This window comes from Mercenaria mercenaria, chromosome 10 (genome assembly GCF_021730395.1).
Source record: "Mercenaria mercenaria strain notata chromosome 10, MADL_Memer_1, whole genome shotgun sequence".
NCBI lineage: Eukaryota > Metazoa > Mollusca > Bivalvia > Venerida > Veneridae > Mercenaria > Mercenaria mercenaria.
In genome coordinates this window covers 19,543,631-19,686,936 of record NC_069370.1, presented here as the reverse complement: position 1 = coordinate 19,686,936, position 143,306 = coordinate 19,543,631, and the positions used below count along the sequence as shown (strand labels likewise).

General features: G+C 34.5%; 4 protein-coding genes across 7 annotated transcripts; 2 read left to right on the top strand and 2 right to left on the bottom strand.

The window, feature by feature from the left end:
* Window positions 1-31,570: 31,570 nt before the first annotated feature.
* LOC123560906 (serine/threonine-protein kinase SIK2-like) lies at window positions 31,571-65,402 on the top strand. The gene is made up of 7 exons (XM_053552426.1): window positions 31,571-31,679; window positions 36,576-36,691; window positions 43,669-43,714; window positions 48,190-48,314; window positions 49,111-49,234; window positions 50,870-51,090; window positions 53,626-65,402. The coding sequence occupies exons 1-7, from the start codon at window positions 31,586-31,588 to the stop codon at window positions 55,591-55,593; spliced, it is 2,694 nt and encodes an 897-aa protein (XP_053408401.1). The 5' UTR covers window positions 31,571-31,585; the 3' UTR covers window positions 55,594-65,402.
* An 8,945-nt stretch (window positions 65,403-74,347) lies between these two features.
* On the bottom strand, window positions 74,348-116,978 carry LOC123559708 (insulin-like growth factor-binding protein complex acid labile subunit). 3 transcript variants are annotated; one of them, XM_045351735.2, is made up of 4 exons: window positions 116,080-116,978; window positions 104,603-105,023; window positions 85,727-85,785; window positions 74,348-81,297 (listed from the first exon to the last, which is right to left on the bottom strand). In XM_045351735.2, the coding sequence occupies exon 4, from the start codon at window positions 81,283-81,285 to the stop codon at window positions 79,534-79,536; it is 1,752 nt and encodes a 583-aa protein (XP_045207670.2). In that variant the 5' UTR covers window positions 81,286-81,297; window positions 85,727-85,785; window positions 104,603-105,023; window positions 116,080-116,978; the 3' UTR covers window positions 74,348-79,533. The 3 variants fall into 3 exon arrangements, with proteins under 3 accessions (XP_045207670.2, XP_045207671.2, XP_045207676.2); XM_045351736.2 differs by lacking the exon at window positions 116,080-116,978 and adding an exon at window positions 111,616-111,742; XM_045351741.2 differs by lacking the exons at window positions 104,603-105,023; window positions 116,080-116,978 and adding an exon at window positions 86,404-86,910.
* Window positions 111,931-123,531, top strand: LOC123559710 (uncharacterized). Of its 2 annotated transcripts, none has more exons than XM_045351747.2 (2): window positions 111,931-112,044; window positions 122,852-123,531. In XM_045351747.2, the coding sequence occupies exons 1-2, from the start codon at window positions 112,042-112,044 to the stop codon at window positions 123,431-123,433; spliced, it is 585 nt and encodes a 194-aa protein (XP_045207682.2). In that variant the 5' UTR covers window positions 111,931-112,041; the 3' UTR covers window positions 123,434-123,531. The 2 variants fall into 2 exon arrangements, with proteins under 2 accessions (XP_045207682.2, XP_045207681.2); XM_045351746.2 differs by lacking the exon at window positions 111,931-112,044 and adding an exon at window positions 121,665-121,813.
* Window positions 123,532-124,829: 1,298 nt separating this feature from the next.
* Window positions 124,830-142,684, bottom strand: LOC123559709 (vacuolar protein sorting-associated protein 26C-like). The gene is made up of 9 exons (XM_045351743.2): window positions 142,558-142,684; window positions 138,513-138,656; window positions 137,787-137,936; window positions 136,859-136,939; window positions 136,225-136,299; window positions 135,662-135,742; window positions 129,983-130,079; window positions 126,889-127,014; window positions 124,830-125,745 (listed from the first exon to the last, which is right to left on the bottom strand). The coding sequence occupies exons 1-9, from the start codon at window positions 142,609-142,611 to the stop codon at window positions 125,663-125,665; spliced, it is 891 nt and encodes a 296-aa protein (XP_045207678.2). The 5' UTR covers window positions 142,612-142,684; the 3' UTR covers window positions 124,830-125,662.
* Between the last annotated feature and the right edge of the window lie 622 nt (window positions 142,685-143,306).

The following is a 143,306-nucleotide window of genomic DNA, read 5'->3' as shown; positions in this document are numbered from 1 at the left end:
TTGTCAAAAAATGATTACAAATAACGGGGTTATGCCTTTAGAGCATCAGTAAGTTGATTTGTAACATCACTGGCCATGTTTTAAGCATAAAAAGTGCAGTTTTGCATCTGTTTGTTAAAAAGTTGAAAAAAATATTCTCCAAGGCAAAAACATTTAGGGTCGGGCCAAAAATTTAGGGTAGGTCGGGATACCGGAAACAAACAATTTTTTTTTTATGCCATAGGCACAGTCATGTACTTACCATGCAATGCAATGCACAGACTGTCAGTATAAAAAAATGTAATAATCCATTTTAAGCTGGACTATACTAAGTATATACAGAGCTATCCCTTGCGTCTGCTTCTGTGCCCAGAACTTTATCTTATTTAATATATTATTACTTGATGGATTTACTTTAAACTACCATAATTGTTTAAATTATTTTGATTCTTTAAAAACATGAACTTTTTGTCAGAGGCTGCTTACCTGGTTTTGAAATTATTTCAGCATTTGTTCATCTGATGAGTTTCTTCTTCAAACTATTTGCCAAAAAAAATGTCATCGAAAGCTTTTGGAAATTTGAAATTCATCTTGTCTGATTTAAAAAGTATTCAACTATTATGGCCCACTAGTTTCACTGTAGTTATATATCTAGTGACCCATGTTTTTGCCCCCAGTGGCTTAGGACTATTTATTAAGGTGCCCCTTTGCCAGGCCTTTGGTCTGTATATATTACCCCATTTGCCTCTTGTCAGGAAGCTTTCAAAAATGTGGGGAGAAAACTTAGTTCCAGTCTGAAATTCAGAAACTGTCACTTGTAGCTGAACTGACAGTTATTTCTAATTCATTTGACAACAGTAATATTTACATTTTTAAGAATTCACAGTTTGTGGCAGATTATTTGTTTGAAGACTATTACACTTTTGAATATTCATTGAAGTTCTGAAATTAGCAAAATAGCTTAGGTTTAATTAGCTAAAATAAGGCTGTGTTAAATTAAAATCTTTTTGCAAGTTTGCGTTTTAACCGTGTTTGTAAATACGAGAGAAAATTTGACTGTCTCAGATATTATTTGAAGTGCCAAGTGGCAGTAAAAAGCAACAGAATCTTTCATCACTAAAACTTAAGATTATTATGATGCATCTCTGAACACTGATTGAGGTAGGAGGTATTGATAAGAAAGCAGGTTTTACCTCTATACACCTAGCATGCATGTATTTTATCAGATAAAAGATTAACATCTTGTAGACTTTCCTTTCTGCTAAGAAGAACATTACTAATGTACTTACAAGGTCGTAAATTTATTACTTTTGATTTAACATTCTTCATGAAGCTTTTATGATTTAATATCGATTAGTTACAGAAAATACCTTTAATGAGAGACTTAAAAAGGAAGATAAGAAAACGCAAAAGGAGTGCAAAAAGGAAAAGGAAAACTCAATTTTTAGTGGTTTCTTAAATTATGACAGAATCCTAAATTATAACAGTCCATATTTTTTGTTTTTGTTACGTTTTTGTTGGGTTTAATGTTGCACTGACACAATTATAAGTCATATTACGCTACTTTCCAGCTTTGATATTGGAGGAAGACCCCAGATGCCCTTCATGGCATTATTTCATCACATGCAGGCACCTGGGTAGAACCATTGACCTTCCATAAGCCAGCTGGAGGACTTCCTCACATGAAGAATTCAACACCTCGAGTGAGGCTTGAACCCACATGGGTGAGGGGCAAGTGATTCAACATTAACCACTCGGCCACAAAGACTCCCAGTGTTTATATTCCTTTCCATTGGTCTAAATCACAGATAAAAAAATGTATTGAAATGTGGGCAGAACAATCTTTGTCAGTGACATCATAACAGTGTGACAGTTTTACAGACCAAAAACATACGAAAAGTGAACGACCACTTGAAATGTTTAGATATTATGTTACTTTTTGTCAATTAAGTTTGAGTTGTCATGTTTAAAAATAAAACAACTGTTACTGTAGCCTTTTTTGGCATGGTTGATATGATGATTTATTAACCAGGGAAAGGAGATATCAACCTTAGATTATTATCCCTTATTGATGTTAAAGGCAATTATGGCCTGATAAAACTCCCTGCAGGTGAGGTTGTGCTGGTAAAGGGGTAAACTTTAGTTATAACCACTGAAAAGTCGGTATAAAAGAATGTGCATGTAAGACCAAAACCTTTCATATTGTGGCTATGGCATTGCATTTTGTACTTGCATGATTGGAAACAGATATCTTTAACTTGTAATTTGTGTAAGCTTTTAGAAAAAGAAGTTTACATGGCATAAGGAACTTAGAATCAAGTTTGTTTAGCCTAATGTTAACTACTGTAAAATCACTTAATTTCGTGGGCATAAAATTTCATGGTTTTGGTCAAAACGGCAATTTCGTGTGGATATGGATTCGTGGATTTCAACTTTTGAACATACAATTAAGAATTTTATTTGTTCATTGGGATTAAATTTGGTGGATTGACTCAACAACAGAATCCATGAAAATTAGTCCCCCCACGAATAATAATGATTTCACAGTATACTCTTCAAGAAAATCTGTAGTTTGGAAGTTTCACTTATCAGTGTTATATGTTTTTATTTATATTGAGTCACAGCTGTTGAATTGAAACAACTATATTGTAATCAATTTTTCTTTTTTATTTGCAATATTATTTTACCTGGAAAACTCCATTAATATCTCTTTAGGGTGCTTTATCATATGAAGACAAGTTTGTGGTGGTTTTATTTATATGCACTTGTAAATGATCAAGATGGAAGATTTTTTAAGCTTTCGCTTTCTTGGATTTCGAAGCTGAAAGGTGAAATTATCTTTTTTTTCTTAAATTCTAGGTTGATAGAATATTTTGAAATCTACTGCAGATTTAAGAGAGGATATTTTGTTTGTTTCAGTGCATGATTGAAATGTATTCCATCAAGTGAACACATGATGCAGTATTTTCATGGGTGGCACAGCCACAAGTGAAAATATAAATCATGGTGTTCATGATTGAAATATATATTAAACCTTACACTGAAACTTTTTATTATGCCCCCGATGGGAGGCATATTAGTTTTCAACTGTCCGTCCGTTCGTTAGTTCGTTCGTCACAACGTTAACTTTTTGCATGAAGGCACTTCACTCGCGAACCACTGCACCCAGGACCTTCAAACTTCACATGCTGATAGACTTTGGGGTCACCAGGTCAAAGGTCAAGGTGCTGCGGGGGTGCATTTGTCACCATTAGTGACAGCTTTTGTTTTATATTGTGTTCAGTGGTATCCTTTAATACCCATGCAACACGACGTGCATTGCATCATGATATCATGATGTCACAATGTCGTGACGTGACATTATCTTGTTGAAAAGCTGTGGAATATGATGTTTCCAGATTTCTTTTACATTTTATTAAGATGGATCACAAATCTTTATGTTCAGTAGGTATTTTTGCATCTTTATCTTTCCTGAAATATGGCTTGCAAGGAATTTCCGATTATTTAAAATTTATATTCTTTTGCATTTAAGAGTAGTTCTGTACTACCAAAAATTTTAAAAATAAAGAATTTAATGCTAGCAGCAACTTAGAGAGTACATTGAAGATATCCAGACCTTCTTTGCATGCTGTGTTCATGGGCAAACATTCAGTTACTCACGTGGCTCACTGGCTAGATTTTATTTTGTCGGCATTATATTAAGTAGTTTTTGCTGGCAACAGCTTGGACAGTACATTGAACTAGATGAGGCAAACAGCGTTGGGATAGAGTGACATTCTGCATTGAGTCTTTTCTGATCTGTATTTTTCCTTCATTTCAAATGGAATTTCTTTGCTTTGCCTAACATATAATTATGGCACTCTGCAACTAACGAATGGCACTGGCACGATAAAAAACTTGCTGAGTTCAGATCAATTTTGTTTCAGGCATTACAATGATGTATTTTTGGTAATGTGTGGAAGCCATCTACCTTGCTGGTTCTGTCATAATGACAACCAGAGCCTGCTGAAGTGCACCTGGGATCTCCTTAATTCTTAAACAAAAATACTGTTTGCATCTTCATAAATGGATTTAGATTGGGCAGAACAGCCCCACATTGCACAAATACTATATGATATTGTACAATATTTCAGTATTAAAACACTAATTATAGAACTATGTTATTGCATATTTACTAAAAAGAGCCAGTTATATTTCATACAATTATGTTTAATATAATAAAAACAGTTATTGATACTAGCTGTCATTGTGTTCTGCACAAGTGAACTTGGCTACTGACAAGAGTAAGTATTTTTTTCTGGCATACATCACTCTATAATGCACAGCTGAAAAAATCTGTTCTTGTTTAGTACAGAACAGTGGTTGCTATTTTACATACTTTATTACTAAACAAGTAATTAATCCTTCAAAACATTTATTACTGCTTTTATGAAAATTCTTGATTGAATTTACCACATTTTCTTGCCAATAAGTAATAAAACTTTCAGATTTTTTCTACAATAAATGTTGCAATGAATATATCCTTCACATGTATTGGTTTTAACACAGCACGATCATATGATGTAATTTAAACATCATTACATTTTTCGTTCACTGTTTCGGAAACTCCAATGCTGGTTTGATAAAAATCACCACACTTGGTATGTGGTACATTGACTTTGCAGTTTTAATTGGTTGTTTCTGCTGTATTACACCGAGCCTGCCCGCCCGCTTAGCTCAACAGGGAGAGCACAGATCTATGGATCGCGGGATCGCAAGTTCGAACCCTGGCCGAGGTTGATGTTCTCCGTGGCAATTTGATAAAAGACATTGTGTCTGAAATCATTTGTGCTCCACCTCTGATTCATCATTGTGGGGAAGCTGGCAATTACATGTGGAGAACAAGTTTGTACTGGTACAGAATCCAGGAACACTTGTTAGGTTAACTGCCTGCCGTTATATAACTGAAATACTGTTGTTAAACCCAAAACAAACAAAAACAAGAGCTGAGAAATGAAAATCATTAAGAAGAATTTCTTCTTAGATCTTTACCAAAGTTTGTCCTATAGTGTCACCACTGATTTATATTTTTTGGAAATCTGAACTTAATGATCTGATATAAAAAGTTCTTGCAAAGTTCTGTTTTAATTTGGTTTTGTTCAAATAGATTTATTGCTAAACCTCTGAAGTTAAAAGTTGTATCTTCTTTGAATGGGCCACATAATATTTAATTTCTACTATTTTATATCAAGTATGTAATTATGTCTCCCCCAGGAGACATATTGTTTTTGCCCTGTCCGTCCGTCCGTCCGTCCGTACGTCACACTTCATTTCCGAGCAATAACTGGAGAACCATTTGACCTAGAACCTTCAAACTTCATAGGGTTGTATGGCTGCTGGAGTAGACGACCCCTATTGTTTTTGGGGTCACTCCGTCAAAGGTCAAGGTCACAGGGGCCTAATCATTGAAAACTATTTCCGATCAATAACTAGAGAACCACTTGACCCAGAATGTTGAAACTTCATAGGATGATTGGTCATAAACAGTAGATGACCCCTATTGATTTTGGGGTCACTCCATAAAAGGTCAAGGTCACAGGGGCCTGAACATGGAAAACCATTTCCAATCAATAACTAGAGAACCACTTGACCCAGAATGTTGAAACTTCATAGGATGATTGTACATGCAAAGTAGATGACCCCTATCGATTTTGGGGTCACTCCATTAAAAGTCAAGGTCACAGGGGCCTGACCATTGAAAACCATTTCCGGTCAGTAACTTGAGAACCACTTGACCCAGAATGTTGAAACTTAATAGGATGATTGGTCATGCAGAGTAGATGATCCCTTACGATTTTGGGGTCACTCTGTGAAAGGTCAAGGTCACAGGGGCCTGAACATTGAAAACCATTTCCGGTCAGTAACTTGAGAACCACTTGACCCAGAATGTTGAAACTTCATAGGATGATTGGTCATGCAGAGTAGATGACCCCTAACGATTTTAGGGTCACTCTGTTAAAGGTCAAGGCCACAGAGGCCTGAACATGGAAAACCATTTCCAATCAGTAACTTGAAAACCTCTCGACCCAGAATGTTGAAACTTCATAGGATGACTGTTCATGCAGAGTAAATGACCCTTATTGTTTTTGGGGTCACTCTGTTAAAGGTCAAGGTCACAGGGGCCTGAACATTGATAACCAGTTCCGATCAATAACTTGAGAACCACTTGACCCAGAATGTTGAAACTTCATAGGATGATTGAACATGCAGAGTAGATGACCCCTATTGATTTTGGGGTCAGTCTATTAAAGGTCAAGGTCACAGTGGCCTGTTCATGTAAAATCATTTTTTGGAAATAACTTGAGAACCACTTGACCTACAATGTTGAAACTTAATAGGATGATTGGACTTGCAGAGTAGATGACCCCTATTTATTTTGAGGTCACTTGATCAAAGGTCAAGGTCACAGAAGCCTGAACAGTGACTTGAGAACCACTAGGTCAAGAGTGTTGAAATTTAGCGGGATGACTGGACATGCCAAGTAGATAATCCCTATTGCAGCCAACCATCAGTGTCTCTTTGACTTTCGCTCCTGACCCCTATTGACTTCTTGCCTATAGGACTTTGCATTGGGGGAGACATGCGCTTTTTTACAAAAGCATTTTCTAGTTTTAATGAGTGATTAACACAGTAGAGAACCTTAAATATTTTATTTTACAGTCTGCAAGAACTTAATGAAGTAGTTTGACTTAATTTATTTCATATTTTTCTTAATTAATAAATGAAATTACTTTATTGATTTGAAAATTATTGAAATAAAGTTGGAAGCTTGACCCCTTTCCACAGCCTTTTTAAGATCAACATAATAAATTTATTCCAATATATCTAGATGGTTACAGCCTTTAATAATGTCTCACTTCAAAGAAGGAGGGGTATATTGTTTTGCAGATGTCGGTCGGTCCGTCCGTAAGACCAATCCGTTTCCGGATGATACGTCAAGAACGCTTTTGTCTAAGAATAATTAAACAGTTTCCGGATGATAACTCAAGAACACTTGGGGCTAGGATCATGAAAGTTGATAGGGAGGTTGGTCATGACCAGCAGATGGCCCCTATTGATTTTTAGGTTAGTAGGTCAAAGGTCAAGGTCACAGTGACCCGGAACAGATAAACAGTTTCCGGATGATAACTCAAAAACGCTTGGGCCTAGGATCATGAAAGTTGATATGGAGATTGATCATGACCAGCAGATGACCCGTATTGATTTTGAGGTTAGTAGGTTAAAGGTCAAGGTCACAGTGACCTGGAACAGTTAAACTGTTTATGGACAATAACGAGAACCCTTGGGCTTAGGATCACGAAACTTTATACGAAGGTTGATCATGACCAGCAAATGACCCCTATTGATTTTAAGGTCAGTAGGTCAAAGGTCAAGGTCACAGTGACCCAGAACAGTTAAACTGTTTCTGGGTGAAAACTCAAGAATGCTTAGGCCTGTGATCATGAAATTTGATAAGGAGGTTGATCATGACCAGCAGATAACCCCTATAAATTTTGAGGTCATTAGATTATAGGTCAAGGTCACAGTGACCTGGAACAGTTAAACCAATTCTGGATGGTAACTTGAGAACGCTTTCGCCTAGGATCACAAAACTTAATAGGGAGGTTGGTTATGATCAGCAGATGACCCCAATTGATTTTGAGGTCAGTAGATCAAAAGTCAAGGTCACAATGACCCGGAACAGTTAAACTGTTTCTGGATGATGACTTGAGAACGTTTGGGCCTAGGATCATGAAACTTGATCGGGAGGTTTGTCATGACCAGCAGATGATCCATATTGATTTTGAGGTCAAAGGTCAAGGTCACATTGACCCAGAACAGTAAAACTTTTGTGTGCAGTGACCAAATAATTTCTGTTCCTTGTGCAATTATTGAATGCATCAAGGGGGGCATTTTTTGTTCTAAGAGATCTTTTTGCCCTGATATATCTTGAGCCAAAACATATTTCAACAGGGTTGTTTTATTTTATCTCAGAATAGACTATAGTTCTTCAAAACTGATTCAAAGTAATTCTTCAGAATTTGACAGTAATAAAGTAATGTTTTCTTTCAAATTGACATGAAAGTAGTGTGTTTTATTTCGGCTAACATGGTTGAGCTATTTATTCGACGCTGCCAGGAGGCGGTGTCGAGTATATGGGATACACTTTTATTTTGGACCCTGTAAAGATGGTAATGAATAGTTTCGGAATGATAAACTGAACACCGTGAATAGTTTGTAAAAGGACCCATGATATTGCACAATAGATTTTAGTGAATAAACAAAAAATGGCAAAAAGAAAATATAAGAAATGTATGTAATGCAACTTATTATGTGATATAAAACAATGTTATCTGTCTTTCCTCTCCTTATTTGTCGAGCAGAAAATATTTTTTTATTTACAATTTCGTCAAAATGTTGTTCCGATTTATTGATAAGGGAGGTTACTCTGTAAGTCAAGTTTTCTATTTCTGACCTTAATATGACCTACTTACCTATCTAATTTTTCTATTAATAGAACACATCGCAGATATACCATACTCCAACGTATGAATTGCGGACAAGGGAGTGTTCATGTATTTTACAATAATTAACCTTTCAATAAACTTCGAGAGAATATTTAGAAATAAAAATACGGAAAATTACACTTTGCCTGCATAAATTTCCTTGAAAAACGTATTAACAAATTAAATAAATAAAGGAATCAATAAGCATATATATATTGAAATGAACGTAGGAAGTGCCGCTGTTAACTTATTTTTAATCTTTTGTCTTATTTTCTTTGTTGATAGGTACAGCTAGTGATGTAATTTCAGAATGCGCACATTTTTGCAGATTCCTTTTACAGTTGTATATTTATTTAATTGTTATGGTTGCATGGAATTTCCCATTTGTGACCCCATGTACAACTGGTCAGAATATTTCTAAATATTTTATAGACTCGCCTTGATTCTAACCTTTGACTTTTTTTTTTTTTGCTTTTGTGTCATATACTTATTGTTTACAGATATTCACTGTCAACTAAGGTGTGCAAAAAAGGGCCATCATTTGGCTGAATTTGTCAGTGACAAGTTAATACTTCTTTAAAATGTGGTTAGATCGAAATACCAAAAGCTATGGAACCATAACTTATCAAAGTATCAGTGACTTTCTTAATAGATTTCTTTGTTGAATTTATATTTTCATTAATTTTATATGACTAGTCAGTTGCTCTTGTTGTATTATATCTTGTTACTTGTTTCATTTTTCCTTTTATTACTTTTATAGATAGTTTGTTTTTGTATATGTCCATTCCTGTCTAACTTAAAAAATGATTTTCATTAAAACATTTCCTACACTTTGGCAGTGGGTTATTACGCTTGCTTAATTTCTTGTAATATTAGATTTGAATCTAGACACTGACATATTCCTAGTAACCTTACTGTTCAACGAGGACTTCAAGTTTACCGTTCGTCCAAAAAAAATGAATTCTATGATATTCCAAAAGTAAGTAAGAAAGATTCCTGACATTTGCTTTGTGAATAGGAGCAATTTAGAGATTATTAATCCCCCGCCGTGGCGGAGGGATTATAGGAATGGTCTGCGTCCGTCCTTCCGTCCGTCCGTCCGTCCGTCCGTCCGTCCGTCCGTCCTTCCGTCCGTCCTTCCGTCCGTCCGTCCTTCCGTCCGTAACAAATTCGTGTCCGGTCCATATCTCCTAAACCCCTTAAAGGATTTTCATGAAACTTGGGTCAAATGATCACCTCATCAAGACGATGTGCAGAACCCATGAGTCAGCCTTGTCGGGTCAAGGTCAAGGTCACAACTCAAGATCAAAGGTTTGAGCCTGCCATTTTGTGTCCGCTCTATATCTCCTAAACCCCTTGAAGGAATTTCGTGAAACTTGGGTCAAATGATCACCTCATCAAGACGATGTGCAGAACCCATGAGTCAGCCATGCCGGCTCAAGGTCAAGGTCACAACTCAAGGTCAAAGGTTTGAGCCTTCCATTTTGTGTCCGCTCTATATCTCTTAAACCCCTTGAAGGAATTTTATAAAACTTGGGTCAAATGATCACCTCATCAAGACGATGTGCAGAACCCATGAGTCAGTCATGCCGGCTCAAGGTCAAGGTCACAACTTAGGGTCAAAGGTTTGAACCTTCCATTTTGTGTCCGCTCTATATCTCCTAAACCCCTTGAAGGATTTTCATCAAACTTGGGTCAAACGATCACCTCATCAAGGCGATGTGCAGAACTTATGAGTCAGCCATGTCAGCTCAAGGTCAAGGTCACAACTGAAGGTCAAAGGTTTTAGCCTTCCATTTCGTGTCCACTCTATATCTCCTAAACCCCTTGAAGGAATTTTATAAAACTTGGGTCAGATGATTACCTCATCAAGACGATGAGTCAACCATGCCAGCTCAAGGTCAAGGTCACAACTATGGGTCGAAGGTTTGAGCCTTCCATTTGGTGTCCACTCTGTATCTCCTTAACCCCTTGAAGGATTTTCATCAAACTTTGGTCAAATGATCACCTCATCAAGAACTCATGAGACAGCCATGTCAACTCAAAGTCAAGGTCACAACTGAAGGTCAAAGGTTTCAGCTCTGTATCTCCTAAACCCCTTGAAGGATTTTCATGAAACTTTGGTCAAATGATCACCTCATCAAGACGTTGTGCAGAATTCATGAGTCAGCCGTGTCAGTTCAAGGTCAAGGTCACAGCTAAAATCAAAGGTTTTACCCTTTCACTATCCATAGCAGTGGCGGGGGATTTAGCTGTCTTTCAGACTGCCTTGTTCATGTTATATCATTCTTTTCTTGGACAAGATTTTTGGTTGTTTTCGCAATGGAAACTGTATAATCTGCATTCTGAAATCTATAACGTAGGGGTGACTAAGGTCCATGAAACTTAATTAGTGAATTAAAAACACTCATTACATTATATGATAATAAAAGTAATGGTTTCTGTGAACCACAACTTTGAAATAATTATCTTTCAACATTTCCTCATTTCTCAACAAACTGCATTTCTGTGAAACTTCATACACATGCTCCTTTGATAGGTGCTGACCTTAGTTGGTGAAATAATTACTTTAATTTTGTATGTAAAGGGACCTCCTACTCGCAATGTCAATGTCATTGCAGGTAAAGGATTTGTAATGCATGGTAATACTTTTCTAGCATGCTTATTCTTCATGCTCTTAACAGTTTATAACATATATTGTATTATGTGCTAATGTTGATACTTTTTAACCAGTCAGACTAACCAAACTAATAATTAGGTGATTTCTCATATTGTAATAAATGTACTTCAGACACAACACTTGGCGGCGTCTTTGATGCTTGCATCAATAAATTTCCTTGTTTTATCTTGTTGTGCAATATTTGTTTGATTCTGCATGACGATAGCTCTTTTGAAGTGATGCTGCAACTCTCAGTTTTTTGTGATTGCTTTTTGCTCCTAGATGCATAGAACTGAATAAAGATTTTGTTATATTGATCTTGCCAAAACATTTGAAAGTATCACTTATTTAATTTAAAGGGGTGTTCTCTGAAAATTTATGGACTGAATAACGAACAGTGCAGACCATGATCAGCCTGCATGTACTTGTGGGCTGATCTTGGTCTGCACTAGTAGCAAAGGCAGAATCACTTGCTGCCAGCAGGTTAAAGGTTAGATATCTTGTCTGAATGACATAAAGTATTGAGTAGGAGAAAATAAAATAAACAAGAAATATCTTTAAAAATGATGGTCCGCGAATTGTAATAAGGAAAGAAGTTTATGAATTTTTCATCTAACATTCATCTTTCATCTAACATTTTTCAAATTGCAAAACTAAACACCGCACTTTAACAATTTAAATGGTTCTCTTTTATTTTTCGCAAAGGTTTTAGCTCTAGCAGCCCCTAAAAGGGGTCAAATGTCCCAGCTGAACAAAGTTGGTTGCGGGCCTAATAAAGATGCTACAAATCAAGTTTGATTAGAATACATGAGAAAAAATCAATTAAAGGATTTTTTTATTTATTATTTTTATTTATTTCTAAAATAGGCCAACTGATCCAGCTTTAACAAATGCATATTCGCTATTCATGAATCTTTGGACAATGATGTCACACCTATAAAAAAGTGAAGGTCAAACAAAACATACAATTGTAATTATTTCAATATTTCTGTTTCATAAACAAAGTTTGACCGCAGTCATATCACATAAATAAACTGTATGCAGCGAACCTTCTTTTCAGTGTAACGAGATTCAGTCATGATATAGCATATATATAATGAAACAGATTTCAACTGAGTTCAATATTGGCATACCATACTAAAGAAAAATATTCATATATAATAAATCAGTTAAATAATTTATAACAAATATATCAAAGCAAACAAGTACTCATTTTAATATGCAATCTGAATAAGTCACAAAAGCAAGAAACCTTTTCATATACAGACGACAATTGTAACAAGGAAAATCTTTTAAAAAGCACTTCTCTACATAAAAGACTCTTATCACACCCTTATTCATGTGATACGCAGACCTGTATTCAGCTCTTTTTTAAATTTGATATATATTGGTATTTGAACAGGTTTTTATCATATTTATTAAACTTACTTATCATTTTGAGATATATCAATAGTCTTGCTAAATATACTGAGCCAAAGTTAGCTTTAAAACTGCGAACAGCGTCATTTAGGATAAACGCTTTGTCTACATTTCACTCAGCGTAGCACAATCAACAGAGTGAAAGAAATTGACGCTCTCGTCCAGTCAGGCAGAGTGTTGCATAAATCTTCCATTTCGATAAATTATCTATAATGCGTTATCAAGTAGTTTGATTTGCAAACTGAAGTCACATGGCATAGGTAACGAAAACGAATTTAGACGGCGTTGCCGAAAAAATGAAAAATGAAGACAAAACTATGAATTCTTTGTATTTTTGCTTCTTAGAAAATTTATGCATGTTGACAATGTCAAATGTTGTGTTTCAAGGTTTGGAGAAGCCTAACCCTATCAATAAGGAGTTGGGTGGGAAAGTAATTTAGTACGGTATTTTGAACAAAATTGGTCTTATGGAAAATGGGAATTAATAAAGTAAAGTCTGAAGGAACAATTGGAAATTGGTGAAGTTAAGAGGAAAATTAAGTATATTATGGAACGAGGGGAAATTGGTGAAGTTAAGAGGAAAATTAAGTATATTATGGAACGAGGGGAAATTGGTGAAGTTAAGAGGAAAATTAAGAATCTTATAGAACGAGGGGAAATTGATGAAGTTAAGAGGAAAATTAAGAAATATATGGAACAAGGGGCAATAGGTGAAATTAAGAGGAAAATTAAGAATCTTATGGAACGAAGGGAAATTGGTGAAGTTAAGAGGAAAAATATGGAATGAGGGGAAATTGTTGAAGTTAAGAGGAAAAAATAAAAAAATTATGGAACGAAGGGAAATAATTTAGGTTTTATGGAACAAGGGAAGAAATTGTATAATGTTTAAGGAGGAGTTATCACAGGCATTATAGATTAGTATTATATCAACAAATAACATATGTTCTTGGTATAGTTAATCAAATATATTTCTCATTGATAACATATTGCAAAAAGGAAGTACCGGTATTGAACAATTTGTTTGTGGTATTTTGATGTATATTAAAACAAGAAAAGAGTTGATGGTGGGAAATCAGCATGAAATGTAGAATTCATTTGGTTTGTAGGCTATCTAGCTTGCTCGACTTCAATCACCAGGACTGTAGGAAGCATTTTCAGATTGGGGGGGGGGGGGGGGGGGGGGGCACACATGTTGAAAACCAGCTAAAATTGACTCACTGTCAAAAATTTGATAAGATAATTACCATTATCGGTCAAATTATTGGGGGGCCTTGCCTCCCTGGTCCTGTGGCCGGGATCACCGTGCTGGTTTAACTTAATAAAGTAACCAAAACTAAACAATAAAAGAAAATTAAACAAGACAACAAAACAATAACTAATACAAAACAGACAAAAGAAACGTTTAACAAGAACTCATATTACTAAAAGATAAAAGGTAAGGGCAAATTTCTGGGATCACAGAGCAATCAAAATACAGACATAGAGCCAGGACGGCCATAAAATGAAACTGTAACAGATAAATATAGTAGAACGCTTCAAAATTGCAACAAGTACATTTTAATCATATGCAAAATAAAAAGGGGGTCGGGGAGAGGGTAAAAAATTATTAAAATACCCCTAGATATATATGAGAAACCTGTTTTAAAAGGAAAAAGTTGTAACAGCTTCCTGTATAGAGGCTTCAAATTGAATTACCAAATAGTTAGTCTCAAGTGGTCCTAAATAAGTGCTCATTACCGAAATATGTCAGCTTTTATCTTTCTTTATAGTTAAATCTTTGATATATGTGAAAGGTAGGGAAAAAACCACAACAGATTAAATGTTTTTATAAATGCTACTCCACTCTTTCTTTTTATTAGTAGCTTCCAGTGCTTATATCAATTTACTAGCCAGGAAATACAGAATAAAGTGCTTGATTCATGTAGAATTTTGAGGACAATTTCCTTATTACTGGACAGCATTTCATATAAATAAATTGTCAAAGACAAAAAATGAGTGTTTATGTCTGCAAAAGATCTCAATATTTTTCTGATGTGTACAGTGCTTCAGTCCTTGTGATTGGCCTCTCTGTTTTACAGTCTCAACTTGATTCATTTCTCATTATTGTGTTTCTTAATACTTACTGTTTGTATTTATTAGTTTATTACTGATGTTTCACTAGAGGGGACTTGCATTTTGCTTCTGCAAAAAATGTGGTTGCTATGTTTAAAGATAGTCCAAAAATATAACCAGTGGGAAAGTGGGATCCTTTTTGACTGTCTGTTGTCTGTCTGTCTGCTGTCCACAGTTTTCTTTAAGAACATTTTTCTAACTAAAAAGCCAATTTCATTGTCGAAGTCTAACAAGAATGTTCCTTTCAAATTCCTTCCTATTTAGGTCATCCATCAACAATTCTGATTGCCATGGTAACAAAAATGAAACACTTTGTCTTCTCCACAGAAACTGCTGGCCCATTTTGAAATGATTTTAACAGCAGTGTTTCTTCTCGTGAACCACTGGATGTGTCTTAATCAAACTTGGTGTGAAACATCATTATAAGGTTCTCTCCAAAATTTCTTTGAATGGGGGCATTTGGCCCCTTTTGAGGCCACTAGGGCTAAAACTAAAAATTACTTCAATCGGCTTCTTCTGAACCGCATAATGTATCTTCATGCCTGTAGCATTGCTATAATGTCCTCTCATTAATTTGTTCCAATGGAGGAGATTGCCTCTTTGGGCCACTAGAGCTGAAAATACAAAACTTCTTACCATAAACTGATAAATGGATCTTCATTAAAAATCCATCTTCATTAAACTTGATCTGTAGCATCATTTTAAGATCTCTCCTACATATGTTCAAGCTGAGGCACTTGGCCCATTGAAGTGGCTGCTAGAGCTATAGTAGAATTTTTTTTTACACTTTTCGTGAATGGCTGGATGACTGTTCATCAAACTTGGTCTGTAGCATAGGTCATGTCCCAGATTTCTTCAAATGAAGTTGCTTGGTTCTTTTTAGGGGACATCTTGGAGCAGCTAGAAATAGAAAAAATAAGTAAGTCCTTATCTTGAACTTTCTTAAAATGGTAACACATTTTTGGGCCATCACAGCTTTTATTATGCCCCCCTTCAAAGAAGGAGGGGTATATTGTTTTGCATCGGTCGGTCGGTCGGTCGGAATGTAGACCAATCCGTTTCTGGATGATAACTCAAGAACGCTTAGATCTAAGGTCATGAAAGTTCATAGGGAGGTTGTTCATCACCAGCAGATGACCCCCATTGATTTTGAGGTCTGTATGTCAAAGGTCAAGGTCACAGTGACCCTGAATAGTAAAACGGTTTCCGGATGATAACTCAAGAACACTTGGGCCTAGGATCATGGAAGTTGATAGGGAGGTTGGTAATGACCAGCAGATGACCCCTATTGATTTTGAGGTCAGTATGTTAAAGGTCAAGGTCACAGTGACCCTGAACAGTAAAACGGTTTCCGGATGATAACTCAAGAACGCTTAGATCTAGGGTCATGAAAGTTAATAGGGAGGTTGGTCATGACCAGCAGATGACCCCTATTGATTTTGAGGTCAGTATGTCAAAGGTCAAGGTCACAGTGACCAGGAACAGTAAAATGGTTTCCAGGCAATATCTCAAGAACGCTTGAGTCTATTGTCAGGAAAATTGATAGTTAGGTTGGCCATGACCAGCAGATGACCCCTATTGATTTTGAGGTCATTAGGTCAAAGGTCAAGGTCACATTGGCCAGGAAAAGTTAAACGGTTTCTGATCTTCTTGTCCAAAACCATAGGGCCTAGGTCTTTGATATTTGGTATGTAGCAAAATCTACTGGTCCTCTACTAAGATTGTTCAGATTATTTCCCAGGGATCAAATATGGCCCCACCCCGGGGGTCACATGGTTTATTTAGACTTGTATAGGAAAAAACTTTGAAAAACCTCTTGTCTAAAACCACAGGGCCTAGGGCTTTGATATTTTGTATATGACATCATCTTGTGGTCCTCTACTAAGATTGTTCAAATTATTCCCCAAGGGTCAAATATGGCTCCGCCCTGGGGGTCACATGGTTTACATAGACTTATATAGGGAAAAACTTTGAAAATCTTCTTGTCCAAACCACAAAGACTATGTATTTGTAATGTAGCATCATTTAGTGGTTCTCTACCAAGTTTGTTCAAATTATCCCTCTAGGGTCAAATATGGCCCCGCCCCAGGGGTCATATGGTTCATATAGACTTATATAGGGAAAAACTTAGAATCTTCATGTCCATAACTTACATCATTCAAATTTGGACCACATGTATAGTTTTGAATGGCAAGATGAACATAGGTTTGTGTACCGAAAAAGACTTTGACCTTGTTATTGACCTAGTGACCTACTTTCACATTTTTGAAGGTACAGGCTTCAAATTTGGACCACATGCATAGTTTTTTGTTCATAAATAAAATTTGACCTTGATTTTGACCTAGTGACCTACTTTCACATTTCTCAAGCTACAGCCTTCAAATTTGAACCACAAGCATAGTTTTGTGTACTGAAATGAACTTTGATCTTAAGATTGACCTAGTGACCTCCTTTCACATTTGGGAAGGTACAGGCTTCAAATTTGGACCACTTGCATAGTTTTGTGTTCCGAAGTAAAATTTGACCTGATTTTGACCTAGTGACCTACTTCCACATTTCTCAAGCTACAGCCTTCAAATTTGACCTAGTGACCTACTTTCACATTTCTCAAGCTACAGCCTTCAAATTTGAACCACATGCATAGTTTTGTGTACAGAAATGAACTTTGATCTTGAGATTGACCTAGTGGCCTACTTCCACATTTCTGAAGCTACAGGCTTCAAATTTGGACCGCATGCATATTTTTGTGTTCTGAATTGAAATTTGACATTGATTTTTACCTATTACCTACTTTCACATTTCTCAAGCTACAGCCTCCAAATTTGAAGCACATGCATAGTTTTGTCTACCGAAATGAACGTTGACCTTGAAATTGATCTAGTGACCTGCTTTCACATTTCTCAAGCCACAGTTTTCAAATTTGGACCACATACACATTGTTTTGTACCAAAATGAAATTTGACCTTGATTTTGACCTTCAGCTAGTCTTGAAATTTGGAACATTCAAAAATGGCTCAGTGGATGGTGCCAAGATCACTCTGTAATCTCTTGTTAGGTTAATAGGTTAAAGGTTAAGGTCAGATTAAACCAGAATGGTAGAACTGTTGTTTACAGTGAGCATATAATTTCTGTTCCTTGTACAATTACTGAATGCATCAAGGGGGGCATTTTGTGTTCGACGAGCTCTTGTTTTAATGAACTTAAAGGATGTTTACCAAACTTGGTCAGAAACAAGGTTAGATGGTCAAGGTACTCTTCAGGTGAGTGACTTTGGGCCTTTTGTTATTACAATATTTTAAAAAAAAAATTGAAATGAATTTGTACTGAGCTGACTGCTTAATGAATGTTGTGTAATGTTGACAAAAAGTAAAATTGCATAACTGCATTTCTAAGTCAAAAATAGGTAGGTGAATCTCACTGAAAATACCATTTAGAAAAATTTATTAAGTAGAGTGTAGTTCAAGATATATTAGATATTAGCTCACCTGAGCTCAGGCTGGATGATTCTTTTACAATCATTGGATGTCCATCTCAGTTTGTCCTTTGTCCATCTGTTGTCTGACTGTCCATCCATCAATCCATTGATTGTGTTTTCTTCAATTTTTTTTATTTACTTGAAATTTTTCATAAAATTAGTATCATTTCACATTTGTTAATGTGCAGAGTAAATGATCCAGATCACTAGGTCCAAGGTCAAGGTCACAATTGGAGGTCAAAAGCTTAACTTATATTGTCTAATCTGCTTGGAAGATTTTCATAAAATTAACATCAATTGTTTATTCTCTTATAGGTAATCCTCCATTGTTCCATATTATTTCCCCTCATATTGCTTTAGAAATCCTCCATTGTTCCATATTATTTCCCCTCATATTTCTTTAGAAATCCTCCCTTGTTCCATATTATTTCCCCATATATTTCTTTAGAAATCCTCCGTTGTTCCATATCATTTCCCCTCATATTTCTTTAGAAATCCTCCATTGTTCCATATTATTTCCCCTCATATTTCTTTAGAAATCCTCTGTTGTTCCATATTATTTCCCCCATATTTCTTTAGAAATAAAATTGTATGATCTGAAATAAAGTATTGGATTTTAAAATACCATACCGTATTGATGAGGGAACCACTTAATATATCATATATCGTGCATTGAAGAGGGATGTTATTACAGTGGATCTGCCAGCGAAAATTTAAAGGGACTCGCAGCCTGATTTCAAATGTAAGAGTTTCAGTAATGAGCATTAGTTGAAACATATGTTTTAGTCTCTATATCCCAATCCGTGTAAATCTCTATCTGCAGAGTTGCATCTGCTGGTGGTAGAAAGTCTTTGGGATATATTGATGGATTATATTATTAATGGATGATTTATCAGATCTAATAAATTTAGGTAAGTGTTTTTCATTTCTATTAAGTTAGTCATGTTTTTTTTTGTCTTTTAAAAGCTTCTTTTTGTTTAGCCTGCTGGTGACAAGTGATATTCTGCCAATGCAACCAGTGCAGGCTGACCATGGTCTACACTGCTCACTATTCAGTCAGTAAATTTTTAGTGAACAACCATTAGAATAATAAATGGTACTGCCCAAAGTGAGTGATGAACCAGTTCATTTTAGAAATTAAGCAGGGTAAAGGTTAAAAAAATTTCACTCTTGAGAATTTTTAAGTACAGAAAAGATATTACGCTCCCTTCATCGACCTTAATGTATCATTTCAGAAACATTTCTAAAAGATTCAGAAGGCAGCAGTACTCTCTTTTTCTTTTCCTTCTTTTCTTTCCAACCACGTTGAATGAGATTGACACTAGCTGACACCTATTCGGGGTAAAATACTGCCTTGAACATGAGATTCAAACTCAGTACCTTGGCAACCAAGATAATCGCTGACAAAGCACCATCGTGGGGAGCATCCATATGTTCTCAAATTTCCTTGTATTTCTATGGAAGTCTTTAGATTTATTACCACAAGTAAGACTAACAAGAAATTTCTCAACATAAGATTATAGAATTATGGCCCCCACCCCACACACACAAAATGTTATGTCGCGTTGGCGTACGCGCGGCTATGTAGCACATTTTGTTGTGTAGTCCTGGAGCTTGCGCCAACGTGAGGCGACAAAACATTTTTGTCAACACGCCATTTCATTTTTGCCAACACGCCAAAGGGGATTCATTGCAAAACAACAAAACAGTACATTTTGTCTTGATGTGCGCTCCAACTCGATTTTTTGTTGTTGATAGCTCTCACCAGCGCAAAATAAAATGTTTTATTCTGTCGCATTTTATGTTTCGTTACGTTGCACTGTTAGTTTCATTTTGCCATGTTGGCGTTCGCACAAAAACGACACAACACTTTCATCAAAATTTCGTTAGGGTTATTATATGTATTGTAACTCATTGGTTAGCTTTCTTCAGTAGAGGGATCATGCGTTTCTTGTTCATGTTCGTCGTTCACAGTACCATCCTTATAACTTGTGCTGCACGTTTTTGGCGAGTCTTTTGAGTAGGTAAGTTTTTGTTCCTATTCATGTTTGCTGAGATGTTAAATTCTTCAGCGTGGGCCAGCTGGAAGTAACTGATAGGGCTTCTGATTGGTTGAACATTTGTAGGGAATACGAAAGTGTATATTTGCCATGTAAAACTGGTCTCCTGTCGGTATAATATCTGTTGAGTATCTTTGAAAACCACCTTATTTCATAAATTTAAATTATAATCCACGGTACGGGCAGCTTTTCCATGAAAAATATTTTAAAAAAAAAACACTGTCAGACTTTGGGTAACCGAGTTCAAACAGAAAATTGTGCACAAGTGACGGTCAACAGGTATATGTCATTTTTAGTTCTTTGATGGGCCTTGGATAGTTCTTTCATCATAGATAGGAGGGAACGGCTCATAATAATACATCAATGTGAGCCTATTGAAATTCTGTAAGTTTTCTCTGCCCTGTATTGTATATTCATCTATATATCCGGTTGGTAGCCTATTTGTGGTCTCTTTCATGTTCTCCTTATGGTATTCCCTTGATAGTCTTTATTTATGCAAATATCCTCCGAGGTATAATTATTAACAAAAAGATTACAGTGCCTTCGTTAACGTATATTTCATCGTTTGGATACCTAAAACTATTCTAGATTTGTCACCGTAATTGGGGTCTGCATACCATTCATCAATTAATTATGTCACTAGTTGATTCCCTAAATGGAAATTGTATAAATGGATACTTAAAGACAATATCTATTTTAAGGGGTATTTGTCTAAGAATGAATATGATATTAATTAAGTTATGTGATAGTGTAAATTTGTATTTGGCTGTTGTTGTTGCTCAGAAGGCCACATTTAAAATTAAGATGTATTATTTGTACTTTGTACTGATCTATATCTTCATGTGCTACCGTCTATAAATAAAGTTGTTGTTGTTGTTACTACTACTACTACTGCTACTACTACTGCTAACTGCTAACTGCTAACTACTAACTACTACTACTACTACTACTACTATTATTATTATTATAATTATTATTATAACAGGAAACAATTCTGTATAAAAAGCGAAATTTCGAACCCACGGCGGTGAAGAGCAACTGAAGCGACCTAACATCGACCTTATAGACTCGGCCATGGAGGCCACCATACTGCAAATGTATCACATATGATACGCATATAAATTAATAAAACACGCATGTCTTTCCGTAAAGCCATAGGGATTTCTGACTATTAACTCTTATATTTCTCATTTCTTTGCTATTCATTTTCTTCAGTCAGCACTTTCAGGTATTATTAAAACGCTTGCTATTAAACTATCCTTCTTTCTCATATTTTATATTCTTCTTTAAATAGACAGTGATTTCATGGTTTTGTGGTTCAATGTTTTCAAAATCACTGGAAATTGTGTATGCTATCATTATTCATTTCGAATTTCATCTTATATAGAAACAGGTACTGATTTGGACTTTTTATTAGCTATATGAAGACAAAGCTGGCTGGAAAGGCGACCAAACCCTGCCATCCTCAAACTCTGGAAATGATCAAAACTATCTTCAGCGATTCGATTTTTTCCCCATTTTTTTCTGTTACATAATTGTTTTTTTTTTTTTAAATATGATGCAATACAAAATATGATCACAAAGAGTATATTCTTCCACCGTTAACGTAAATGATAGTTGCCTTTTTCTAAGAGGAACGTTCATGACATATTATTGAAAATATGTCAACACTTTCACTGATATCAATAGAAAATCAGAAATGAAACATAGCATGTTCCAAAAATTGATTTTTTTTATTAATTCTACATCTGTGCTAAGAGAACTTTATTGATTTATTATTCAATTATTGTCTTATTTGTAATTTTAATACTTACAGCAGTAGAAATTTTCAATGCGTAAACTTGTAATGTGCGTTCTTTATCTGAAAACTACTGAAAAAGTCATTTGAAGTATCTGACGTTTCGGCACAAATCATTTTTTAAAAATATATTGATGTTATTTTAGAATTAATTCAATTAGGACATGTCTGCTTTCATTTATGCTGTGATACACGCGCATATTGCAAAAATGTCAAAACTTGCTTAATTATAATTATATTTTGCGAACCATTTGTTTATATATATATATATATATATATATATATTTTGTTTTTTGCTATATTTGACTGTACCACTAACCAACTTGCAAAGTGTGCTGTTATATTTGTAGCTGTGCATTTCTGGAACTGGTACTTTTTTCTTGCAATATCTTGTGGGGAATGACAACATTTTCTTCTTTCGGTCCAAGGCGAGATTGTGGTGCAGCGTTCACCGTATGCTTCTTCCGTGTAGTACTGTGTCGTACGCTGTCGAAAAGAGTAAGAACAAGTACGTCTACTTGAGGTTTTCCAGAGCGAAGCTTGCTTGCTTTATAGGTTGCGGTGATCTGGGTTCCATAAGGTCATAAGCCCGTGCTGCTTATCAAGATAGGGGAACAAGTCTATAGTTTGCGGCTGTGGGTGGGGTGGAGGGATGAGTGGGTGACTTTTTTTAAGGCGAATCCACACAGAAAGGTCATCTATCGCCGAAAAGAACGTAAATTGTAAAGCATTTCTAAAAATGTATATACATATAAAGAGTTAAATTATCAGTGGCAAAAATAATGTTGCAAAATATATGAATACAATATATGATGTTCAGATTTTGTGATAAATGCCTATCTGCTTAAGAAAAGGTGGAAATATTGCCGATTGAAACTTTCAAACAACTCTTCAAAGATTGAACATCATAGTATATACTACGTTGTGGAGCGAGTCCACACAGTCGATTAAAACATGTTTAATAGTAGCGGTGTTTGATACGGTGCACATTCAGGTTGATCTTCTTGAAGATAAGAATGAGTCAAACGGGTATGAGCTATACGACAACGAGACGAGAAAGAACCACTTCTTCCCTGCGGACAGATCAGTTCTCTTAGTGTCATTTACCTAAAACAGGTTTATGTCATGAAGTTTATCGAACGAAGCATTGTTTATTTGGTTTAAAATCAGTCATTAGATTGTGATAATGAAAGTGATTTCTTTGCTGCAGTATCAGCATCCTCGTTTCCATTAATACCAACATGGCTTGGAATATTTCCAACAAAATATGATAGACTTTTTGAACGATAGTGCATGATCCCTGAGAAGAATATTTTGAATGAAAGGATTTTCCATATTTCGGTTACAAATTGCTTGCAAAATAGAAAGTGAGTCGGAAAAGATAACAAACTATTTAGGACTAAATCAATAGCTTTTTGCCTCAGCTGAAAATATTGTTGCGTTATTTGACAAACGTAATTTTGATCGAGACAGGTGGCCGACAGCAGCACAGCCAACCTTTTAATCATCTTTCGAACCGTTTGTGTAAATTGGGAAATAATCCTTGTAAGTTAGCTTGATTTCATTATATTTGGATTTGAATATTTCAGGGTTAGTCACAGACTTTTTAAAGGTACTTTTCATGTCGAAAAGAATTGTAGGGGAAGTAAGAGTCCATGGTGGTGTATCTGGAATTGAATTTTCTTTTATATCAACGAATTCAGTCATTGTCATTCATAGAAGATATTATGTGAAATCTAAACGGTTTGATTTGTTTTGGTATTTATAGTATTTGAACCCGCCCGCTTAGCTCAATCGGGAGAGCGTAGATCTATGGATCACGGGGTCGTGAGTTCGATCTCTGGACGGGGCGTGTGTTCTCCGTGACGATTTGGTATAATCACTCGTTCTCCACCTCTGATTCATGTGGAGAAAAGGTTTGTACTGGTACAGAATCCAGGAACACTTGTTAGGTTAACTGCCCGCCGTTACATATCTGAAATACTGTTAAAAACGGCGTTAAAAACCAAAACAAATTTTCTCATATGAATCGAAGCACTTGGGTTTAACTTGATTTATGAGCAGGATTAGGTTTGTTTGCAACCAGCCTCAAAGCATATTGCAATGACAGTTTTTCTCGGCGGCATAAAGAGAGGGCTCGTTTGCTTTGACAGATTAGCTTTCGGCAGGCGATGTTCTAAATGCACCAAGAGCAATACGAAGACCTTGATGATGGATGGTATTTAACATCTGTAAAGAAGATTTTCTTGCTCACAACCGTAAACTAGCTTGGCTCTTATCAAAGCTCTATCATTAGCCGTTCTTGTAAACAGGAACATCCAGTTATTAAGTCAAGGGTTGACTGTCGACGAATAATTGCTGAGACAGGAGCAACAAGTTCCTCAGCGACAGGTTTTGACATATGGGAATTGTGTCTGGTTATGCTGCCTTGCATGAATAACGTTCCTGAATAGTTTGACAACACCATGTTTTGTAAATGTAATATCTTTTCATGGCAGGGCTGAGTGAGGTCTTTGACATTTGTCTGGTTCTTGAATATAATAGAGTTATTATAATAGTAGCTTGATCTGGAATGCTGTATTCGGCTCAAGTGGATTTTGCGCGCAAGCGCCAATTGTGATCCGACCTGGGAAAATCCACAAAAGCCGAATACAATACAAAATCCAAGATCTAGCTACAGTTTGCCTCCCAACGTAGTGCGCACCTTTGTTTTCGCATCATGAACTGACGAAGTTTAGAATCGATCTGAGGATTTTTTTTTGTCTTGAGCTAGACATTTTTGTCTACTACTGATGTAATTGTGTAGGCGTTGTTTCTATTGCTTTGCAATATTACTGCTAAAAATATCTGGAAAAGTTGATATCCTTTATGTCGGCTGTCTTCCACAGGTTTATTTTGCGACGTGGGTTGGGCTTTTGTGGGATGTGTCAAGTTACTTGTGGAAACAGTATTGTACTGGTACAGAATTGGTTCGTAGTATGTACAGCGTGTCTTGAATCGCGGTGTATTCAGGAGCAGGCATTAACATGATTTTATACGGTGTAGTGTGACTGACCCATTAGAAATAATCCAAATATCTTGAGAGTCCGTTTTTTATCTCATACAAAGTATGTTAATATAAAATAAGGTTGTTCAAGTACTAAGACTGTTTTACCTGTTAACATAATAGAACAGTTGTATTCCTTATGGGTCAGTCAAACTACACCGTATAGCGTTAACGGACGTCCAACGTATAACAAAATTTCTCGGTGCGTCAGTCGTATGGTTTTGACCGTTCGACATTGCGTTGTCCGTTGATTTCGAGCACGTGGTATCGTTTTCTATGTGGCATTGTACAGCTGGTCGACGTCTTTCGGTCCGATGCACGAGACTAATACCGGATTGCCGATTACGTGTGTCAACGTGACGATACTGACAATAATTGCAACGTCGAAGAACAGTTTGTCGTTTCTCATGCGTTGCGTTTCGTTAACGCGTACAACCGTGATAATATTGGTGATTCCGTTTTTGAACGTATGTTCGTCCTGATATGTACGTTGATCTTGCGGCATGTGCGTTTTTACGGCGTCCCATACACGTATCGCGAGAGCACGAGCAGCTGCGGGGGATGCCTTTCGTCACCGTATAACTTTCACGCCGCAATTGTCTTACGTTGTGGTCCGTTAACGCTTATAGGTGTAGTGAGGTGCAAATGAAGTGTCCATGATATACACCCAATGATTCATCCATATATTGCAATTACTTCATGCTTGCAAGTTAAGTTTAAATACTTGATATTCACTTATCATTAATTGAATCCGACCAAATATGATGGTTTCCTTCGTGATACATGAAGCGTGACCATTGTCATCTGTGTACATATAGTCATGATAATGATTCACCAAATTCCAGTGGCATTTTAGAAAATTAATGGACTTGCGACCACATTTAGTCGCCAAATTCCAAGTTATAAATTGTAAAATGATATCTAACGGGAAGACAAACGACTTAAGACATTACAGCGGAGTCAAGTATACAGATGAAGATATAACTGATGGAACATCATAATGATAATTATTTCTGATACAAACTCGTTGTGCTCATAGGTCACCAAATACAAGACGGAAAAACAGTTTGAAATGGGTCATCTTTGGTAAAAAAATATGTCACTAGGTGAAGTCACGGACACATAGAGTTCCATGATACAGTTAACGTTTGTCATGCCATATATACAAGGTCAAACAGTCTGGGTCAGGCGAGCGGCCCAGAACCACCATGACCTTCTTGTTCCGTCTTTATAAAAATATGTTTTTACGTGAACATACAACAGCAATGAATAACGTGCATTTGGTATTTGCTTATTGCTTTATATAAAATCCTCATATAAATGAATAGATTTTATAACCTATAAAGTATCCTTACCTGTGTTTTTTATGTAGAATTGATAGAATGTGCCAGTTGTGTCATAATGAGGAAGTTGATAATGAACACCATTTATTCTTTATTTATTTTTGATCTTTATTCCAAACGCAGTTTTGCGGAAAAAACTTTCTATTAGTAATCTGTATTGTTTTCGATTACTTATGCTCTGTTAATAAAAAACAGAAACATATTACATGATGCGTTTAGGACAGATTCATTTCATCCACGTAGCAAATTAAGTTTCTTTTTTTGTCATGTAAGTATTTTTTAAAGACTTTAAAAAGAATTCTAGATTTTGCTAAAATGAGTATTTTCTTAAGACTAAGTTCGTTACAGGAAAAGACAGTTTTGACAAAATATTCTTAAATCACGCATTGGTTAAATAGGTGTTTCTGTACGGTCATCAAAAATTCAATGAACTTGATATTAAGGTTATTTATGGTAATATCAAAACTCCACGATATGTGTGGTGGTTACAGAGTGGACGACATGGGAAAACACGATGACATGACGGTGTTATATCTCAGATGAATAAACTGCTAATAACTTACAAACAAAAAGAAACAGCTAAAAACAAAGGCTTTATCCATAAGATTCTGAGAAAGAAATAAACAACGGAAAAATACTTAAAAACCTCCAGAAAACCAGACTTAAATTTCTATAATCTATGCAAATAAAATGATTTCGAATATGTGCGATTAACACATGGTCACCATCGTGCCTTCGCGTAATCACCATCGTTTGTTTGTTTGGGGTTTAACGCCGTTTTCAACAGTATTTCAGACATGTAACGGCGGGCAGTTAACCTAACCAGTGTTCCTGGATTCTGTACCAGTACAAACCTGTTCTCCGAAAGTTAATCCAACTTGAATGAATTCGAGGTGGAGACTATGATCAGACACAATGCGTTTAGCAAATAGTCGTGGAGAACACTTCGCCGCGGTCAACCATCGGACCTCGCGATCCACATCGCTTACCTACGCTAGCGCGGCTTTTCACCATGTGCCGTCGTTTTCACCATTGTGCCATCGGTTATCACCATCGTCCATCGCGTTATCACCATCGTACCATCGCGGTTTCTTCATCGTACCATCGTACATCGCGGTTTAGGATCCAATAAAACGTCATGATTGTCCAAACTGAACACCGTAGTTTTGTGCATTTTGCAATAACCTAACAAACCTAAAATAGGTAACATTCTTTCGAAATTTTTCTCTTATGACTATATAAAACCTATTTCTAAGGCGTGGAAATCGTGGAACTGTGGACAGTTCATTTCCCTATTAATACACAGCAAACAAAGGATCTGTATCAGATGACGTCAAATATTTTTCCGCAAGGGCAATGTCCGCAAAAATGTTAATATTCTCAAATATCTGTCTTCATTTTAATCTGTGTGCCTTGTAATGTCTCTATCTAAATATGGAAAATCGTCCTTAAGGGTAACCAATAAACATAGATATATACAATATATTTGATTCAGATATTTATGAATGCCGAATTGACATCAGACTTGCTTAATTTATTTCGTTCTTTGTAAATTATTGGTCTGGATGCAGTTTTGAAGTATATAAATAATCGGGCCTTAACTTAAGTTTATCCGCCAAGTTGGAGAAACGTTTATCCGCCCGGAAGGTCTCCCAAGTGGGATAAAAGCGCATAAACTTAAGATCAGAAAGACAGTAACATAATATTCTATTCATCCTGCAGTCAATATAAAGTGTCAATAACAAAAGTTTTTTTTTCAATACAAAAGTAATCCTTTCAGTTTTTAATACATTAAATTTTGTAAATTCCTACAACATTCCTTGATTCAATATCACATGAATTCCTTACAATAAAATCGGGCCAAAGTTTCTAAGTAAATAAATACTAGTAATTAAGCTAGACACAATGCTGCAAGACTTGCCACTCCCACAAGTCCTCCCTTACCCAGATTTTCTAACAGGTGTCTCCTAGTTCAAACAATAGAACTTTCCGGATAGCCAGATAACCTTTTTCTGTCACTGTCTCCGTTAGAGGGATGGCAACTATAAAACATCAGATCATAAAATAAGTCATCTCGATAAGTCAAATGAGTAAGGCAAGATGCTCCCTAGCGTGGAGGCAGTCAATGAAATGAAATGCATTGAATAATACAAAGCATTTTTTTTACTGAACCCTTGTTTTTGATCTTTACAGATAATTCTCAACATTTTATCCAAAACAATGAACCGCTGAGGATATGTCAGTAATTTTAAATGTCAGCTTTGTGTCTGTCAGACTGTACGTCTGTCTGTCTCTCTTTCGCATACTTTCAGTATACCATGTACAGCTTTGAAATAATATTCCAGAAACATATCTCCAGACATTCACAGTTGACATAATCATTGAAAAACCCTGATAATTCTGCTAATGTTGAAATGTATCGTGCTAATGGCACCCGTCAAACATTTGGCCTTCCGCGAAGATTTTATTAAATTCAAAGACACGCAATACAAATCACGAACTCTGCCGTTTGCTGATGTTGCTATAACACGTGGCCAAATTCATTTGTTTATGTTACTTTTTTATGCATATTACTGTTTACAAGTACAATGATAACAACAAATACAAAACAATATGATTAAAAAATAACAAATTTGCGTAATATAAAATTTTAAATCATTACACACTTGGAATAATGCTAGCTGAATATTATTCTTTTTTATATTCCATATAAAATGGACAATGTTTACGTAGCTGACTGCCACTCATTTCAGAGTATAATTCCTTACCGAATTTTGAAGACTTATTCTAAAACTGACATGAAAGAAAGAGAAAAGTGGGGGTCATAAATCATCGAAGAGTTATTTTTTGTAGCATTTGGTTATTGAAAAGTAACAGCAAAACCACAGTGATGTAACCTGGTAATCCTACTCGTGCTAAAATTGAGTTCTACTTCACCAAATACAAACACATTTTCTCTCATTATTTTTTTTTTTAAAACCAAAATGCCAAAAAAAAAATCCATACTGAAATATAAACAAAAGCTAGCCTTAGTTTAGACATCTGTGACAACTTAAGAGAAAAATTATTGCCTAATAACCTGTTAGTCATTACTCGACTAGACAAGATGGCTCCCGTGCTAGCTTCTTTAAGGTTTTGGAGTATACCATCAAAACACATGAATATTTGATAAAGGACAAAACACATGAATATTTGATAAAGGAACAACTTTTTTTTACCAACAACCTATCTGACCATTACTTGTTTTGCCGCACTTTTCCGTACTGTGGGTAAAAGTTGTCCCCATTTAAAATGAATGCCATTTGCAAAGAAATAAAAGTAATAAATTGCTGAAAACTACACTACATTCCGCCTAGTTATTTGAAATTTCAGCATTTGGACATTATTGCATATGCACCAAAACAAAGATATGTAACAGTTTTTTGAAAACTGCAAGTGTTTAAATGCATCGAAATGTCCGAAAGAGTGGCCCCTTTATGCAGTTCTTTTCCGGAAATCGATGTATCTAGGCCTAATTCAGCTTAGAGAACTGAAAAAAGTAATCGGTTGACAGGTAGTTCTGTTATGCAGAATAGTTAGGGTAGTGGTTTGTGTGAAAGTCACTGCGTGTTGGACACCTGCTTTTTCCCTATCGTAATATTGTTGAAAATTAACCCATATTGTCACGGACCTAGGTTTTATTATTAGTTATATATGGACTACAGAGTCTTATAAATGGCAGACATTGCTTATTATTAGTTATATATGGATTACAGAGTCTTATAAATGGCAGATATTGCTTATTAATTTTAACAAAACATATAAATACACGAATACTATGTGCATTATTTCTTTGAAGTATATTTTTAGGTGATTTATACTGAATCTAAGGAATAGCTTATATTATACTATCAAACACTGAGAATAGTCGAGCACACTGTCCACTGACGGCTCTTATTTTATTCGAATTTTCACTGTGTCAGATATTATATCATATATCAAATTCTTGTAAGTGAAAATTGTTCAAATTTTTCTCTGCTGCTAAATATAGCTTAAAAGGACTAACCCACACAATGTACATCTTAAACATCTATAAAAAAAGTGAGTACTCTGAAAGTGACTATTGACTTAAAATTTTTGCAAGATTTTCATAATTATATACATGTATAACCAAAAATATTGTGCAGAATGTAGTACTTAACCATAGCAATGCTTTTGAAATTAAATGCAGAAAATTTACACTCTTCATGCATTTTTACCAATTTCTAACTTCCATTTTTACCCACTTTATCCTAATTCAGTGTAATAGAGATATCCTTTGTCAAACTTGAACATGTTAAAAAATTTAACTTTTAAGGATCCCATTGCTAAATATAGCTTTAAGGTTTTCATTGCTAAGCAGTTTTGTGTTTGTCCTTGATGTTAACCTTTTGTGAAGTGCAGCTTGAGAAAAAAAATGGTTTATTCTGGGAAATACTTTGTGGAAATTGACATGATAAAGTCTGCAGAATTGATTAATGAAGCATGAGTGTATGTCAAGTGCTTTCTAAATATAAGGATAACTTCAAGAGCCTAATGTTGTTGTAACTTTTCAAGCTGTTTCCAAATAGAAAGCATTAAAGGGGCACATCACCAGATGTACATCACAATATATTTTTTTATGACAGATTTCAATGTTGATAAAATTGCTATTTTATACTGAGTTTGTGTTTATTATTACATTTTTTTGTATAAATTTGTAAGCTGAAATGTTGTTTTTTTATTTATATACGTAAAATGTAAACTGCAATTTGCTGGAACAATAAATAAACAAATACATTTATTGGTTATTGAGTAACCATTATAATTAAACATTATTTACAGTCATGGCGAAATCCCATCGGACCTGTTGGAGAAAAAAATGGCTATGTCTGACATGGTGGGTCGTGGCCTCTGAACGTATGTCCAATACAGTAACGGAGGGGGTCGGTGTCTACTACTGCCAAAGTGTTTTTTTACAACACAGTTTTCTTTTGCACCTGTTCATGTTTTATTACTTCCGGCAAAACATCATAACAATACATGTTTTCAGTCAGACGAGTTTCCATTTGGTCAGGCAGTTTATCCTTGGTCGTCTGCTGTTGAATGTCAGACAAGTTGAAACTCTTTTGCTATGACTGTAAAAAAACTATGTATCATCAGTTTTGTTAAATGTCAGGTAAAATTTTTGTTATGTTACAGGTTATGGAAACAAAGAACATGTTGTATCTGGTATCTGAGTATGCTCCAAATGGAGAAATATTTGGTAAGTTGATCCAAATTTATGCTTATACTTGAGGGTTGGTGGTGTACAATTTTGGACTAGGGTACCTGACTACAAATTAAGTACCAGCTGGCATAGACATTTTTTTAGCTTACATGTATAATTACGCAAGGAAATTGAATAGAAAATGTCAACAACATTTCTACATTATTAACATTTAATTACACACTTCAAAACTTTTAACTAGATGTTGATTGATTTCAGACGACCTATAATATCCTCAACTTAAAAAAAAGAATAATTTGCATACTACATATAAAAGACACTTGTGCATGTATTTTAATAGTATTTTTGTATTTTTCAAAACATGATAAATCGAAAGACTGAGTGTAGGGCACTGTATCAGTAGGGTAATCCATAAAAAATCTTAATACAATATTGGGTTTAATATAAATTAATCAATATTCGATATAGCTTTTGATATAATTTTATTTAAAGTGTTTTTCTTTTTCATATGCTATTAAAGACAGCATGTATTATCTCAACCAGTAATTATTCCTGTGATCTAAGTATTTCTTTACAAAATTGAAAAAAAAATTATAACACCAGAATTTAAATTGTGCAGACAGCATGTTAGCATCCCTTTCAAATCACACACTTTATTAAAAAGACACTTGTACAATTTAAAAGTGATCACTTATTGTTTTGTAGACAATTTATTGAAACTGAAAACAAAAAATGTTTGTGTAACTGGTATTTTTAAATATGTAAATTACGTCACACATGCTGATGAGACAAAAAATTACTGGCATGATGTTTTTATTTTCTTGGAAATTTGTAAATAAAAATAAATAACCGATGACAAATTTGTTTCAAGAAATTACATGTACGTGCTTAATTAATTTACATGTTGTCCAGGTACCCATGATTGTGGACCTGACAGCGATGTCGAAGTTAGTATTTGTGACACTGATCTTTTTAAGTAACATTTTGCCTACATAACATTTTGCCTTCAGTCACACAGAACTCTGCGTCTCATCTAATTTGATGACAGTAGAGCCTGGCAGGGTATTTAACCCTTCCGTGCAGTCTGATCATGATCTGCACTGTTGGCCATTCAGTCAGTATCTTTTTGGTATGCACCTCTTTTAACAGTTAATGGTACTGTCCAAATTGCGAGATGGACAAGACTTAGTTCATTATAGAAATTAAGCATGGTTTTGAAGTCCTGGTATAACCCTAATATGTATTAAAGTTTGTCTGTTGATTAATTGTGCATTTATATTTTGGGGGGAAAAATTCAGTGAAACTTATGCTAGTCGTTAGAAAAAATTACACTTGATGAACCTGATTTCAGTTCCAGTGGAATTAAAAGTAATTTAAGACAATCTCAGTTCCGCTGGCAGAAATCCATTCTACCATGCATCAGATGAATGTCATCATGTTTCACAAATAACAATAAAGCACGGAGTTATTGTTACTATATTCGGTTAAAGAAGCATCTAGTTATTTAATTGCATTCATATATGTCATGGTGTAATAAGACACGGAAACCTGGGGAAAAAAATGTTGCCGGGTTTTACCGTTCATGTCAGTGTTAGATAATCGGTGACTGGATGGAAATATAATTTTGTAACTGGTTCTGACAATCAATAGAGCTATGTTAGGATTTGACGTCACATGTGGCATTTGCCTTTGTGAAAGTGATCACTGTTAATTGTGTGGTAAGAAAATGCTTTCAGGCTCACAAGCTTGTAGAGGCTGCTTACGTACTCCAGTATTGATGAAGCTGGGCAGTGTGGGGGGAAAATTAGTCATTTGTGCATGCTGTCACAACATTGATTTAAGAAAGAAACGTTTAGCATTTAAATGTATGTAATTGCATCATAAAAAATGAATAAATGCCAGCACGTAATGGTGAAATTTATGCATGCTTCATTATACAGAATCTTCATTTTATTGCTTTCATATTGATAATAATTAAATGTCATAACGTCACTTATTGGGGTTAATATCACCAGTATGAATTATTTTATGGCCGTTGTTTGCACATTTTGATACACGTTAATACAAATGATTGTAAATTTTCAGTTTTACAATCGGTCCTTGTCACAACGACTTTGATATAATCACGAAATTTCTTTGTTTGCTGTTGAGATAGTGTACAGTCTTTTTATAGTCGAGCGACTGTGTGTATATGTGAGATTGACGTCATAACGCGTTTGATGAATTGCCCATCATAGCGTGATCGTTGTAAACTGTCATATTTTCAAAAGATTCTTCCTTGATTTAATCAGTCCTCATATTGACTGGTTTATTTTAATAGCTTCGTTATTGCATGTTGAATATTTGCAAATGGGGTCTGAGCTTTTTATAGAAATTGTGGAAAGAAAGGCGTTCTTGCAAAATTACAGTCTGGCATTCCGCAAGGAAATGGTTTTGACACATTTAACTGTAGAACTGATGAGAATGGCCATTTTTATCTAAATTTGTCTGCTGGCATTTTAGAATTGTTAGAAAATTAATGGTTTCTGAAAATTAATGAAGTTTTGATTGCATACAATATGAACATTTTCAGTGCTATTCTAATACCTGATTTGAAATATAGGGCAATTTAGTTTCTGGACTAAAAAAGAATGATCGATGGCCCTCCACTTAATCCATGAGTGTAAAAACTATCATTTGAAAAAAAAATAAAGTTCACTTGGAGAAAAACTTTAAAAGGACAATAACTTAGAAATGGTTAACTTAACTTAAGGTTTTTCAAAGTTGAAAACCTGGTTATTATATCTGCATTGTCAGCAGGTGTGCAGATGGATAGATGGATGGTGTCAAGATTTTGGTTTCCACTGATTAACTTCAGTTTTGGCTGAGATATTAAAAATGAAACTTAGCATATAGGTAACTTGTAGTGAAACGAAACAAGTTAGGGATAACATATTTGGTCCGTGAAGTCAAGATCAAGTTTACTTTTACTAAAAAAACAAAAAACAATTCCTGCTCAATAAATTTTTTAGTTTGGAGATTGATTTACAGAAATTGAACTTGGCCTATAGGTATAGAAGAACCAATTTTGGGATTGTGTTATAGTATCAGTGGGGTCCAGTTCAAGGTCACCCCAACTGTTGTGAAAATTTTGACACGTAGTGGGATAATCTGCAGCAGTTAAATATTTTAAGCTGGAAATAATTTGCAGTCGTAGGTGAAGTTAATGTACAAGCCATGCATGTATGCCTTTTAGACGTAGGTTATTTTTCAAGGATGTTCGAACAGCTGTTTTATATTGAACTTAAAGGTTCAAAATGTCTTTGTTTATGTGGCTGACACAATTTTTTGTTATAAACATAAAATGTATTAATGTCTTAATTGTTTTATACATTTTTTTTCTCTGATACTTGTCAAAAGTTTGTGTACTGTTTAACATAGTAGAAAGTTTTTTTTTTAACCCATTGCTTTTGATTACCTCCCTTTATCGAACTTTTGTACTTGAAGAACTTATGACAGCTTAAAATTTATTACAAGAAGCTTCGCTTCACCTTCAGTGTGAAAATGATTTTTTTTTGTTTGTGTAAGCTATTATTTTTCCCTGCTACCATAATTCATTCTATTTTGATTTTTTTTTGTTTGTGTAAACTATTATTTTTCACTGCTACCATAATTCATTCTATTTTGAAACTTATTTATCAATAATCCCACAAACATTTACAATGAATTATGGCCCTTTTTTTTTTGGTTCCAGAAATCTGTTGAAAATAGGTCCTAATTAATGCCCATGTCAAATACAGTCACTTTAACCATATTTTGGCTCAGATGCAGTAAATTTACATTTTTTTCCGTAAAATACTAATTTTATCAATCTTTTAGAAATCAGGCTGATAAAATATTTAATATAAAGAGACGCTTTCTCTTGCTAAAGCATTTCCCGGAGACACTTCCAATTACCGAGCCTGTTGAAGGAAGCGTAAGCTAGAATTAGTATCAGTTAAAGTCAATCCTCACGGTTTTTGTGATGAAATATTAAGGCTTATAGTTTAACTTGTTTGTATTCTGTTTCCATAGTAACAAAATCATGATTTTAGGATAGAATGACATAAGTTTCGTCTGTAAAAAGAGACTTCTTGACACAATTGCTTTTTTTTTTTTGTTGTGGGCTTGTTATTTTGATAGTCTAATTAATTCTATGTGCGGAGGGAATATTGATCCTTGTGCTCGGCTTGGAAATGATAGAATAATTATCTGCCATTAATGCGCTATTAGAAAATAATGTTATCTTTTTTTGTCTTAAAAAAAAGATAACTTCCTACTTTTTTATTGTTCCATTGCCTCCTAAAGAGGAATTCTTTTTTGCCTGTCAGTCATGTAGTCCAGTGTATTTCACCCGTCTCATTTTTGTTTTTCTGAACTTAAAAGGGACACATTGTAATTTTATGATACAAATAGAAATCGAAAATTTTTATATTATTATTGTTCATAGTTAAAGTGTAAAAGTTAAGTGTAGCTTTATTCTGTTAATGCCACATAAATTTTGTTACTTTTAATTGCATGAGTGACACAGTAGTTTGCTTTATTTGAGCCGCACCATGAGAAAACCAACATAATGCATTTGCGACCAGCATGGATCCATTATTGCAATTAGAGAAACCGTTAGCAAACAGCATGGATCCTGACCAGACTCCACGAATGCGCAGGCTCGTCTGGATCCATGCTGGTTGCAAATGCAATATACTGGTTTTCGCATGGCACAGCTCAATTTTGTTTTTAAGTGCGTTGTACTTTAAAAGTTCGATTTAAAACTAGAGGCATGTTGTGAACTGCCAGGTATGTGTTTTTTTCATTCAGTACATTATTTTGTTTTCAGTCTTCATATGTAAAAGTGTCAAACAAAGATTGCCTCTTTTGTATAATATGTTAAGGAGAAATATGTTTTTTTTGTTGCAGATTACATAGCGCAACATGGTCGCATGACAGAGCCTGAAGCTCGGAAAAAATTCTGGCAGATCATAAACGCAGTTGATTATTGCCATAAAAACAGGGTCGTCCATCGTGATCTCAAGGTAAGTTAATATATTAAATAAGGAAGCATGCATTTGCAGGGCGCGTCAAGTATTTTGAAAGCAAGTCCCCTTGCAGGAGGAGCTGCCAAGAATTCTCTCCCTTCCCGCTGCCTGCAGTAGGACAAAGCAAGATATTTTTCTGCAGCATCTATTTTAAAGTGCTTTGTTACATACTCGAATCTTGTCGTTTACATAGCTTAAGTGATCATAATGAGGTACCTTAACAAAACAAGATGGATTTAAGAGTCAGCTTCTATTTTTGATAGTTAAAATATATGACTTCTGCTTTGATTTAATGTATTTTCAAAATTCTGTTCTGCAGACAGGACAATTATTATAGCAAGCTTCACTCACCTTGAGCAAATTTTTACTCATATTTAAAGTGTATAAGTGGATTTGTGGAACACTGATTTGTTAACCAGTCGCGAAACTCGACAAACTAGGGTCCAGGGTTGCAGAAAATGCAGTTAGACATCAGTCTCTCAATGCAACACTACCCATTGTTCAGAGTCTTAAAGAATCCTGTCAGATGCTATAGTGTTAAGACTGGTCCCCAAATTCAGGTTATTATTTATCTATGGAAAGGTTTAAAAAAAAATCAAATTGGGTCAAATTTCCTGACACAAATCTCTTTTACAATTTTTACAACTAGATTTTTTATTCAGGTTTGATTATACCAGGGTATGTTATCTTCAAGTGTTTATTTAGGAGATTAACAAGAAATAAAATGTAATATCTCATTGTTTATGATACAGCAAAATAGCCAAAATTCGATGGGAGCAATGTTCTGCAGAGATAATTTGAGTCGCTGTAAAATTGTTGATATTGATTCAGAGTGACGTAGCATTTAACCATTAGAACCAATCACCACTGATCAGCTGATTATATTGGCCTGCATCAGTCTTCAGGTTTTTTATCGGAGGGAATATTACGGCTGTAGATTGAGACTAAAGCTAGTGAAGTGCGTCACTGACTACGTCAATTTCAGAATTACATCGGTGTAATATTGATACTTATGGGGAAGAATGTCTTTGGATCTTTGATGTTTTTTTTATTACATCAGCTCGGTGCTGGCTTTCCTACGTGTTTACCCAGTTCATTTTCTTCTCGATGAAAATATATTTGCTTAGTATGAACAGCATTATTTTTTAAAAGTTTTATTTTCGTAAAAAGAAATTATGTCCAAGATACTGATGTTGATTATAAAAATATAGTTACAAAATACTTATTCACACTCATAACACTGAAAGCTGTCATTACAAATGTCTTATAATACTATAATGAAACGTTTCTTCTTAAAATAGATGTTATTTAATTGAAACCGTATGGCAGAGTCCTTAATATTCATTGTTGCTTTTGCCACTTATAATTGGGTTAAGAATTTTCATGAATTCTGTTTTTGGAGCAAAAAGATTTAATGTTCTTAATTTAGATTGTATGATTCACGCTGGAATTCTGCAGTTAATATTAATTGTTTAGTTTCTTCACAGTAAGTTTAGGAAATCTGCAAGAATTCAATGATCTGAATTCAAAACTTAAAATGGATTGACATTTAGAGATTGCAGAATCCTAGGAAAATAGTTTTTTTATCCCAGGAAGCTGGTTTTTTTTATGTTTTCAAGCTGTGCATATCTTTGAAACGTGATAGAGTACAAGTAATGCATGCAGGCTGGCTTTGTCCTCGAGGTCTTGTTTTGACATAGTGTGTTTAAACGCATGTCAGGTCAAAGCTGTGACATAAGTCATTATAGTATGGTATATTAACTATGGTATATTGTAAAATTAGGTATTTTCACAAAGCTAAAAGCTATATATCTAAAGTGGGTGTTGGAATATTTGCGATATATCATATGAAACATACAGGATTATAAATAAGAAATATTAGCACATCCACTAGCATTTATTTTTGAATATTCAGACAACTTCACAATATAATGAAAATAAATCGGAAGATAACATTTCTGATTTTACCATATCTGATTACATTTAAAGTCAATGCTTGAAAAAAGAAAAGAAAACATCCTTTTTTAATATTCAATGAATTGACTGTATACATGGTGAATAGACTTAAAGAATATAATAATTTGGTCCACTTTTTCATCGTAATAGGTTTTTATTGAGTATTAATGAAAAAGTTATTCACCGCTTTTCTTCTTAAGTATAGACTTTATCGCGGAAAAAATGGCACATAGTGAAATTCAGTCATTGCAAAATGGGCTATTGATTTCCCTTTAAATGATATGACCATCTCGTGCTGAGATTGTGACAATAGTAAGGTAGCATTTTGAAATGTCATTTTAATCATAGCTATTAAAGCTTAAGGAATCAATACGTTCTAAGGCTCGTTTTGCGTCATTTTCGCAAGAAGTAGGGTAACCTCCCGACTGGTATTGTTATATCAAAGGTAAATGGTCGATAACTAAATTTATAAATAGCTGATTTTATTTAATTAAAGTAACCGATAAATGTTGGGACATACACACTTCAAAGCTATTTATTGAAATAGATGCAGCTTATATTCGATAGACGTATAAAGATGAATTTATTTGTTCAGGGTATTTTAAGGTTTCTGATTAGAATGACTCAAATTATTTGAATGTGTGTCATTGACCACAGGTAAATTTATATGTGACGTAAATTGTTTGACTATTGTAAATCAGGAATTACAGTTGGATTCAGTCCAAATTTAGTCAAAAGGTAGAGGAGGGGGTGGATAACATTTTTTTTTTTTTTTTGTCATCAGTGCAGATACACTTAAAAATTATCAGTGTTGAAAAATATTAAATGTGAAAGAATGACATTGTTTGAAGTGACAAGTCATTTAAATTTATCCGCTAGACAAAAGAACCTTTTCATACCACAGGTTGTGCCGACAAAAGTTTTACTAGCATACTTGTTAGGTGGACAGTAAGCTATGTGACCTAGAAACCAAACCACATAATTATTTGAGCTGCACCATTAGAAAACCAACATAGTGTGTTTGCGACCAGCATGGATCCAGACCAGCCTGCACATCTGCGCAGCCTGGTCAGGGTCCATGCTGTTCGCTTTCAAAGCCTATTGCAATTAGAGAAACGGTTAGCGAAAAGCATGGATCCTGACCAGACTGCGCGAAAGCGCAGGCTGGTCTGGATCCATGCTGTTCGCAAAGCCGCTATGTTGGTTTTCTTATGGCGTGGCTCATTTTTTATTCAGTTTACATTCCTACCTAAGAGTTCAAAACAATAACAGCCATTTTGTCTGTTTTTGACTTCGAAAAAACCTTGTACAGTGATAATTAGGTTATTTTAGATAATTAATTGTATGAATTAATCATCGCCACAGTGTTACAGGTGTGTGAAGAGTACGTATGAAATATTACATCCGAAAACCAACATCACTATACCACTAATTAGTAATTTTCTTTCTTAATGTTATTACATTGTTGTTTTTGTTTTTTTGTGTTGCTTTTTTTTCAGTGTCATATAGTACCTGGTTATAAAGTTGACAGCTGCCTCGCCCAACATTTTGGTGGCGGATAAGGCTGAAAATGACATGTTGCTCAGATATTTTAGATTATGAATTACTAATTTTTCTTTGAAATCGTGTTGGTTGCAACACTTTTTCTGAAATAACAAATATGAAAAATAAAGAACAAAACTCGTATTTTGACTTCTTCTTCGAAATCATGTTGCATACAACACCTTCTTGAAATAGCAAATCTAAAAATTGAAAACTATACTGATAAGATACTAAGAATGAAGGGACAAATTAAATACTAAGAATGAAAGGGGATCCAGTCCAGGGAAAGGGAAAAAAATACTAGGTAAAGAGTGAGGTTTCTGTCCATCTTTTTATACATTCATATGTTGTTAGGACATAAATCACTGTTTAAATGTTGGTTTGACCTTTTTGAATAAGGAAGCAAATTTGAGTTCATAATTTTTTCTTTCGTGTCCACTGTCATGCATTCTTTGAGATGAAAAGGTCATTTAAGGTTGTTAAGTGGAGAGTGGGTTATTTGAATAAAAGCAAAAACAAAATATAGTGGTAAATTCAAGTGGAATTTATTCCTGACTTTGCCAGATAATCAATTGTTTCTTATCTGTTAACCTGCTGCACTTGATTCATTATCTAGAAAGGCAGGAAGTGACACATTTTTTTTTTTTTTTCAACATTTTTGAAGAGTGCTCCATGCTGCATGGCAATCATGATTCTGCAGAATTGACAATCACTTAATCTATTAATTATTGATCATGTAGCTATTTTCATACCATAAAGCTCAATGCATTATATTCAAGAAATTAACTTGAAAAAAAACGAACACATTTTTGAATCATGCCCCCTTGAAAAACGAGGGGGTGTATTGATTATTTCGCTATTGCTTTTTCAGTAGAACATCAATATTCTGGAGAATGCTTATTCTCACATTTGTCAAACTTACGTTGATTGCCTGCAGTAAGCATATAAACAACCCTTAGACCACGATAATTCGTAAATAGCCAATCACAAAGCAGACTTGTACCCGTCTATATTTCATATACAACAGTAGCGTTGTATATATATCGGGGGAAACTTGGGCAAAAAACGCGTGAATTTCGTGTCAGTTTACCACCTACCAATGCAGGCTAGCTAACGCCGGAGTTAAATGACCTTGCAATATTCTCACCAGTTATCAATGGGATAAAAAAAAAGATTGACTTGGAGGTAAATTCAGTTGACAACGTCTAAATATTAATATCGTAAAAATGACCCCATGTTATCGGATATCAATAAAAGGGTTCACATGACTGAAATACAAGACTGAATAACTATACATATAAAAATCAATTGAATTACAAGAAACTCCATATTTGTAGTGTAGAACCAACTGGGTTATTACGTAATTTACACATTCACTGAAACGTTTCCAACAGTTATATTTTTTATGTTCCCTTGTTATAAAATAGGCATGTCAGCACGATCCTTACATTTGCAAACAACAAGATCCAGTTGTTCGAAACTTTTAACAAGCGATTGAGCTAACGGTCGATTAACTTTATTAGTATATTTCGACAGTTTAGAAAACATAGAAAAATAAATGTACTTGTACTTGTTAAGGATTATAAACAATAAATCATCATTACATACAGTAAAATTAAAAGATTATACTAGTGTTTCCCAGCCACCAAGACAAGTTTCTTGAAAAGAATTTTAACAGGCGGTTAGTTTAACAGCTTAATGCAGGGGTCGTGGGTTCGAGCCCCATTGGGGTCACGACCATGACTTCTCACATGACACTTGTACTGGTTTTCCCAGGAAGCGGACTCGGGAGTGGTTCCAATACGCTTGAAGCTTTCATCACAATCGAGGTAAAACAAATTAATATAAACTAAACTAAGCTAAACTAACAGCCTGTTAAAGTTTCGAACAACTGGGCCATGTTAGAAAGTGGAGCTACATCATTCTTACAAGAAAGGCACAATACAGTAAAACGTGTTTGTAGTCCTATGAGCTTCTACGCACTACTAATTAACACCGACACAGGTTCCTGTTTTTATAAGATGTATATTACCAGTAAGCACTAGTCCATACTTAAAATACCAGATTACTTAAACAACAGTATTTTTTTATCCAACATGTTTACCTCCGATTTGCTATTAGCCTTTTTTGTAGTTTCGGAACATGGCTATCTTCTTAAATCAACGTATCTGTCATCGTCTTTCGCCAACTTGCAAACTCCTCACAAAAACGAATTGTTCAGCAGTTCAATTTTGAGTATTTTTAAGAAATCCATATTTAACTGTTTTGCATTTGCGATTGCAAATGACTCATAAGTATTAATGAACGTCAAATATTAATAAAACCGGTATTTGAGTAAAACTGAATTTATACAAAATAACCTGCATTCTTTCATATGCCCTACTGACAATAAGCGCTAACGGTACAAAAATAATATCACTCTTATAAAAACACGTTAATCCTAATTTCTATAGAACGCGTGGGACAATTTTCAATAATTGCAGTTTTTATGTCACGTGGTCTAAGTCGGATAGACAACTCGTGCCGTTGTCTATCCTATACTTATTGTTTTGGTGGTTGGTTACTATTAAAGGTTAAAAGGTCGCATTGACCTCGAGACTGAAAATGGTTTCCACTCAATAGCTAGTGAATGATTTAGTCAACAGTAGTCAAACTTTACAGATTGATTGCTTGTGATCAGTGGACCACCCTAATTGTTTAAGATAATAGAAGGTCAAAGGTCAAGGTCATGGTGACGTTGAGATGCTCAATATATAGAGAAGGCCTTGGCCTACAGTCACCAGAACTTCATAGGATGATTGATAGGCCAAGTGTCAAGGTCACAGTGACCAAGACAGAAAACAAGAATTTTAATACTTGATAATTCAACAAGGCTTCGGGCTGTCAAACTTCATAAGTCAGTAGATGACTCTTGTTGTTTTTGAACTCATTGGTCAAAGGTCATGGCATAAATTACAATTACATATCTACCTCGGACAGGTCATCATGGATGAAATATGCCTTTTTCAGAGAGTTCTTGTTAGCGTTTCAGTTTTTTGATATGAACATGAAGCCGTCACACTTAGTCAGCTCATTGCTGGAAATGTAGGTTAAGTTTAAGTTTTGAGTCATTTTTAATTTCTTGATTTAAGTATTGGCACTTTTAAAAAATTGCAGCTTACATGCTCCACTTATTGTATATTTCTGGGCATATATGATGTTCATTGATACTACATCAATAATAAATATTGTTCTTTTCAGTGTTCATTATAAGTTGCGCGTATTGGCAAATATGAAACAATACAACTGCAAATTATGTTTCGATTTTCAGTTCACTTAACTTTACCTGTCATAAATCAGGGTTTAACCGGCAAACTGTTGTAACTGGCAACATACGACTGTTTTCCATTTAACCCTTTGCATGACGTATAGCAGCAAAACTTGATCTATATTAAACCTTGGCTGATCTGTTCTAAATCTATGTACGTCTATTTCAGGCAGAGAATCTTCTCCTGGATGCCAACATGAACATCAAAATAGCAGGTAGTGCTTTACAATTTCTCTTCCTACATTTTATTACTTTTATATTACTGCCAATTTACCTCATCCCGGTACCTTGTTACATTACCGTTACTGTCTTACTGTTGAGTGAGAACGTCATAGGGTTGATTTGAGATCGTGGGTTGTTTGTTACCATAGGTTAGTGACCTGAAAATAGATTAACTTTGATGTTTTTTGAGGCTCTGTGAGTTTTCCAAACCCTAAGTATGTATTACAGTTTTGCAATTCATTGCATTTCGCACATCAGACTAAGTCAGCAGTGGTGTATTTCTAGGAACGTTGAGTATAGAAATACTAGCATTGTAGAAAGAAACCAGTTCAAATAAAATTGCTGTGAAATAATCCTTTAGCAAGACAATAATTATTATGTCATTAATTTTGGTTTTTTGGTTGCGTCATTCCATGTAAATATTTAAAATTCCTTTACTTTATCTTTACAACTTTAAAAATCCATGAATTCAAACCTCATCAAAATTTCCTTTTTTGATAAAACCACAAAATTTCATGCCCACAATATCAAATGTTTACACTGAATGCAAACAGTCATCTCAAAAGCATTTTCTCATCTATTGTATAAAAAATACTAGTACGTTTATTGTTTGAAAATAAATTAAAATTCTAAATTTTACGAGGTTTATCGAAGTATAAAGATGATATGTATTTGATCATGTGTTTTAACCCTTAATTATCATGCTGGACACGACAGATTCTGCCATTGCAACCAGTGTAGATCATGATCACCCTGCACATTTGTGCAGTCTGATCATGATCTGCACTGTTTGCCATTCAGTCAGCATATTTATGGTAATCACCCCTTTTAACAGTTAATGGTACTGTCCAGATTGAAAGATGGACAAGTTCATTATAGAAATTTAGCAGGGTAACGGTTAAACAGTGACATTATCATGATTCAAATTTCAACAGTACAGAACCACACTTGAACCTGAAGCAATATGAATGTATTCATTTAATTATAAATACTAAAAAAGGAAGAGGAAAACTTTACATTTAATAGATAGCATAAAAACATAATGATTTAACCACCATTATCAAAATTAATATAGTTTTTTTTCCCATAATTGTGATGTTATGACGACTGTGCGACTTTCACATTCTATAATAGGTTTATGGGTAAAATTTGATTAAACTAATAAAACTTAAAAGTTTTACATGTAATATCAAAATATTTTTACGCTTTATTTCATGGCGGCACCATACATATGGTTTTATACTGCATTTATTGAACTTAACTTGGGTTAAAGAGATTTTACTGTAGTGCACATCAGTCAGTCGTAATTACTAAATCAAATAAAAGGAAATTCTATCAGGCATTAGTTAAACTAACTTGGAATTTTCTCTGTTGAATGACTTTTGTCGCTGTTGTTTTTCTCTGTGTTAAGTTAATTAATTACATAATTATGGCCCCCTTCCAAGAAGGGGTGGGTGTATATTTCTTTGCACGTGTTGGTCGCATCAGTCCGTCTGTTTATAGGGTGAATGGTTTCCACACAATCATTGACTTGAAAACTACTTTACCCAGAACATTCAAACTTTATAAGATTATTGAGCTTATAAAAGTCTAGGTCACCGGTGCCTGGACATTAAAAACAGTTTCTGCTCCATAACTTGAGAACCACTTGATCTGGTATCTTCAAACTTGATAGCATGAATAGGCTTATGAGTTAGATGGGATTAATAGGTCAAAGGTCAATGTCATTTGGGACTGAAAATGGGACTATCCATAATTGGGGACATAAGTGTTTCACAACCATTTCTTGATTTCTTGTAATTATTTTGTTTGCCAAAGAAAACAGTATGTACTTTGATATAATGTTTGCCATAATTATATATATATATACTATGCTGTTGATACACTTTTTTGTACTGTGAGCTTTTAAGTGTCCATGTGACTTATTGTCTAATTCCGTGTTAACTTTTAAGCGGTAAATTTTTAATGGAAGCAGGCCTTTTTCTGTGGATTGGGAAAGCCGCCAACACTGGTTGAATTAGGACAATATGGCAATAAGTCTTCTGAACTCGGAAAAATGACACCAACCTTATTAAGTGTAATGGAATTTTTTTTTAATGATATTTAGAAATGTGGATTGACATTTTAATAATTGCTGAACACTTGCCCAACAATAACAATAAAATTTTACTTTATTGTTAAACGGCAGAAACCAGAAAGATCAACAGTGATTTAAGAGTTTTATGTCAAGAATCAGGGAAAAGTACCTTTTAATTAGTTCAACTGTAATAAAGTATATGTAAAACTGGGCAGCTTCCTTGGAATCGAAGTCCCGAGTCCATACTTTGGTTAAAGCTTTTATGCACTTAAACATTATCTTAGTTATAACTATATGGATTTGATTCCATTTACACATCATCACCCATATCATATGACACAAAATGCAGAAAAAGTCCTTGAATTATGTCCCTTTTGCAAGTTCTGATTAAAGTTTCAATGCCCTGTCACGGTATCTCTTGATTTGAGTCAGACTAGTGTCCCAAATCATCATCCCACACTTGGGTATTAAACACTCCAGTGATAGCTTTAGTTACTTCACTATTAGCATCAAAATAGTGGAGCACACCGACTCCTTTGACACCTCTTGTTTGCATTTTGACTGTCTTCTTTATGGCAGGTATTTTTTTTTATGGAAGTGGAGTGGGGAGAGGGGGCGGAAGGCTTACAACATAAAGTGATAGTTTAACTGGCTACTGTTATATAACTAAAAGAACTACACTGTCATGTTGGACTGAAAATATTGTTTGGAAAGCCAACAAATCTGAACTGTAAGGTTTGCATTACATAGTACGTAACATGTAACGTAGGATCATATTTATTTCATACCACAGTCACACCAGGGGTGCTTTTTTTTAGCATAACAAAACGATTTTGAAGCCAGTTTCCTCACACTTTAAATGTATTATCGTGGATAAATCATAAAACTGTTCAAAAATAAGCCCTCACATCTTCCCTGTAAAACATTCCAACAAAGTCATTCAATTACAAGTTAGAATGTATTTTTCTCATAAAAATCTTAGCTCTTACGTCATTAACACAATAACTCATGAATGATTGATGTACGGTTAGATACTTGCAACCTTTTACACTTGTAAATAAAGTCATGATCTCGTCATTTGCTTGTTTTAGCTTGTAACCATTGTGTACGCATGCGAAAAAAAATTGTACCGTAAACTGCCAAGGAATGCCCCATGTTAATTAAGTTCTGATTCAGAACTTGTAACATTTTAATTGTTAATTTTATCCATTCGACCTTGTGTTTGCAAGTAATTTGTATAATAAAATGTCAGTTGTTTTGAAATTATCTCTGTAAACTCCATCATCATTGTCTAATTTTTATTTGGGAGTACCTTTACAATGGCATAATATAATAATAAATTGCAGGAAATATCAAAAGTAATGATGTTTTTGCTGCAAAACATCAACATTTCAATAACAATATTTTGAATGTTAAGAACACTCAGTTTTCGTATTCTGCAGATTAGAAACAGATTTAATTAGTTCTTGGAGTATATGCATATTTTATATTAAAGGGAGGTAATACATTTAGCATAATTATGTCATATTATGGTAGAAAAAGAAAATATTTTTAATAAAAGATTTATTTACATATTATATTCTTTAGAATAGTAAATAAGATATGTAAGATTAAAGTTAGTTGATTGGCACAAAAAAAAATGTGCACCACAAATATTAATGATTTCACAGTAATTGTAATATAAGGGTTTTTAGAACATTTTTGCAAAAATCTTGAAAATGTTTATGACTTTGGTAATGGCATAGCAATATATTATGATTGCCTATCATTGTTGATATACTGTAAGCATGTGAAAAACATGTAGGCGGAAACAAGACAGATGTGATATTCAATGTTCTTGAAGTATTTATGCACCATTTTGACCTTACTTGAAAACCACTTAATGTGTTGTAAAATGGACAAAAACAGCTTTGAAAATAAAAAGCACAATGTGTTGGCGTTTTTAGCTCGACTATTTGAAGAACAGGGGAGCTATCCTACTCACCCCGGCGTCGGCGTTAGCGTGAGCATGAGCATCACACAAATGTTAAAGTTTGCGTACCACCCCAAATATTTTCAAAGTCCATTGAGATATTGCTTTCATATTTTGCATACTTGTTTACCATCATGACCCCAGTCTGTAAACAGGAGGAGGCAACTCTATCATTATAAGCATTTTGACTGAATTATGGCCCCTTTTCGACTTAGAATATGCTTATTGTAATGTTAAAGTTTTACTCATAGATTATATTATACTATCAAGCACTGAGAATAGTCGAGTGCGCTGTCCACTGACAGCTCTTGTTGTTTTTTTTGCGTTAATGAAACACTGTGTCAGAAACTGAGGAGGCTTTACTTTGATGTATATCGTACATGGTGTAACATACCTATTTTCATTTTTTCTCTCTTCAGATTTTGGTTTTGGTAACTTTTTCAATGGAAAAGAGCCCCTAGCGACATGGTGTGGCAGTCCTCCCTATGCAGCTCCGGAGGTTTTTGAAGGAAAGAAATACGTCGGACCCCAAATTGATATATGGGTACTCAAGCATACTTACATTTGTTATTCAGTTTTGGGGTTTCAGATTCTGAGCTTACTTAAGGTTGCACTTGTCATGCACCAGCAACATTTTGCTTTAACAACAGATTCTTATATCACTTCAATTTCAACCAAACTTCACAAGAATTTTCTCAAAATTGTTCAAAGAATTACATTACATGCGGGACTCTGGTTGATGTGTCAGTGGAAAAGAAAGTCTTTAAAAATCTTCTTAACTGCAAATTATATGCCTTGGGTGACAGTCTACTCAGTTTGTTCCAAGTCATCACAGTTAGAGATTGGTCGCTAGAAGTTCAGGGCTTATGTTCCTAATAATACTGTAGTTAAAAGCTTGAAAATCTTTTTATTTAAACCTGCTGGCCTAATTTCTAACTTAATTGGCAGGAATATTTCTTTGGTGACCCTCTACAATACTCACGGCCTTCTGGGTTCCAGATTATCCGTCCTGCCTTATTTTTCGCTGATCTATCAAGCAGAAATGAGGAATGCTGCTATAAGCCTAGTAGATAGGTTTCTGTGACATTTGATATCTCACATTTTAATCAAATATCGATTGATTTTAAATTCTTGAATTTCAGTAATTTGACAATGGACACTTCCTTCCTTAGGATTTTAACTTAGTCACCATTTAAGGAAGTTCTGCACATTTGATAAATCGAAAGTCAAGTTTTAACAGCATTTATCCGGATACCATAGAATAAAAAGAAAAATTATTCTAAAATATAAATCTTATCCCAAATGCATGTTATACATTGAATTATGTTTGCTCTTTGCAGAGCCTTGGCGTGGTGCTGTATGTGTTGGTATGTGGTGCTTTACCATTTGATGGTCAAAATCTACAAATTTTACGATTCCGTGTTCTCTCTGGAAGGTTTCGGATTCCATTCTTTATGTCTTCTGGTAGGTATATAATAATTTAGACTGTACATGATACTTTTAATTATGTATTATTTATTTCATCAAAAATGATTACAAGGTATCCTTCAAAATAGCATTATTCCCCATTGAAAACTCACTTTGGGTGTAGGGCTCTTTCATGTAAGGAAGCCATCCAGCTGGCTTACAGAATGTAGGTGGATCTAGCTGGCTTACAGAATGTAGGTGGATCTACTCAGGTGCCTGCCCATGCCAGCAGTAATGCCTGGAGAAGCACCTGAAGTCTTCCTCCACCATCAAAATCTGGAGTGCTGTCATGTGACCATACGTAGGAGTGAAGTTTAACCTAACAAAAATAAACTGAAATCGACAGTATAAAGTGTCTGCCAAAAATGTAAAATGTTGTTTTCTGATGAAATATACAGTATCCAAAAGTAGCAATGCAAGTTGTTTTTGATATATCTAGTTGTAACTGTTTAAAGCAAGTTCACAGGTACTTCCTTGGCTTGTTTTGTAGTCGATGACTTCTTGGGAACCTTGCTAATTTAATATACACCTTTTCCCCAATAATGTCTAAGTATACATTGTTTTTCTGTCAAGTCACCTATGACATTAACAGAAACTAATTGTGACCAATGGAAAGAATAACAAAAACATGTTATTTAGCAAAACAGTGAGAAAATTCTTCATCAGTTAACTTATTGAGAGAAACTTGAGATTAAATCGAGGGACATAGAATTCAATTCTTTATGTGTCCAGAGTTACTTAATATTAAAGTTCATTTGGCCAGTCCGTGTCCAGTTATAGTTCATTTATGCAGTCTTTATCATGAATTTTGTCCAGTCTTACTTCATTTGTCCAATAACAGTTCATGTGCACTGTCTTCAGTTCATTTGTCAAGTCAAGTTCATTAAATATTTGTCCAGTTTTAGGTCATATGCACAATCCAAGTTCATTTGTCCAATCTAAAATCATTAAAATTTTGTCCAGTTTCAGTTCATATTGACAATTCCAAATCCATTTGTCCTGTCAAAGTTCATAAAAATATGTCCAGTCAAAGTTCATATGTACAATCCAATTTCATTTGTCCAGTTTAAGTTCATTTGTCATTTATTTAATCTTAATTCATTGATCCTCCACATGAGTTCTATTGTGGTTAGTTGTACTGTATTTTCAGTTCTGTAACAGTTTAATGGAGGAAATGGGGGCAGGCTTACTGTCCATTTTAACACATCTCAGATACTGTTGAAAAATGAAATTACAGACTAACCTGTGTACTGTAAAATCATTTAATTTCGTGGGCATGAAATTTCGTGGTTTTGGTCTAAACGGCAATTTCGTGGGGTTATGAATTTGTGGATTTAAACTTTTGAAATAAAATGAATGGGAGTTTAACGTGTTCGTTGGGGTTAAATTTCGTGGACTGACTCAACCACGAAATCCACGAAAATTAGTTCCCTACGAATATTAATGATTTCACAGTATCAAGACAAGGCTTGGGAGATCAAAATACTTGAATAGCAAGTCTTGTTAGGGGGAAATGCCATACAGAAATGAAACAAGTGATTTTTAAAAACAGTAGGTCTTTGTTCAGACGTGGCCTTTTGAGCGCAAGTTTGACTGTTAATCTAATACTTAATCAATACTTTCTGTTCACAGAATGTGAAAACTTGATACGGCGGATGCTGGTACTTGAACCAGGTAAACGTTACTCAATGGAACAGATTAAAAATCACCAGTGGATGCAGATGGATGGAGGAGCCCCTAAGGCATCTCCACCAAGCCCCATGATGGGGTATGGGCCCAAGGTTGGAGAATACAATGAACAGATTCTGCGACTTATGCAAAGTCTTGGTATCAGCCAACAGAAAACTGTTGAGGTGAGGTTCCTACTGAAATTTTACAGGTTGATCAATTCTGATGTAACATGTTTGGATGAAAAAAAATAAATAGAGGATATTTGTTTGTTTTAGTGTATGATTAAAATATCTTTTACTTTATAGTGACACCATATGCAGTGTGACATATGGTGCTCATGAGTGAGAGGTATTTAAGCCTTACTGGTACTGATGATAAACCCGGACAGATGATAAAGTCGAACACCTTGGAAATATTCGATTGCAATCGGTTATTTATAAAATTGAACACATCATCTAATAGTTTCCACTTACAACACCAACTGGTGTAAACAAAAACAAAATTGGTAAATATTCTGTATAAATGAATGACTTACATAAATTTGTATAAAAAATATTTATCCAAAATTACTTGGAAAGAGGGTGTTTTTTTGCGCATGCTCACTGTCGAAACATGAAGGCCTGACATTTGTTAACTTTTCATTACTTGATCAGGAATGACTGTTGCAGCTTTTTGGGGAAAGTTTCAATATAATAATACCAAGAAAATTTTGTAAATGACAAAGGGTTCGAATTTATCATCAGTCAACGTTCATAAAGTTCCCTTTTTACATACCCCTTTCAGGCCCTCACTTCGTGTGCGTTTGCTTACTAAATATAAATTTGAATTATGTAAAGTTTTCAGCAAAGGTTAAGCTTTATTTTGATACCGACCATTGATTTAAATTTGCAGAAATAAAAAAGTTACAGATAAAAAACCTCATTTTCTGTTCGGGTTTATCATCAGTACCAGTACACGTAAAACGAACAAAGTTTCCTTTTATTTCAAGTGTTTTCAATGGTTTTAACCAAGTAACATTAATTTTACCCGCACAGTGTTGTGTAAATTGCATCATGATGTCTCAATGTCATGACATCACAATGTTGAAAATGTGTTAAGTAGTTATATGGGATTTCTAGATTTCTTTTACAATTTTATACAGTGGAGCTGTTAATGTAGGCCTATATCTTTACTGAAGTATACTTTGGAAAGAATTTTCAGTTCTTTATACCTCACATTCTTTTGCATTCAAGTGTTATTTATTCCTTGCCAGTGAAAAATAAAAATGAGATTTTACTGCTTTAAAAATACTTTAAAATGCCAATGTCATTTCACTGGTATACTCCAGTATTTCATCTAAAAGCATGAAATAAATACCTTTATAGTACGAAAAAAATTTTAAAAAGCAGAGAAAAGCAGTGTTACATAATTAAGGTAGTTCTGCACGTTTGATAAACCGGAAGTGATGGCGTAACGCCATTTATCCGGAAAACGTAGAATAAAGCCTGGATTCGGCGTACGGAAATGAAAATCATTTTATGAAATAATCGAAACCTGTGAGTTAATTTATTACAATGGAACTGTTGCTATATTTCTAAAGTCAAAATATGATATTAAAACATATGACACTTTAGAAAAATCAAAATAATGTCTTAAAATTAGCGTGAAATGACCGGTTCACTTTAATCATAGTCAGATATCTCAAAAATAAGCACACGGACCTGTACATTTTATTTCACCGAATTATAGGCCATGTGTTTATTTACAACTGTGAGAAGTTTCATCAAAATCTACATTGTAAAAAAAATTCCTATTCACGAAAATGCTATGAAAGTTATGATTTTCCCTTAGACTCCTATTATGAAATATTGTATGAGGTCCAATTTTTCCAGATCAGTCTAGCAAAAAATCAAGCACACTACCCTATCTTTTTTATTTGCTGAATTTTCTAGGTATATTCTGAAGTTTTGAAAAATCTAGAGTTTAATCAAATTCTACATTGTAGAAAAAATTTCAATCCAAACGTGCAGAACTACCTTAATGCAGAATTAGATTTTGTTCATAATTTCAGAAGCATCTCATATCAGATGCTTCACTCTTTTTGAAGCATGCTTTTGCCCATATTAGTGATACTTGCCAAAGTTTCATTTTGTCAGTTAGATCATACCAAGAACCAGACATATAAATTTTAGAGCACATTCATTTAAAAAGATTAGGAATGAACAGGTTCACTTGGTCACTGATATCAAATTCTATGCCTCCAAGTCACTGTAGGTTTGAAACCTGCTTAAATCAATATGAGAGGGAAGCAATAAGTCAGCTTGCAGAAAGTTATTGGTTGAACCCAAGTGACAATGCCTGTAGGGACATCTGAAGTCGCCCTCCACCATTTAAAGCTGGAATGTTGATATATGTCGAGAAAAACAAAAGATTTTTTTTTCTGTAATAATTGTCAAAGGTTTGAATAATTTCTTAACGGAGTAGAAAGTTCTTTTGGATCTATTGTTTTTCAATTACTTCACTTTATGGATATAACTTTAGAAATACGCAGTATTAAAAGTAATACCTGTCTAACCATGTTATTGTGCATAATATCTATATGGACAGCTGTTTTTTCAATTTTGTACTTGAAATTTAAAAGCGTTATGGATCTTTAAGACATTATGCCGTTTTTACGTGGTTGATATATCACTGAACTCATTTTACTTTTACTTGACAATATTTTTTCTTGTTTTAAGGCATTAAAGAGTGATGCATATGACCACTATACAGCCATATACTACCTGCTTCTAGAGAGATTAAAAGCTCATCGTAGCAGTTTCCCGGTGGACCAGCAAATAGACTGTCATCGGCGGAGGCCCAGTACCATAGCCGAACAGGCTATTTCACGAGTGGGACCTAATTATCATCAACCACAGTTAGTTGGTTTGAAACAGTTCGGGCAGTCGACGGACAGTGCAATGAGTCAAAGACGCGATAGTTTTATGAGTGAGATAGAAAACGTTCAGATTCCTGGGGTTTCTGTATGCCTTCAGGATGTGTTGTCTCAACCCACTAGTGGTAATACGTCACAAGCAATGACTGGTAGTGTAATTACAACATCGATCGACGAAGGAGTGGAAGCAGATATTATGGATAGTCGCGATAATGACGATATTATTACACATAAGGGTCAGACTTTTGTGAGAGATGGATTTGGGCTAGGTTTGATTCCTAGCTCTGCATTTGGTGATTTTTCACAGTTAAGCAACACAAGTTTAGCATCGCTTGGCACAAATTCGACTGGTTCCCCGTTCACAAGTTTTGACTCTTCATTAGAAGCAGACCTTGTATCTAGTCTTAGTGGTTTTAACAATGTAACATATCCAGTGTCATGTGGGAATACACCAGTAACTGTAGACCCTGCGATGGGTAATATGGTTCAGGCAGGTGGGTGTACTTCTGCCATGATTCAGGGACAAAATACTGAAGACATTACTCATGACAGAAGTCAGAATACATCACCTGTCGATTTCCGAGAAGGTCGGCGAGCATCAGACGGTCTTGTTGCACAAGGTATAATTGCCTTCAGGCAGAGATTAAAAGAAAGCATGAAATGCCAAGGAATGGTTGAATTACGACCAGAACATCAACAGTTGCACAATGTGTATGGGATAAAAATGGCGCCAAGTAGTTTGGTTCAGGATCATACGGAGGACGTGAACTCGCCGGGGCAGCAGTACGTAGGACAAACTGACAACCAGCAGCAGAAAAAAGCGCCCAGACCACTCATGAAGAGAATGAGCTTGCCGTCAGAGACGGTGGATCTTCAGCCGCATAAATTGCTAGCAATAAAACAGAGCTTGCAAGTTGAACAGCAGATGGATCGAGTGGTGAGTCAGGATAGTGTCCAGCAACCAATGTTCGGTGAGAGTTCCAAACCGTTACAACAACAGTTACTGCAGCATCGATTACAGCAGAAGCGCCAGTCGTTCCATCAAAAGAATGTGGGGAATCCCCAACTACACCATCAAATGCAGCAGCTGCAACTAGACAACCAGTTGCCATTGGCGATGTTCCCGACCCAATCTAGTCAACAGTCTTCTTGTGATAGCATGACTGAAATGTTTGTACCACCGCATTGTAGTGTTTCACATAATAATGCTCTAGTCCATACACAAACTGGCGATCCTAGTCTCATAGCTCGACCTCATATCATACGTAAAACATCATACAAACTCGCACAACAGCAGCCGGTTCTGCCTGAATGCCATAATACTAGTGAACTGTTGCCATGGCAACGTGCGATATTGGAAAGAGAAGGCCAGCAGTTGCAAAATCCAAGTGAAATGAGTGTAAATCAAGGTCTGACCATGCAGCCTATGACTGAACTCTCGGGTCGTAGGTCAGGCTACGTGAACTTTGTACAACCGTCTGAGTTTCAGAAACAGCAGGTCCAAAATGAGCCTATTTCAGAATTTGTTGATTTTAATCAATATTCCTTTGACTATGACAGTAGTGGGATGGACACAGCATGTGATCAAGAGTTCTCTCTAGATAGTTACGTGCAGGATGAAAGCGAAATTTCCATAGACCAACAAAATCAGCAGTATGACAACAATATTTCATTTGGTCAAAATTTTTACCAGACCTCTACCCAGCAACCACCATTCAATATGGCTGTTAATATGACTCCAATGGAGGACACAGCTATGGATTTCTCATAGCATTTAGGTTACTCTCTTTTACTACATTATTATGTAAAACAATATTTTACTGATTGATAAAGATCCTTTTTTATTTATTTACCAAGAAAGCAGATTTTTTGTAAAAACAAAGATATCTTTGATTTTTAAAAGTTTTCTGTCTTTTGTTGCACTTTTAAATGTTTTTCAAAATAATTAAATTTTGTAAAGTATGAGAAAACATACATTAAAGGAAATACCTACGTGTCATTAAATGCTATCAAATTACATATCATCAGCATTGAAAGGATTTTTTTTTTGTCTATTTAGATGTAATCTTTTACAACATGCAGATAAATAAGCGATAAAAAATGATAAATCTTAATGGCTTTAAAGCATGAGTATGCGATATTTGCGAAAATTGGTTATGCTGACAGTTTTCACACCGATGAATTTTTACACAAACATATACTATTCATGTAGCATCTGTTACGCATTATTAGATTGAAATTTGATGAATTTGCTCTGCTAATAAGTAAACTGAATTTGCAAACTCATTGTGTTCATGAATACATTTTTATCAACAGTCATCTTGACAAGTTTAGAAGGAAAGGTACTGTCTCATTTGATAGGGTTTTAATTTGTGAGGGGACACAGAGAAAAGGACCATAGTGTAAAATTGTCTGAATTGCATGAGAGTCTTGGTAATTGAACTACATTTTGAAATTTTAATTTAAAAAAATGAAAGTCAAAAGTTCAGACAATATTATTTCTTCTTTGAGAGGAAATATTTGAAGTGTTATCATGTAGAAATAAAAAAAAATGTAAAAAAAAAAAAGCAAACCAGAACGGTCTCTTTTTCATGTGACAACTCGCATTCTATAGTGCTACATGACAGTTACTCAGATTTTGTACCTCAGTCAGATAGTTATTATAATTAGTGGAATTCTTTATGTTAAAATATTTTCAAGGCCCTTATTCATCAGCATTCTTAGTTTAAAGTTTAGACCATGTAAAATCTTTTATTTTTAACTAGACTATAAAAAAAAAAAATTATGAGATATATGTAGAGCTATCACACTTCTCCCAGCGGCTGTGTCTTTAATTTTTGGTACATTTTCACTATATCTCTGTTTTAACAGAAAGGATTGTTTTAACAGAAAGGATTTGATTGAAACTTAAAATTGTTCAACTTTAAACACCCCAACCACATCATATGACAGGACACAAGGTCCATTACTCTGGCAACAGTATTCCATTGATAATTCTAGCTTCCTCGGATATACCCTTCCACACTTTTCCAGTGTTGAAGTAGTCAAGTGCTCTGCCTCTTATGAAAGCACCTTTTTTGTGCCATAATCACTGATTTTGGCAACAAACAGAGCATTTATATTAGAACCTACTATGATGTAAAGCCATTCACAGTTTCCAGAAGAGAAAATGATGGACTGCAAACAAAATGAAAACAATTATTGACGCTTTGAGGTCAAAGTCTGAAATTTAGACTTTGAATGTTGATGAATACGACCCCACTTTAAAATGTCTCTGTTTATGTACATATATATATTTGTGTCAAAGATGTGTATCAAAAAAGCAGATGTGTCATGCTGTATATTTTTCGTAACAATAATATAATATAGCCATATCATTACTTCTAGTTTAAAAGTAACATTTGGTCTACAAACAAGTCATTCTTTACTTTTCCAGTGGCAAAGTAGATTCTTTTTTTTTTTTTTTTTTTTTTTTTTTTTTTTGGAAGGTATGTTTAATTTCACTGTAATTGAGTTTTTTTTGTAAAATCTTGGCCAATGAATTTGAATAATTTTGTAAAATTGTGCAAAACACCAGTTGGCATAACTGGAACTATTTCAGTCTGCTAGATGTGCAGTCTGAAAAAAATTAGTAAAATAATGTGACCTGGATGACTTGTTATCTACTCTAAATCTGTAGTCAAGTGTTGCTAAGTAAACTTGAAGTTTATATTTCTGTTGCCAAATTTCTAGTCGAGGAGATTTCAGAGTTCTTATAATTCTTTTAGTGTCGAAATTTTTGTATTTATTTGTACAATATTACTTCTTTTGATATATATTTTGTATAGAATGTTTGCACTAAAGTGTAATTTTTTTCTCTCTTTCAAACATTGTCATTTATTTCTCTATTCTTCATGGCTTTTTGAATTTTTCGTATTTTCTTGAAAGGAAAACGAAAAGTGTTGTTTTCAAAATGGGATTAAATTGGAATATAATGGACAAAACTTGAAAATAATTTTCAGTCAAATAAAAGCCTGCTTTGCTGAATAGGGAGAGCGCAGATATACAGATCGCAGGGTCGTGAGTTCTATCCCTTGGTGAGGCGTATATACTCCTTGACTATTTGATAAAAAGACATTGTATCTGAAATCATTCATCCTACACCTCTGATTCATGTTGGGAAGTTGGCAGTTACTTTGGGAGAACAGGTTTGTACTGGTACACAATCCAGGAACACTGGTTAGGTTAACTGCCAGCCATTGCATAACTGAAATACTGTTGAAAAAGCGGTATTCAACCCAAAACAAACAAACAATATGTTTGCATCAGATCTTTACTAAATAGCCATTGCTTTATCAGTTTGGCACATTTTAATCTAGGTCCTTAGTTATGGTCCAAGTTTGCGTTAATTCTTATCTCTTTCCCCTCTCCTCTGTTGGTTCAAAACCCACTTAGGACAATAATTCTTCAGCCAAGCAGGCTTGCAAATGGTTGATGGTTTGAGCTTAAGAGAATGCCTCTGTCTGTAATAATGTCTGATGGGGCATTTAGCATCTTCTCCCACAATGAAAATTTTACAAATCGCTGTAAGACCTAATTTGTGTTGCTTTGACTTAAAACCTACTAAAACAAATTAAAAAGAATCATAAGATGTAGTCTTGAGTAATATTCAGTTTGGAATTGATTTTTATTTTGATATGAGTTTTATTCCATGCTTAGATCATTCCTTTGGCTGCTTTTTTGCTTTCATTTTATTATTTATTTATTAAGCTCTGATGCTCTGTGTGTGTTTGAAATGTAACTGAGTGTGAATGAATTAAGTGTTAAGAATTTTAGGTCAGTAGATAGATTCTGATGTGATTATTTTCATGAAGGAAGCTTGTCTGTCATAGTCCTTTCTGTAAATGTTGAACACAGGACGAATATGCATCAACGTTTGATTTTTGGAACTTGGGCCTTAAAGCGGCAAATATTCAGTTTATAAAAACTAGGTTTATAGTAAATTGATGCTGATAAAATTTTGCAGAGTTGTCTGTCGCTGCAGATTGAACATTCATGTCAAGTTTCATCAGAATCTGTAATTAGTTACCAATCTCAGATTTAATATCTTTATGAATATAGACCCTTGTCATTAGAGTCCACAAAGTTAACTCAATAGATAAAACACTTTTCTTTAAAATAGATCTTAGGTGGAAATCCTGGGTAAAGTTCTTTGTTATGATAATATGAATTCTTTTTTTATAATAGTATGGTTCTCTTGTAATTCTGGAAAAAAACAATAAATAATCATTTACATATTTAAATGCCATTGGATATACACTTTATAGTAATGTCATCATTGTTGAGACTGTAATAAACTACATATAAGATTTAACTAATGACAATACATCCTTCACCTCTGAATCATGTGGAGAAGCTGTCAGTTACTTGTTGAGAGCATGTTAGTACTGGTAAGAACTCCAGAAAGATGCATTCAATTTATTCTGTTAACAAACAGTCATACATATGACTGAAATATTGTTGCAAAATGATGTTACTCCCACAAAGTATTTCTGAATTATGTTTTTGATGAATAAGGGAGCGCCATTAGTAAGTGACCTGTACGCAACTTGATGTTATCTCTTCCCTCCCACTTCACTCAAATATGACAACATTTTACGATAGATTTCTGAGTTCGTAAGATACCATAAATTTTGCTAGATCACCTACTAAGATATTCAAATGTCTGTCAAGTGCTTTTTGCACTTTGTTTATACACGCGTCCAAAAAGGTCATCTGAACTAGGTCGTTAAAAATACAATGGTTACTTAACTTAAAACTTGAAAACATCCCAGATAAGTCACTTATCGTGATATTTTCTCTTTTTTTTTTCTTCTCTTTTTCTTTCAAATATATTTTTCTTATACATGTTACAGTCGGACCTATATATATATATATATATATATATATATATATATATATATATATATATACACACACTACAGTAGTGAGAGCCAGTAGTGGTCATTCTTGCAAGGTAGTCATTATTCAAACGTGTCCTACAAATTGTTAAGTCCTGTAGGAAAATGATGGTCTGTAGGGCTGAGGTGGTCACTGGTCAATGTGTTGTCTTCAGTACATGTTTGACTATATTTTGGCAAACTCTAAGGAAGATGTCCTAGAAATTTGCAGAAATTCTGAGAATGAAAAAGGTATAGGATATTAGGTGTTTTTTTTGTTGTTGTTTTTTTTGGAAATATTCAACCCGCTATACAGCAGAGATACTGCTTAAAAGAATTATTAATCAATGAATTGAAAGAAAAAGTGCATTTTTTTCCTTATTAGATCATTTAGACTTATGAATTACATACATTTTTTTTTTTTTTTGACTAGAGTAAAATTGAAAAAATCAACGTTGATCAATTTCTGTTTTTGAATATGACAACATATATTAGAATGACTTCACACACTCGATATGAAATTTGCACGTCGGTATTGAAAAGTATTAATGTTTAAGGTGATATTGTAACTTTGCAGAGTTTAGGAATAGATTAATAAACTATTCTTATTTGTTTTGTCTCGGTTGGTTATCGATAAACTTGTAAACGGTTTCTAGGCAACAGTTTGTGTAGATTTTGTGTAAATGTTGATCAGTCTTTTAGTGGAATACATAGTTTCAGCACATAAGCAGTTTTGAAAATACTTACGGTAATTATTATTTCACAAATGTTGTTCTGTTTGTTCATGTAACATACTAGTCCTGGTCATTGTGATAAAAGTAGTTTTCCTGTGTTTCAAGTACATGCAATTGACGTGTAGATTTTTAGATTATGCACCTACACAAACACACAATCAAGCCTCTGACAATGATTGTTCAGTGTCATTTAGACGTTTGATTTGTACACTTTTTTTTTTTGTGATAAAATCATTGTTAGACAAACATATGCAAGTGATGTTACATATCTGTTGTTATAGTATATATTCGTTATTGTTAGTGAGATCATTATAACCCTTAGCCTGTTAAATTTCTAAAATGAACTGGTTCATCATTCAATTTGGGCAGCACCACTTATTATTCAAAGGGGTGTTCACTGAAAATTTACTGACTGAATAGCGAACAGTGCAGACCATGATCTTGGTCTAACTAAACTGGTTGCAAAGGCAGAATCACTTGCTGGCAGCAGGTTGAAAGTTAAGTACGGGGAAGCCTCCGTGGCCAAGTGTTTGAGGTCGCTGACTTTAAATCACTTGCCTCTCATCGCTATTGGTTGAAAACCTCACTTAAGAGTGTAGAAGTCAAGTGAAGAAGCCATCTAGCTGGCATGCAGCAAGTCATTGGTTCTCTCCCGGTGCCCACGCATGCTTGAAATAATGTTTGAGGCACCTGGAGTCTTCCTCCACCATCAAACTTTAAAATAATCTTTTAAAGATAAACACCTTCAACTTCTTTGTAGGATCTTAATGTATAATAAGCTGTCCAGTTTGTATCCATGTTTTTGCATTGTGGTTTAGTGTTTTAGAAATTAAAGTGCAAACAGTGTTGTAAGAAGTAAAAACTAAAATACATTCTGTTTAGCATTTTAAGAAGCAGAGAATAAAATATAGTCTGTTTAAAATGGTAAGAAGTAAAAACTGATAGGCAATCTGTTCTGAATTGTAAGAAGTGCAAAGCAAAATGTACAGGCTGTAAAGTATTGTAAGCATTAAAACTAAAATGCAATCTGTTATGAACTGTAAGAAGCAGAATTTAAAATACACCATGTGCTTTAAGAAGTAGATGTTTTTAACTGCAAACTGTTTCTATTTAAAAGAAGCAGAAAAAAGCTAAGATTTTTAGAATTAAAAATATATGATAAATTCAATGCAGTCTGTTTATAATATAAGAAGTAAAAAAAAAAAAATGAAAATTGTTTGCTGGGTTTGCATAGACCTTGAAAAAGCTAGACCTTCAAAACTCAATGAACTTTACTAAAACCTTAATGAAAGCTGGAAAGTTACTTGCATTTTGAAGTAGCAAGTAAAATGCAAAATGTTAAGAATTGTAAGAAATAAAAATAAAATGTAGACACTGTGTTGCACCAATCATAGTTTAAAGCTGGAGTATAGTTACACATTTTGGGCACATACTGTATTTGTAAAAGAAGAAACTCAACATCATGTTGGTATTACTGAAAATATTCACAATTTTATGTAGTCCGACATAAATGAGTGAATGTATGTTTATTTGCTGCTAATAATAAGCAGAATAGAAATTTAGTTTTCTTTTTTTTTTTGTGAAGTAATGAAGGGAATTCTTGGACTTATAATTTCTGTTCTGAGACAGGGTTTTCTTAACAGTTCTTGCTAAAATTAAGAAGAAATTATACTCAGGTGAAAAGCATATCCAGAGATTCTTGTTTCGCAAATCCGAGAAAAAACACATTTTGGATGTTTTCTTCCACTTTTCTGCTTTTATGTACTGCTTTGTAGGAAAAATCATAGTAGTCGTATACTAACAATTAAATTCAATATAGATATCTTTATGATATCCAGTTTTATAGTCGGGTCCAAAGCCCACCCACTAAGTTCAATAGGGTGAACGCAGATCTACGGATTGTGGGATCTTCAGGAGTTAGATCCTTGGGCATGGTTCTCTAGTGATTTGATAAAAGACATTATGTCTGAAATCATTTTTCTTCCACGTCTGATTCTTGTGGGGAAGTTGGCAGTTACTTGTAGAGAACAGGTTTGTACTGGTACAGAATTCAGGTTCACTGGTTAGGTTACCTTTCTGCTGTTACATAACTGTTACACCCAGAACAAGCAAAATCTGATCTGATCCATAGGGATACAGCAGAGTTCTTTGACTTGTCTAAAAGCTCTTGCTTCTGGTTGTTTTAATTAACCCTTACCCTGCTAAATTTCTATAATGAACTTGTCCATCTTTAAATTTGGACAGTACCATTAACTGTTAAAAGGGGTATATACCAAAAAGTTACTGACTGAATGGTGAACAGTGCAGATCATGATTAGACTTGCCTGATTTGCACTGGTCGCAAAGGCAGAATCAGTCGGGTTCAGCATGATAAGGGTAATGTTTTTGAATTGGCCAATGTGTGTGTTAAGTCTGAACCTCAAACTCTCAAGGCTTGTTCTTCACTTCAAAATAAAATAGTTAGAAGACGTCTCACTTACTTTAGTTTGTCATATTGGGAAAATCATGTAAGCTGAGTTATGATCCAAATGTAGAGTGCTATTACTAGCAGACCAATTTCCATATGTTCATTGAAAACTTGTTAGATAGTTATCTTTAGCATATTTTGTCATGCAAAATATAAAAATGTTACATTTTTACTGTTTCTTTCATTTTCAAACATTCATTCTATGGCTTGACAACAAATATCTTAATAATTGCATTGTCATGTGTAAGAGAGCTTTTAATCATGCTAAAAATTGAGATATGTAGACACTCATTTAGGTGATATCTTTGAAATAGTTTATGAAGGGGGCCACTATTATTTTTTTCCAAAGTAACTCTGTGTAAGACTAGTGCAAAAATGTACTCTTATATACAATTAGAACATTTAGCTGGACTATTCTATACATTTAGAACATTTAAATGTACTCTGATATACATTTAGAACATTTAAATGTACTCTGATATATATTTAGAACATTTAAATGTTCTTTGATATACATTTAGAATATTTAAATGTACTCTGATATACTTTTAGAACATTTATGTGTACTCCAATGTACATTTAGAACATTTTAATGTCTGTAATTTAAATGAACTCTTACATACATTTAGAACATTTAAAGAACATTTAAATGTCTGAAATGTACATTTAGAACATTTAAATATACATTTACAACGTTGAAATGGACTGCAGTATACATTTAGAACATTTAAATATACATTTACAACGTTAAAATGGACTGCAATGTACATTTAGAACATTTAAATATACATTTACAACGTTAAAATGGACTGCAATGTACATTTAGAACATTTAAATGTTCACTTACAATCATTTAGGATAAGGTAGTAAACCAAGTTGTAGAAACAATAGTTAACAGATTTGTATAGTCAAAAGTAGTCTACAAAAACTGTTTTCTGTAATATCCCCGACAACTCAAACATTCTAAAACATCCTAACAAGACTTCAAGATTCTAAAATAAACTTAGCATGTAGTAATATCTTCACAGAAATAAAAATTCTAAGGTAGTCTAGTAGACCCAAATATTCTAGAACAATACCTAGAGTCAAGCACATTCTGAAATATCTCCTCAAACACAAATGTTCTATAGAACTGGTAATATTCACCTAACAAACTCGGTGACTTTAAAATTCCAAACAAAACTCAAATATTCTATTATATCTTCTCAATACTTTAAGATTTTTAAGTAGTTTCATAAGATTTATTAAATTTAGGTATTCAAAAAATATCTTCACAGACTGAGATTCTGATGAAGTGTCAGCAATCTCAAAATATTCTAGATTTTTGTCCCGGAAGTTGATTTTCTAAAATTAAATACATGTATTCTAAAATAGTTAAAAATACCTTCACAGATTCCTAAATGTTCTCACACTCTGACATTTTAAATAGTTTTCCCATATCTTAAATATTCTGTAATATGACCACAGACTCAAATATTCTAAAATTTCCTCCCAGGTATTGAGATCCTTAAATAATCTCACAATCTCAAATATTGTATTACCATATTAACCTCAAACTAGGATATTCTAGCATATCTACACAGACTTTGAGATTCTAGAATAGTGTGACAGTCTCATATTCTAGAATATTCTAGCATATCTACACAGACTTTGAGATTCTAGAATAGTGTGACAGTCTCATATTCTAGAATATTCTAGCATATCTACACAGACTTTGAGATTCTAGAATAGTGCGACAGTCTCATATTCTAGAAAATCTTTACTAGTCAAACAGATTTTTCTTTTTTGAAGTGGTCATGGTCAGGTTGCTTTTAATGTTTGTTGAAATTAGTTCTATATTTAAATATGAATATATTACTGCTAGGCTATTTAACATTGGTCTGTAAGATTTTGCAGAATATTTGGACAAATACCCATTTGAAGAAACATATAGGAGGAGCTGATAGGCGAGACAGATATGTTTTTCAGATAAGTACGAGTCCAGATAACCATGTATTATACAGGACAGTGTTGAATAATCTTTATTCTATGCAGATTTTTCTCACTTGAAGGGAAACAGTCAGATTGACATAATTCCATGTTTAGACAAAAACATTTATTGATGTTGATATTTGTGCAGATTTGTCGACAGATTTAAGCTGTTTACTTAACGAGATTCAAATCATTTACGGTCACATGGTACAAATGCGACTTTCTGATTGGAGGGAGAAAAATAGGTATAGAGTAAAATAATATAATGTATATTTCACACTATTTACTGGTAGATGTAGGTTTAGTTTTGTTAAATGTTGTAAAGTCAGTCGGTAGGTGCAAATGTGAAAAGATAATAATTGTAAAGTTGCATTTTTTTCTGATTGTTAAATACTATAGTGTAATAACTATACTGATGCATTTGTTATTATGTTATGACATTTAATGTTATTAAGATAAAAGTGCTACAGAAATATATTGTTGACAAACATACAGTGTTGATTTTCTTTATGAACAGTGATTATAGAATGCAGCCATTATTTTATGGACAGTGATGATAGAATACAGAGTTGAATTCCTTCATCAGTGATACTAAAATACAGTGATGATTTTCTTTATGGACAGTGACAGTAGGGGTGTGTTGGTCTTCATCCAAACTTACTCCATCCATTTATAATACAATGAACTATTATCCCCCTCTGCAGGTGGAAGAAGAAAGTTGATGTCTACATCATACCATGCATCCTCCCATCCAGAGCCATTGCTATGTCAAAGCACGTTTGAACAAGTTTCCCTTACAGAAGAAAAAGGCCTGCTGCGTACTCTTGCTGTGTACGTACAGCGTATATGATGCGGACATGATGTGTACTGAAGTCAATAGTACGCAGGATATACACCGCACATACACCGATAGTACGTTTGTAGTACACTTTTGACATGCAAATGAGCTCTGCCGCGTACTACTTGCTGCGTACATGCTGTGGACTACATAGTACACAGGATGTACGCTGGAGGAATTTAGTATGCGAGAAATAGTACGCAGCATGTACGCGGCACATACACTTTTCACATGCAAATGAGCCTGCGGTGTACTACCCCTGCGGCGTACATGCTGTGTACTCCTGCGGTGTACATGCTGTGTACTCCTGCGGCGTACATGCTGTGTACTCCTGGCCCGAGTCCTGCGGCGTACATGCTGTGTACTCCTGCTGCATACATGCTGTGTACTCTTGTGGCGAAACTGCTGTGATAATGTAAATTCCTTACCCCACCAACTTTCGTATGCAAATGCTGATCATTTGGACAGAAAAAAACAGAAAAAAGATAAGTGGCATGCATCAATAAGTATTTACCCTTACCAAAATAATGCAGATTGATGTTATCAAATAAATTAGTATGCTTTTCTCCATCCACTTTTCAATGAAATAAATCAATTTTTGTAGCATGTAATTTGGTAAACATTTGAAGAAAATGGCGTAACTGCATCAAGGGGAAACAACTTTAATGCAACTAAATATAAGTGTTATGATTTATTATAGACGATGTGTGCGTAGTATGTATTTATTTTGATTAAAATCCATCTGAGAACAATCTAGGACTGGAATTATATAAGCATTTATACACTTTTCGTCCGTAAAAAGTAGCACACCAAAAAATTTTGGATTGATTTTTTCCAATGGGGCAAGCACAATTAGCCAAAAACGTTCTGAAAATATACGAGCGGCAAATCCGATGAACAACTTTTTAATTTGGTGAGGCCTTAATGAGTTAACATAATGAGCATTTAAGCCTTTATAAAACATGATAGAGTGGTGTTTTGCTTAAGAGTATTCAAATAACAGTGAGAGCTATTAATTCTTCTCATTCGGGCGCTGTTGAGGCATTATCTTGGTAATTATTTCATGTATTACAAAATGTAATGCAACGAAGTTCCAATAAGGCTTTTCAATTATCCAAGTTAGAAAGCTCCAGGATTAATTCAAAATGAAAAAGAATATATTTTTACACTGCATGCAAGGTGCAGCTCAGAAATCACTAAGATGTAAGCTTCACAAATGAACATTGCAAATAGTTTGGCAAATTTTTATTGTTCAGAATACCGGTAATCTGAACTATTCTATGCTATTAAGATAGAAGTTACTCGGAAATCAAGTTCTTGCTTCCAAAAAAAAAAAAAATGTACAAATCCTTCCTGCATGAAGTCCCTCCCGCGTATATGAAGTTTACTTCAGACTTTAACTTATAAAAAAAAAACTAAGTATAAATGCCAAAAGAAATTGTACAAGTCTTTCCCGCGTATATGAAGTGTACTGCACAAATTTCAAAGTATCTGTGGTGTACATGCAGTGTACTATTTTCTTGTACAAGTCCCTCCTGCGTACATGCAGTGTACTCCTTAAATTTTCAGAGTCTGTGCTACATACTTGAAGTGTACTAGTGACCTCCTGCGTACATGCTGTGTACTCGTCGAAATAGTACACGGCATGTACGCGGCATGCGGTGTATGTAAAATGTACTCCTCTGGCGTACTACTGTGTTCGCGGCATATACACAGCAAATACGCAGCATGTACGCCACAGAGGCTTGCTTCTGTAAGGGTTATCATGAAAAGGGCGCTATATAAATCTGGTATAATAATAATAACAACAACAACAAACTTAGTACATATGAGCCGCGCCATGGGAAAACCAACATAGTGGGTGTGCGACCAGCATGGATCCAGACCAGCCTGTGCATCTGCGCAGTCTGGTCAGGCTCCATGCTGTTCACTTTTAAAGCCTGTTGGAATTGGAGAAACTATTAGCGAACAGCATGGATCCTTGCTGGTCGCTTACCCACTATGTTGGTTTTCTCATGGCACGGCTCATATATAGTTTTCTTGGATACTGAGGTACATTCTGGTTACTGGGGTCAAGGTCAATGTTACTAAAAGTAGAAAAATTAAATTGATTTCTGCTTATTAACTTCAGTTAGGAATAAGGTATTACAAACAAACTTGGTATTTAGGAAGCTTGCATAGAGGCCAAGATTTAGTTGTATTTTGGGTTGCTTAGGTCAAGGTCCAGATCACTGCTGCTAAAAATAGGAACAAGAGCTGTCACAGGAGACAGCGCGCTCGACCATTTCGGTGCTGGATAGTGAAACTGAGCACATCTGAGGAAACTGGAGCTGTCACTGGAGTGTTTAATGATTCCAATGGTGGATGAAGATATTGCACAATAGCCCAAGTCTGTGTCAAAAAATATCAAGTAATAAGAGAGGTAAAGTGTATCAAAATGCTATATAAGTATATTCTAAGCAAAAAGGGGGCATAATTCATTAAATATTGACAAGTTATGCATGTCATGTCATATGATGTGGGTGATGATGTGGAACAACTACTTCAAGTTTGAATCAAATGCATTTTATAATAATTGAGATATAGTGAAAATGCATCAAAATTAACCTAAAATTCTAAGTAAAAGGTGGGGAGGGGGGAAGAAAATTCATTAAATATTTGTGCCAGAGACTGTCCCAAAGTTATGCACCTTGTGTCATATGGTGTGGGTGATGATGTTGAAGTTTGAATCAAATCCATTTAAGTAACAGAGATAGAGTGAAAGTGCATCAAAACTTTAACCTGAAATTCTATGTAAAAGGGGGAATAATTCATGAAAAAAAATATGCCAGACTTATGCATCTTGAGTCAAATGATGTGGGTGGTGATGTTGAACAACTATTTTAAGTTTGAATTAAATCCATTCAGTAAAAACAGATATAGAGTGAAAGTGCATCAAAACTTTTAACCTGAAATTCTAAGAAAAAAGGGAGAATAATTCATGAAAGTTTGTGCCACAGTTATGCACCTTGTGTCATATGATGTGAGTGATGATGCTGAACAAGTATTTTAGGTTTGAATCAATTCCATTCAGTAATAACAGAGATAGAGTGAAAGTGCATCAAAACTTTAACCTGAAAATCTAAGTGAAAAATCAAAGTAGATAAATCATGAAATATTGGTACCAGAGTTATGGCTCTTATGTCAGATGATGTGGGTGATGATGAGGAATAACTATTTTAAGTTTGAATTAAATCCATCAAGTAATTACAGAGATAAGTAGAACAAGAGTGCCAGAATGTCACAATATATGCCCGTCACAGCAAACGTTTTACACTAGCACCTTTATTTGCAAATGGAATTTTAATTTTGTGGTAGTAATTATTGTAATTCTTTTGTTTTTCTAAATCCACATAAAAACTCCTTACCAGGTAGAGATACCTTAAAATACACCTAAAATTTGAAAGTAGCATCTATGTTGTACCACAGAAAAGTGGTCTTGGTATTTCCCTATGGTCAATTATAAAAAAGTTACAATATAAGTTATTTATAGTAACAACTAAGGGAAGTTAATTTAAAAAAAAAGAAAAAAAAATCCCCCCCAAAAATTGTAAGTCCACATAAAAATCCCTACCAGGTAGAGATAGGTCAAAATACACCTCAGAATTGGATGTAAGATGCATGTTGTACTAGAGAAAAGTGGTCTCCATTTTTCCCTATGACTAGTAATGAAAAGTTACAATACAAGCTATTTATAGTAACAACAAAGGGAAGTAATTCTAAAGAAGGGACCTGCGCATGACACTTTGTCTCATGATGGTGTACAATTGTGCCAAGTTACATCAAAATCCCTCCATGCATGAAGAAGAAATGCTTTGGACAAAGTTATTCTTGTATCTGACCTTTGGCCTCTAAGTGTGACCTTGACCTTAGACCTAGGGACCTGGTTCTTGCACAAGACACTCCATCTCGTGGTGATGAACATTTGTGCCAAGTTATATCAAAATCCCTCCATGCATGGAGAAGAAATGCTCCAAACAGTTTTCATTCTTGTATCCTTTGACCTCTAAGTGTGACTTTGACCTTAGACCTAGGGACCTGGTTCTTGCGCATGACACTCCATCTCATGATGGTGAACAATTGTGCCAAGTTAAATCAAAAGCCCTCCATGCATGAAGAAGATATGTTCCGGACAAAGTCATTCTTGAATTTGACCTTTGATCTCTAAGTGTGACCTTGACCTTAGACCTGGTTCTTGCTTATGACACTCTGTCTCATGATGGTGAACAACTATGCCAAGTTTCATCAAAATCCCTCCATGCATGAAGAAGATATGCTCCGGACAAAGTCATTCTTGAATTTGACCTTTGACCTCAAAGTGTGACCTTGACCTTAGACCTAGGGACCTGGTTCTTGCGCATGACACTCCGTCTCATGATGGTGAACAACTGTGCCAAGTTTCATCAAAATCCCTCCATGCATGAAGAAGATATGCTCCAGACAAAGTCTGTGGACGCTGCCCGCTTGCCCGCCCACCAGGGGCGTTCCCATAATACGTCCCGTTTTTCAAACGGGCCTATAAAAAAGAGAAAGTGTAAAAAAACTTTAACCAAGGTGGGGACACGGAAAGACACCGACGCCGAGGCCGGGTCGAGTAGGATAGCTCTCCTTATACTTCATACAGTGGAGCTAAAAATGATTTCTGCACAGTACTTGTAATTTAGTCAGGAATGCCAAACTTCAAACTTGGTACCTAAGTATCTTGGTAGTTGTGATAAAACAGTTTTAAAAACAATACACACATGTTTAGGTATAAAATGTCTTTGCTCAGTAACTTCTGTTAAAAATGAGAAACTCTACCACAAGTATGTAACCTGTTTCAACTGATCAATTATAAGAGTAATGAAGCATTGGGGGGCAAAACGGACATTTTGACAAAATAATGTTTTCTCAAAGGTGAAACCTTTGTCGTGCTCAGCAGGGGGATACTGATTCACAGAACTTGCATGTTTGTTTTCGTTTTAGACCAACCCACATATTTATTTAAAATTGTTTATCCCCGCTTTAGACAAACACTTATTATCACCTGTTCCAAGCTTAGCAAAAGTTGCTAAGATTCCCAACAAACATATTTATGTGAATTGTTTGTCTTTGCTAGAGACTTACCTTTATTATCACCTTTATCAAGTCTACACACCTATACCACCATGTCTATTTCTGTCTTCAGTGTCTGTTTTTGCTCCTAACATTTGTCACTTCTTTGGGTTCGAGGCTTGGTTTGGCCAGGCAGGCTGCCATCCAGTTCACTTGCAAAAGGAGCACCATAAATATCTTAAACTTTAGCCTGCTGGCATCAAAGTGTTTCTGCCTTTGCAATCAGTGCAGACCATGATCAGCCTGCACTTTCGATTGATAAATAGTATTGCCCAAATTGAATCAGGACCAGTCCATTTTAAAAATTTAGCAGATTAAAGGTTAAGAGTGGGTTGGTGTGACAAAACATATACACATGATTGTCACATCAAATTTTAAATTGTGTCAAATCATTCTAAGCTAGTGTGAACATTTTCTGTATTTGAGTTGACAAAATTGAAACTTACTGAACAAACTGCCATAAGCCAATGCTGTATGCAATATTATACATCTGGAAGGCCCAAAGACCTCGAGTTACATATCAGGATTTATAACAGCAATTTTGGTAAGTTAGCTAAGCATAATGTTTTTAATGCATGATCACCATAGGCTTTAACTGTTGGTGGCTAACAAAGTTTCAGTATGGCACCAAACTTGGGAATCCTTGCATTAAAATCGCAAAAGGCTTTTAATATTGTGTTGAAAATAGTTAACAGATAAAGATTACCAGTATCCATAATGACGTGGTTAGAAAAGCTCTTGCCTTATTGAACATGGTCTTACACAATCAACACAATAAAGGGAGGTAATAAAAACAGCATAATTCAACAATACTTCCTAAGTCATCATGAATTATAGAAGTTCTGGCAATTTTGAATATTCAGAGACATGAATATGACTGTATTCTCTACCATGCTACCGATCAAGTTTGATAAAGATTATTCGAGCAGTTAACGAGAAGAAGTCATCTAAAGATTTTTCTATTTTGAGATCTGGCAGCCCCTAAAATGGGCCAAGCTAAACCATTTGAACACCCTTGATATAAGACCATGCCAGGATGCTACTGACCAAGCTTGGTGCAATTCTGACCAAAAGTTTCAGAGGAGATGTCATCTGAACAAATGTGTGGACAAATGGAGATGGACAGCAAGTGATCACAAAAGCTCATCCCGAGCACTTGGTGCTCAGTTGAGCTAAAAAGGTAAAAGTATATAAGTGTTTGAATAGTGTCACGTATATTTTGTATGAACCCTTGATGCAGAATCCGGGAACTCTTGTTAGTTACAACTGAAGAAATAACTCACTGCTGTTACATTACTGCAATACTGCTGATAGATGGTATAACCAAATGCAAGTTCTCTCTTTTTTTAACCTTTACCCTGCTAAATTCCTAAAATGAACTGGTCCATCATTAAGTTTGGGCAGTATCACTTATCATTCAAAGGGGTGTCCACTGAAAATTTACTCACTGAATAGCAAACAGTGCAGACTATGATGTGCAGGCTGATCTTGGTCTGCACTGGCCACTTGCCACCAGCAAACATAAAGGAGCTCTTCCAGAAAACATTCTCGTCAATACATTAACAGACTTCATTTCATTTTTGTTGAACTTTATTACATTTATACAGCGCATATTCCAAAATATAAATATCTGCAATAGTGAACCATAACAGAAGCATTAATATTGCAGTTTTCATAAGAAATTTCATGAAAATATACACAAGTATCACAGAATTGCATAAACAATAAGGGACATAACTCTTAAATGCTTAATAACACTTAAATCAAGGGACATTACTCTCAAATAAAACTGTCTAACAGTTATTTTATAAAATTACGTTAGTCAAGTATTATGCATGTTCAGTAAACTCAATTCATATATCAAGTACTGAGAGATCAACTGGTCAATAGTTTACACAATTATGCATAGGTTTGCAGTAACAGCACAAGTTACAATAGTTCAAAGTTACTTTTAATCTTGAAACTAGCTCAAAGTTTTGACACACGTCATAAGCGATTAACTGTTATTATTTGGGAAATATACTTTAACATTCACAAAGTTTAACAATGACATTGAAAGTTTTATTGTTTAATTTTTGACTTATGCCAAGCAAACACATGTATAGAAAACAACAGGACTGGTCATATAGCGCAAACTATGGACTGGTTATTTATTTAGGAAGCCATGTAATAATTTAAACTATTTCCTCGAAGTCCACAGAACAGGACATCTGAAATTAAGTGTAGATTTTTTCACTTTGTCCAAGCAAACATACAATGAATATAAACAACACCAACCATGGACTGGCAATTTATAGAACGTGTCACAAAATAAACATTTTGATCACATGATTTTTAGTAAATTAGTGATATATTGCTGCAAAAGGTATCAAGAAAAATGCGGGTACTACCTGCACTTACTGTTGTGTAATATAAAATGCATCATGTGAACAATTGAATTTATATCTTTAGAAATTGAGCCTTTTTTTAATGACAATTTTTTTCAGATCTTCATTTTAAAGATACTTAATGCATGTAAAAGTATAAAGGTGTATACAATAATTTTAAAAGAACACAATTGTTATTCATGACACAATATAAGTCAAAACTGAAAATAACAACAGCTGTCCGTAAGACAGTGCGCTCGACTTTTCTCAGTGCTTGACTCTGAATTAGAGCTTTGCCATTAAAAAAAAATTCCAAGTTAAGAAGGGACATAACTCTGTTAAAATTCAAATCAGAGTTATGGGAATTGTGTCTCCTGATGTAGACTTTGATAGTAAATAACTATTTTGAGTTTCAAGTCAAAAGCTTTAATAGTAACAGAGATATTTGACTTTATCAAAAATTTTAACAAAAAATTCTAAGTTGAAAAGGGGCATAATTCTGTCAAAATTCAAATTAGAGTTATGGGGATTGTTTCTCCTGGTGTAGACTTGATGGTAAGTATCTTAAATTTCAAGTCAAAAGCTTTGAAAGTAACAGAGATATTTGACTTTATCAAAAACTTTAACAAAAAATTCTAAGTTAAAAAGGGCCATAATTCTGTCAAAATCAGAGTTATGGGGATTATTTCTCCTGGTGTAGACTTTGATAGTAAATAAGTGTTTTAAGTTTCAAGTCAATAGCTTTGATAGTAACAGAGATATTTGACTTAATCAAAAACTTTAACCAACAGCGAAGCCGAAGCAAACGCCAGGGCGAGTGCAATAGCTCTACCTTTTCTTTGAAAAGTCGAGCTAAAAATGGGAAAGCATAAAAATAGTATTTATTCGCAAGTGTTTAAAAAGGTTAAACTAGTGGTCTTGACAGCTGGTTGGTAATCTTTAGCACACATTTAACTATACCAGTAAAAATCTGCTTTAGCTGGTACTTTCACATGCAGCGATGAAATAATGTATAAAAGCACTTCTATATGAAATGTGACAGCGGCAAGAAGATGATTTGACATTTTTTCGTTTTTTTTTTTCATTTTTTATATTAAAAAACATGACTATCATTATGACATTTTCAGAAACATATTGCATATTAACTGGATAATATTCAGGATTGTTTTATAAAAAATAATATCACCAAAACAGTGATATTATCAGTAAATAAAATCAATGTTTGGAGTTCACATGCGAAGGAATTATGTGTACAGTCAAACTCCGTTCACTTGATCTTGACATGACTGTCATGATATGTTCCGTGCCATGGGAAAATCAACATAGTGGCTTTGCGACCAGCCTGGATCCAGACCAGCCTGCGCATCCGCGCAGTCTGGTCAGGATCCATGCTGTTCGCTAACAGTTTCTCTAATTGCAATAGGCTTTGAAAGCGAACAGCATGGATCCTGACCAGACTGTGCGGATGCACAGGCTGGTCTGGATCCATGCTGGTCGCAAACCCACTATGTTGGTTTTCTCATGGCACGGCTCATATGTTCGAGTTATTTGCAGTTTAAACCATTGAACAATATACATTATATAGGGATTTTGAAAATATGATGGAGTGCTTTCTACATCCTTGACGACAACCACCAAATATTTGCGGTTTTTTTGTTGTATTTATTTTAAACGCACCACTATGAAGTTTTCTCTGTGATTTACAAACAATGATTTTGGTGCAAAATAATGTTATACTTTTGGTCTTGTTTGTTAGAGGAACACAAGTCTGGTCATGTAACTAATTCCTACTAAACAAGAACTGCTAACAGTATGACATTATTAAAGAAATGATGTATAGAGAAACAGTACTTTTAACGTTATTAATGCACGGAAAGAGGTTATACGTCTGTGGAATAATTTCACAAGGGTGTGACCGGAGTGAAATATTCTGGCGATGTATAACCGATTTTGAGTGTATTAATTTAGGTAAAACACGATTTTGCTATACATTAATTTGTTTCTAATATGCCCTTAATCTAAAATTGTGTATAAAATATAGTAGCGCTCTTTCTTGTTCGCAACAAAAACACTGACGTCATCGCACGTTAACGTGATGTCATTTTAGCACAAGTTTGTTTTAACAGAAACAAGCATATTAGAATATCAGATAAAAGCTGGCTTCGATGACTTAGCATCAAATGCTATAAATAAAACAGATAAGTTTTTGCTGGATATGGTATTGGAATAAAAATAATACATACCAAACTTAACATTAATTTTAATTTTAAATAAAATCATTCTTGTAATTCAAGTATATTTTACCATATACATGTACCTATATAAATTCTGTCAAGAATAATGCTTGTATTTCACAAGTAAATATTAACAGGCAGAAAAAATTCCATATTGTACCTTTTGTATTGTATGTTGCCGGACTACTTCCATTTAATATGCATGACCTGGCACAAATAGCGCACAAAAAACTCCACTCATTTCGATTTTAACTCCGACAAACATAAGATTTCATTCAAATTGATAACAAAACAAGAAACAAAAAGATGTAGGTTTATATTAAAAGGGTCATTACAACAGTAGCCAGATCTGAGATTTTGCTTGCGTGCCTTGTGAGATTCAATCTGGCAAAATCCACTCAAGCCAAATACAGCATCCCAGATAGAGCTACTATTATGATAATCCTATTATATCACACAGACAGGATAGCTGTGATATAATTTCTATGCATCTGAACTCCAGACAATTATTTTATTCAACAACGAAATCAATTTTGGATAATTATTATGCAAAGGCAATAATTATTTTTCACGTCTGCAGAAGATAATTAATATTTTATGTAATGTATGTGAAAAGGTCTACAAAAAGTATTATTATAGTCTATTTCAAACTGAAATTTAGGCCAATGCTCATGACCAATATACAGTCATATATCATTCAGAGCAGACATCCGAAAGATCATTTTGAAACTGACTATTCCCAATATCTTTTGTAATCAATCAGTCACAAACATGAACAAATTGTAAGAAACATTTCAAAAGTAAAATATTAAAAGATAAAATGTATTATAAAAAACAAATGAGCCATGCCATGACAAAACCAATATAGTGGCTTTGCGACCAGCATGGATCCAGACCAGCCTGTGCATCCGCGCAGTCTGGTCAGGATCCATGCTGTTCGGTAATGGTTTCTCTAAGTGCAATAGGCTTTGAAAGTGAACAGCATGGATCCTGACCAGACTGCGCACATGCGCAGGCTGGTCTGGATCCATGCTGGTTGCAAACCCACTATGTTGGTTTTTTCATGGCGCGGTTCAAATGTGCTCTTGTATAATTGTATGACTTATTTAATTTTTTAGACAAATTCATTGAAAACACTTTTATAGTTTTATACCGACAAATCAAGAGTAAAGCTCTGAAAATCATCATCACAAAATGTTTTGATTTTTAAAGGGGACACACCTTCATTCCAAAATGTTTAACTTTCTGAAACAGAGAAAATGCTTTGATAATTTATTGTGAATAAAATTTAAAAAACAAAAAGCAATACTGGACGTTCGTGTGTTAAGTCTTAAACTATCCAAAATATCTCTCTAATGTGTCAGTCATGCAATAAAAACATGATAAATCAGTAGGAATTCAACAGTTACTATACTTAACACATTACATCAAAATAATAATAAAAGCCTAAAAAACTATACTGATTTGTGATTTTTGATATTTTGCAAACAACTTTCATACTATTGATATAAATATCTGGAGGCTGGCCCCTTTAAAACTTCAACAATAAAATGTCACCCATGACATATTTATCATGGTTGGTTGTATATGAATTTATATATAACTTATTTTCATCAATGTGCTGTAAGAAGTTTTTTCCTATGATATATAAATAGAAATACTCTTTTACTAAAATTTTCACTACAAAATAATGGTCCAATTCTGAGAAAGCTGAACCTTTAATAAAAGATTTAAAAAAAAAAAAAAAGACAAAAAAAGCTTTACTGCCAATCATTTTTAACCCTTATCATGCTAGATATGATTCTACCTGTGTGCTCAGTGTAGATCATAATCAGCCTGCACGTCCATGCAGTCTGATCATGATCTGTACTGTTTGCCATTCAGTCAGTATCTTTTTGGAAAGTACCCCTTTTAACAGACAAGAGGACCATGATGGTCCTGAATCGCTCACCTCTTCCCACATGACCCAGTTTTGAGTATGACATCGTTTTTTCTATTATTTGACATAGTGACCTAGTTTTTGAGCTCATGTGACCCAGTTTTGAACTTGACCTAGATATTATCAAGATAAAAATTCTGACCAATTTTCATGAAGATCCACTGAAAAATATGGTCTCTAGGTTTTTCTATTATTTCACCTATTGACCTAGTTTTCGAAGGTACGTGACCCTGTTTTGAACTTTACCTAGATATCATCAAGGTAAACATTCTCACTAATTTTCATGAAGATCTCATGAAAAATATGGCCTCTAGACAGGTCACAAGGTTTTTCTATTTTTATACCTACTGGCCTAGTTTTTGACCACACATGACCCAGTTTCGAAACTGACCTAGATATCATCAAGGTGAACATTCAGATCAATTTTCATGAAGATCCATTGAAAAATATGGCCTCTAGAGAGGTCAAAAGATTTTAATAATTTTAGACCTACTGACCTAGTTTTTAACCAGTTGATTCAGTTTCAAACTTGACTTGCTAGATATCATCAAGATGAACATTCAGACCAATTTTCATACAGATCCCATGAAAAGTATGACCTCTAGACAGGTCACAAGGTTTTTTATTATTTGACCTACTGACCTAGTTTTTTATGGCACGTGACCCAGTTTCAAACTTGAACTAGATAACATCAAGGTGAATATTCTGACCAATTTTTATGGAGATCCATTCATAAGTATGGCCTCTAGAGAGGTCACAAGGTTTTTCTATTTTTAGACCTACTGACCTAGTTTTTGACCGCACATGACCCTGTTTCAAACTTGACCTAGATATTATTAAGATTAACATTCAGACCAATTTTCATACAGATCCAATGAAAAATATGGCCTTTACAGAGGTCACAAGGTTTTTCTATTATCTGACCTACTGACCTAGTTTTTGATGGCACGTGACCCACTTTCGAACTTGATCTAGATATCATCAAGATGAACATTCAGATTAACTTTCATACAGATCCCATGAAAAATATGGCCTCTAGAGTGGTCACAAGGTTTTTCTATTATTTGACCTACTGACCTAGTTTTTGATGGCACGTGACCCACTTTCGAACTTGACCTAGATATCGTCAAGGTGAACGTTCTGACCAATTTTCATGAAGATGTCATGAAATATATGGCCTCTAGAGAGGTCACAAGGTTTTTCTATTTTTAGACCTACTGACCTAGTTTTTGAAGTCACGTGACCCAGTTTCAAACTTGACCTAGATATCATCAAGATGAACATTCAGACCAATTTTCATACAGATCCCATGAAAAATATGGCCTTTAGAGAGGTCACAAGGTTTTTCTATTATTTGACCTACTGACCTAGTTTTTGATGGCACGTGACCGAGTTTCGAACTTGACCTAGATATCATCAAGGTGAACGTTCTGACCAATTTTCATGAAGATCTTTTGAAATATATGGCCTCTAGAGAGGTCACAAGGTTTTTCTATTTTTAGACCTACTGACCTAGTTTTTGAAGGCACGTGACCCAGTTTCGAACTTGACCTAGATATCATCAAGATGAACATTCTGACCAAATTTCATAAAGATCCCATGAAAAATGTGACCTCTAGAGTGGCCACAATGTTTTTCTATTTTTAGACCTACTGACCTAGTTTTTGACCGCACGTGACCTAGTTTCGAACTTGACCTAGATATCATCAAGATGAACATTCTGACCAACTTTCATGAAGATCCCATGAAAAATGTGACCTCTAGAGTGGTCACAAGGCTTTTCTATTTTTAGACCTACTGACCTAGTTTTTGACCGCACGTGACCCAGTTTCGAACTTGACCTAGATATCATCAAGATGAACATTCTGACCAATTTTCATAAAGATCCCATGAAAAATGTGACCTCTAGAGTGGTCACAAGCAAAAAGTTTACGGACGGACGGACGCACGCACGCACGCACGCACGCACGCACGGACGACGGACGACGGACACTGCGCGATCACAAAAGCTCACCTTGTCACTTTGTGACAGGTGAGCTAATAATGGTACAGTCCAAACTGAAAGATGGACAAGTTCATTATAGAAATTTAGCAGGGTATGGGTTAAGTAGTTACAACAAGACAATATAAACAAAGAATGAACACAGGAGGGCAGCCACTTCAAACACACATTCTGTTGATGCTGAAATTGCTCTTTCAGACACCGTTATTACTGGAACTGTTGTTTCTATCTTAACTTTGTCCGTCCGTACATGAAGACATTGATGCAATTTGATCTGACTGGACCGGAATGCTGGATTTACACATATGTAATACAAAGAGTCTGGCTGGAGATTCTTAAGCACAAGTTCCGTCTCGTATGGTGCTAAGAACTCTGGTTGTGGCCTAAATGTGCACTGTTCCACTTCAATGCACATCACTTCCCTTGACCAGTAGATCTGAGACCCGGCTGTGTACGGCCATTTGATATCGGCAGTGTCATGTGACACATCACTGACAGTTAAATTCATGTTTATTTCAATTGTACCCTGCGCTTTTGAAAACTCCGGAAACTCGAACCTGACTAATGGGTTGTAATGAAGGTCAAGGGACTTTACTGATGCCAAACCTTCCAACATTTTCAGAGTTACCATAGACAATTTGTTCCAAGATAAATCTAACTTCTTTAAATTCACTAAATCTCTGAATGTCCCATCTTCTATATAACTGATGGAATTGTTTGCCATTTTTGCAGACTGTAAAAATCTCATCCCCTTGAACACTCCTGCTAGAAGTCTTGTTAAGAAATTTCGTTCCATACTGATCTCATAAATATTCTCAGAAAAACTGTTAAATGCACCAATATGGATGTCTGTCAATTTGTTATGACTAACGTCTAGCACATTAATTTTCGTCGCACCTACGAAAATTTCAGCAGTAATTTCTGTCAAGTCGTTGCCACGAAGACAAAGTTCCTCTAAACCAACTCCTAGAAACATTCGACTTCCTAACGCACTAATCTCATTGAAACTCAAGTCTAGCTTAGCCAGTGACCTCATACTATAGAACAAATCACTCCGAATCAATTTTAATTTGTTACGTTTCAACAAAATAGTTCTAATCGTATCTCTAAACGGATTAAAAATGAAACCATCTAAGTCTTCTATGTGATTTTCATTTAAATCTAATGTCTGAAGTGAAGTGAGGCCGGAAAATGAATGCAAATATAGCTTCGAGATATTATTTCGACTCAAAATTAATGTCCGTAAACTGACTAGTTTTGAGAAGGCATATTTGTTAATTGTTTGCATGCCATTTTCTGATAAATCTAAATAGCTTAGAGTCTCTAAGCTTTTAAATGTTCTGTTTGAAAAACTTTTCATTTGATTATGCTGCATGAGAAATTTTTCAAGTTTTGGTGTGTTTATAAATGCACACAACTCTATTGCACTGATGTTGTTATTATATACATGAACTTCTTTTAAAAGAGGCATTTCCGTAAACGTTCGATTTTTCAATCGCGTTAGCGCATTATGGTGGAGAAAAATCTTTTGAAGATTTTTCAAATGTCTGAAAACATTTTCCGATATGTTTCTAATCTCATTGTGGCTAAGGTCCACATAAATCAAGGCTGAAAATTTTTGAAATGCATTTTCCGGTATAAATGTCAAACTGTTGTAGCTTAAGTCAATATACATCGTCTCAGTGGGAATATTCTCCAACACGGGTACTAGATCTTCATCTGTCATGTTGCCATGGTCGCAGTAGATGTACAATCGCTCAGCGCATGTGCATATGTCAGGGCAGGCAACTCCACCAGTCATACAGCAACTCAGGAATATCACCACAAGACATACTGAATTACATCCCTTGAGTTTAACCATCCTTCATCTTATCTGAAAAAAAAACGCATTATTTTTAAATAGCTGGTTATAACAGCGTTGCAATAACAGTACTTGATCTGCAATATTGTATTTGGCTCAAAATGATCCTATAAGGCCCTTGTGCTGAGTGATCTGGACTGGGAAAATCCACGAAAGCCAAATACATCATTGTATATCCAGGTAACATTTCATTGATCCTTTCCTTATGTACATATACCTACTTCTAGTGTAAGTGACTATAAGTTTAGACAAATAAGGCTGAAATCTTGTTTGAAATGGTGAATGTTTTGACAAGCCCACCAATAAATCATTTCTGATATCATATTTGACGTTTCAACCAAAGGAATACTTTTCTGTATGTGAAGGGCATTGAATACAGGGTTTTGAATTCATTAAATTTGTAGGTATATGAAATATATATGCAAAAGAAGAACACTTTAGATGATAAGTAAGAACTTCAACTGCTGGCCTGCCTGCTGGCGGCAAGTGATTCTGCCTTTTTGACAAGTGCAGACCAAGATCAGCCTGCATGGACATAGTCTGCACTGTTTGCTGTACAGTAAGTAAACTTTCAGTGAACATCTTTCAATAATAAATGGTACAGCCCAAATTGAATGATGGACCAGTCCATTTTAGAAACTTAGCAGGCTAAAGGTTAAAATGCCAATCATTCAAGCTGATCTTAGTCTGCACTGGTCGCAAAGGCAAAATCACTTGCCGCCAGCAGGCTTAAGGTTAACAATGATCAAGAAAAAAACATGAATTTAACATTTTAAAACCATAACATTATATGGGTTTGGGCCTCCCAGCAGAACCACTGACCTTCCAGAAGATGGACCATCTCCCTAATATGAAACAGTTCAACACAGCAACCCACTGAATTGCCAACATAGTTGGAAAAACTGAATATTGTCTGTTGGACAGAGGTTTTTGCTCTGAACATGTTTGCTAGGAAACTTTTTAACTTGCAAAGAAAGTTTCAACATCATTGTTTCAAGAAAAAAAAGGAAAACAAGGAGCTGTGTTCAATAAATGCTTAATGCCCCCGGTGGGATCCTTGTCGATACAAAGCAACCTAAGTCCAAAACGAGGTCAAGTTCAAGGTCAAGGTCAAACTGAGGTCAGGTGATGTCAGAAGATGAGGAATGGTCACAGGTTACATCTGCATTAGTATCAAGTCATTCTAGTTAGGGGTATTGATGCTAGACGAAACGTGTCCCATTTGGTTAACCTCGTACGGATGGACAAATGGACAGACAGACGGACAAACGAATGGACAGACGGACAGGACAACCACTATATGCCTCCTGCAACAGTAGATGCTGGGGGCATAAAAATCAATATTAAGGCAAGTGAATGCAACACTTGCCTGAAACATTTTAATTTTATTTATTCATTTTGTTGGGTTTAACGTCACACCAACACAATTATAGGTTATATGGCGACTTTACAGGTGGAGGAAGAACCCAGGTGCCCCTCCATGCATTATTTCATCACGAGCAGGCTCCTCGGTAAAACCCCCAACCCTTTGCGTAACCGGGGATCTTCCTACGAAGAATTCAACACCCCAAGTGAGGCTCGACCCACATCATGAGGGGAAAGTGACTAAAGCGGCGACCAAAACCCCGAACATTTTAAAGCAGGGGAGGGAAAAATAGCCGCTTGTAAAACCCATTTGAAATTAAAATTTCACCTTTTTTATTTATATAAACCATTATACTGACAAGTAGAAAAAAGCTCTTTAAGTAAGTCAAAATCAATTTTTCCCCCAGGAATTCCCCCGTAAAAAAAATTTAAATTTCTTTAAATTTAAACTTAAAAAATAAGTCACTAAAAATCCGCGCTCTTAAAATTTTTCATACTAAACAGGGGAAATAATAATGTATTTAAAACCTAAAACCCAATTTTTGAATTCAAACATATCTGGACACACGTTGTCAACGCCATTGATAGAGGGTAAATTTACGTGTCACTTACGGATTTAATTATAAAAGAGTATTCATAAATAAAACCTTAAGTAGGGCCCAATGATAAAAATCCCCCCTTAAAAAAAAAAAAAAAAAGAAAAAAGTCTTAACAGATAGAAATTTTAAAAAAATTAAAACAAAAACAATTTGAAATAAGATTTCATCACGTTTGAAAAAATGCTTTTGCTATTAAAATCTTATTTTCTTTCACTATTTCTTCAAAAATATACCGAAATACCAAAAAAAAAAAAAAAAAAAATCCTTTTACATATTAAGTTTTACCAGGGAATATTTACCTTTTTTTTCCTTTTTGAATAAGAAAAAAATTTTTAACAAATTTTCAACAATAAACAGATGTTGAAAAGCACGGTATTTTCATCCAAAAATTTTTTTTCCCCTTTAAAAACTTTTTAAAAATTTTGAAGAAAATTACCGTAATACCAAGGCTAAATAAATTTTTGTTGTTACGTCAATGCTTTTCTACATTTAAGGAAATAATCATTTTATAGTCCATCCTTTTATTTATGTATTCTGTTCTCAAAACCATTTCAACAATATCTTTCTTATTTCCAAAAGAAAAGCTTAAACAAACTTTAAACATACGAAACCCCCTGCTTCGTCAGTTTTGAAGAAAAAATAATTTTTTCATAGATTATCATACCTTTCTCTTATATCACCGTTAATGAAATTTGCATAATTGTGGGGGCAAGGAATGAAAAAGTTTTTTTTTTTAAAATTTTGTTGTTTTTTTACATCTTGGGATTTTTGGGGAAACTTTCACTTTTAAAGGGGGAAGGCCCCCAAGGTCCCTCTCCATTATTTCTGACAAAGGCAGATCCACAGACCTTCTGCAAGCCAGTTAGATAACTTCCCCAAATGACAACTAGAAAAGGGCTTGAACTCACAGTGGTTTGGGTCAATGGATAGAAAGTCAGAAGCCTTTACCACTCACCCACAGAAACCCCTTTGAATTTTAAAATATCTAGACATTTTTAAAAAATTAAAACCTAGCCTCTGGTGGAAGTGATTCTGCCCCTTAGACCCGTGAGACCAAGATCACCTGCAATCCCTCATTGATCTGGTCTGCACTCTTCGCTATTTATCAGAAATTTTTAGTAAAAACCCCCTTTAATGATAAAAGGGACTGCCCAAATTGGAAGATGGACATCTATTATAGAAATTTAGCATGGTAAAGGTTAAAGAAATAAAAGAAAAAATCTCAAGATCCAAATATTCACTTGGCACTCCTCATCCGGTCAAACAGAGGATGCAAAGTTAAAATCTGTCTTATTAAATTATAGGAATGCTATTTTTCACATTTTGATGACAGGAAAAATTTTTTACAAATTTGCAATCAAAATATCTATTTTGGGTTTTCCAGTAATCAATAAGAATTTTACCTGCAATTGCTTTCAGGACGAATATCCACTTCCCCTTTCTGAATTTTATTAAATTTTAAAATGAAAGCTTTATTAGTTTTTTTTCTAATTGCATTAAGATCCAAAAGCTGTTCAAGTTACTTTCGTCTATTTATTTTTTGTAACAAATGTTATTTTTTGCAAAAATTTCTATCAATGCATAATCCGGTAATATGCCCCGGGTCTTACTTTTGCAAAAAATTTTAAACACATTTATGCCCAGGTATTTGCCCCAGAAGCTTTTTTTAAAAAGAATTTCCCCTTACATTTTTGATGATTATTAATGCATAGGAACCCTTTCTTTTTAGATTTCTATTACTTCATAATCCAGGTATTATTCACTAGAAGCTTACATTTATGATCCAATGATTTTATGCACTAGAAGTTACAATTACATCCATTAATGCAATAGAAGTTACAATTACATCCATTAATGCACTAGAAGTTTTATTACATGTATAATCCAAGTATTATATAATGCTCTAAGAAGCTTTTTGTTTCAAACGTTTAGAATAAGATATATAATCCAAGTATTAAGCACTAGAAGAATTCTATACCAAATGAATTACTGTTACAGATCTGATCTAATTATTCTGCACTAAAACACGACTTAAGACACAAAATAAATCATCCGTATTTGAGTGGGAATTTCACGAAAATCGTAAATTATGGAGCGGTAAAAACTGTAAAACTTTTGATACTTGTGATAAAAAAGTAACTGATATGCCTAATTATATGTGTTTACCATAACTGTAATTGTAGGTATTTAAAATAGCATTATTTCACATACCAAGGACCCCATACATAAATTTGAACTAATAATTAGGCACACGCTTTACCTTATTAGTGAAATTTCGCAAATTGATTTTGGCATTTCCACTGCACTCTGTAAAAGTCCAATATCTTTAAAATTAATATCTCAAAATTTGATTTTCAATTGCTTGAACTGTAGATAACAATGACTTTTAAATAAAATCTTGACAAACCAACCTGATAAAATGTACTTAAAAGTGTTGATACGGAGCAAATTATTATCGCAGACAAACAGGTACTTACTTAATTTGTCCTAATAATCTGTCAAGTCAAAATGGCTGCCAATCATTTTAATCTCCAATCTGAAAAATACAACATGCAATGTTTGTATAAAGATGCATCTGAGTACACTTATACAAGGCATTAAGTAGATTTTGTGACGGCCTTAATTTTGGTGTACGTTCCTGTTAGAAAAATTTATCACTGAGAAAAATTAAGCAATTGAGATGATGCGCACAAAAATGTTTTTTTTTTGTTGTTGTTTGTTTGTCTTTATTGGGTTGAAGGGCGCACCGACACAATCATAGTTCATATGGCGACTTTCCAGCTTTGATGGTGGAAGATAACCCCTGCCCCTCCATGCATAATTTCATGAGTGGATTCCCTGGTAGAACAGACAACCTTTAGTATGCCAGCCGGATGACTTCCTCACATGAAGAATTATTCAATGCCCTGAATAAGGCTCGAACCCACATTGATGAAGGGCAAGTGATTTGAAGTCAGTGACTTTAACCACCTCAAAAATGTTATATGTTTTCTTGTCTAAAAAATGAATGAATTATAAATGTTTATTTTTTCTTAATAAAGAAAAATAACACATTTTCTGCTCGACTAAGTCCCTACTAGAAAGTGTTCTCAAGCTGTGCTCTATATTATCTTAGATAGTGGCCAAAAACAAAATGATGAAAAGCAATATGCACCAAAATTTCCAGATCCACTAGAATTTCCTCATTCGCACAAAATTTGCACCAAAAATTTTCCAGTTTCCATTAAGATGTCCACATTTACACAAAATTTTCAAATGCAATATGCGGCAATATTTCCAACTTTACACTAAATTTAAAGTTCCTTCTTTACAACAATTCTTTAAACAGATATATGCACCAAAATGTCCATCTTTATGCATTTTCCATATTTACACCAATTTTTCAGATGCAGAAATATTAGCCGCATGAAGCTTTATGTCCAACATTATACATAATACAAGCAATTAAACTGTTACGCGTGATTTACGATACATCGCTCACATTAATGTAAGTAATAAAAATACATTCTACAGCAGCTGTATTCAAATATGACTTTTAAAACTGATGTCAAAAATGTACTTTGTTTGATTGTTTATATAACTAAATTGAGCCATAAGTAGGTTTCATTTCTTGGCCGAGTAACTTCGTAAGTAAATCCATTAGTTTATCTACACGCTTAAAAATCATAATATTTGCTATATTGAAAAATCAATTATAGCACTATCAATTGAAATACTTGAATGAAATTTTTTCTTTCGTATTCAAAATCTGACGGTTGTTTACTGGCCGCATAAAGCCTGAAAATGTCCATTTATCTCCGACTATAAAATAAGTTTAAAGACATTTGGTTGAAAAGTAAATAATAAATATTTGCCAAATCTTTGCATGGGGCTTTAACAGATACATATACATGGTGAAATTTAATGTTCTGTCTTAGAGTGTCAACTGTCAAGGTGCGCCTATATATCTACCTCAGAATGTAATAAATCTAATTTTTAAGCAAATACTATCATAAATGGATTAAAGCACAAAATGTTTCTGTATATACCACTTCAGGTGAATTGGTATGTAACATGCGGGCAATGGCACAACTTAAAACGACTGGAAAGTGATGAAATGTTGGCTCATTATGGGAAACATTTGTAACAAGTTACTTCAGTATTCTTTAACACCTGCATTCAAAACATATGCCGCTAACTCGGTCATATTTGACCCCACCACAAAAAAAATCGCAGGTACCTTGTGGCTAGACAAATGGCTGCCATGTTGATTACCCGATTATTATAAATCATTCGTGACTTATGAATATTTAAAAGAAGCATTTAAATCAAAAGTTGTGAATCTGTCAATCCTTCAAACCAATAAACAAAATGTCTATTGAAGAGACCATTCATCGCGTTGAAAGTTGTTTAACCCTTAGCCTGCTGCAGGCGAATTTAACAGCCTTTGCAAACAGCTAGGAACCAGATCAGATGCCGATTAAATCGGCGTCTGATCAGGTTCCAAGCTGTTTGCTACTCTGACAATATTTCTTCCAATTTTGGAGCAAATTGAATGAACTTAACAATTTAAGCAGACGACATTTCCAGCAGACGACAATTTACCTAGCATGCTAAAGGTTAAAGGATATAGTAAGTTGGATGAATACTGACATGTTGAAACTCAATGCTAAAAAAACAGAATTAATCATATTTTTATCTGAACACAAGACACAATCTGTTTCAAACATATCTGTGAAAGTGGACGGCTCTGAAATCAAACAATCAGGCAGTGTCAGGAACCTCGGTGCTTTCCTGGATTCGAACATGAGGATGGAGCAACATGTGAATAGTGTGTGTAGGAATTCCTATGCACAGCTGTGGCAAATTAGTCACATCAGACAATATATAACCGCAAACACAACCAAAATTAATCTCTAATCAACTCTCTTGTTACATCACGTTTGGACTATTGCAATTCTCTTCTCTATGGAATTCCAAAACAGTCAATGAACAAACTACAATATGTCCAAAACACGGCAGCTAGAATTGTAACCAGAACATCCAGATACGACCATATAATGCCTGTTCTGCGTGAACTCCATTGGCTTCCTGTGCAATGTAGTGTAGAATACAAAATTATAACACATACATATAAGGCACTCAAAGATCAATCACCAGCTTATGTAGCGGACATGCTAGAAATATATACACTACCCAGAAATCTGAGATCCCAGAATAATGCATTAAATCTAGTGGTGCCCAAATGTCAAACAATACGATTTGGTGACAGGAGCTTTCAGACAGCTGCTGCGAGGTTATGGAATGCCCTCCCATCTGGCATAAGAGAGTGCAAGACCGTGCAAAGTTTCAAAAAAGCGCTAAAGACGCATTATTCCATACAATTCTTTGGCAACTAACATCTCACTGATTACCTGATTTATAATGTAGGTACTTTGCTGGCCAATTAATTACTTTAATTAAGAACTCCAGTGTGACAGAATAATGTTGGCAGTGTTTTTTTTCTGTGGGATGTATCATGGATGTTCTCCGGACCGTTTAGGTGGGGATTGACCCAATCATCCGGGACGGTTTGCATGCTGTGATGCATTTCACATACCATTTAATTCTGTCTGTTCAAAATGTAAGATATCTTCTGTTCTATTTTGCTCTGACCTGTGTCTTTGATAGGTCAGTTAATGTTTTATGATATTGTATTTTTGTTTCATGTTTTGATCTGCCTACCTTCCAATTTAAAATGCTTGGTATCTTATTACCGTAATGTAATTTTAATTTCTTCTATAATAGTTCAATTGCCATTTTTAATTGAACATTATATAAATGTTTTTATGTAAAGCACTTTTGAACGTATTTTTATATGAAAAGAGTGCTATATAAATGTGGTATATAATAATAATAATAATAATTATTTGGTGACAACATAATACATATTATGTAAACAAATTCAGTAAGATAAATATCGGTCAAATCTCTGCGGGTAATCAATACAGCGGCCATTCGTCCAGCTGCAGGGTACCTGTGCCCAAAATTTTGGAGAAATATATCATAAATTCTTGCCATATATAGAGTACCATTGTTTGTTGTTACATGGTGCAACTGAATTTGAAAATGTCTAGACTTTTCCCTGTTCCTGCCAATACTAGCAAAAATAAAACTACCACTTATATTATCCAATCTTCAGAAATTTGATTTGCAATGGTATATAAATCATTTAAGAATATTAGGTTTACAAACAGTAAAAGTAATAATGTAATTTATAAAGAAGTAGTTCTGGTGGATTAAGATTACACTAATAAATTCTGTATTAGTTTAGAACTTGAAACTGTCTTTCTACTCACACTCAGTGAACTTTAAAGGGGGTACAAAAAAACCCTGCAAGATTCTCTGGTCCTGTTTTACCAGTTTTTCATTTCAACTAAAAAGTTGGGTTGTTTTTTTTGACATACGCTAGAATTCCTGTATGAGATGGGAGAAATTTTTCCCAATAATAGAATTTCTTCAAACTTTGGGTATTGAAGGACAATTACCTAAAGAAAAAACCGAGACTATGCAATAAAAATCATAGGTCTCCGATATCCAAAAAGAGTTATCTGCCCTGGAAAACTGCATTTTCCCCCAAAAAATGCCATTTTTAAGGGCAGATAACTCTTTTTCAAAACTGGTAACCTAATAGTATAACTTTTATTGCATCCTTCCCAATGACCTTCCTATAGATTTTATAAATATAAAGCAAAAATTGTTCAAACCACTTGAGTTTTGCCCACTGATTCAAAATATTTATTGTCAAAGCATTGGTCTCTTCAAAGAAGTACAGAGAAGGTATAAAATACACTTCAATGAAACACAAAGACATGTGAATTGCCCTCTTTCAGAATAAAAAAAATGAGTTTGCATTCCTTTCTTCAAATTTATTGACTTACTTTGATTTTGGGAGAATTGTTAAGCTGGTTGACAGTAGTAGTGAAATGAAGTGTTGTCTTAAGGCTTGGCACTGTGGCTACATTCTGTCATGCCCTATATTTAAAGGAGCACAACACCATATTATCTACGATTTCATTGACCAACTTGTTACACATGGGAGGATTGCCAAATCCTTCAACAGCAACTAGGAACTATGGTCAATAGTACGACAAATGAAGTAGGCTATTACATTCTATTAAAGAGGCATACTTCAATTATGTACATCACTGAACATCACATTTTTAAATATGAAAATACATTAATAATTCAGCTTAAATTATTAGAATTTCATTGTACTCAGTATATGTATGATATGAATGCTGATTTTATATGTCATTTTCATTGCATGACATTTTTCTATACATTCTGCCTACCCAAGTGTTGTTTTTTTTTTTCATGAATAAATACTGCATAATGCTCACTGAATAACTTTGGTGTAACTTTTACATTTTCAATAATAAATAAATGAAAATTGAAAAAAAAAACAAGAGCTGTCTCTGTCTGTTAGACAGCCAATGCTCGACTATTCAAAAGATTGTCCAAGAAGCAGGAAAATATTACCCGAAATGTCAAAAATATCAAAAGAGTTTTAAGTTCAAAAGGGAACATAATTTGACCGAAATGCATGTCAGAGTTATGGGACTTGATGCTATCAACTAGTTTTATAACCCCGAAGGCACATGTGAAGTTTCAACTTAATATCTATATTTGTTCTGCAGATAGTAACTTGCATGCAAAACTTTAATCAGAATTTTCTAAGTCCAAAAGGGGGCATAATTTGCCCAAAATACATGTCAGAGTTATGGGACTTGACCCAGTGAGGTTGGTAATTGATCTAGAAAACGAAAAAATAAGTTTCAAATCTATATGCCTTTAAGTTATAGCTGTATGTACCTGCAAGCAAAACTTCAACCAGGATTTTCTAAGTCCAAAGGGGGCATAATTTGGCCAAAATGCATATCAGAGTTATGGGACTTGATGCTATCAACTAGTTTTATAACCCCGAAGGCACATGTGAAGTTTCAACTTAATATCTGTATTTGTTCTGCAGATAGTAACTTGCACGCAAAACTTTTAATCAGAATTTTCTAAGTCCAAAAGGGGGCATAATTTGCCCAAAATACACGTCAGAGTTATGGGGACTTGACCCAGTGAGGTTGGTAATTGATCTAGAAAAAGAAAATATAAGTTTCAAATCTATATGTCTTAAAGTAATAGCTGTATGTACCTGCAAGCAAAACTTTAACCAGGATTTTCTAAGTCCAAAGGGGGGCATAATTTGGCCAAAATGCAGGTCAGGGTTATGGGACTTGATGCTATCAACTAGTTTTATAACCCAGAAGACACATGTGAAGTTTCAACTTAATATCTGTATTGTTCTGCAGATAGTAACTTGCACACAAAACTTTAATCACAATTTTCTAAGTCCAAAAGGGGGCATAATTTGCTCAAAATACATGCCAGAGTTATGGGACTTGACCCAGTGAGGTTGGTAATTGATCTAGAAAAAGAAAAAATAAGTTTCAAATCTATTATGCCTTTTAGTAATAGCTGTATGAACTTGCACGCAAAACTTTAACCAGGATTTTCTAAGTCCAAAAGGGGGCATAATTTGACCAAAATGCTGGTCAGAGTTATGGGACTTGATGCAATCAACTAGTTTTATAACCCCACAGACAGAAATGAAGTTTCAATTCAGTATCTGCATTAGTTTTGGAGATAGTAACTTGCATGTAAAACTTTAACCAGGATTTTCTAAGTCCAAAAGAGGGCATAATTTGCTCAAAATACATGTCAGAGTTATGGAACTTGACCCAGTAAGGTTGGTAATTGACCTTGAAAAAGAAAAAATAAGTTTCAAAGCTATATGCCTTTAAATGATAGCTGTATGTACTTGCATGCAAAACTTTAACTAAGGTATGACACTGACGCAGACACCAGGGTGAGTAGAATAGCTAGACTACTCTTCAAATAGTCGAGCTAACAAGAGGGCCATGATGGCCCTATATTGCTCACCTGAGTACTATTGCTTTAACCATAAACAAAAAGATAAAATTCTTACATGGTACAGATATGTCAAAATACACCTAAAAATTGGAGGTACCATCCATGTCGTACCACAGAAAAGTGGTCTCAGTTTTTCCCTGTGGCCAATAATAAAAAAGTTACTAAATAAGCTATTTATAGTAACATAAAAGGGAAGTAATCAAAAAAATATTGTAAGCGAACAAAAGAAGGATCTGCCAAATAAAAACAAGAGCACTGCAATGCAACGCAAATGCAGAGCAATATTCACATAAAACAAAGTCATATGACCTTTGACCCCTAAGTGTGATCTTGACATTGAATTTAGCCATCCGAAACATGCGCTCTGCACATCCTTTCAGTGAGTGAACATTTGTGTCAGGTTTCTCTGAAATCCATCAAGGGGTTCAAGAGTTACAGAGCGGAAGGGAAATTGCTAACCAACACACAGACGGACACCGAGGTAATAACATTATACGTCCCTGCGGGCGTATAAAAAAGAATCGAGATCTTATGGTGATACAAGTTGTGTGCAAGTTTGGTTAAAATCAAATCATAAATGAAGCTGCTATTCTGCAGACAAGGTCAAAATAGCCAATTTTGGACCTTTCAGGGGCCATAACTCTGGAACCCATTATGGGATCTGGCCGGTTCAAGAAAGGAACCGAGATCTTATGGTGATACAAGTTGTGTGCAAGTTTGGTAAAAATCAAGTCATAAATAAAGCTGCTATTGTGCAGACAAGAACAAAATAGCTAATTTTAGCCCTTTCAGGGGCCATAACTCTGGAACCCATAATGGGATCTGGCCAGTTCAAGTAAGGAACCGAGATCTTATGGGGATACAAGTTGTGTGCAAGTTTGGTTAAAATAAAATCATAAATGAAACCACTATCATGCAGACAAGAAATTGTTGACGGACGCACGGACTGATGCACGGACGGATGCACGCACAGACTGATGACGGACGAAGGGTGATCACAAAAGCTCACCTTAGTGACAGGTGAGCTAAAAATACGTAAGTGTGGAGGCATGCTCCCTTAAAACTAAAAAAAAAGAAGTTTTTGGACACTTTTCAAAATTAGCTCCCTTTTTATCTTTTAATAGTAGGAGTTTTTAAGATCTTATAGTATCTGCTATGTATTTTTTATACAGTATATGTTTTGTTTTATGTACATGTGCATGTATATGCATGTAAATGTTGCTTTTACAAGGCTGATGCCCATATGGGCCTAGTTCTTGAATAAATCTTGAAATCTTGAACAAGTGTTAAATTATACAGTATTTTGATACTTTATCAATTTATTTGTGGCATTTAAAATGTGTGTAAAATTATGACACAGAAGAAATACACTTGTAATTAAGGGTTACCATAAATAATTTTTGTCACAAATGTGTGAATGAAACCATTACAATTTTCTTTTTGATAATGAAATTTAAATCATTCATTTTTATGCATGTCGGTTTTATGATTTACTATAATGATGTAACAGAATCGGTGGACTTTTTGTTTATGCCTTTGAAACTTACCTGCGAACAGGTGATTTTTTACCTATCTTGAAACATACCAGCCTCAAATTTCACAAGATAGCCTAATAGAGCTATTAACTTCAACACCTGCATGTTTAAAATCACAAAATATGGCTGTTATTGCCTTTTATGGGATTTTAAATACTGTATCGCTGACATTAAAGTCCGATCTTTAGGATATTTTTATTCTCTGTTCTTTTTTTATTTCCTTTTTTTGTTTGATTTTAGCGGCCACTTTGGAGCTCGAACTTAAATTCACAGTTTGTTCGCTCTAGGTTTAGTGCCGTTTATTCAACAGCTATGTAATGTCAGGCAGTTAACCTAACCAGTGTTCCCCAGGATTCTGTATCATTACTAACTTGTTCTCTGCAAATAACTGCCAACTTTCCAACATGTATCAGAGGCAGACAACTGTAGACACAATGTATTTTTATCAATGGCCACAGGGTATATACGACTTGCCCAGGGATCACCCAGTCGAGATAATGTTCATGAGTTCATGTACTTTCATGAAAAGTTCATGAACAGTTCATGAGCATTCATGAAGTGTTCATGAATTGCTCATGATCTGTTCATAAAGTGCATTCATGAAAAATTATTCATGAAAGTTTATGAACAAATTTTAGGTGGTTCATGAACAAAACATCTTTAGCAAACTTAATTCATGAACAGGTTATGAACTTTCATGAGCATTGAAATATTCATTCATTGTACATAATACTTAGGTCTATTTAACCTTATACATAAAAAATAAGTCAATAAACTTTCATGAACATTAAATTATAGTAATTAATTAATGTCACATATCAGTTTCCATTATTTTGTTGCCTGCTGGGAAATTTTTTTGCACATGTGATTCAGCAATTTTTGAGAAGTTTGTGCAGCAAATAAGAAGAAAATATTTAACATACTACAGTAAGGAATGGTTTAAAAGGAACGTAAGTGCACTGAATATTAAATAAGTAATTATGGTGTTGTTGTCATCATTCATTTTAAAAAATATAGAATCCTTTTAATATAGAATCCTTTTAAAATGTCACAAGTTTTCACGACCCTGAAGCAAATTTACATTGTTTAACTTAATGTTTTGTATTTTTTGCAGCAATTGATTACTTCTCATCATGCTCCCAATCCCACTCTGAGTTTACTGTCTTACTCATGTCATTTGTTGAGGGTGTAAAATGTCATTGTCAAAGTGACTGAGACTAAAAAACAAGAGCACCGCCTTGCGGGTGCTGACGCTCATCTGATTTTTTTTGTATAATAGAAATATTGTCCTACCCATGATTTTCTAAGTCTAAAAAGGGCCATCATTTTTGCAAAAAGCAGGATAGAGTTATGTTTCTTGATGTACAGTGTCCACTTATGATGGTGAAAAACTGTTGCAAGTTTTAAAGCAATAGCTTTGATAGTTTATGAGAAAAGTTGACTTAAACATAATACTCAACCAAGAAAATGATTTTCTAAGTCCAAAAGGGGCAATAATTATTGCAAAAAGCAGGATGGAGTTATGTTTCTTGCTGTACAGGGTCAGCTTATGATGGTGAACAAGTGTTGCAAGTTTCAAAGCAATAGCTTTGATAGTTTAAGAGAAAAAGTTGACCTAAACATAAAACTTAACCAAGAAATCTGATATTTTCTAAGTCCAAAAGGGGCCATAAATCTTGCAAAAAGCAGGATGGAGTTATGTTTCTAGCTGTACAGGGTCAGCTTATGATGGTGAACAAGTGTTGCAACTTTTAAAGCAATAGCTTTGATAGTTTAGGATAAATACTGACCTAAACATACAACTTAACCAAGAAAACTGATTTTCTAAGTCCAAAAGGGGCAATATTCTTGCAAAGCAAGATCATGAGTTATGTTTCTTGATGTACAGGGTATGCTTATGATGATAACAAGTATTCAAGTTTCAAAGCAATAGCTTTGATAGTTTAGGGGAAAACTTTGACCTAAACATAAAACTTTAACCAAGAACTGATAATTTCTAAGTACAAAAGGGCCATAATCTTGCAAAAAGAAAGATGGAGTTATGTTTCTTGCTATACAGGTCAGCTTATGATGGTGAAACAATATTCCAAGTTTCAAAGCAATAGCTTTGATAGTTTATGAGAAAAGTTGACTTAAACATAATACTCAACCAAGAAAATGATTTTCTAAGTCCAAAGGGGCAATAATTATTGCAAAAAGCAGGATGGAGTTATGTTGCTTGCTGTACAGGGTCAGTTATGATGGTGAACAAGTGTTGCAAGTTTCAAAGCAATAGCTTTGATAGTTTAAGAGAAAAAGTTGACCTAAACATAAAACTTAACCAAGAAATCTGATATTTTCTAAGTCCAAAAGGGGCCATAAATCTTGCAAAAAGCAGGATGGAGTTATGTTTCTAGCTGTACAGGGTCAGCTTATGATGGTGAACAAGTGTTGCAACTTTTAAAGCAATAGCTTTGATAGTTTAGGATAAATACTGACCTAAACATACAACTTAACCAAGAAAACTGATTTTCTAAGTCCAAAAGGGGCAATAATTCTTGCAAAAAGCAAGATGGAGTTATGTTTCTTGATGTACAGGGTCTGCTTATAATGATGAACAAGTATTCCAAGTTTCAAAGCAATAGCTTTGATAGTTTAGGAGAAAACTTGACCTAAACATAAAACTTAACCAAGAAACCTGATAATTTCTAAGTACAAAAGGGGCCATAAATCTTGCAAAAAGAAAGATGGAGTTATGTTTCTTGCTATACAGGGTCAGCTTATGATGGTGAACAAGTATTCCAAGTTTCAAAGCAATAGCTTTGATAGTTTATGAGAAAAGTTGACTTAAACATAATACTCAACCAAGAAAATGATTTTCTAAGTCCAAAAGGGGCAATAATTATTGCAAAAAGCAGGATGGAGTTATGTTGCTTGCTGTACAGGGTCAGTTATGATGGTGAACAAGTGTTGCAAGTTTCAAAGCAATAGCTTTGATAGTTTAAGAGAAAAAGTTGACCTAAACATAAAACTTAACCAAGAAATCTGATATTTTCTAAGTACAAAAGGGGCCATAAATCTTGCAAAAAGCAAGATGGAGTTATGTTTCTTGCTATACACGGTCAGCTTATGATGGTGAACAAGTATTCCAAGTTTCAAAGCAATAGCTTTGATAGTTTAGGAGAAAAGCTGACCTAAACATAAAACTTAACCAGGCAACGCCGACGCAGACGCCGACACCGACGCTGACGCCGACAACCGCTCAAGTGATGACAATAACTCATCATTTTTTTTCGAAAAATCAGATGAGCTAAAAACAGTCTCTGGCCACTAACTGAACAACACTTTGACCTACAGTTGTCAGATTTCACAGGATGTGCCATTGGCTTAGATGGTCAGTCTGCTAAACAATTGTAGTTTCAAAAAAAAATGTTGTTTGTGGTCCCAGCTAAGATCTGAGCTTCATGATTTTTTTTGACAGAGTGGTGTTTAGTGCATTTGCAACAGGCAACTTAAAAGTTTCATGAATTATTCACGAACTTTTCACTGAAAAGCTCATGAACTGTTCATGAACTTTTCATGAACTGAAAATAGTACTTTCCAGTTCATGAACACATTATGGAATTTGTTATTGTCTTTGTGTCATATGATGTGGTAGAACTGTTTCAAGTTTGAATCAAATCTGTTTTGAAATAACATAGATTATAAGAGTGAAAGTGCATAAAAACTTTAACCTGAAATTTTAAATAAAAAGGAGGATAACTCATAAAATACAGGTGTCACAGTTATGGTCCTTGTTTCAAATGATGTAGGCGATGATGATGAACAATTATTTCAAGTTTGAATCAAATCCCTTCTGAAATAACAGAGATATAGTGAAAATGCATCAAAGTTAACATAAATTCTAAGTAAAAAGGGGGGATAATTCATGAAATATTGGTGCCAAAGTTATGACTCTTGTGCCATATGATGCAGGTGATGATGAGGAACAACTATTTTAAGTTTGAAGCAAATCCATCAGGTAATAACAAAGATAAAGAGAAAGTGCATCAAAACTTTAACCAAAGTGCGGACGTGAAATGACACCGACGCCTACGCCGGGTCAAGTAGGATAGCTCTCCATACTTCGTATAGTCAAGCTAAAAATGATTTTCTGTTACAGCCAAAGGATGCCCAAATCACGTGCGGAGGATATATTATTGCACCGAAATTGCCGATTGTCATTACGAGTCCATTACCTAAAGTGCCTTTAATTTAAAGAAGTTATCAAGACCATATCACAGGATTATTTTTATTGTAAGCTGTCAAACAGAAAAAAACATCTAATACATATAAAGATTAAAAACATCAACAAACAATCAAGCATAAATTACTTTTCATATTTTTTCTGATCAAATACTTCATATATCGCAAAATAACATAGTAGTGTCAAAATTATCCATCGAAAAGGGGTCCTGCACCCTTCAATTATAAATAAATAAATGTGTTCAATTTAAACACCCAGTATAATTTCGTTTATCAAAATCAGTTATCCATCAGAACAATGCATGTTTTGTACGGAGAAATTGAACTCAATTACCTTGTCAAGAAATTTCAACTCTTCTAAAAAAACGTTTTTTTAACGGTAAGCGCATTTTTTGAAATGATAGAATGGTGGGCTGCTGTGGGTGGCGACGTAATTTGTTTACGGCTTTAAATGACACCACTACATTAAACCCATTATAAGTCAATTCATTCTCGATTTGATATCGGATACCCTGAACTTCGATTTTTTTCTGAATCCGTGTCGAAACATTTTACTTTGAACAATGACAGCACTTTACCTATCAAAATACTCAAATTACATGAAAAAGTATGGATATTTTCAACCGATAAAAAAACGCTTTATAATGAAGTTATGTCGTTCCATCATGGTTCATTATTGTAAAGTGTAAATTTAATGATGCAAAAGTTGCATTTCCGGCAAAAATTGGTCGAAGAATATCTATCGTAATGAGAGATCACTCACTAGGATTCAAGGAATGTATCAAAACTGAGGCACACGAAGGCAGAAACCTTAGTTGTTTTAAAGAACCTTACAAAATATATTCAAATTTTGTAAGGAACAAATTTTACCAGGGACTGGTAAGAAATACAGTCCAATTACTTGCAGAGATTGGCTGATATTTTCAATGAGGTAAAGTCTCAGACTGTTGTTTTTGCAAAGATTGGTGTTTTCAATGAGGTAATCTCCACAAAACAACAATATGAATCATTTACCTCATTGAAAACACCAGCCATTTTCCACAAAACAACAATATGAAACTCTTCCTCATTGAAAGCACCAGTCAAGCTCTGCAAAACAACAAATGGAAACTTTACCTCATTGAAAACACCAGCTACAACAATCTAAAACTTCACCTCATTGAAAACACAAGTAAATTCTTTACACACAACTGAAAGTTTACCTCATTGAAAACACAAGCCGATCTCTGCAAAGCAACAGTCTTTGAAAACACCAGCCAGTTGCTGAAAAACAACAGTCTGAAATAATCTTAGAAAACACCAGCTGAACTCCGCAAAGCAACAGTCTGAAACACTAACCCATCAAAAACACCAGCTGATTTCAGCAAAACAATCAGACAAATTGAACCATTTCAAAGAAGCTTAGTGCAGACTTAAAAATCAAATGTGCCGCATATAAAACTAACATACTGGTTTGCACCTAACAATGATAAGACCAGTCATGGCTAATGACCCAAATTGGTCAGATCACTGTATGCATGTTAAATGCCTTCTTTGACAATTATTAGCGAACAGCATGGATCCTGACCAGACTGCGCGGATGCGCAGGCTGGTCTGGATCCATGCTGGTCGCAAAGCCACTATGTTGGTTTTCCCATGGCACGGCTCAAATGTTTGTGGCATGCTATATTAAACTCATAATAAACTAATTTCACACCTAATCCTGAGAAATGAGTAGATGGTTTACCAGTCATGCCAAATGAACTCATAAATTGATAGTAACATATACTGACTATTGGAATGTAATGCACCTTTCATGATTTGACAAATTTTCATTGACAGAATGCATGTTACATGCGGGATAAGGTGGCCATTTACATCGCATATAATCCAGCCAAATCCCTCTTTTGACAATGGCGACGAAAAATTGCCTGATCTGGATTAACTATAACATCCGATTTTCGATAAAATGGATCGTTCAACGTAAATAAAATGATGAGTTATCTTGTCCTAGATATTTCAATAACATGTCAAGCTCCAGGTAAATAGAATTTTAATGCTTACGACAGATGGCGGTAGGTCCGACTTTTGTTCTCTATACTGAACATTAAATACAAGAAAGTACAGTACGTCTTTTATGACATATTTCCAATGTTTGACTTGTAACAGCTTCTTAGCTATGTGTATGTAAAATTGAGGCACAGAGCAAAACATTTCGGGAGAAGTGTTACGATTACTGTATATTGCAGCCTTCAAAACAAAGAATTCATAACAAGTATTATAAATGTAGTATATAATATATTCAACTGCATATTATATGGCTTGTAAATGTTGAGTTCTGCTCAACCTGGGGCTAGAGGGAGTGGACGGTAGCATGCATTTCCACTACCGTCCATGAACAAGCTCAATAAAGGCGAGCCCGCAACATTTTTATTTTTGTCGTGTTGAGCGACCTGCAGAGTTGCCACTTTTTCTATTTTATGGAAAACAAAGAATTCATAAATGAAGTTTATGCTAACCTTATGCTTATGCAGGGAATTTATACTAGCTCTTTGCAAACGCCTTGGAACAGTACATATAAACTCTCGACTTATTCTAGTATAAGTGTCTTGTACTCTGACATATTTCGTTGCCAATTTTGACATAAATGATTGAATTTTACAATTACAGGACATTTCCAGCAGACGACAATTTATCTAGCATGCTAAAGGTTAAGATAAAGCATTCAATTGCATATAATGGCTTTACGGGAAATATATATATATATAATAGATTACTCAGTTTATGAAATACTGCCAATATGTTTTCCAGTAGTTACATGTTATAGACCTTTTCAGACTTAAATTACCAGTAATAAAAAAGTCCTCGATAAAAGAACTCTAACTTTTCGATATGCCTCTATAAATATATAATATAAATTGATTTATCAAGTAATAGTTTCAATACAGTTGAACAATTTACGAAAAAAAGGTATACTTAGATTAAATGATCGTAAATCTTATGGCGCTAATACTATTAACTTTTTAAATAGGATTTTTATCTCCACCACAAATTTTAATAAAACGTAGGTAAAATATGCTACTTCATGATGATACATTTATAAACACATAGTTTCAATGCCAAACATTTAACATTTCGCCATCGCGTCTAACTTGCTAGGCAATAAGACTGACTTGTCTAACACACCAAATTCATTCATCATATAAATTGTATATAATGTCTTTTAAAGCAATTTAAATTACTGATTTTTTTTCTGTTCGGCTATAATCCCATAAGAATTCGAACATGGTCCCGCTAAATTTTAACGTCATTGTTTATATATTTTTGGTTGTCGCATTCCGAATGATCATTGTAGCAAAGGTTACGCAACTATTTATAAGAATCCATGAAAAGTTTAGGAGTACTTTTAGCTAACAAATATTTTGGGTCTAATTGAAACAATGTTCACAATTATGGTTGAAGAAGCACCAATTGGACTGAAGAGTCTGTTGCCCTTGAAGCAGTTCATAAGAAAGGGCAATAGTTAAAACTGAACAGGAAAGATAAATTTTGTGAAAAAGAGTCAAAAATGATGTAGAGAATTGAGTTTAGTACAAAATTCTTTTCATTCAATTTATACAGTAGTGTCACACCTCTTCTTCTTTCTTGTTTGTTTGTTTTGGGTTTAATGACGTTTTTTTCAACAGTATCTCATTTATGTAATGGTGGGCTGCAGTTAACCTAACCACTACCAGTACAAACCTGTTATCCTCAAGTAACTGCCAATGTCCCCACATGAATCAGAGGTAGAAGATGAATGATTTCATACACAATGAAGACTGAAGATTTTAGACACAATGTCTTTAATCAAAATCGTCACAGCGAACGTAAGCCCCGCCCAGGGATGGAACTCAAGTCCTGCAATCGGTAGATCTGCGCTCTCCCTATTGAGCTAAGCAGACAGGCTCTACTTCTTATTTCAGAAGCATAAAAATAAAAACAAGTTTAAAGGAAAGTTAATGATATTTTCGGTCTAGTGTCAAATGTGATGTAAACCATTTTATTTCAGTAAAACGAAAAATTATAAGGCATTGTATAATACAAGGCAGTAACTTGACAGTATTCAAACTACCTGGTGTATCAAGTATACTGTATGTACTCCAATATACTTGTTATCAAAAGAAATGTAAAACCTATAGAAAATACGGATTATTACATAATTTGCTATTTCATTTCAAATTTTTATACGTATTCAGTTAACTAATTTATCACCCAATGAGTGAAATGGACTCTTTCAGTACCTGGGACAGAATGGTACCAAAAACAGCATAAGGTTAGCGCATACCCAGGTTTACTTAAAGTCGTTTGGAAGCCTGCGATCACATGCCGAGAATCATAATTGGATGAAAAATGCTGATTAACATTTCACGCCCACAACCCTGAAAACATGACCAGGCTATCAGAAAAAGAGTTTTTATAGACGTATGGAATCAACAGCGACACCTCTCAAACCATCATCAGAACTAAACCATACAAAAACTATAATATGCAGTAAAATCAAAATTTTTTGCAAGCAATTAATTTTCCTCCAGTCATATCCTCACGAAAGAGCTCAGCCGCCAGCTTCTGTTTTAAATTTAATAATTGTTCCATATGTACAATAAGTAAGCCAAAAATTGCATGTTAAATACTGAATGTCCTACTATGTGCATTAATTGCATTTAAAAAAAAAACAGCAACATTTAGGCTCAACAAAATATCTAATCCCATTTGGATCAACAAATCATAAAGGGAAGTATAAGTAGTATAAGTACCGCACGGTATTATGGCGTTTTTATTTTTAGCAACATGTAAATAAACAATCAATACTTAGCAATCTCTTTTAAATCAAAGATATTGGAAGTTAGATAAACAGTTGGCTTGATGGCGCAGTAGGTTGAGTTGATAGAAATGGTATCATTTTGTAGTGACAGTTTTGATGGTTCGAACCTTGTATCCGTCATTTGCTTTTTTTGTTTTTTTTGGCATTTAATTTATGCAGTTTGTGTTATTTTGTGTTTTTGTATGGTTTCTAATTTATTCACGAAAGCCTCAAAAACATTAGATCATATTAAAGTTGAAGAGTATTTAAATATGATTACGTGTTAACAATGACATTTATATATAAGTTAGTGAGCAAGTTAGTACCAGATTAACAAACTTGCGTTGTTTTCGTTGAATCGTATTGGAAAAAAAAGAAATTAAAAACACTATTCAAAATGCTATTTTACGGGTCCGGGAATCGAACTCCCGACGAAAAAGTGTAAGACGGGTACCATTACCGCTCGGCCAACGAGGAATTACTGTTGTCAGCGTAAACGTTGTGTATTGACTTAAATTTATGCTATTGTTTTGTTTGTTTACATTTCAAAGCGCCTTATTACTGTGCGATACCTATAATGCTAAATACTGAAAAGGGAAACAATTCTAGATAAGATCATCAAATGGGTAGAACATTACAGTAATGTACTTATTGTAGTTGTAATTAATTTTGTTCTGATATTTTCATTAAAACTATCAGAAGTTTGCGATCAAATAGCAAAAAAAAAAAGTCTCATAATTATTTTTCACTGGTGTTTTGATAACTCCCCATTTTTTTTACATCTCAAGATCAAATTTCTTAAATGCATAATTCTATTTCATATCTTATTTCCACCTGATGAAACAACAGTTCTGCTGTCTTTCAAGAATAATTTACAAAATGACTTAAAATAAAGCCATATTTTATAGTTTTAATTTATTCCATTTACAAGTTTAGAGTCTTATTTACAAAATAATTTCAAACAAATGTAAGTTTTTTTTTTACCACAAAAATGCATTTTTTTAAACTTTAGCATACCAATTTGATTGAAATGCAATTTTATGACACTATTATATGCCCAAATTTGAAAAGTGATTTCAATCTAGATAAGTCATTTAAATACACCCAAAACTAAATTGAGCCATAAAACGTAAATGACATTGCGGCAATAATTTTTGATGGCCATTTTTACCTTCACTAATTGATTATCTTTTGATTTTGTAAAACTTTTACAGGTTATTTATCTCAAGATAAAATCTTTCTAGCATTGTTTGATTTTGTGAAGATAAAAAGATGTCAATCAAATGTTTTTAAATTTTATGGAAAAATTAATGGCCCATTTTAAGGGTATCAAAGGCCAAATTACAGCCAAGACATCTCAAAAATATCATAGAAATCAAGCCCATAAACTGTCATATCAAATACTCTCTTTTCCTTTTCATGTCAAAGTATAAAAACTTAAATCTTACATGCATGAACTTCTTTACTCTTTTATGTCAGCTTTTTTAAATGAATACATGATGTTCATATTTCTTATAAACAGCAATTTTCTAACCTTTGCAGGTAAAACTTGAGTCCTCTAAAACATGTAAAATGTTCAATTACGTTTAGGCTCATTCATAGTTTGGTTAAATTAAATCAATTAGTTTACACAAACTGTACAAAAAGCTTTCTCAACTTGCATCTTAAATTTCGAATGATAACTGACTAGCACTAATGCTTAGCAAGGAATTTTGGAAACCATGGTCAAAGTCTGATCTCACATTCTTGGATTAAAACCCGCCACCTCTGGATCAAGAGTCTAACACCCTACATCTGGCTTTTATAAATCTTAAAGTCTAAAAATTTACCTTGTATTTTCTTCTTCTGTGTACCATTAATTCCTTAATGCTATCTTAAATGGAGAAACAAGCTGCATAAGTTTCTCATGTAGATATTCTGGAACACTTCACATCCAGTGCCAGCAGCCTTTTAAAATTTGCACATGAAATGCACACTAATCCAGACAATCAATTGTATAATAAGCCCTTGAACACACCTGAATGCTCTTGTGAATTATTTAGATTTAGTCTGTTTTTATTACATCTAAACTAATCTGCCAATCGCTCTCTTAAAAGTTAAAACAAGATTTCAAACCAACATCAAGTTGCATGTAGACACTCCAAGAAAAGTGATCAGTGAATTTCTAGAGAACACTTTGTAGGTGAACACTTTGCATCTAGTACCATTAGCCTCTTAAAGCAGATCTTGGCTCCAGACCATAGAATTTCTCTGAAACAGAAAGAATGACGCTATCTAAATATTACAGTGTGTGACATTCAGACAAAAGTCACTCAGCTCTTCATAAGTTACATTCAAACTTTAATATGAGCCACGCCACGAGAAAACCAACATAGTGGGTTTGCGACCAGCATAGATCCAGACCAGCCTGCGCATCCGCGCAGTCTGGTCAGGATCCATGCTGTTCGCTAACGGTTTCTCTAATTGCAATAGGCTTTGAATGCGAACAGCATGGATCCTGACCAGACTGCGCAGATGCGCAGGCTGGTCTGGATCCATGCTGGTTGCAAAGCCACTATGTTGGTTTTCTCATGGCACGGCTCATATGTCTATAAAGGTATTTCTTGTGAGAGGTTGTCTGTATTCGTAGGCTGGTATTACAATGAACGTGCTTTAATCGAAACTGAAATCAGTGATATTTAATGTCAGGTGTTCCTTGGCCTTTAACACATTGTTTTCCTGTATGGGAAAAAACATATTCAAATTAAAAAATGAAAATGTACTCCATCTACCACCACCACCCACACCCATCCCCCCCCCCCCCCCCCCCCCCTTCCCCGACTCCAAACCACAACCCCCAACTCCAAAAGAAAAATTCAAAAGTACCTGATATCTAAAATAGTCATGGCAATGGAACTGTGAGTAATTCCCCCTCCCCCTACCCGTCCACACACCCCAAAACCACAACCCCTAACTCCAAACGAAAAATCCAAAAGTACCCAATATAAGTTATATGACTAAAATTGTCGTGGAAATGGCACTGAGTGCAACTGACATCTTATAAGCATCTACAGCAATATAACAAAACATTGGAAAATGAAATAAATATTTCAAAGTAAATATTAGAAAGTCTATGCCTGAATACCTTCTTTGATTGGTGTATTGATCTTACATCAATACTCACCCAAGATCAATCAAAAATATGCCTACTAGTATACAGTTCAACATCAAATTCAACAATGCATTATGGGTGTAAATCGAAAAAGTCAACAATGCATTATGGTTATAAAATGAAAAAGTCAACAAGGTATTGTGGGTATGAATTGAATCTTAATTGAGGTAACAAACCCAATTAATTAGCCAGACATAATTTTTAATGGCAAATACTCAGTATTGGAGAGAAGAAAATTGAAAATACTGTTTAAATATATTTAGTCAACTCGAGGGGTTGAATTCTTCATGTGAGGAAGCCATCCATCTGGCTTACGGAAGGTCGGTGGTTCTACCCAGGTGCCTGCTTGTGATGAAATAATGCACAGAGGGGCACCTAGGGTCTTCCTCCACCATCAAAGCTGGAAAGTCGCCATATGACCTATAACTGTGTCGGTGCGACGTTAAACCCAACAACAAGCCAGTTTGTAAATTCAGATCACTTCAAAGTATATGAATGGAGTGTCAGCAGAGCAGTTTTAAGTGCTTCTTTCTCTATTTTCACTTACACCATTTTTGCTCTCACCCTAACAATCTTTTATCTATTTTATTATTATCATTATGTTTTTCTAAAATACATAACAGGGTACTTGTGAAAGTATACTTTAAAACAAACTAAAAAATTTTATAATGCATTCCAAGCTAACAGATTAACAACCTATATCCCGAAACATTTTAACAGCAATTTCGTCTGCTTTTTAATGGTAGGATTTCTTTCGGGAGTAAAAGTTGACACAGAAAGTCCTGCAAACTTTCCACGCTAAATGTTTGAACAAACATAACAAAGCCATTACAGCTACCGGCTGTCACTGATGAAAGTTTAAACACTTGTATCTCGACAATGTTTTGCCGTGGTATCACTAACATATAAAGCTGCGGGAATTGCGGGTGGCTCTCCAGCCATAACATAGATAAAAGGCCAACTTGTTTGTAAAGAAAACAAGCTTGACCAAACATTACGACAAAATCTCTTGTTTGATATGGTTTAGCGACGCTTTTAAGTGAAAATAAATGGCCAGGTGCAAACACCAGCTTAACTCTAAAGCGTTGTAACATTTAAGAGGCAGTTTCGGTCAAATGGAAATCCGTGTAGTTTTTATAATGATGACCATTTTGTTTGTTTGTTTTGGGTTTAGTATTTCAGTTATGTAACAGCAACCAGTCTTCCTGGATTCTGCATCACTTCTTACCAGTTGCTAACCAGAATTGGAGGACAACTGACTCAAACACAATGCAATCGGTCAAATCTTCACAGAGAACAAATGCCTTGCCTAGTTATCCAACTCACGACCCAAAGGTCTGTACAACTGCACTCTCCCTATTGTGTTAAGCAGACGGACCAATTGCTATAAGTTATAATTGAAGAAGCAATATATCTCACATAGAAACAACAGAAATAATAACTTCTTTCTAAAAATATGCTGGTAATTAAGTCCAATGATTCCTAACAAGCCCTCTATATTAATTATAAGGACATAGCAAGAAATTTGCAATAATATATAACATTCAATTTTTTTTTGGAAATAAACTTTGATAAAATGCCACAGTTATGCCCTTTTGAACATTAGTTATTTCATTACATGCCACTTACTTGTTTTTCAGTTTGCATTGATGAAAAAAATTATCTTAAATCTTTTTCAAAGAGTACTTGAAGAAATAAATTACCTCTGTTTTCTTTTAACACACAAAGTGAATCATACTGTAGCTAGATTGAAGAAACCAAAAAATGAAGCAACATGAAATATATCTTAGATAATTCACATAATATTGCAGAATATATACAACTGTATAACATAATGTGCAAGCAGAGTATTTTTGTTGTCTTTTCCTCCAAACTACACCAAAATAAATAGGAAATAATAAACAAGGATGTAAACTGACACTGATATTCAAATCCTTGTAATAATTAATGCATTTAACAGAGTGTAATAGATCTCTATTCACCAAGAGAAACTTCAATAAAAATGTAAACGAAAAACAAGTTTAATGTCCAGTAGCATTCTTCATATAATAAAACAACACTTATGATTAAAAAATATTTCTTTAAAAAAAGGTCACCTGTTTTTTATGAAATTCCAAATCTGTCTAATGCCAGTTCTTTCAAAGCAGAACAAATCCAAATGCGATCAATACAAGATTGTATTTAATTAATCCATCAAAAACCTCAGGTATGACTCCACACGTCTCCGTGACGCTGGGAGGACCGTGCAAATTAAGTCTGATCAGCTAACCCAAGAACATTTTTAGTTCATGCCCGAAACAAACTGTATCATATGCTCCGATGCATTTAAATGTTATGACCGTTGAATTCCTTTGTCAAGGAACAATCAAACTTTTTTTGATCTTGTGTCTCCGTTCCAAATTACTTTTATTTTAATCAGGAACATCAAAAGGTTTCATTCTCTTGGCCAAATGTTGTCAAACTGAGCCTGTTTTATGAGCCATTAAAACATAGCTGAAGGGAACCAGTTAGGGAACCAGTATTGTTTCGGGGATGTCTGTGTGTGGGTACATAGAAGGAAATCAACACCATAAAACAAGATATAAAACACAACCGAAGTAGGCTTGAGGTGATAGTAAAACATCATAAAAAGTTTATTTGAATTAATTTCCGAAGTTGTTCAAACATTTTAAACAAACACCCTTGGGCATTGTGAAAGCTAGACTTTTAAACGAGCATTTTTTTTGGGTAAAAATCTAAAACTGCATTTCAAATAAATATTGATCCATTAAAATTCATTTACAAATTGTATTGCCAAATACTCTAACTTCTGAGAGTTTTGTTTTCTTTGTCATTAATCAAACACTTAGGGGTACTTCTTCGTGTAATTCAACATGGAGAAAAAAGGACTTTACATTACTTAAGGCGAAATATAGGCATATTAGATAATAATCTGTCAAATTTCTAAGTTATGATTTTAATTTAAATGTAAACAGACAAATTTAAAAGTCCATCTATATATCAATAATAAAAGAATACGCTTTAACAGCTGTCCAAAAAGAAAAAAAGCAGTGTTTTTTTAAAGACGTTAAGGTATCGCTGCCATTTTCTTCGATATCGTATCAAACAATCGGTGATTTTCACCTCCCCATACCAGTCATTTATACCTCCTTATACAATGTCACGCCGCCGTAAAAGGATAAAAATCAAACAAGGACATTTTTATGAAAGTGAATCACCAAAATTACCACGCTGATAAATAACTTTAACCTTCGGAGACGTATTAGTGAAACCGACACCGATTGTTGCCGGACAGGCCTTGTTAAAGGTTGATTGATATCCGACACTAATCATAGATGTTGAGATATCACTGTAATCATGGAATAAAGGCATCAAGCAAAAAATTTTTGCGGTAGGTTGAGCATATTCGTTTTAAAAAATATATGAGCCGCGCCATGAGAAAACCAACATGGTGCGTTTGCGACCAGCATGGATCCAGACCAGCCTGTGCATCCGCGCAGTCTGGTCAGGCTCCATGCTGTTCGCTTTTAAAGCCTATTGGAATTGGAGAAACTGTTAGCGAACAGCATGGATCCTGACCAGACTGCGCAGATGCGCAGGCTGGTCTGGATCCATGCTGGTCGCACACCCACTATGTTGGTTTTCCCATGGCACGGCTCATATACATTTTTAACATAATTATCATGAGAATATTTAGCTAAAGTTTACTAGGAGTAAAGTAGCAAAACTGTATTCTACCAGTTCTACATTACTAGAGCTTTAAAAATACACTTTATGAAGATTTTCTCTCTTTGATAAAGACACATTTTTACATATCAAATGCTTAAAATCGATGGTAGGACAAAATCCACCATGCACAAAATCCCAATCCAACCCTGCCCCGGCTCAATTTGTCCAATGTGGACCAAATCTCCCTTTCGATTTTGTTAAATAATAGCTCTAAAAACTATAAACAGAAATTATAAAAGAGAGTTAAGATGATTATTATCAGTTTTTAACAGAGACTAGTGAAATTTGAAATTTGGAACTAACTGAAGGAATAGAAGTGGGGAGGAGTGTGAGAGAGAAATAAATGGGGGATGGTGGTCTGAGCAGAGGGTATTTTGTTTTGAGGAGTGGGGGGATTTTGTACATATTCCCTTAAAACGTCAGTTTCCTCCATACACAGCACAATCCTGAATTTAATAATTCAATCCTATCAATTAATGCAATTGTAAGTTATAATGATACAGTTTGATATATTCATTTTTTGTTTCCAGCCAATTATTGTTAAGTGCATAGATGAAATAAATCCTGTGCCCATGAATATTTAATACAATTAAGTACCACAGTGACAGATATAAACAAACTCAAATACAGTTGAGCGGTGCCATGAGAAAACCAACATAGTGGCTTTGCAACCAGCATGGATCCAGACCAGCCTGCGCATCCGCGCAGTCTGGTCAGGATCCATGCTGTTCGCTAACAGTTTCTCTAATCCCAATAGGCTTTGAAAGTGAACAGCATGGATCCTGACCAGACTGCGCGGATGCGCAGGCTGGTCTGGATCCATGCTGGTCGCACACCCACTATGTTGGTTTTCTCATGGCACGGCTCAGTTAAACTTTGTTAGTTCGAACTCGGATAATTCCAACCCACCCTTCACCAGAACTCATCATCACAGCCCTGGCAAAATCTCTGTATAATGTATATTGTATGATGGCTCGAACTAAATTAACTTGAACAAAGTTTGCCAGTCCCATAGAGTTTGAGCAAACGAAGTTCAGCTGTAGTTCTTTTTAGTGTACAAACGTATCATTTTCAAAATAATATTTGGCTCAAATGCATTTCTATCATGATAACAAAAAATAAATTAATAATGTACCATAATCCTTTTAGAGGAAAGTCATAAGGTTATGCACAGCATTACAAAAACATAAACAGCCTATGCAGAGGATAACCAATATGTTGCAGGAACATTTTATGTACATCACAACCTGGTAAGTGACATATGTTTTTATGTACATATTACACAGTTGAACTTGCAAAGACATTAGCTTATGTACATACTTAACATCCTAAACTGTTGAGCTTATGATCATCATACCCTGTTGAGTGCAAAGAAATAGGTTTGTATACCAGTCAGAAACATAGGCTTATATAAATCCTAAACATAAAGTGCAAAGAATACATTTGTGTCCATTTTAAACGATTAATTGCAAAGACACAGGCTTATGTACATTATAAACAGCTGAATGCAAAGCTTATTTACATTATAAACTGCTGAGTGCAAAGACATATGCTTATGTACATTATAAACTGCTGAGTGTGCACAGACACAGGCTTATGTAAATTATAAACAGTTGAATGCAAAGACACATGCTTATGTACATTATTAACTGCTGAGTGCAAAAACATGCTTATGTAAATTATAATTTGTTGAATACAAAGACACAGGCTTATGATAACCCGTTGAGATTCACTGTGTGAAACCATATGCTTATGTAATTCATTTTCTAATGCAAAAAGCAAAGGATCATATACTCAAAACTCATTTTCCTGTCAAAACAGCATACATAACAGATCAAGATCATTTAACATTCACTTATAAATTTACCTTATAAATGGAAAATGTTTAACTCCTTAAAATTCATCAATTTGATATCAGTAAAAATCATCTGATGTACATGAAAGAGAAGTTATTAAAATTACCTGATGATCAATGTACAAAAATGCTTACACTTCCAACAGCATACATGGGTAGTTTATACTTCAATAATGTCCTCCCAGTTAAAAAGCCATAACAAAGATGAATATTTAATTAATTACACTCATGCATAGATGATATATGGAAAATAAATATCCTACAGTCAACTTCCATTACTTTAGACACATTTAGCTATTTTTATTATACTTGGTGTACAAAGAAGACAATAAACGCAATAATCGTCAAGATGCAAAGCTTGGACGATTTTATTGTACATCTGATGATATCATATTAATAAATATTTTATAAACAACTTTGTAAATATCGTTCATATCAGGTGTAAATTACGCCAATACAGTGCGAAATGAATCAACATTCCTTAAGGCTGGTAACCTGATCAATTGTCAACAGTGGCATGCCTTCTTTAAACAATGGTAAGCACTTTATCTGCTTTCGTTGATCGACCGTTATCAGTCGAAATAATAATAAATTTATTGTTGTAACTCGTGTCACCTTTTTCCTGGCAATTAGGCATACATTATGTCAATATACAAAAGTCTGATAGGTTTTATTGTGATAGAACATTTTTGTATCTGATATTTGAAAACTGATCTAAAATGTAAGCAATAAAAAATCATAAGAAAATAATCGTGTCTCAAAACACAGAAATTAAGGCGACAAAATAAACAGAAATTGTAGATACTATATAATAAACCTTATAAATAAGAAAATGATATAATTATATGAGTTTTATTGAGATGTTTTTTATGCATAAAACATGATCTGTAAGGTTACGGTTTAAAAAAAGACATGTTGCACTTTACTCTCTATTCAAAGTCTCAAAATTTAGACCATCATTCACAATCTGCACACAATTAAGCCTGTCACATGTAAATCCTTAAATCAAAAGTTTTAAACATAATACATTATAATTTTGTGTATCAAACAATTTGAAGTCTATCAGACAATTTTAAGCAAAATGTCTATCAATATGCAGACAGATTTGCTACAATCATGTACACATACATGTAAAAGTATTGAAATTACTTTTTTATTGTCTGCTGTATTAACCTTTAGCTTGCTGTCAAAAAGTGATTTTGCCTTTGCAACCAGTGCAGACCAAGATCAACCTGCACATCCGTGCAGGCTGATCATGGTCTGCACTGTTCGCTATTCAGTCAGTACATGTTCAGTGAACACCGCTCTAAATAATAAATAATACTCCCCAAATTACATGATGGATCAGTCCATTTTAGAAATTTAGCATGGTAAAGGTTAATAAAGTATCTGAGCCCGTAATTTCCATGTGATTATATATTATCATTAGGCATATTCTGGTTAAACAATTCATTCTTCAGATGAAAATGTAGCTAAATGCATATTTTGCTTTCTGTAAAAAACAGAGAATTCCGAAATCTTATTCGGATATTATAAATATAATTTGCAAATTGTCATTAGTTGTCTATTACGAGTGTATATCAAAATCCCCTTGATCAAAATCCCCTCCACTGAAAAATGACTGCGTGTTACAAAATCCCCTTCACACATTTGCAGGAGTTATCATAATCCCCTCTGTGATTAACATTATAGATATATAGATATCAGTGCTCTAAATTATATTATGTTTGCTAAAGGCATTGTATTTACATGCTTCATGCAATAGACTTTTAAGTTGTATATAGTTGTATTTGAACTTGATGAAATAAGTAAAAATCACAGAGGGGATTATGATACCCCTTGCAAAAGTATGAAGGGGATTTTGTAACACCCTGTCATTTTTCAGTGAAGGGGATTTTGATCAAGGGGATTTTGATTGTCTCCCGTCTATTACATTGAAGAAACACAGTAAAATGTTGCTTTAGACTGATAAAATGATTAGAATAAAAGTCATGTGATATTATGATAGCCTAAAAAGCAAGTGAATTCACCCCCTAATCTATCTATTCCATTATCCATTGTTAAGGAATATAATGGTACATATTAAAAATATAAACCTTTAATCTTACCAGTGATTTGTGTCCAAACTTAATAGTATACTGTGTGGGGTATTAATTGAACTACTGGATACCAAAACAAGACCATACAAAGTAACTCCATCGGCATCAATTTAGATTTTTATCAACATCATACAATTATCAGATAAAATACTTATCACTTTATTTTCTCCTTATTTACTAACACTTTTAACTACATTAATAGCTGGTATGCTTTTACATCAATACATCAAAACATTTTTTTCCTTACATTTTACCAGATTAACCCTTACCCTGCTAAATTTCTGTAATGAACTTGTCCAGCTTTCAATTTGTACATACCATTATCTGTTTAAAAGGGATGCTTAATTACCAAAAAGATACTGACTGAATGGCAAACAGTGCAGGCTGATCTTGATCTGCAAAGGCAGAATCAATCGTGTCCACATTAATTCTGCAAATAATTCTGTGCAAAAATATTTTATGCTGAAGACCTTAATATAGAGAAATGATATATAATATATATTTACATTACATTTTTTTTATGGTATCACATATTTTGCAAAAAAAAAGGTATGTGACTTACAAACTTAATATACCAGAGAATGGAAGACATCATATGCGTAAGACCTTCTTAAAACACTTCAAGTAATTACATATGTTCTTCAATACTTATATAGCTGGAACCATTATATGTATTGCATAAAAACCTTTGTTTACATTTGAAGGTCACCAAGAACTAATAAATATGTTTTAGACACTTTAATAGCAAAATACCTTGTCATGCACTTTGTGTCATCTTAAGCACCGACACTTCAAGTGCATGATGCTTAAAAAATTAGATAATCTCCCACGATGCCGCATTATTTTTTATGCAAAATGTGAATTTCCGTTTCTTAGCTCAGTCTTTGCTACCTGGTAAAGGACAACTTCCCCACATGTAGTACCGTAGATCTGAAAATTTCACATTTGTTTAAGGTATAGGTCCATGCTTTGGAGAAAAAAAGTTCAAACGTCATCAAATCATTGAAAGAAAGCATTGTTTTACATGAAAATATAACAGCATATAAAACATTTATATTATTGTACAAAACCATTGTCAATTTATTCATATATGTATTGAATTCCGGAAATGGAATACTTGAAGGGGCCACACTTCTGGACAGTCCAGCGCCTTTAAAAACTCACCATTTTTAAAAAGCTGTTACATGTCTTCGTTTTGATGCATTTGCAACATTGTGTGAGTGTTTAAACTTTACATAATTAGGTAAAACATCGTTTTGACAATTGTTTACATTTATTTCTTTACAAATGGCATTCTTATTTAAAGGGGGACAACTCATTTAGAATATTTTAAGTATCCAACTCCATGGGACAGAACAGTAAAACATGTATTAGACAGATAAGTTGTGTGTCAAGATGCTGTTCATTCGCTAAAAAAATCTGTTGTTTTGTGATATACTGCTAAACCTTAATTTTAGCTTATATTCATGAGTCAGTTTTTTCATGAATATAAGCAAAAATAAGTGAATATAAACAAGTTATCAGTATTTTCTTCATTTTAAGTTCTCTTAGAAAATTACACTTTTATGTGTAAGCCCGCCCGCTTAGCTCAGTAGGTAAGAGCGTTGGTCTACGGATCGCGGGGTCGTGAGTTCGATCCTCGGGCGGGGCGTATGTTCTCCGTGACTATTTGATAAACGACATTGTGTCTGAAATCATTAGTCCTCCACCTCTGATTCATGTGGGGAAGTTGGCAGTTACTTGCGGAGAACAGGTTTGTACTGGTACAGAATCCAGGAACACTGGTTAGGTTAACTGCCCGCCGTTACATGACTGAAATACTGTTGAAAAACGGCGTTAAACCCAAAACAAACAAACAAAACAAACTTTTATGTGTAAGCCTATGTATTGAAAATTTTCTTTTTTTATTTCAACATATTCAAATAATTGCAACATTCATTCATAATATGCTACACAAACACATACACATTTTGAAATAGCATAATTATGCTCTCCAAAAGCAAAAAACATTTTTAAAAAAATGCCAACATGCCATTGTCGAATCACAAAATAAAATGAAAAAAAAAATCTACTCTACAGTATACTATAAATATGGAAATTACTTGAATGATGTACATAACGATTATTTCAGAATGGTTTTAATTTAACTCGTGCAATGTTACAGAGACAGAAAGACTCTTCTCTATATAATTATTTTTATAAAGTACTTGCATTTGAAAGGAAAAAAACTGGTAAAAGTAACTCCAAACTCAAGCATACACTATTAAAAAAAAATATATCCTTTAACATAGAAGATATGTAAACAGCTGGTTTAGATCAATTTCCCTGTTATAACATTTCTCAATCTATATCCCAAAATTACTTCTGCTATTTTTCTCTAATCATAGGACAAAATCACCACTACAGACTCCTACCTCCCTGTCAAATTTGGTCAAGACACTTGAGATAAAAAAAAGTATCAAAATGGCTTACCAAAGTATTGCTATCTGAATAAACTCCTTAAGTACACATCTTTTCGCAGATAATTCACTTTCTATTCAAAATGTGCAAAGTTACAACACAGACTGCAAGAAAATACAGCCGTGTATTATTCATGTCACAACAATATAACACCTTGATAAAACGACACCCTTTACTGTTGTCAAAATATTTTGGTTAAATCCGTTCATTCATTCAACATTCGACACTATTCTGTGATAAATAACAGTTAAATAGTCAGGTCAGAACGACTGTCTCGACTGTCTCGTATAACCTGATCCAATATTCGGTACTTTCTCAACGTTTAGTTTTCGATTGGCCAAGACATTTTATACCTGTGCTTATCTTACAAACTATAAAAGGTAGTCCTATTCAAATATACCCCCAACTATTAGAGTGAATGCATTTTACATGAATTGCATACTGATACGCTAATTATGATCAAATATTTGGGCAGATGTAATACACAAGTAAATATACAGATACAAAATATAGATCCCTAAATCTAGACACATGTTGCATAATAAATACCATTACGGACTTATCAGGTGTGCAATATGATGTGACGTACACCAGAAATATTGATATTGACAGATGCAGTAGTTTCGGCATATAAATGAATCTTGCATGTTCATCTACTTTTAATAACTGCGCAATATAGCAATTTTTATGTACAGTTTTTCCATACCAAATCAAAATCTTTTTAACATCATATATTCAGTCCCATCGGCTAGTTTGGACACAACTGTGCAATATTGTAATTTTAGGCACAGTTTTTCAATACCAAAGTGAAATCTTTTCAATATTATATATCAATTCCCAATGGCAAGTTTTAAAAAGTAATTTTATCAGAAATAGTTCATGTGGTATTTTGTGCATTGATGAGCCAATCTACCCATCAGAACACATTTATTTACAGTTTATATGAGCTGTGCCATGAGAAAACCAACATAGTGGGTTTGCGACCAGCATGGATCCAGACCAGCCTGCGCATCTGCGCAGTCTGGTCAGGATCCATGCTGTTCGCTTTTGAAGTCTATTGCCATTAGAGAAACTGTTAGCGAACAGCATGGATCCTGACCAGACTGCGGGGATGCGCAGGCTGGTCTGGATCCATGCTGGTCGCAAACCCACTATGTTGATTTTCTCCTGGCATGTCTTACTATAATAAATTTTATCATTCACCCCCATAACCCTATCTGCAGACATCAATAATTGATTGAAAAATTTCTTTTGGTATTTATTGACTGACAAACATCCATAAAACTGCCTTAGTTTCCACATGCATTAAGTAATCACTTGCCTTAATTAATAAGTCAGTCAGCTAACTTGCTTAACTCATTTCAGCTTGTCTTAAGTAATCACCTGCCATAAGCAGCCAGCTTGTGTTGCTACCTTTGACTGGCTGTTTAATACAGGTTTGACTGTATTAACTGAAGTGACATATGCAAAATTGCAACAGTTATAAAAGTTAATTTTTCAAGCAGGGAAGACTATTTCATTATTAAACAAGAGATCACAGAGTGATCTTGGCGCCCACCAAGTGCCATTTTTGAGTGTTCCAAATTTCAAGACTTACTGACTAGCTCAAGGTCAAATTTCATTTCCGTACACAACACTGTGCATGTGGTCCAAACTCGAAAGCTGTAGCTCGAGAAATGTGAAAGTAGGTCACTAGATCAATCTTAAGGTCAAAGTTTAATTCGGTACACAAAACTATGCAAGTGGTCCGAATTTGAAGGCTTAGCTTGAGAAATGTGTAAGTAGGTCACTAGGTCAAAATCAAGGGTCAAATTTCACTTCAGAACACAAATCTATGCATGTGGTCCAAATCTGAAGCCTGTACCTTCAAAAATGTGAAAGTAGGTCACTAGGTCAATGTCAAGGTCAAAGTTTGTTTCGGTACACAATCCTATGCAAGTGGTCTAAATTTAAGGCCTGTAGCTACAGAAATGTGAAAGTAGGTCACTAGGTCAATCTTAAGGTCAAAGTTCATTTCCGTACACAAAAATATGCATGTGGTCCAAATTTGAAGGCTGTAGCTTGAGAAATGTGAAAGTAGGTCACTAGGTCAAAATCAAGGTCAAATTTTATTTCAGAATACAGAACTATGCATGTGGTCCAAATTTGAAGCTTGTACCTTCAAAAATGTGAAAGTAGGTCACTAGGTCAATGTAAAGGTCAAAGTTTGTTTCGGTACATAAAACCATGCATGTGGTCCAAATTTGAAGGCTGTAGCTTGAGAAATGGAAAGTAGGTCACTGGGTCAAAATCATGGTCAAATTTAATTTCGGAACACAAAACTATGCATGTGGTCCAAATTTGAAGACTGTACCTTCAAAAATGTGAAAGTAGGTCACTAGGTCAAAATCAATGTCAAATTTCATTTTGAAACACGGAACTATGCATATGGTCCAAATTTGATACCTGTACCTTCAAAAATGTGAAAGTAGGTCACTAGGTCAAAATCAAGGTCAAAGTTTTTTCAAGTGCACAAAACTATGCATGTGGTCCAAATTTGAAGGTTGTAGCTACAGAAATGTGAAAGTAGGTCACTAGGTCAAAATCAAGGTCAACTCATGTCAAGGTTCATCTTGCCACTCAAAAATATACATGTGGTCCAAATTTGAATGTTGTAGTTATTGACAAGAAGATTTTAAAAGCTTTTCCCTATATAAGTCTATTTGAACCATGTGACCCACGGGGCGGGGCCATATTTGACCCTAGGGGGATAATTTGAACAAACTTGGTAGAGAACCACTAGATGATGCTACATTACAAGTATCAAAGCCCTAGGCTTTGTGGTTTGGACAAGAAGATTTTCAAAGTTTTTCCCTATATAAGTCTATGTAAACCATATGACCCCCAGGGTGGGGCCATATTTGACCCTAGGGGTATAATTTGAACGATCTTAGTTGAAGACCACTAGATGATGTCACATACAAAATATCAAAGCCCTAGGCCCTGTGGTTTTGGACAAGAGGGTTTTCAAAGCTTTTCCCTATATAAGTCTATATAAACCATGTGACCCCCAGGGCGGGGCCATATTTGACCCCAGAGAAATAATTTGAATCATCTTGGTAGAGGACCACTAGATAATGCTTCATACCAAATATCAAAGCCCTAGGCTCTGTGGTTTTGGACAAGAAGGTTTTCAAAGTTTTTCCCTATATAAATCTATGTAAATTATAGAAATAAACAAAGGGCCATAACTCACTCATAAATTGTTGAACCAGTCTGATTTTCCGGGGGACACAACTAGGGTACCAATACATCATTCTGACAAAGTTTGGTCAAAATCCCCCCAGTAGTTTCTGAGGAGATGCGATAACGAGAAATTGTTAACGGACGGACGGACGGACGGACCGGACGGACCACGGACGCAGAGTGATTTTAATAGCCCACCATCTGATGATGGTGGGCTAAAAAACCCACATACACTACATTATATACAAGATTTCACCATGATCTAAATTTATAATTTTAGCACTATTTTCTTCAGGTCTTTTTTACATTCTTAAATGTATCATTAACTGGTCAATATTAATAATACCTTGAAATTGCATTTAGTGGTGATAGCTCTAGGTATGTCTGCAAACGTAATCTTTTATCTTTCCTCTAATCAGTTGGCGAATCTTGGTATGGAAGCAGGCCCCTTTAAGAATACAGACACGCAAAAAGATTAAAAAGAAATAAAATCCAGGGAAATTGTTATGATAGACTCTCAGGTTTATGTGCACAAAGTGCAATCATCGTACAATAATAGGATTTCAACTTAAATCAATTGGATCAATAAATCTATAAAGCAAAGTTATATAAACAAACTCTATGTAACCTGTAATCGGTCCTTGATACTTGAAAATCGGATCAAAAGTTTTGATAATCTGTCGTAACATGTCAGCTTGTCTCCAGTCTACGAGAAAATCTGATTTTAACTGTACCATAAAGAACGGCTTTATGGATGATAAAGGCTCCCTTATTTCAAACTAGCTGATACAGTAATGTGAAGTAATGATCTTTTTTTTTCCTTTTTTTTTTTTTTTTTGGTTATAGTAGCAATGCATGCAACTGCTGAAAATAATGTGGAACAAAATAATTAAATAATTGTGATTTGCTTAAAATGATAAAAAATGGCATGTGTAAAGTGCCAAGAAAATAACTTTTTTTTCATAACTACAGCTACATTAAGGTAAAAAGAAACAGCAGGAACCCATGATTTTGTATGTGGACTATGGTTTGTAAGTTTTATTGATTTAATAATAGATGGTGATATACAGCTCACTCAAGGTGAACCTACTGATATTATTTCATTAATGGAGAGGGGGGACTCCTGAGTTTGAACCACTAACTTTCTCAAAACCATGGACTCCATATTAATCAACCTGAGCAAGGCAGATCAAGCAGACATGTGGGGAAGTGATTTAGAGTCAGCGACTTGAATCACCCTGTCATGGAGGGCCCCTAGATTTTCTATGTTGATGAGGCAATACGCAATACCATTATCCATCAATTTCACTGCCATGGTACAAGTATTGGATGTAATGTCAACTCTATTCTCATACTAAGCTGTTTATCATTCAATTTGATGGTTTGTTCTCAAAAATGTGCCTTGTGAACTATTCTCAATTTGGAGATAACTTTTTTTTCATACTAGTAATAAAAAAGAACAAGGTCCTGACACAGCTGAGCACACAAATTTATCAATTTCATTTCAAGTGTCTAAAAGATAGCCCCAAGTTATTCATCTGGGTTCAAGGTTATAAAACTGAGACTGGAAACCAGTCTTGCAATGAAGCCTTGCCATTGGTCAGTTTCAAAAATGTGCTCAGAAACAACCAATCAGATTCTGGAGGTCTTAGACTGGTCTCCAAATTCATGTTTATAATCTTAAACCAGGACTTAACAAACTTAAGAAAGTTCCGTGCAAGGGGATTTCTGACCAAATTTGGTGAACACATCTAACAGCTGGTTCTTGAGATGAAGTGTTTGAAGGTTTTTTTCCTAAATGAACCCTAAATACTCTCAAGCAGAACAAGTTAAACCAAATCAATCAAGGCACAGACAGATAAGATTCTAATAAAGTTTGGTGAACATATAACAAGCTGTAGAATACTTTTTATCTCTTTGGTGGGTTGAGGAGAAGGTTGTCCACCTATGTAAGGTGACAAAACCAAAATCCATAGAATGAGGCCCACTTCATTTCTTCACACAGCAGTATACTTGAATTAAAAACCGTCTCTCCATTAATGTGATAATTACGTGGTAATATTTACAAAATATTGGCGATGTTCAAACGATGTGCACTTTAACAATATACATACACTAATCTTTAAATTACTTTATATTACATGTGACTTCATAATACATTCGACCCATTCTTCCAAAATGGATATGCCTATATGATGGCTATATCCTTTTATCAGTATAAAGGTCACATCGATTTGGACTATGTATCAATCAGACAGATAAATACATCAGCTCTTTCTATTGTTAATTAATACTATATAAAATGTCCCGAAGTTATTAATATATATTTTATAGAAGATAACCGGCACTGATAAAATGAACATACAGCTGTTCAAGTTCTCAAAACAATTTTATCTCAAGACTATTTGTCCTATTAACATACATCCATCTAGTTGTACATTTAGAAATTCTGAAGTACATTGATTTGTACTTATAACTTAAAATCTGTGAAATGTTAATTTCGGATATTGTTAAAGCATTGGTAAGTGTTCTTATATATTTCAAACATCTTTGTTATCCAATGACTAACAAAATTAAAGGATTTTCAAAAAACAATGGTCAACTTATTTTCATAATATTTTCTTACTGTTTAAAATGGCCCACTTTAATGTTTCATCTAATTGAAGTAATAAGTGCAATTTCATGTCCCATCAACTGCAAAGTACACACATTCATATTGCCAGTGTTAAACTTGCTTCACACTGAGAGATGATGGCTTTCACTTGTAATTCAAATGAAATGTAGCTTTTCAACTGGAGCTTTTTAACTGTAAAATCAGTGATAGATTGCTTATTACCTTTTTATGAATCAATTTATGCAATCACCCCACTATGTTCCATATGGCCAAGATCAATGAATGATTTATAATCTTTGCATAGATTTTATAACACTAATTCTACCATAAAACTGCCATTTTTGTCATCTTCTAAATGAGCTTGAAGAGGAGAATAAACATGTGGTAACAAACAGACCTAAAGCAAAGAAACCATCATATGCTGTTAACACATCTTTTATACACAAGCTGTGGAAAAATACAATGCAAGTGCATTTTGGCCCTATAATCCATAATTAAAACAAGCTAAATTATTGCAAAATATTTATTTAATTTAGCTTTTAGCTTGTTTTATGCTAAAATAGCATTAATGCATGATCATTACATCTGCCTAGCTCCTCAGGATACACTGATGCACAAAACCAGTCCCTCGGCATTCTGCAAAAGAACATGCACTATCCTAACAATAAAACAGATACATTATGTATTTTTAGAAAACATATTTTACCCTGACACCTGCATATATTTTGCATATTCCATACTAACTTTATTTCAAGTTTATTTGTCATGGTAAATAAAACAGATATAATCCTGATAGATAAAAACAATCAATTTGCTAGATGCTAGGGTTTTTCTTCATTTTGTTAATTTTTACCAGGCAGTAGTGGTGGTGATGCAGAAGTATTTTGACATCTAGATGCAAAATGCTTTTATATGTCTTATATGTTACTGTTCTATCATTTACAGTGTGTTTTCTGCAGTATATGGACTCTGGGTCTGGCTCAGGGCATGATACAAGATGCTGTGTATCGCGCAAAGTCTGTGTTCGACCCTAGCTCATACTCCATCGATACCATTCAATGTCACGCTGGCTGTGGAGATGACTATTACACCTGTTCGATTATCAGATGTGATTCAAACGTAAAGAGTCTAGCTGAAACAGCAGCAGAAGCAGACGACAATACTTATTTCGCCAAGAACCAGCCATCGTTATGGTCTCGTTTTCTGTACTTTTTTACCTTCGGTCTTTTAGGATCCACATCATATGAAGAAGATACAATAACTTCAGTGTATTCTGAGGAGATGGATCTAGATTTAGAAGAATCGGGAAAATTGGATCAACTTTGTATGAAAAACTGCACGAAAGTGTTTCGTAAATGTTACCGGAAATGTATCTGTGATGCTAATCCAGATGCCAGTGAGTGCAAACCCATAATAAAAGTATTTCCAGAAACATTTGCTCCCCTACAGAACAAATTTGGTGGTTTTGTACCTGACCAAAATAAAAATGACAAATTCTATTCTTTTGATTGGAGTAAATTTTTGTGAAATGCATTTTTTTTTGTTAAACTCAAATTCAAAACAAATGACTGTTGCTGTTATTTTTGTGAAAGAATCAAAGAAGTTGTAGTGTCACACAAAAAGTCTGGATGTTGTTCTGTTGTTATTTTACTCAGAAAGAGAGCTGTGGAGGTCCTTTATTGCTCACCTGACCTACTTCCCCACCAATAAGAGGCTATTTAGTCAAATTTAGTTTAATCATGCCCCTTTTCCTCTCAAAACATACTTAGATAATCACAGCCTGTTCGTAATTTTGCCCAGAGAGTTAAACAGAAAAAATATAAAGTAAGAAAAATATTCAAAAATGTAAAAAAATTATCTAGTTGCTAACTAGACTAACATCATACAATATACATGAAGATTCATGTGTGTTAATGTCACAGGAATCTCGACAGTATTAAGACAGATTAACAACCCTTTGCAATCTATCTGAAGGCTCCTCATACTAGACACAAGTAACAGTTTGTTTAGCCCTATTTGTTCAATTATTACTAATTAATATTTGAATCTACAGCACTGACCACTGGTGCTTAAGCCGTAAAGGGCATGAGAGGTGTTGCATATTTCATTACCTCTCATGAACAGACTCAATCAAATTGAGTCAGCTATTATTTTGCTTAGTTGCATTCTATGATTCCAATGGATATTTTCATAGATTTTACTAAACAAACATGGTTCAATGAATGAAAATCATTCAAGGAGTTACAAAGATACAGAGTGTAAGTAAAACACTGTCGTCTTTTGCATATCACCTTCAGGTTTTTTGGGGTTTTTTTTTCAATAAAAGTCCCTTGCTAAATTTCTAACCTAAAAAAACATACCGTAACTATCTTCTATATAGAAAAATATAAACAAGTCAAACAAATCATACATAGAAATACTTATTATTAATAAAATACATTTATACATTGTATACATAATGTATTATCATTTTGTATTGTATTGCACAAATAGTGTGACAAAACAGATTGCCATTACAAGCCCTATTTGTCAATATACAAAGAGGGTATTTGTTTTATTTCAGCTTTCACTTAACAACACTAGAAGCAGTAATTTTGACAGTGAAAACATATTTGATGTGAAAATATCTTTCACTAAATAACCAATAGATGCAATATTTTTACAAACAAAAAAGTCAAATTTGATGTTTTCATTGTAAGATCAAATATCTTTTGCCTTAGTAAAGAATGACAAGTCTCCAAACACAGTAGTTCTATAAATTGGGTACAGTTCACTATCATTTTCTGCAACAAGAGCACCTTGTGAGTTTTAAATTTCCAAAAACCTTGTGAGTTTTAAGTTCACAGGAATAAAAAAAATTCCACAAAGTCATGTTCCCAAAACTCAGTTTCAGGTACATTAATGCACAAAGTCTGCACTACACCAAGTCATGTTCCCAAAACTCAGTTTCAGGTACATTAATTCTGCACAAAGTCATGTTCCCAAAACTCAGGTTCAGGTACAATAACTCTGCACAAAGTCATGTTCCCAAAACTCAGTTTCAGGTACAATAACTCTGCACAAAGTCATGTTCCCAAAACTCAGTTTCAGGTACATTAATTCTGCACAAAGTTATGTTCCCAAAACTCAGTTTCAAGAACAATAGTTCTGCATAAAGTAATGTTCCAAAAAACCCAGTCTCAGTTTCAGGTATAATAATTCTAAACAAAGTTATTCCTAACGCCCTCGTGGTTCAATTCCTATGCATCTGAACTCTGAACCGTGGTGAATAAGACGATAAACCACTCGAAGGCCTTGATTATTTGTTAAATAAAACTCAGTTTCAGGAACAATAATTCTGTATAAAGTAATGTTCCAAAAACTCAGTTTCCAGTAAAATAATTCTGCAAAAAGTAATATTCCCAAAACTCAGTTTCAGGAACAATAATTCTGCATAAAGTAATGTTCCCGAAACGGAGTTTCAGGTACAATAATTCTGCACAAAGTAATGTTCCAAAAACTCAGTCTCAGTTTCAGGTATAATAATTCTAAACAAAGTTATTCCTAAAACATGGTGAACATTATAAATTCAGGAACAACAATGCTGCACAAATGTTCCCAACACCTTGTGTATTTGTCTGCTAAGGGAAGCAACATTTCTGCCTATGTTGAGTATGATCAAAAGGTTTTTTTAAGTGACACATTTTCTGAAAATATTCTTTAAAGCCAGTAAGTTTGATTGGAAAGTTGTTTGTGGCACCATTGTTGAACATGTTCTCAAAATCTTGTGAGTTTGATTGGAAAGTTCTCTGTGACAAGATGATCATCTTGGAATATAATGACAATGTTCACCTCAAATTCTGAAATTAAAAATATGTAAACAATATCTGGGTATTGTTAAACATTATACTGTTAAGTATGTGGTTGAAGCAAATAAAATATACCAACAGACTAGTTCAACAAAAGCCAAATTTAGCATTGCTGGTTTTAATCGCCTAATCCCGAATTTTTAAAAGGAGGCATACACTGCCGCATTGGAACCAAGTGATAAGGATAACAAAGCAAGAGAAAGCTGTTTGACAAAATATTTTACCATTCTACAGGAAAGTCAGAAAAAATTTTCAGCTCTCTAAACAGCATTTAAAAAAGCATCTTCTATATTAATTTTAACTTGGTTTTGTATATAAAACCTGAGCAGGTAGATTAAAACTATGTATGTGCATCTGAAGCTCCTTGCAATTTCATTAACCTGGAGTCATTTTTCAAAGTCTCTTGCTACTATTTTTAACTAGCAGTAAAAATTTAAAAATTTATCCAATCATAATTAATTTACCTATACTTTATCTCATACTCAAATAATATTCACTTAAACAATATTTCATGGTTCTTGAACCGCCTCGGTAACCTAGTGGTAGAGCGTCCGCTTCGAGTGAGGGAGGTTGTGGGTTCGATCTCCAGCTGCGTCATACCAAAGACATGAAAAATGGTACAAGTAGCGTCCCTGCTTGGGGCTCAGCATTAAGAGGGTAGTGCTAGGACTGGTCAGCCAAGTGTCAGTATAATATGACTGGGTGGGATATTATGTCACGTGTCTACGGCATGATATTCCAGTGAGGCAGCACTATAAAGTTGGGCATTGTGCTCACTGCTTCAAGTAGACACTGTCGTTTATATGACTGAAAAATTGTTGAAAAAGACATTAAACCCGAACACACAACACACATATGGTTCTTGATATTTCACGGACCATGCTGTCCCATTTTTTTCCCATTAAATTGTGAATACCTTAAGGTATGCCTCTCTAAAATATCAGCATCTGCCATTTTCAATTTTGACTTTTTAGAGGCAAGATTTGAAATACTTTGAAATTACATGTGTTGTTAATATCAGACACATGAAGAGATAGTGTAAAATTGATATCATAGTTGTTAATGCATTTTGTAATTAATGTACTACAACATGTAAAGAGACAGGATAAAATCATCAAACTCAAACTGACTTACCAACTTTGAAGTTATTTGTTGTTAATGTGGGACACGTGAAGAGACGAGGGAAGATCATGAATATTGGAATGGCGATACCTCTCATTACATCTCCATCAGCAATCTGTATGTTCTGGATCTCCGTTGCTGAAACATCAAATAAATATTATATATTTTTTTGTTTCATTCTGATCAAAATATCTTTCATGGATTGAACACTAAATGCAATATTTTCATGAGTGGCATGAAAGATAATCTGATTTAACATGTAAAATATAAAAAAAAAGATTTTTCATTTCATGTTTTTTTGATGTTTTTTTTAACAAACTTTTACAATTTTTTTCCATATCATATAATGCACAACTTCATAAGGTTACAATCTCTATGTAGGAAAACATACGTAATTTTGTGTGTTGTAGATTGCAATCACATTTTTATATAGACCCTAAAGAAGGTACATAGATTTTTACGCTGTAATTACATTCATCTTTATATATTTAAATTATTTAAAATTATTTAAAACTCATTTTCTTCTAGCATAATTCCCTATTTGGAAAATCATATTTGATATCATTCTGATATGAAATAGAGTATATTTCACTCTACAATATCAATAAATTATAATACATGAAGCTTCATTTGCATTGAACAATGGATGGATCCGTAAACCGATCAATAAACTCCGCCCCTTAGTTACTGTTGCTGCTTCCCACAAGCTTCTTTCAAAATGGCGGATAAATGTACATTAGCAATTGACTCGCTAGAAAGTATTTCAGATGACATCTGTGTGAAATACTCTCCAAAATGTGAACCAAAATGCACAAAGATAGCTGTCAAAGAGGCTTAGTTGTTTTACTTAAGATTATGTACATGACATTAAGGTTGACTCAGAAGAAACCACGGTAAAAGTTTGCGCCAAATGCTGGCGTTATCAAAGAAAAAGCACTTTCCTTCTTTGCTAGATATTCCTGACAGGAAAAATATTGAGTCCTTATGCAAATACATGGTATAAATCATAATCTTAGTTATCTTTTAAGCATCATGTGAAAAGAAATTACGTCTTAGATTACTATATAAATTATTTGAACAAAATAGTATGTCCACTTCTGTTGTATAGTGACACTATTTCCACGCTAGGCTTATACGATAAAAATATCAAACATAATGTGCAGTCACATATGGTGTAAATGATTTCTTACATCAAGATAACATTTTCAACAGATAAAGAAATTTATTTATTGGTTCAATAGCTTTATATTAACGTTGCGTAATACTCTACTGTTCTCATTTTACAAGTACATTTTGCAATCGCACTGCTGTTGCAACTGACTTTGGACCTGTCGATCACCGCTGTGATATCAATTAAGTTAATTATTCCCATTATATTATAATATACATTTGTCAAATACCACGCAGTTACCTTAAAAATAAACATATGTCCATGTTTGGTGTATATTTCAGAACTAATTTTTGCGTGAAAACTTACAAAATTTTGTACATTTGGTATAGTCATATTATTTTTAATTTCAGTGCGGACGGACATTGCTCGCATATCATAGGACTGATTAAATCTCCTCCACAATTAAATTACGGTAAACAAATTCCAGACCAGCAAAGTTAAACAAGTCTATCACAGCAATGGCACAAACCAAAAGGGACAAAGATCTTGCCGAAACCTATTAACCATGTTTTTGTTAGACCGGTGGAAACAAGGAAACGAAAACCTGTGATCTGTTTACTCGACAGTTCATATAATTAATTTTGCAAGCAAAACAAAAAATGAAAATGAAAAAAAGAGAAAACAAACAGATGAAATGAATCCACTGGCATTTATTGTATCATAGTATTAATAGTAGTTATAAATAGTTTACGATAGTCGTAAGGTAAAATAAACATATGAAACAAAAAAACATCAGCGACATTCTAAACCGCATCAACATGTGCGTATATTTTTTTTTTCAAACTGCATTTAAAAGCAAGCACTTGACAGGAAAATCAGTTTAAACTTATCAATTGTCAGACTTCCTTGAATAAAACAGAATGGTGTCGAAACAGGGGATACTGTTGTCATACTTGCTGTCTACAAATATGAAAGACATAACATAACATAATAAATAATGAGAAAGCATTAAAATTCACTCCCGAATATTTTTATCTTTATGCTCCTGATTTAATGTCTTATCAATAAAAGCTTACGTTTTATCCTTGAAATAAAGTTAATGTGCCGTGCACTGTCCAGATCTTATCTATATGTTTGAATAATGATTTTGGTATTCTATGTAAAATTAATTTACATGTATATGTTTTGACTTTATTAATGATTCATTCAATGTGCGCTGTATGTTTAATATTTTTCTGTGTACGAAGATTGATCGCTTAATTCAACATTTTTATGTAGTATAGTTAACATACAGTCAGTATCAGTTGTTCCAGATACAGACAAATGCAAAAATATAGATCATATTTTTAACTGCGAGAATATATTGCTGAAGAAGGTTAGCTGTTACTTTTATATAAAATAAGATATAAATGACATATATCTAATGTCTTGAACTGAATAATTCTGCGATCGGCCTGAATTAAAATAAAGTGAGCAAATTCAAATTAAAATTCCGATCACAGACGAATGAGTAAAGAGAGACAGACGATTCATGATGTATTATGTATGTTATTTTATTATACCATGCACATTAGAATTTCATTTGAGCAGATTGCTTATTGATCCGTTTAACGTTCAACGCTTACATTTTTCTAAATCGGCCATTGGTTTACAGAAAAAATTCTCCGGGTACCGCTCGTCAGCATTACATATTCCTAACGCACCCCTCAACACCACATCCTTCGAAAAAAAAATGCATCAAACTTAACAGAATAAGTCAGTAACAGTTTCTAAGTGAAAGCTTGTGGGAAGCAATGGCTGGTTAGCAACAAGGTAAGTACACTGAATAATCCGCGTTATCTTATTGGTCAATATCATAGATAACAATTAGTTTGATTGACAGCCCGGATCCATCCATTATAATGTGATGAATAAACAGTTACAATTTCATTGTTTATAACTTCCTGATATAGGTCTGACATATGAACTACAAGATAAAATTAGATGTGTTATTACCATCCTTTGCAAATCCTTCGGCACAGCCGCAGGTTTCTACCCGTACCAGCTGTATCTCTATTGACTTTATTCCAGTTTCACAGGATTCTATAATAATCTGCAAGCACACAAAAATCATGACTGATGATTTGTAAAGCCATTTTCTGTTTGATCAATCAAATCTGTAACATAGATTTTCATACATTTTGGCTTTATTATATGATATAATATCATAAGATCCAGATCCAGATACAAGTTATACATTCTAACAGCTTCCTCATGTTGGACTTGGAACTTTCAGAATTTTAGAAATATTCTAATAGTGACATTTTTATGGTGATCAATATAAATTCTTTGTGAAAAATTCAAGCCCATAAAAATGTTGACTTTTTTTTCCTCAAAATTTTACAAATATTTTACAGGGAACTATTGTTTTTTATGCTAACTAAGATATCCTGAAACTAGCAATAAGTATAGGTTATAGATCATTTATTGAACTTCTAATGCAATTAAGTTTGCCGAAATGGAGCGTAGCGTAGTGAAGGCAAAACTTAATGCATTTAGAAGTTCAATAAGTGTATCTATAACCGGCTTATAGTTTAACGCCCCGTTTCATTTAACTGACAGGTCAAAACCGCAAAAAGCTCTCGGGAAGTAAACTAACCACGCCTTCTGTTAATTCATTGGCTAGTCTTGTCTTCACTAATGATGGAGAAGTACATGTTTATTACAGCTGATACAAGGTCATTTCAGTGCCGAACGTTTAGCAAAATGGCGAACTTTGATGCAGTACTAGAAGACTTTAATTTAGTGAATGATAATTTCTATTATGATGAGGCTGAGGACTCAACCTTGACGCAGCTATTGACTATTGATACCCAGCAGTTGATAATGACAAACAACGAAAACACAGAAGGTTTGTAACTTCAATCATTGAATTGAAATTTTTTTTCAGACTTTACGTGTTTTGTCATTCTGAAATTTAGAAATGATCGGTTTGAATTAAGAAATATATCTTATAAATGTAAATTTATCTTTTCAGAAAAGATTACTGCTCCTGAGATTGTGGTATCCACTTCAGTGCCGACAGTACCAGTATCTGTGCCACCTAAACCCACCGGTCAAGATTTGAAGCCATTGGCGACAGGATCCGGACTTTATGATGCGCCTCTTGCACCAGAAGAACTCGAGGCTAAAAAGCGTAAAACTATGCCAAGCACTACTCAATCTTCGAACAATTGGACTATAGCCGTGTGGAAGGATTGGGCTGTATTTCGAAATTTACAGCCACAGTCATTTAATCAGCCGGGGTATCCTATTCCCGAGGATAATGGAAGTTTTCAAAGTTTTGAAATAATGGATTACTGGTTACAAAGGTTCGTTCATGAGACTCGTAGGAAGGATAGTAAACCTTATCCACCAGATACGTTGTGTCAAATTTCCGCCGGACTTCAGCGGTATCTTCAGAACGAACAAGAGCTGTCGGATGACAGCGCGCTTGACTATTCGAAGAACTGATTGAAGAATGGGGTCAAAATATTTCCATAGATTTTCAGACAAAAGAAAAAAATGGATTAAACAAAAAATGTTCCTGTATTTGCGGATTTCGATTAGTCTTGCATTAAATGGCAATGTGTGACCATGATGGCAAATATGTTAAGTTATATGTTAGGCAAAATATGGACTTGTATGAAAAATTTAACTAATTTCCAAGTCCAAAAAGGGTCATAATTCAGTCAAAATAGTTGACAGAGTTATGTACACTTGCCTACAGATGGAAATCATGTTGATAAACTAGTGTTAAAAGTTTCAAAGCCACAGTTCAAATAGTTTTGACAAAAATTTCAAAGTCCAAAAAGGGCCATAATTCAGCCAAAATAGTTGTCAGAGTTATGAACTCTTGCCTACAGATGGAAATCATAATGATAAACAAGTGTTTAAAGTTTAAAAGCCATATGTCAAATAGTCTTGACAAAATATGGACATATACGAAAACAAAACCAATTTCCAAGTTCAAAAAGGGCCATAATTCAGCCAAAAAAGATGACAGAGTTATGTACTCTTGCCTATTGATAGAGACTATAATACTGAACAAGATATAAAAGTTTCAAAGCCATATGTCAAACACTTTACACAAAATATAAACTGGTATGAAAAACTTAGCCAAGATTTCTAAGTCAGAAGGGCCCATAATTCAGCCAAAATGCTTAATGGAGTTATGTACTCTTGCCTACAACTGGACATGGTGATGGTAAACAAGTGTTGAAAGTTTCAAAGCTTTATCTCAAAAGACTTTGTCAAAATGTAGACTGGTACGAAAAACCAAGATTTCTAAGTCAAAAAGGGGCAATAATTCAACCAAAATGCTTGATGGAGTTATGTACTCTTGCCTACAACTGGACATGGTGATGGTAAACAAGTGTTGAAAGTTTCAAAGCTTTATCTCAAAAGACTTTGTCAAAATATGAACTGGTACGAAAAACTTAACCAAGATTTCTAAGTCAAAAGGGGCCATAATTCAGTCAAAATGCTTGAAAGAGTTATGTCCTCTTGCCTATAACTGGACATGGTGATGGTGAACAAGTGTTGAAAGTTTCAAAGCTTTATCTCAAAAGACTTTGTCAAAATGTGGACTGGTACGAAAAACTTAACCAGGGTGTGACGCCGACGCCGACGCCGTGGTGAGTAGGATAGCTCTACTTATTCTTCGAATAGTCGAGCTAAAAACAAATTAATGTCAATTTTTTCGCAAAGGAAGACCCTACTTTTGCTGGATTTCGCCATGCTTTGGACACTAGAATGAAGGAGTTGACTAACCAGGGTTTGGGTATAGAAAAGAAAAGTTCCGATCCTATTTCTTCACAGGACGAAAAACAGTTTTGGACTTCTGCTGTTTTCTCAATGAACAGTGCTAGAGGATTATCAAATGTGGTATTCTTTTATAATGGAAAAGTGTTTGGATTCAGGGACGGAATGGAGCATATAGGGGTAATGGCAGAACAATTTGAACTAGGTTATAATGTGGAAAATAAACGCCGTTTCATCAAGTTTATTCCACGGTTAAGGAAAAATGCGCAAGGAGGATTAAAACAATCAAAAACTGTGAAAGCTTTGATGACGCCAATTATTCATTTTGACCAGCCTGGGTCCGAGTGTTCTATTTATAAAATTTACGAAACTTACTTAAATTTGATACCACGTAGCGGGCCATTTTACAAAAAGCCACTGGAAGGATTAAGGTTCAGCGCAGGTAACATTTCGCAGCGGGATTTGAAAGGTATGATGAAATGTTTTTTCAATGAGGCCGGAATTTCCATGGATAATAGAAACATTTCAAACCATTCTGGAAGGGTTACACTTTGCTCAACGTTGTACAATAATCAGATCAGTGACAAATCGGTGATGAGCAGATCTAAGCACTGTTCAAATGCGGTGCGAACTTACCAAAGGGAGGACTTAGAACTACTGAACAAAATTTCAAATACTCTCGAGCCAGTATTGCCAGAAAACAAATCAAATATTTCTGGAAAAGGGACCTATGAAGAACGCGAACCTCCGCAACAAGATGTGAAAGTCATTAAACATGATAGTGAAGCAAATAAGGAAAACTTGGACATAAATAACAACATAAAATCAAATGACAGTGGAATTCTTAAAATTGTTGTGCCGGAAGACATAAAAACTGTAGAAATAGTAAAAGGCACAAAGAAGGTAAAGCTTGAGCTTTGAATGTAGTAACTGCAAGCATTAAAAGGGAAAATCACGTTCTACTTGTTGTTTATATCTTATTTTTTGTTGAACTTTATCTTTTATTACACAAAAACATAATTTTATTGGCAGTCTCTGTATTTTGCATTTGCTCCGCCTCCTCCAATTTTGTTGATATAACGTAGGCGTGTCTATGAATCCCCATTAATTTTGAACCACTTCGTGATTAAGTGGTTCATTTTTTCCCATTATGAACTAATGAAGTAAGTTGGTTACTTTTTTGAAAATCCTTGGCTTGCCATTGGTTAAAAAAGATGGTTGAACTATAAGTAAATGACAGCTCTCCACACGGATCAGAGGTGAAGGACAGTTGACTTCAGTTATCATGACAGTATTTTTTAAAACCTTCTGAGTGGAAGATCTGTTATATAGCTACTGAGCTCAATAAGGGGAGACAAGCTTGTAACAGTAAGATCATTCATTTGAATAAAATAACACATTATTGTATTTCAGTAATAGAGTACATGTATGTAGGATTTTATTTCATATTCTAGTAAGTGTTCTTTACTATTTCAAAGAACATAACGGTACACATTAAAAAAAAAGTGCTTGTTAACCCTATTTCTGGAGTTTAAAACCAAAGATATGTACATTTAGCAAAAACTTGAATACCCGGCCTTTCAGACAATCGTGAACAGACACTCATAACTCTGTGAAGTTTTTGACCATATAATCCTTTTTTTTTTTTGCTTTGTTAGGTTTAACATCCTACTGGCACACTAATAGGTTATATGGCAACTTTCCAGCTTTTAATGGTTGAAAAAAAAAGCCCAGGTGCAGAGCTCCAGATAGACTGCGTATTAGCATATTTACACAATTAAAATTGCAGAAAACCCAAACGAATTCATACAGTGTGCATACTAAACGCAATTAAAATTCCTAATACCCAATTCATAAAAAATTGCTTGCGTATTGCATTTTCCTTATTACTAGAATGGGTACAAGACTTTAATGCTAGACAACTGACTGGTTATACGGTACCACAAGACTTTAATGCTAGACAACTGACTGGTTATACGGTACCACAAGACTTTAATGCAAGACAACTGACTGGTTATACGGTACCGCAAAACAGATTGTTATTTATCGGAAAAATCGCAGAACCATTCAATTGGCTGATTGGTGTTATTTGGATCCTTTGTAAACAATTTTATCTACGCAGATAAAATGTAAAAGAGGGCAGAAAAAACATTGTTGCAGCACAAACAAACAAATTAGTGGGATATTTTGCTGTTCAACAATGACAGTTATCTCTTTGTGACGATGTAGTGTCACCGATACTGGACAAAATCTTATGGAAGAACGCATATTGCAGTGAACACATCCTACGGGCTATTGATGAATTGATCTCCGACTTCATTAAAAGTGAAAAAGAAAACAACAACTGGTATGGAACATAAGTATCTCAGAATACATTAAATGATTAGAGAAAAATATCTTTGGTACTATGAATTAAAATACACATGTTTACACTGATTACAAGCATGTAAAACATTTTAAAAGACAGTGTACTGTTTTAATTAATCACATTTCATAACAGTTTTAAACACATTTTTGTATTAATCCTTGCAGGATGCTATTAAACTACTTATGTAGTTAGTCAATCCTGGTTAATGATAGATCTATTACTGTAAGCAAAAAATACTCAATTGTTTGTGCGAAATTAGTGAAATACCCAATTAGTTTTAGCAAATACCCAATTACTTCTGAAAAGGCTTGGTACTGATATTGTTTTTACACAATTCAGATTTCCAGTACCCAATTCAAACAAAAAGTGATGGGTAAGTACCCAACTGCACCAAAAGCTTATCTGGAGCTCTGCAGGTGCCCCTCTGGGTATTATTCTATCATGGGCTAGTACTTAGGTAGAACCATCAACCTTTCATAAGCCAGCTTGATCACAAACATTCAACTGAAACAAAAATGGCTCACCTCTCCAGTCAAAGGTTTGGATATACACAACAAGGAAGAATCTAATTTTCCTCTTGCTTTGAACTTTGGCACTCTTTCTTTCTGGAAGAAGAATATTCACAAAAATAAATTAACCCATCTATGAATAACAACATTTTGTATAACAATTCCACCTCATTAAAGGATGTATTACAAGGCAAAGACTTAGATACATATAGCTAGAAATTCTTGCACAACTAATGCCAGTATTTGTCAGAAGGGAAACTTTACATCTATAAATATCATTCAGTTTCAATGTTGTTTTTTTTTTGTGGGATCCAAAATCTGGGGGTGCTTCAATTTGTAAACAACAGCTGTTTGTAAATCTCAAATGTCCACAATGTGAACCTGTGATCTCTGATCTAATAACCCCCTCCTCCCTGCCAGACAAAAAAACATGGTTCATCTACTGATCATAGAAAATCATGCTATGAGGTTTGGTACTTAGGTTGGCATAAGCCTAAGTGTTCTTCAGCAACAGACCATAAACAGCCTCTAGTTAACATTTCTATAATATAGACATGCATTCATGATATACAGCCTACCTCTTTGATATTTGTTAAAGTTTCTGGTGTGATTGTGAAATTGACTGGTTTTTGCTTTGCCTTTTCTTCTGTGTCCTGAAATTTAAAACATACACTAAGGAGTGATGCTTTTAAAACAGTGACTCAAGTAAAAGTCACTTAATGCGAAATCCTTTTTTTTTCATGAGGGACTAATTTTTGTGGATTTCGTGGATGATTTGTACCACAAAATCAAATCCAAACAGATACATTAAATTCCCATTTATATTTCATCTTTACCATTTGAAGCTAATCATCGGGCTTGTGAGGAGGCTGTGGGTTTAACCCAGGTGCCCATTTGTGCATGGGAGAAACTAGGGTCTTCCTACTCTATTCAAGCTGTTGGGCCAGTGTTGGCCTAATTGTGTTAGTGTAAAACATGCAACAATGGTGCAGACTGCAAGTTAATGTCATAACTTACATTTTGGTATAAAAAATACACTGGAATAAATCAACAGCATTTCCATGTCAGGATATGCTGGTACCTTTGTTCCAACTAGTTCTGGCACCAACCAGTCCCTACAGATGCTGCATATGTTATAACACTAAAAAACATGCATAATTCCTATATGATAAAACTGCTCAAAAGTTGTCAAAATCTGACAGAGTTACCTACCTTGTACTCCACAATAAATTCACACTGTTTACTCAAATCTTTGTTCAGTAAGGACCTTTTCATATCTACTTTTATCTGGTACTGAAAGAGACAGAAAGAGAAACATCTTGCTAAAACTGAAACAAAGGAAGGAAAATATCCCTAGCTACAATGGCCAACAATATATTATTTCATGCCTATTTTATATTCAAAAGCACTTACTGACATAATGGCAACAATGTCATGGGGTTTAATTAACGTAAAATTGAAAGACTCCTAAACTTTAGTTTGCAAGCTTGATTCTTCTCAGAAAGAAAATTTAATTTGAGAGTGCTGAACTTTTAAACCTGTGGTTTCGAGTTCAAGCCACTGTTCCTTCGTATCTCAACTTAAATTTAACAATCTCTCTGACGAAATTCCAGTGTCCAGTAGCTTTACACCTGGTAAGCTTAAAGAACCACAGAAGCCTCTCAAATTGGAGAAACAGCACTTTCCTCCAATACCAAAAATCTACCTCTATCTTCTTGGTAACTGATGGAGACCTTTAACAAACTTAGAGACTTCAACAGTCACTTATCCAGGAAGAAGTAAGCATCAAGTGTAGTAAACACTGACACTGAAAACTCTCTTTCCAAACAATGCAAAATAAATTCATTTAGACTGAATTTTCGTATAGGTTAACATTATTACTGTCCCATCGCTATGTATATGAGAAAACCAATATAGTGCATTTGCGACCAGCATGGATCCAGACCAGCCTGTGTATCCACGCGATCTGGTCAGGATCCATGCTGTTCGCTTTCGAAGCTTATTGCAATTGGAGAAACCGGTAGCGAACAGCATGGATTCTGACCAGACTACGCGGATGCGCAGGCTAGTCTGCATCCATGCTGGATGCAAATGCACTATGTTGGTTTTCTCTTGGTGCAGCTCAATATACAATAATTACCTGTATATTCACAAATACCCCATGATATGTCTCATAAAGCGTCTTGTTTGGTTTGGGCTTTAACGGCACCTCAAATGGAATCTCTGTTTTACCATTTGGAAATTTCCCAGGTTTTGCAACTTCCAGAGGATAATACAGTAACTGTATGGGCTGAAAAAGACAAAAATTTCAAGTTATAGTAAGATAACATCAAGAGCTGTCTAATGCCAGTGAGGCTGACTATCTGAAACTGTTCCACAAAATACTTGTTAATAACTTATATAGCTTAACAAAATTTTCTAAGAGTGGCTCAGAGTGGTCATTTCATGATGCCAAAGACTTATGAAGACATTGAAAGTATTCAGTAGAACACTTCTTGAGAAATATCCATGCAAAACAGTTTGTGACGCAGATGATAGGGTGACAACAAGAGTTCTTACTGAAAATTTTCAAACAGTCCATCAAAAAGAGACTTATCTTGACAAATTCAATGAAAGTTCCTGATCAGATATTTATTATGGGCATGCAGTTATGGTAAATAACTGTCAAGATGACAGAGCCAGACACAAGGAACATTACACATGTTACATGAATGATATATGTCTTTTACTTAGAAACCAGTGCCTATGTCTCATCAATGTAAGATTTTGCAACTGATGTGACTGACGATCCTTGTAACAAACTTTCTGAACAATTTATAATATAATCTTTCATTTTCAATTTGTTTTAAACATAATTTATACTCACTTTCAATGAATTGTAGAAGGCCTCAAATACACCAACACTTTTGGCACTCAGCTGTAGATTGACAGAACCTTCCATGGTGAGTGTGACTCCCTGGTGTGGCAGCTCCCCTTTACTCTGTACAACAACAACTCCTGCCACAACATCCTGGTCATAAAAAAAACACCACTACTGTATTTTATTTATAAAAATCCTCGACAAATGTAAGCTGGACACTAAATTAGACAAAACACATATATTACATTATACCGGATTTAAATATCGCCCTTTAAATGACAAACATGTTCAACTTTAGGCGCTTTATGAACAAAGTAATGTTAAATAATGTTGCAAACAGCAGCACTGAACTGCTCAGGGTTGGAAGGAAGGCAATGTCAGGTGGAAGATTATCCCATAGGACTATAGTGCTGGGGAAAAAAGAATATTAAATTTTATAGTAGTCAGTGGTTGCAGAGATTAACCTGTAAGACAATGGATGATAATGGCATGATTGCCTTGTTAGGGGATGAGATAAATCTTCCAATGGGATTGCAAATAGTTGATTTGAGATTTCATACAGAAGAGAGAGTCGGGAGCCAATGTGCCAGTGATCTAGCCTGTGCCATTTTAGGCTGTATAACATGTCAGCGGTAACACTGGAAGTGCGGTCAAAGTCAGACATAGCCCAACGCGCTGCTTGTCTTTGGATCGCTTCTATTTCCAGGTTTGTGTGTATGGAGACCAGACTTCAGAGTTATATTCCAGATGTGGTCTGACAAGGGTCCGATATGCACTCTGAAAGTTATGGTAACTTCTCTAATTAATGAGCATATGGGCAAGTCAAAAGGAAACCAGGCTTGCGCTTGTAAATAATTAAACTCGTTAAATATACAGAATATAATTTAACGCGACAAAAACGGGCAGGTTGACTTAAAGGCCAGTCAGTGCAGAAAAGGGACTGAGAATGAGTGGTGTCCCTTGCTATTTGTTTCTAGCTGATGCGCTACAGTGTGGCAGCTTGAACTAGAAAACCTGTGGGAGTGTTATGGGAGGCATCCCGTTTAAGGTACTTCCGCAAAATGAAATTAGAAATTCATGTGAAAAATCAGAATCCTCGAAACAGCTTTCAAAATGCAAGGACACAAAAAATATATGATAAAAGTTGAAAAGATATATCTGTAGGTAAACTTGCGAGCATGAAAGCTACGCTGAACCCTATCTCCACAGTGCTTTGGAAGAAAATGAGTGAAGATTTTTGGTGCAAAATTTCGGTATCGTATGTAACCTTAATTGCTATAAAATATTTATTTTCAAATCAAAGAAATGCCAAAATAGTGCATACGAGCGTTACTTTTTCAAGAAAATGTCGTTAAACATTCTAATGCGCAAAACACGTGCACAGGTTTTCTAAAATATTTCGCCGCCATGTTTATTTCAAGGAATTAAATATATGATTGTTCTATTACCTCAGATTTCCTTACTGAAATATATATGCCTCCTTATTCACGGGTAGAGATATCCATTTAGTATAGTTTAGCACTGCCCGATCTCCTTAATCTGTTACCGATCCTTTACATTTAAAGAATAAACGCAATGTGTAATAATAGTTTTTCGCTTTACACACCACCTTTGGACAAGAAAGGCGTTTCACTTAAAATTTGTAAGCATCCGCTGGCAAAATATTATTGAAAGATCGGAACTTTTTCTAAAATAAAGTTCAATTTCAATCATTTTCAAAAACTGGAAATATTGCACATTGTGTTGAATACATAAATAAAACAAAAATCCCCAAAATAAACCATTTTAGAACTTTTCAGGGAACTATAAGTTTCAGCCGAACAACGCATTTCAGGATGACACAAAACTGGTTTCTCTTTGTAAACAGTGTCAAAGTTCACCTGAGGGACATTGCTGAAAAAGTAAAAGTTCTTACTTGTTTCAGTTTTACATCCTGTAGAAAACGATCAACTTTCAACTTTAAATGCATATATGTTCTAAAATTATTCCAATATCAAAAACCGTTCGATCTTTTCCGTGAGAAATAAAACGATGCAAATTTAACTATTTGTTTACACTTTAACCATGTGAAATTAAAGGCATGTACTATCACGAGACTCCCGTGCATTTTGAACTTCGTGGTGAATAAACTAAATTTACTTTAAAGTATGGTGTCCCAGTTGAGCCAGTTATTTGTTTATTTCAGAGAACATACATTAAAGTGTGTGTGTGTGTTTTTGTGTGTGTGTTTGTTCGGGTTTAACGTCTTTTTCAACAATTTTTCAGTCATATAAACGACGGTGTCTACTTGTAGCAGTCAGCACAATGCCCAACTTTATAGTGCTGCCTCACTGGAATATCACGTCGTAGACACGTGACATGATACCCTACCTAGTCACATTATACTGACACCAGACTGTCCTAGCACTATCCTCTTAATGCTGAGCGCCAAGCGAGGAAGCTACTAGTACCATTTTTTACGTCTTTGGTATGACGCGGCCGGGGATCGAACCCACGACCTCCCGCTCTCGAAGCGGACGCTACATACCACTAGGCTACAGAGGCGGTTCATACATTAAAGAAGTGCTTATGAGATTATGCATGTGTGCGCATATTTCAAAGTCTACTTTATATTAACGACTATAGAAAACAAGTGTGCACTCGGCAAATAGCAAGTCTATTATTTTCAGGTGTATACTGAACACTGATCCTTATGTTTGTACTCGTTATCCTTGGTTTCGTAGACAGTCTTAGTACTGGACCGCTGCTTCCGCTGTCAACACCGCAGTAATATAAAGTCAGTGTCCATTTCTATGCCGGAATTTCAATACACATTTATTATCAGTTTATATCTATGAAAGTGTGAAAAAAATATTATTGTTTAACGAAGAACAGTAACTTTTGAGATCTTTCTGATTTTAATCATCAGGTTTTCGCCTGAAAAGTTCAACTGATTGCATTTTGTTTGTTTTGTAGTTATCTACAATTGTATACAAATTGTATTACCTCCTAACATATTTGGCTGTACATTTTTGTCTGCGATTTATTCTCACTGCGTTTTTAAAAACATGCTGCATAAATTTTCATAGTGTATAAAAAGTCGATAGATCAAAACTGGTTAGTTTACGACGCATGAAACATCTAATAAGGAATCTCTATAGGCCTACACATCGAACTTGTCCTGGACCAGTATGCGGATATACTGTGGCCCAATGTTTCAAGATTGTCTAAAATGTTTGCATATATCGTGATAAAGCAAATATTTCGATTGTTTTTATAATTAATAAATATAAAATCACGTATGTGTGAGAAAGTTACGTTAAGTAATTTCGGTAGTTACCGCAAGAAGTTTCGAAAATTCCATTTTCTCCAAATTTTCCTTGAGATAAGCTGTAAGTCGTAAATTCCACTGTAATAAATTAAACCTTTCTTATACTTGCACAATCCTTTAAACGAATTTTTGATCATTGCCAAATCTTGGTCGCATTAAGTCGGAGTTTGGTACACCATACATAGAAAAATCAGTGTGTGCACATTGCACTACTTTTATGTATGTTGAAAATAGCAATATGTACAAATGTTTTTTTCGTTTTAATACATGAAGTGGTCAGATTTGAAAACAGATTTTGTAATAAGTTAAGTTCTATTCAGTAAGACAATTCTCCTATGCACTAATTGAAACTTTGAACTAACTTTTGCCATTCATGAATTTTTAATAAAGTATTTTGAAAGGATTTATAAATCTAGCCAAAAATTTGGAAAAATACAGGTAAAATATCTGCTTTGTTTATTTGCAAATTTTAGTATCACTTTTTATACAGCTACTTTTAGTTCAGGTCTTGCAAACTGAGCTGTTTTTGTGCTGCGGAACAGCTGCATTTGATAGCTTTGGTTCACTTTATTTTCACACCTCAAATGAATGTCACTCTAAATTCAAGATGGCGGAAGTACCTTAAAACTCACATAAAGTTTATCTCTGGTTTGGCACTATTACACATATCGCCTAAAAATAAGCAGATTCAAATTCATAATGAGCATTTCTTGAAAGTTTGTAAATTTACTTTAAAATTACCCCTTCTTTGTAAATTTTGTTAACTTTTTTCAATCTGACATCAAGAGTCGCCATTTTGTCCGAATTTTATTATCACGTGACAAGTTAGTTTAAAACCCGTCAATTTTCGTCTAAACCCGTCTATTGTGGACTATATTGCTCGTATATTATTATCTAGATAAGGTAGGATCATTTATGAACTGTTTTCATCCTCATAGCAGCGTTTAATTCCAGCGTTAACTTACAGATACCTATATGAAATATTTAGTCTTGAGACTGTCATACTCAGCAAGTTACCTATGGTAACCCATTGGCGTAGGAGCATTCAGCCGTCTAAACCCGTAGTCAGATCAAGTCAAGTCATGTAATATTTATTTATTGTCGGTAGATAAAAATAACATCATAAACATAAACTATGTATAGCTTTTGACCGACATATTTTCCCTGGAAATGTTTGGACAACCCCCCAAAAATACATGCTCTTTCAGATGTCATTTTCCCCTTTATCTACTGTCACCCACCTCCTCAGAGCTGCTAATACGCCCAAATAGCCACTATCTAAATGTCTACGTCCCCGTGAGGGGTTTGGCAATATCGGAAGGTAGATATCTAAGCGTCGTTCTACATGTTTCAAATGAAATACAACGAAGCAAAAAGTTGGCTATATATTTCACATCCCTTTTTATAATTATGCCTTTTATACGAAATAAACTGGATGCAGATCAGTTGTTGTATGGACAAAAGTAAAGTGTCTTAATATATAGGGGCGT

Excerpts from the sequence above, each read along its gene's own strand:
- LOC123560906 (XM_053552426.1), top strand. The coding sequence starts at position 31,586 with ATGTCAGGTAAAATTTTTGTTATGTTACAGGTTATGGAAACAAAGAAC. Across the intron at positions 36,692-43,668 it reads TCGTCCATCGTGATCTCAAG|GCAGAGAATCTTCTCCTGGA; the intron begins GTAAGTTAATAT and ends CGTCTATTTCAG. Across the intron at positions 51,091-53,625 it reads GCCAACAGAAAACTGTTGAG|GCATTAAAGAGTGATGCATA; the intron begins GTGAGGTTCCTA and ends TCTTGTTTTAAG.
- LOC123559708 (XM_045351735.2), bottom strand. The coding sequence starts at position 81,285 with ATGGTTAAACTCAAGGGATGTAATTCAGTATGTCTTGTGGTGATATTC.
- LOC123559710 (XM_045351746.2), top strand. The coding sequence starts at position 121,784 with ATGTTAATTTCGGATATTGTTAAAGCATTG. Across the intron at positions 121,814-122,851 it reads CGGATATTGTTAAAGCATTG|TGTGTTTTCTGCAGTATATG; the intron begins GTAAGTGTTCTT and ends TATCATTTACAG.
- LOC123559709 (XM_045351743.2), bottom strand. The coding sequence starts at position 142,611 with ATGGCGACTCTTGATGTCAGATTGAAAAAAGTTAACAAAATTTACAAA. Across the intron at positions 127,015-129,982 it reads CGAAGGATTTGCAAAGGATG|CAACGGAGATCCAGAACATA; the intron begins GTAATAACACAT and ends TTGATGTTTCAG. Across the intron at positions 125,746-126,888 it reads AACAAATAACTTCAAAGTTG|AATTTGAGGTGAACATTGTC; the intron begins GTAAGTCAGTTT and ends TTTTAATTTCAG.